At 50.1% G+C, this 134,793-nt stretch overlaps 2 protein-coding genes across 4 annotated transcripts in view; both read left to right on the top strand.

The window, feature by feature from the left end:
- The first annotated feature begins 16,363 nt into the window (after positions 1–16,363).
- CASTOR1 (cytosolic arginine sensor for mTORC1 subunit 1) lies at positions 16,364–103,927 on the top strand. 3 transcript variants are annotated; one of them, XM_034790992.1, is made up of 9 exons: positions 16,364–16,574; positions 18,532–18,602; positions 56,800–56,993; positions 57,459–57,591; positions 58,964–59,087; positions 59,937–60,050; positions 60,362–60,444; positions 61,037–61,131; positions 61,997–62,106. In XM_034790992.1, exons 1-9 carry the CDS (start codon positions 16,462–16,464, stop codon positions 62,060–62,062), a joined length of 993 nt encoding a protein of 330 aa, XP_034646883.1. In that variant the 5' UTR covers positions 16,364–16,461; the 3' UTR covers positions 62,063–62,106. The 3 variants fall into 3 exon arrangements, with proteins under 3 accessions (XP_034646883.1, XP_034646885.1, XP_034646884.1); XM_034790993.1 differs by lacking the exons at positions 16,364–16,574; positions 18,532–18,602 and adding an exon at positions 56,430–56,664 and having other exon boundaries at positions 56,759–56,993; XM_034790994.1 differs by lacking the exons at positions 56,800–56,993; positions 57,459–57,591; positions 58,964–59,087; ... (2 more) ...; positions 61,037–61,131; positions 61,997–62,106 and adding exons at positions 101,114–101,262; positions 102,851–103,927.
- Positions 103,928–133,340: 29,413 nt separating this feature from the next.
- The window catches only part of LIF (LIF interleukin 6 family cytokine), a 9,681-nt gene continuing 8,228 nt past the window's right edge, over positions 133,341–134,793 (top strand). The window contains exon 1 of the mRNA XM_034791550.1: positions 133,341–133,417. Coding sequence (XP_034647441.1) covers positions 133,399–133,417 — 19 coding nt within the window. The 5' untranslated portion in view covers positions 133,341–133,398. The remainder of the gene's footprint in view (positions 133,418–134,793) is intronic.

Raw genomic sequence — 134,793 nt, 5'->3', positions numbered from 1 at the left:
TGTTTATGCTCTCTGTATGTGTGTATATATATCTCCTCATTATATGTTCCATTCTATATGCATCCGAAGAAGTGGGCTGTAGTCCACGAAAGCTTATGCTCTAATAAATTTGTTAGTCTCTAAGGTGCCACAAGTACTCCTGTTCTTCTTTTTGAGTATATACTTGGGGGTTGGCAAATGCCTGTTAAATGGCTTCATTACCACTTGAATGGCTCTTTAACAGTTTCAGTGTTGTGCTAATAGGTCTGGCAGGCCGGAGGCTTTTTCACTTTTAAGTTACTAGATCCCCTCCAGAGGAAAACTCACCAGGTTGCAGCAGCCAGTGGTGGTGGGAGCCTGCAGGAAGGGTCAGGAAAGGGATGGGAAGAGGCGGGAAGGTGGACACTAAGACCCAGGGGTGCCCCAAATTTTCGGGTGCCCTACGCAGCCCCGTATGTTGCGTATGCCTAAGGACAGCCCCAACAAAGACAGTTTTAAAATAAAACCGGTTGTTGTCCCTTTTAGAAAAAGCAGCCATGTGAGACTATCTAAAACCAAAGGAGCTTTTGAAAAAGGTTATGAACAGACGTTTACCGATGAGATATTCATCGTGGATGAAGCCTCAACCAGGGGCCAGAGACCTGTATACCGATTAAAAGATTACAAGGGTGAGAGAGTTACTGGATCTTTTTACCCTGAAGAATTACAAAAAGTAAACCCCAAACGAGACAGGATTTACAGGATTGAAAAAGTTCTAGCGGAGAAAGGAAACTGGTGAAAAAAGCAGCTACTGGTGAAATAGTTGTGGGGGCCCAATAAGTTTAACAGCTGGGTGGAAGCTTCTCAACTCTGTGACACTTAGACATGAAAGAAAACGTTTCCTCCTGCAGAGAGAGAGAGAGAGATGAGCAACGGCAGGTTTTACATTACTTTGCCCAGCAACGCCAGCTTTGGGGTTTTTCCCCAAAACACCAGCTCAAACTTTACAATACGGCTAATTAAGCCCTTGGATCTCCTGGGTGCCTGGGAAGTGGGGTTAGTGGAAATACAATACAATACCTGCACAGCTGGAACACTATCAATGAAGACACCTTTTCGAAATCACCTTTGAAGATATGGCGTGGAGTTTCATCCTATGATGTGCCTTAGGGGTTGTGAATAAAAAAATAACCCTGATATACAAAGCCTTCTCTCTGACACCACCTGCATAGATAGCCATTCATTGACTTCCATGATTCAATGGTCTCTACCTGGGCCTTTTCCTTCCACAGGGAGGACAGATGAGAACAGAGGGATGGTGAGCTCTGATTAATAGTAAATTAAATAAAACCCCAGGAGTTGGTAGAACTCTATTGAACAATTTAAATATAATCATGGGAGTTTGTAGAATGCTATTGGACAGTTTAAATATAATTCAGCAGCTGGTTGAACGCTATGGGTCACACTTTCTAGCAATTCAAAGTCATTAAAATAATAAAAATTTACAAAAATAAACAAGGGTCTAACCCAAAACTGAAATGTTTCAAGGGTTCCCAAACCTCCACCATACTTCTATAGAATGAGCATTTGCTGTAAAAACATTTAAAAGCTATGGGTATTTGTAGGGTGTTTACTGTGGTTGTGATACATCCATTTTCTTTCAAAATAACCCAAAACTTGAAGCATGAAAGAAACATGTTTAAAAAAAACCAAAAACAAGACATTCATTGATATCAGTAACATTAAGGATTGTTGTGTATGGTGATTTACTGTTTAATACTGAAAGAAGGCCCCGCAGTGCTTTGTTTTTTCATTGAAACAGAAAAATGTATTTTAACTAAAAAAAAAAATAGTCAAAAGCAGCCCAGTTGTGCAGACAACTTAATTCCCTCACCCCTCAGATCATAAAAGGGAACTTTAGGGAGGGGAGCCTAATTTCCTTAGAAAAACAACAAGGAGTCTGGTGGCACCTTAAAGACTAACAGATTTATTTGGGCATAAGCTTTCGTGAGTAAAAACCTCACTTCTTCGGATGCATCTGAAGACTAACACGGCTACCCCCTGATAATTTCCTTAGGTATCAGAGGAGTAGCTGTGTTAGTCTGGATCTGTGGCGACAAAGAGTCCTGTGGCACCTTACAGACTAACAGACATACTGGAGCATAAGCTTTCATGGGTTAATACCCACTTAATTTCCTTAAGTATCTATTAATTCAGAGTTGTAAGTGATCAAATCAACCCACTAACTACGGACTCTGAAACAAAGAGTAGGATGGTATAAAAACCTCTGGTTTTTTGGAGACTGTCCTCTTTCAACAGAAACTTGAACAGAATAGCTGCTGAACTGCAAGATGATGTATGCTGCTTGTTTTAAACTCAGAAAATATATATTATATAATATCACTCTTTGTCTATGCTGTCCTTACTAAAGAATAAAAACAATTAGGAGCCTTTGTGGCACCTTAGAGAGTAACAAATTTATTTGTGCATAAGCTTTCGTGGGATATAACTCACTTCATCCGATGCATGAAGTGGAAAATACAGTAAGCAGGAATAAATATACAGCACATGAAAAGATGGGAGTTGCCTTACCAAGTGGGGGATCAGTGCTAACGAGGCCAATTCAATTAGAGTGGGGATAGGATACAGAGAGACCTAGACAAGTTAGAGGATTGGGCCAAAAGAAATCTGATGAGGTTCAACAAGGACAAGTGCAGAGTCCTGCACTTAAGACAGAAGAATTCCATGCACTGCTACAGGCTGGGGACCGAATGGCTAGGTAGCAGTTCTGCAGAAAAGGACCTAGGGGTTACAGTGGATGAGAAGCTAGATATGAGTCAAAAGTGTGTCCTTGTTGCCAAAAAGGCTAACGGCATTTTGAGCTGTATAATTAGGAGCATTGCCAGCAGATCAAGGGACGTGATCATTCCCCGCTATTCGGCATTGGTGAGGCCTCATCTGGAGTACTGTGTCCAGTTTTGGGTCCCACATTACAAGAAGGATGTGGAAAAATTGGAAAGAGTCCAGTGGAGGGCAATAAAAATGATTAGGGGGCTGGAGCACATGACTTATGAGGAAAGGCTGAGGGAACTGGCATTATTTAGTCTGCAGAAGAGAAGAATGAGGGGGGATTTGATAGCTGCTTTCAACTACCTGAAAGAAGGTTTCAAAGAAGATGGATCTAGACTGTTCTCAGTGGTAGCAGATGACAGAACAAGGAGTAATGGTCTCAAGTTGCATTGGGGGAGGTTTAGGTTGGATATTAGGAAAAACTTTTTCACTAGGAGAGTGTGACGTTATTGACATAAACTGGGACCATATAGATCATTGTTGCAACCAAGGTCCTGTAGTAGCACCCAAATCTTGTATAAAGGGGGTCAAATGGGATGTCTAAGACAAGGTTATGGTTTACTGGTTATGATTATGCTGTGTATCAGTTTTGTAGCTGAAGTTATGAATATTGGCTCTATACTGTCTGTATGGCAAACTTATGCTATGCTTCTGGGTGACATCCCAGACAAGCTGGTATTAGCTCTGCCTAGCCTGCTTGATGGCCCATTAAGGACCATCAGCTATACAATGGACCCATTGAGAGAAGGCAAATATGCCTTCAGACTCAGCAAAGTATGCAGGGACTGGCCCATGTGACTCCAGGCTCCATTTTGTGGTAATTTTCCACAGTAAGAACAAAGAGGTGTTCTTACACCTGGAAAAGACTATATAAGGCTGATGCCTCATCTCCATTTTGTCTTCAATCCTGCTTCTTACCTCTGGAAGGACTTTGCTACAAGCTGAAACTTTGAACAAAGGACTGAATGACCCATCCCAGCGGGGGATGTATTCCAGAGACTTGATTTGAACCTGCAGTTTATTCTATCACTGTTGCAAGCCTGAACCAAGAACTTTGCCATTACTGTATGTAATTGATTCCATTTAACCAGTTCTAACTCTCATCTCTATCTTTTTCCTTTTATCAATAAACCTTTAGATTTTAGATTCTAAAGGATTGGCAACAGCGTGATTTGTGGGTAAGATCTGATTTGTATATTGACCTGGGTCTGGGGCTTGGTCCTTTGGGATCAGGAAAACCTTTTTTCTTTTACTGGGGTATTGGTTTACATAACCATTTGTCCCCTTAACGAGTGGTACTGGTGGTGATACTGGGAAACTGGAGTGTCTAATGAAATTGCTTGTGAGACTTGCGGTTAGCCAGTGGGGTGAGACCGAAGTCCTCTTAGTCTGGCTGGTTTGGTTTGCCTTAGAGGTGGAAAAACCCCAGCCTTGGGCTGTAACTGCCCTGTTTGAGCAATTTGTCCTGAGTTGGCACTCTCAGTTGGGTTCCGCCAGAACCGCATTGTCACAGAGGGTGGTGAAGCACTGGAATGGGTTACCTAGGGAGGTGGTGGAATCTCCTTCCTTAGAGGTTTTTAAGGCCCAGTTTGACAAAGCTCTGGCTGGGATGATTTAGTTGGGGATTGGTCCTGCTTTGAGCAGGGGGTTGGACTAGATGACCTCCTGAGGTTCCTTCCAACCCTGAGATTTTATGATTCTATGATTCCCACCCACCTCCCTTACTGTGGGTGTACACCCATCAAACTTAATTACTGATCACTAATATGATTAACCCTTGGGTGGGTATCACATCTAGACCTACAGACTCAATAGAGTCACCCTGGCTAATCAATGAGGGTGTGGTGAAACCATCAGATCAACAGGGTGAGTCAGCTCTATTCTATTCAAACACGTCTCAAACATCCCTGTTTTATATAGAAGCCTCTTTTTCTTGGCTTTTATTTTAAACACTTTTTTTTTGGGGGGGGGGGGGGGGGGTTCCCCACAATATTCTACTACACACATTTCAGCTTTTTGCTGTAAATGGGTCTCTTTTACACAAAGACACAAGAGCTAATATCTCACAAACTATTTTTTTTATTTAAAAGACATATGCCCCTTGAAAACAAACCAAGATGCTCCATCAAAATTTTTATCTTACTTAATGGCCACACAGACCTTCTAACAGAAATACAGATAGTCACAAAGCCCTTTTCAATAGATTTTTTATTTACAGCTACCAAATTTTATGTCAAAGGTTTGTCCCCCCACCATTCTCTTAATCCTTTTAGATTTCTTACAAATAGTCTTTTTCTTAGCAGGGTTCTGTTACTTTTTGTGCGGATCAGATGGTCAATATACCGCTGTAAGCAGGCATCTTCCGGTCATCTTTGATGATTTTCTTTAAAAGACTGTCAGGGTCTGTGATGAAGTGGGACCGTTCTTAATGTTTCCTCTGAATACTGTGTGGGTGCCTCAGTTTCCCCTATGCATTTCTTAAGTCTCCAGTGTGCATAAATGGCCGACACTTTGTATCCTGGCAACAAATGGCTGGGGCCCTTCCCCCCTGCAAGGGAATAGCTAAAGGTGAACAAAGAGATCAGGTGACCTCCTGGCCCGGGAAAGAGAAAAAGGCCAGAAAGGAGGGGCTGGAGGGGGTTTTCAGTTGGGAGCTGGCTGAGGACGGGAAGTGAGTGCAGACGTGGGTGTCTGGCTCGCTTGGCCCCAGAATGGATCCGGCTGAGGGATCCCGTTCTATGTACCTACAAGCTCTGTTTTAGACCGTGTTCCTGTCATCTAATAAACCTGTTTTACTGGCTGGCTGAGACTCACGTCTGACTGCAAAGTGGGGGTGCGTGCAGGACCCTATGGCTTCCCCAGGACCCCGCCTGGGTGGACTCGCTGTGGGAAGCGCACGGAGGGGCATATGCTGAATGTTCCAATGTCAGACCCAGGAGGTGAAGCCGTTTGAGCTTCTTGCCCTGCAGACAGTCTGCTCCGAGGGAGAGGAAGTTCCCCAAAGTCCTGACTGGCTTTGTGGGGAGCAGTTCCAGAGCATCGCCTGGGGACTCCATGACAGGGTCTCAACCGAATTGTACAGCATTTACCAAGGTCACCCCTTGTGCTAAATTTTCTTGCGTTAGCCACAGACATTGCAAATCATAACCTATGGCAATAACAGTGTTTAATAAGCTTTCCAAACACAGGTCAGCGCAAGGGTCCCGGAGCTTGCAGTTTAGATCCTTCGCAGTCCAACTCACACAGCGGTTGGGCTGGTGCATCTATGACACAGCCCTCACAATCTTTGAAAAGCTTTTCTCTAAGGCAGTGATTAAGGACAGCATAAACAGCAACATGTACAATAGAACACATTACTTTTTTACGCTCATGACATGGCACTGGCTCAGTTAGTTCCATGCCAAGCCTCCTCTTTAAATCCACATAGCTGTCATCCTCATCAATGATTTGTGCTGAGCAAAAATGAGGAGGGCCAGGTTCGTCTTCGTTGTCTGATGCAACACTGTCCAGGGCCTCCGGGTCCTCTACAAAGGCATCGTTGAGCTGTTGAGAAATTTCCAGAAAAGAAACAACTGTAAGCCACTGCTTGTTTTTAGATTTACGCAACCCTGTGTTGGTTCCTAACCCCATTACACCCCATCCTTGACTGTCACTTCTTAATTATTCATTTACCTGAGTGATGTCTTTTCCGTTCACCTTGTCCACCGGTGACTCCCAGAAGCCATGGTCGCCTTCTTCCATAGGGGTGGAAAACGAGAGGCCGTCATGCTCGTCAGTCTTCCTCACAAGCGGTTGGGTTTCGGGATTGAGTTCCGGCGTATCCATCAATGGCTGGGCCAAAGGGCTGCCCTCAGCCACTCCCTTCTCCTCCTCAGAACTGTCGCTGATGTAGCGCGTCTCCACATGCAGTTGAAGGCCCTCGGAGCTAAAACAAAGTCTGAAGTTCTCATGGGGGTGGTGAAGGAGTCCATGTTTCCTCTCAGTGTTTCTTGTAACAAAACGGCCTCTTCCGCATGGCGCTGGGACTTTTGAGGGTGGTGCTGTGCTCTGATTGGTAGAGGGCAGTAGGGAGAGCTCTTAGAGGGGTCACAGAACCCTCTTCTGGGCAGGTCACCAGAACACCCCCTGACTGGTAAAACCTTAGGGTGACAGGTGGGTGAGGCCTGAGGAGTCAAAGGATGGGGCCTATGTTTGATTGATGGTAGGCACCTTATACTACTTGCAGGCTCACTCTGAACAGGCCCCCACCCGGAGCCCCAATTATCCAGCAGCCCCTCTACTCCCAGACCCCCAGCCCTGGTTCTCCTTTTTGTTCCACAAGACTCCTAACTCAGTAATCCCTCCTTCCTGACTGGATTTCCATGCTGAAGGAATGTGCTATCATGGCAGTAGCCAGAAAGAGAGACGTTAATAGGAAGGCATAAGTTCACCCGGATAAATACTGTAGACCCAATGAGTAACCCACTAGTAATGTACCCTGGTGTGATCCTTTACTGGGTAGTTAATGATTGGCTAGGAAAGGGCATGAGGCAAAGCCTGAAGGGAATTAGCGAGTTGACAAGAGTCTGTGTCCCAGGCCATGGGTCATTATTATTGGGAATCAAGAGGCACCTGATTCTGAACACTGCCCAGACATGCACTGGAAAGTGTGATGTACCCATTGCTCTGATTCGTGGGGGAATGGGAGGGCTCAGGTTGGGGAGTGGATCCAGGTTTGTGGCCTGCGGTGAGACTGAACCACTAGGAACATGAGTAACCCACTAGTAATCTACCTTGGAGTGATCCTGTACTGGGTATGGGCCATAAGGTAAAGCCTGGGGGGATTTAGGGTTGAATACCCAAAAGGGGTTAGGTACCTGGAAAACTCATTGCAATTCTCAAAGCCTGAGTCAGGTGCCTGAGCCCCTATATAATGAATGGGGTGAGCAAGGCACCTTGGACTGCAATTCACAAACCTCTGCACCCTAGGTGGGGAGCTGCCTAAGCTAGTCAATAGAAGATGCCAGCCAGAGAGGTGTGTGAGAAGCCCCACCCCTATCATGGAGATGGGCAGCTTGTGATTCTAAAGCTGGGAACCCTCTTTAGGGTTAGGCACCTTATGCCACTGGAGCAACAAGCTGGCTGTGACCTTCTAACTTTGAAGCTGGTATTTAGCACTTGCCTGGGATGTGGGAGAGCTGGGTTCAATTCCCCCTGCTCTGCCACAGGGGGAGAAAGGATTTGAACAGGGGTCTCCAATCTCTCCAGAGAATGGGATAACCACTACTGAGGGATATTCTGCTACAGGGCTCCCTTATCAGAGTGGTTAATTGAACCTGGCCCTCCCCGACCCCAGGTGAGTGAGCGCCTCTTCCTCTGGCTGGGTTTTGAATGGGACCCAGTGCAGAAGGTGGCTTCTGAGCACAGCCCTCAGTGAGTTGGCTGGTGGTCAGTGAAGCTTCTGTGACTGGTTTGTGGATGTAGGTGGGAGACAGGTGCACCCACATTAATAAAATCTGGGGGGAACCAGGCATGGTTTTGCTTTGGACCCATCTCTGAATGAACAAGTCCCAGCAGATCTCCATTCTTCTCTGCCCGTTCTTTGGATGCTGTTTATATTTGGTCCCGGGTGCAGAAGTGCCTACAAAAAATGAGTGTGTCTGCACTTTTAGTAAGCCAGTCCCCACAACTTGAACCACCGAGATGGATTTAAAATGTATGGCCTAAACTGAATGAGCTCACTGTCTCCTTACTGTAACATGTGCCCTCCCTTGCCCTGCCCCTCTCTAGAGGAGTTTATATCCCCGGATCTCTATTATTGGGATTCAATTTTGTGGTAACCATGTTGGTCCCAGGATATTATAGAGACAAGGGGGAGAGGGAGGTAATATCTTTTATTGGACCAATTTCTGTTGGTGAGAGACAAGCTTTTGAGCTTACATAGAGTTCTTCTTCAGGGTCAGGACTGGGAAAGGGGAGTGTCACAGCTGATGGAACAGATTGATTAGCATAAATAGTTAACATATATTTCATGGGACCATTCAAGGTTAACACCTCTCCAGTCATAAGAGGGAAATGCTGCTTGGGTGTGCTTGTTGGAGGATTATAGATTAATAAACCATAAATCCAGTGTGGTGCACCTCATCCAGTGCTCTAAACCAGACAATCACTAAACTCTCAAATGAACTCACACAGAAAAATGATGAAAGACAAAACCACTGTATCACCTATGGGTGAAGACTTTTCACAAAGCGATCGCTCTATGGCTGACCTATCAGTCCTCAGCCTCAAAGAAAATCTGCACAGTACTTTCAAAAGACAAGCCTGGGTGCTTAAATTCATAACTTTGCTAGACACTAAAAATCAGGGACTAAGTACACACTGGATTTATGGCTTATTACAACAATCTGTAACCCACTAACAACCCCTGCAGCTACCTCCCCCTCCTCTTCCCCCCTCTATGACTGGAGGGGTGTTAACAGGCCACTTCACTTAAATTTGTTAGTCTCTAAGGTGCCACAAGTACTCCTGTTCTTCTTTTCACTTGAATGGTCCCTTGAAATACACATTAACTACTTATGCTAAACAATCGGTTTCACCTTGTATTTAGCTGTGTAGGTTTCCTGAGTACCTTTCCCAGGCCCAGCCCTAAAGAAGAGCTGTGTGGAACAGGGATCTCAAACACGCGACCTGGGGGCCGCATGTGGCCCGCGGGGTTGTTTTCTGCAGCCCGCGAGCTCCTCGTGCCCCCCCCCAGCATTTACCTAGAGCGGCTCCAGCCCGACGCGCACCGGGGGAAGGGCAGGCTCCCTGCCTGCCCTGCCCCCTGCTGCTCCAGGAAGCAGCCGGAACGTGGGGAAGGGGGGGCACAGGGCTCTGTGTGTTGCTCTTGCTTCAGGCAGCGCCCCCAGCAGCTCCCATTGGCTTCAGTTCCCCATTCCCAGCCAATGGGAGTTGCTGGGGGTGGTGCCTGAAGCAACAGCAACACACAGACCTCTGTGCCCCTCCTCCCCCAGGTTCCGGCCACTTCCCGGAGTGGTGCGGGGAGAGGCAGGCAGGCGGCCTGCCCTGCCTCCGGTGCGTGTCGGGCTGGAGCCCGCCCCCTGAGCCCCTCCTGCAGCCCAACCCCCAACCCCACACTTCTCCTGCACCCCACACCCCAACTCCCTGCCCTAAGCCCCACACCCCACACCCCTCCTGCCCTCCCTGGGGGCAGGAAGGGGGCAGAGTTGGGGTGGGGATTTCAGGGAAGGGGTTGAAATGGGGGCAGGGCCTCATGGAAGGGGTGGAGTGGGGGCGGGGCCAAGGGTGGCAGGGAGAGGTGTCAGTAATGCGGCCCTCGGCCAATGTACTAGTCCTCATGTGGCCCTCATGGTCATTTGAGTTTGAGACCCCTGGTGTGGAAGGTGGAAAGCTTGTCTCTCTCACCATCAGAAGTTGGTTCAATAAAAGATATTACCTCCCACACCTTGTCTCTCTATTATTTGGATTGTAAATTCTTTGAAGCCAGAACCAACCTCCTCTTTAGAGTCTATAAAGCACCTAAGGCCCAATTCAGCAAAGAAATTAAACACTTGAAGTATGTAAATAGTCCCATTGAAATTCACTGAGACTAAAGTTGAAGCACATGCCTATGTGCTTTGCTGGATCAGAGCCCTAGTACATGTGTGGATGGTATAAAATAATAATAATCCCTATTATTTCCATGATACATTTTCCAGATCTCAATCCACATATTCTGAGGCTCTGATTACTTACAGACGCCCAAATTCAAATGTGACTGGTGAGGAGCTTCACCCAGGGCCGGTGCAACCATTTAGGCAAACTAGGCGGCCGCCAAGGGCGCCTAGTGGTTGGGGGCACCTAAAAGCCCACTCAGGCGAGGAGGTGGAGTGGAGGTGAGCTGGGGCGGGCTCCCCAGGCAGGGTTAGCTGCCGCGGGGGGGAGTCTCCCCAGGCGGGGTTAGCTGCTGTGGAGGCGGGATCCCTGGGCAGGGTTAGCTGCCGTGGGGGGGTCTCCCCAGGTGGGGTTAGCTTCCGTGGGGGGCGTCTCCCCGGGCGGGGTTAGCTGCCGCGGACGGGGGGTAGCTGCTGCGGGGTGGGGGCTCCCTGGGCGGGGGCGGGGTTAGCTGCCGTGGGGGGGCGGGGTTAGCTGGAGGGGGGGCACAAGGTGGAAGTTTCGCCTAGGGCGCGAAACTTCCTTGCACAAGCCCTGGCTTCACCTTTCTCTAGGCCAGGCAGTGAATTGAGTCTAATTTCCAGCTGGCTTGTCAGGCATGTTCTACATACAACAACTTACAATATTCGTTCGGGGATCAGCACAGACTCACCAAAAACGCCAAACTCCATTGTCACTGTCCCTTGATTTCCAGCGAACTCGAGCTATGAAACACAGGGAAGTTTTCACTGGCCTGTCACTGAGCTGGAAGCATTCCATCAATAATAACCTTCAAGGCATTTAGCAGGCATATTAAGTAGGAAGATAAAATCATGAATAGCGAGATTCTGCAAGGATGTTGCACAACTGGCACAAAAGCAATGCTTATTAAAGCCCAGCATATCTCTGAACTCACATATTGCAGACCAAGCGCACATTTACTGGGTAATAAATCACACACACAAAGGGAGCTGGGAACAGAATTACAGTGCATAGCGGCAAAAATGTAGGCCTCTGCCACTTGAGCTAAAGGACAGCTCAGCCACTTGGCCCTCTTTGCAACAGCCACTAGCTAGCAACATCTCATACAAAGGGAATTGTTTGTCATGACACCAAGGTGAGATTGCGACTAATGTTCCATTATAAACCCTATTTTGACACATCCCCATCTTTTAACTGAAGAAGCTATTGGTCTGAATGTGTCTCTGACTGATGTGAGTGCATATTATAAAATGTAGGTGTGACGGGTTGGATCACAGAAACCCCTTTGGGTCTGCCACCTGATGTGCCGAGACTACCTCTGAGCCCGTTTTCCCTGCCAGCTTTGGGGTTCAGTGCCCTGTTTGTTTGAGCCAGACCCACTAGCCTGCTATAAACCCAGACCCAGGTCAGAACAACATCCCCCAAAAGCTGCAGGCTTAACTGAAAACAGCTTAAGAGTGTCCTGATGCCCAGCTCCCAGTGGGATCCAAACCCCAAATCAATCCGTTTTACTCTGTATAAAGTTTATACAAGGTAAACTCATAAATTGTCCGCCCTCTATAACCCTGATAGAGAGATATGCAAGCTGTTTGCCCCCCCCCCCCAGATATTAATACATACTCTGGGTTAATTAATAAGTAAAAAGTGATTTTATTAAATACAAAAAGTAGGATTTAAGTGGTTCCAAGTAATTACGGACAGAACAAAGTGAATTACCAAGCAAAATAAAATAAAACACGCAAGTCTAAACCTAATACAGTAAGAAAGTGATTACAGATAAAACCTCACCCTCAGATGTTTCAATAAGCTTCTATCACAGACTGGATGTCTTCCTAATCTGGGCACAATCTTTTCCCCTGGTACAGCCCTTGTTTCAGCTTAGGTGGTAGCTAGGGGATTTCTCATGATTGCAGCCCCCTTTGTCCTGTTCCACCCCCTCATATAGCTTTGGCACAAGGTGGGAATCTTTTGTCTCCCTGGCTCCCCACCCCTCCTTCTAAATGGAAAAGCACCAGGTTTAAGATGAATGGTTACATGTCCTGTGAGACCCCAAGCTTTCATTCCTCCCAGCCTGACTCACAGGAAGGCCTGCAAGCAAACAGAGCCATCCACAGTCAATTGTCCTGGTTGATGGGATCCATCAAGATTCCAAACCACCATTAATGGCCCACACTTTGCATAACTACAATAGGTCCTCAGAGTTATATTTCATATTCCTAGTTTCAGATACAAGAGTGGTACATTTATACAAATAGGATTACCACACTCAGTAGATTATAAACTTTGTAATGATACCTTACAAGAGACCTTTTGCATGAAGCAAATTCCAGTTATATTATATTCACACTCATTAGTATATTTTCATAAAATCATATAGAGTGCAACATCACAGTAGGATAATAAGGGTTTATATGGCAAGGATTCAAACAATCTATTAATTTCACAGTGGAAAAAAACAGATCCTCATGATTTTTTTGGCCCCTGGTAGCCAAAAAGTGGTTTACTGTAGAAGTTTGAAAATTCTTCAACTCAGTGTTGTGAATGTTTGAATTTTTCCTCCATTGCTTTCAACAGTTTGTGAAATATTTGATATATTTTTAGAGTTAAGCAACAGTTTTATGTCGGGACCACTGTAATATGATATATCTGTTATCATCTCAAGCTCCATTTATTTCATTGGCAGCAGTCTGGGCATTCTTTTAGAGATCTGGGGGGTTTTAAAACTGGAACATGACAGAGTACTAGGAGCTTAGTGCTGACCCAGCTATCCCCTGCCCTGGACTGGACTTAGTTGGCAGATGGGTTCTCAGTGGCTTATTAGGCATGGGGTTGATGAGCTAATGAGAGCAATCAACTCATCAGCTGGGAACAGTTAAAGGACAGAAAGGAAGTACAAGGGAAAAGCTGCAGAGGAAACAGGATCTCAGGAGGGGGCAATCTTTTCTTCCACCTCCCTGGAGAGTGGGCTAAGGCAGGGAATGTTTACTTCCAATTGTATGTTGCTGTATAAGGCTGAACTGGTGGAAGGCACTCAATAAATACCATGGTGCTACTTGCAAATATGTGGATGTCTAGGTTGTTTGAGGCGGTCCAAGGGTTGGAGAAGACTGCCAAGTCACAGGAACAGAGACTAATTTCTTATGGTGTATGTGTATGCCGGTAACAGCCAGAAATTCCAGCTGAGATCAGTTGTGCTAGGCCTTTTACATACATAAGGGGAGAGGCAGTCTCTGCCCTGAAAAGCTTACACTCTAGCTAGATAAAATGGATAAAAAATGGGAAAAGGGAGTGTGATGGTCCCCATTTTACAGATGGAGTACATAGAGTCTTCCTAGGATCACAAAGGAATTCTAGGGCAGTAGCAAGAACTGAGCCCAGATCTGAGCCAGTGCCCAGTGCCCATCGTCCAATCCTAGCTTCTGGTAGTCAGAGATTTAGGGACACCTAGAGCATAGGATGGTGTCCCTGACCATCTTGATAATAGCCACTGATGGACAAAGCCTCCATGAACGCATCAAATTCTTTTTTGAACCCAGTTATATTTTTGTCCTTCACAACATGCCCACACATTTTTTGTAAAAACAACCAACCAACCCCACGAGTGACTATTCAATTATTTAGTGGAACAGTTCCAACAGGAGAGTTGGACTCCACCCATAGTGGTTAGGACACTCACCTGGAATGTAGGACACCCAAATTCTAGTGACTATCCTGAGCAGGCGCAAGGACTGAAACTTGGTTTTTCCCACATTGTAGGTAAGTGGCCTAACCACTGGGCTATTGACTATTCAAACACAGGGAAGCCCTCTACCCTGATACATTTCCACACACATAAAGTATTTTTGACAAAATTGTATTTTTCAGCAAAGTCTGATTGAAAAATTTCCCATCGGTTCTATCCTGTAATGAGCTCCATGGCATCAGTCCCATTATCGGCCAGCTGCTTCTGTTTATCATTTGTTAATTAACTTGTATTTCTGTCAATGATGAACTAAAACCTGGATTAACTGGAATTATAACTTTGGTGGGTAGCAGTCATCTAAGATTAAATTGCACAATGTTTTTTGCTATGACCTTCTGCCAATAGTTACTTGTAGCTTTCCACACAATTGTCTTTTGGGTTGAAATTTTCCATGCTTGGGCTCCACGCTAACGTGATGATTGGGTGGGGTTTTATTAGGGTTTTTTTTTTTTTAATTTATAATTTTGAGCCAGTTGCATTGAGTGGTTTCTGAGGAAGATGAGCTGTCACTCAGCAGTAAACCCAGTTGAGGCCTGTTGGCATAGATACAGAGATTTTTTTCTTGGTTTTCCTTCAAACCCCATTGCCTCCTCCCAAAAATACCTAAGAAATTAAATACAAATAAAACCTTCATTCGTTCAATGTTCCAGCCGCACAGCTGAAATCTAAAGAGATCAGATTCCTGCAACAAGGTCAATTGATGATAGGATCCCTGCACATTTCAGAAGCAGGCCTGGGCTCCACATACCTGCCAACAGTACTAGTTTGACTGAGCCAATCTCAGTGCCTTGGTGTCCTGGCCAATTTCCCAGGACAGTTGACAGCTTGGGAAACCTATTAGTTGTGTTGCATGTCCTGCAAATGAGATACACTGAAGGCCACAATGTTAGCTGTAAAAGAAGGCCTTGGACTGCTCTCTTTGAAAGCAAGGCCCCAATCCTACAATGAGCACTGTGCGGGTGGGCTACACTTACAGTGGTTCTCACCGGGGGTATGTGAATCCCTGGGGGTACACAGATGTCTTCCAGAGGGTACATCAACTCATCTAAATATTTGCCTAATTTTACAACAGGCTACATAAAAAGCACTAGCGAAGTCAGTACAAACTAAAATTTCATACAGACAATGACTTATTTATACTGCTCTATAGACTATACACTGGAATGTAAGACCAGTATTTATGTTCCAATTGATTTGTTTTATAATTATATGGTTAAATGAGAAAGTAACAATTTTTCAGTAATAGTGTGCTGTGACACTTTTGTATTTTATGTCTGATCAGACTCTTGAAAGGGGTACAATAGTCTGGAAAGGTTGAGAACCACTGGGCATCTGTGTGGAGACCATTGGAGCAGGAGTCTGCCCATGGTGCAGGCATAATAGACTGCACTGCACATTTAAACAGGAAAACAAGACTGGTCTCCAGTTCCTAAGAGTCACATGGCTGAGTTAAAGTCACTGCGGCAGCAGGCATTTTTAGCTGCAACCTAAAAGTACAGCCTGCTTGTTATTTATATCTCACCAGATCAGAGAGAGCCTCTGTAGTGTACTGATGTAAAGGAGAGGCATGAGGATGGGGCAGTCAGGTGGAGGTGGTTCTGGGATCCTGTTGATTTTGGTCTGGTTCTGGGCTGGAATTAGGAAGTCACCTGGTTTGGTGGGCCTAGGGTGACCAGACAGCAAGTGTGAAAAATCGGGACAGGGGGTGGGGGGTAATAGGAACCTATATAAGAAAAAGACCCAAAATTTGGGACTGTCCCTATAAAATCAGGACATCTGGTCACCCTAGCGTGGGCCTTGTGAGTTCAGTTCTGGGCTGGGCTAGGAATAGGTGTTGGCTTTAGTTTGGGAGCAGCTGGGGGATATGGTTCTTCTGGGGTCCCTGTAGGCTCAGCTCTGCGCTGGAATCAGGGGAGGGCTCGGCCTTGGCTCGGGTTCAGGAGCTGAATCTAATGTTGCGGTCCCTGTGGTTGTGGGCCCGGTTCTTGGCTGAGGCTAATGGGTTGGAGCCAGTTCCCAATTCCCGGGCTCACCCACAGATCCACTGGAACCGGAGCCGGAGCCGGAGCCGGGCCGGCTCAGAGTCCGGGCCTGGGAGAGGCGCGGCTTAGCGCCGGGTGCCCTCGCCGTGCGCCCGTCCGCCCACCCGAGGCCGGGCCAGGGGAGGATCCGGGCCGCGGGCTCCTCCCCGCGGGGCGGGCTGGGGCCGCGGCCCGTTTATAGCCGTGCTCCGGCCCGCTCGCGCGGACAGCGGGCCCTGCCTCTCCCCGTGCCTGCTCCGGAGCGGCTCCGCCATGGATCTGCAGATCCTGGAGCATCGCGTGCGGGTGCTGAGCCTCGCCCGCCGCGGCCTCTGGCTCTACACGCACCCGCTCCTCAAGCTGCTGCTCCTGCCCCGCCGCAGCAGGTACCGGGCGGAGGGAGCCTGCCTTGCACTGGCCTGTTGGGGGCTGGAGGGTCAGAGGGCCCCGGCTTGGCACGGGGAGGGGGACCAGTGGGTCTTGGTTTCCTGGGGGCAGTGGGCCGGCCGGGAGCAGATCAGGGGAGTATGGCTGTGGGAAGCGCTAGTGCCCCAGGTTCAGTCTCTCACTTCCTTTCCAAACTGCAGAGTCCCTGGGGATGTGTATGGGCCTATGGGCTGCCCTTTGTATGTGAGGAGGGGTGATGGAAGGCGGGGGCTGTGAAAGCCCTTGGTCTGTGAAACATGTGGGGTCAGGGAGAGAAGGCGATACTGGAGTCGGGGGAGGGGATGAGAGTGAGGGGGGTTAGGAGGATTGGTTAATTTGGGGTGGGAAGCTGTGTGCCCCCAGTGAGTCAGGGTAGTAGATAATGGATATGGGGGGAGATGGATACCCTGAATCCTCTCTGGGCATCCTGCTCCCTCTTTCTGCTTGTGGTAGGAGCTAATGGGAGTGAACTGTAATTGAAGGATCCCAGGTGGATGAGCTTTAGCTAGATGTTGGGGTCATGATTGAGGGGGGTTGGTGGGCATGGATAATAGGTTGGATTGGGGCAAATTATGGGAGAATGGTTGCTTTGCTTGCAGGGTGAGGTGGGATGCAGCGCGTAGCAGGCTGTATGTGTGGAGGTGGCTCGCTGGAGTACATGTTGCTTTGGTAGTCAGCTTCTATGATAAGATGAAACTGGGCCAGGGTGAAGGGAGTCCTGTCTTCATTTAATATGGAGACCATGACATTCAGACATTTTCTTTCTCCCACATTCCCAGGGTAGGCACACGTTAGAAGTGTGAGTATGAAAAGCTTTTTTTGGGTCACATAATACAAGATGCTTTCACAACTATGCACACTCCTGTGCTAGATTGCTCTTTGCACATTCTTGTTCATGGGCTGGTGCTCTGGAACTTTAGCATAACGAGTACTGATGTAAAATAGAACTTTAACCTGTGCAAAAATGCATAGTATATTTGGAAGCTGATAGGCTGTGCGCGCCAGACATGCTTACCTGAGACTTTCACACACACTCATGGATAAGTCTGCTTTGTGCTCACTCCAAGTTGGGTCTTGCTCACTCCTAACACAAGTGAATGTTGGCACTGGGCAGCTGTTTGTTGCCATGCTTGTTGCTTCTCTGGCTTGCATCACATTTCCTTGTGATTCAGCAGCTGGGGGATTTCCCCTGTCCTGATATGCCTACAAAACCCAGGTCCATCTGTTGGGTGTCTGTGAATGAAATTGCCCCAGGCTCAGAGAGCCCTAGCTCCCTTCATGAGAACACTTAACTCTGTTGCTGCATTCTTCTCTCCACTGAGAAGTGTGCTTCTGAATTCAGGTGTGCTCTTTAAAACCATTCCCTCTCACCCTGAATCCACTGAAACATCCCAGCTGCCCTTGGATGTGGTGCTGTCTGTGGGCATCACTCTATGCCAGAGAATAGTCATGTTAGCTAGTCTCATGTTTGATGTTGATTCTTGCTAGAACAGTGCTAATGCTTTCAAGTCCTACTGTAGATAATAATGAGGAGGGGTTTATTAAAACATGCTATAGCCTGGGTCTCCCTCCTCAAAGACTGGATGCATCTTTAAAAATCAAAGCCAGTAATCTTGCAGTACTAAACATGATTGGATGGAAGGAAACGGGTCGTGTCTCAGCACTGTTGTGAAACATGAGTGTTTCTAATCCTGTTGGGCCACTGCTGTGTTTCAGAACAGTGCTTAAATGTGGCTGTGTAGTTTAGATGGTTCCTTCCAGTTTGCAGAGGGGAAATGGTGGGTGACGCAAGCATACAGGTCCATGGAAAAGTACCTTAACTATCCTTACCTGAGAGGAATTGCTCTACCTGTGGCAAGTGAACCAGTACTGGAAAATGTTTCAGTGTGCGCATTACATTCAATTATGTGTTGGTAGGTGCAAGTTCTTCAGCTTGACAGAGACTCCCGAGGACTACACCATTATGCTGGATGAAGAAGGCTTTAAAGGTACTGTGTGACAACTCTCTCATGCTGAGGCTGCAATTCCTGGAGACACAATGCTTTCCCCAGTTCTGGCATTAGCATGCTTCCTTTTTCATTGCCATTCAAATGCTGTTCAGACCCATTGTTTCTCTTTGCTGCTTTGAAAACCCTACGTCAGAGGGCAACTGCAGGACATAGGGTAGATTTTTCTGTAGAGCCCCATTGCTGTTACTGGCTTTAGGCTTAATACAGGTCTATCAGTATAATGTGTGCCTCGATCCATGTTATGAATGCTCATGTAGATGTGCATTGGGTGCCCTGTAGCTTTCTGTACATGTTAATACTAGATGAGTACTTGTTATGTTGCTTGCTAGATGCACTTTGGTATTTAAAGAGGAAATGCAAATATCAACCAGCTTCAGTGTAATGAGCTTGAATGCCCCTCATAACCTGGATATGTGAGGGTGAGGCTTTTCCACATCTGGTGGGGTTCTCAAAACCAGCCATACTTCTATTTCTGGAGTTGTGGCTCCTGCTCAATGCCTTCCTAGCCTGTGATGTGCTGCTGATGTCACGTTCACCATAGAACCTTGCCAGCTGGCCTATAGAGGCCAGGGAAGTGTTGGTGGTGTGGTCTTGCCAAGTGTACTTCTAGAGACAAGAAGGTGTGACAACTTAATGCTTTATAGATGGTGCAGTATACATCAGGAGTGCCAGAATGGGGGGGCCAAGGGGCCATGGCCCCACCACTTTTGAAAGTGGATGGGCCTGCCCTGTCCACTTTTTGCCATGGGCCCAGCCTCCTGCCCCAACTTTTCCCCCTGAGGCCCCACCCCGCAGTCAGGCTGGAAGCTGAAGCCTGGCTTGCATAAGAGCAGTCCAGGCAGCTGTGGGGAGCCATGGACTCTCCACTTGCCTGCGGTGGGGGTCATGAGAGCAGCCCTTAGCCTGTGTCCCCACTCCCCAGGCGTGCCTCCCCCGCCCAGGGCAGGTGGAGGGTCCATGGCTCCTGGGTGGAGGGCCATGGCCTGCCTGTGGTGTTTTGGCCCCCGAGTCCCTGCCCCCCCGGCCATGCCAGAGCCGGGTTGGAGTAAGAGCCATGTAGGCAGCTGTGGGTGGACACACACGCACACTCACTCACACTCTCTCTCTGGTCGGGGGACCCCTGGGAATGGGGACATGGCCAGGGTCTGCTCCCAGGCCCTCCCACTCCAGGTAGGTGGAGGGGCCAGTGCTTCCTGGCCCAGCTCTGGCTTCCGGCTTGCCTGGGGGACAGGGCGTGGGGGTGGGGGGGGGAGAGCAGGGCCATGGTGGGAACAGAGCTTCGTTGCTCCTCCACTGTTAGGAAGAATCCATCGCCCTGGCATACAGTAGAACTCAAGTGAAAATAAACTCTGGTTGCTTGAGTTGTTGCTGCTACCACAGCTGCTTGTAGACCTTTGCTAAGACTTACTATTCCAAATTACTACAATGTAATGAAGCAATATCAGTAATATAGATAAACTAAGGCTGGAAGAGGATACATATATTGTTTCTTTAAAACTGTAGCAGTAAGCCAGGCAGGCAGTGTTCCCTCTAATTTTTCCCACCCATGTGCAGAATAAATTATGTGCACCATCACCTCTATTTTGCTGCACATAACAAAATTTCATGTGGTGGGGGGTGGGGCCGAGGGGTTTGGCGTGTGAGATGGGGGGCTTGGCTGGGGCAGAGGATTGGGGTGTGGGTGGGTGAGGGCTCCAGTTGGGGATGTGGGCTCTGAGGTGGGGCTGGGGATGAGGGGTTTGGGGTGCAAGCTGCCCCAGGGGCTATGATGGGGAGAGAGGACCCCCCACCTCTCTCCCTGCAGCAGCACCTGGGCGGGGGGGGGGGGGGAGGAGAGGCGTCTCTCCCCAGGCCACGGCAGATCTGTGTCAGGGCTGGGTTGGGGCCTGGGCAGGGGCACCCCCTCACCCACCATGGCAAGTCCAGGGCAGGTCCCTATCCAGGCTTAATAGGCAGCTGCGCAGCCATGCCGTTTAGAGGGAATTTAGCAGGCAGGAGGTGAGTTCAGGGAGTCTTCAATGAAGCAGAAAGATGATAGATTTAGTAAGTAAATGGTGGTGGTTCTGTACCTTTGTTGCCAGACAGGCTGCATAAAATAAATGTCCAAGATGCAGTTCAGTCATTTGGTTTAATCATAGACTATCAGGGTTGGAAGAGACTCAGGTGGTCATCTAGTCCAATCCCCTGCTCAAAGCAGGACCAATCCCCAACTAAATCATCCCAGCCAGGGCTTTGTCAAGCCAGGTCTTAAAAACCTCTAAGGAAGGAGATTCTGCCACCTCCTTAAGTAACCCATTCCAGTGCTTCACCACCCTCCTGGTGAAATAGTTTTTCCTAATATTCAGTCTAGACCTCCCCCACTGTAATCAATTCACCATTCAGTACAGGGTTGTCCATACTCTAACCCAGTGATTTCCAAACTGCAGGTTGCGATCAAGTACTGGGTTGGGGACTGTAAGACACTGGGTCATGGCAGCTCTGGTCAGCACCGTCGACGGCGCCGTTAAAAGTCCCATTGGCAGTGCTGCCCAGCAGAGGCAGGCTAGTCCCTATCTGTTCTGACACTGCGCTGCGCCCCGGAAGCGGCCAGCAGCAGGTCCGGCTCCTAGGTGGGGGGGCCACGGGGCTCTGTGCACTGCCCCCGTCCCAAGCACTGTCTCTGCACTGCCATTGGCCAGTTCCCCTAGGAGCCGGACCTGCTGCTGGCCGCTTCCGGGGCATAGTGCGGCCTGTGTTGCCAGGACAGGCAGGAAGCCTGCCTTAGCACCCCCGCTGACTGGGAGCTGCCCAAGATAAGCCCCATACCCAACCCCACATACCAATCCCCTGCCTCAGCCCTGAGCCCCACCAAACCCAGAGCCCCTTCCTCCACCCAAATCCTCATCCCTGGCCCCACTCCAGAACCTGCACCCCCAGCCCAGAGCCATGACCCCCCCTCCTGCACCCCAACCCACTGTCCCATTCCTGAGCCCCTCAAACCTGGAGCCCCCTCCTGCAGGCCACACCCCTCATCCCTGGCCCCACCCCTACATCCCAACCAGGGCTGGTGCAACCACTAGGCAGCCACCTAGGGCGCCAAGTGGTTGGGGGCACCAAAAACCGGTGCCCCAAATATATATCTTTTTTTGTTTTAAACAGCAGAGCACAAGGCTGCTGCTGCTTCCCGGCTCCAGAGGGGCTGCCTGCGGCGCGATCAGTCCCTCCCACTGGGGGAGCAGGGAAGGGGAGGGTCTAGCGCTAGCAGCTGCGCCTTCTTCCCTGCGCCATAGGCCCAGTTGGGCTCCCTGCCACCCCTGGGGCTCTCAGCGGCAGCAGCAGGATTGGGCGCAGGGGTCTGGCTGCCTGTACCGCCGCTGAGAGCCCCAGGGGCGGCGGAGAGCCCGGCTCGGCCTGTGGTGTGGGGAAGAAGGCGCAGCTCCGCTCTGCTCTTTGGGAAGAGAAGCTGGGTGTCGACGACTCCTGCAAGGTGCCTAGCCGGGCCGCAGGGAGCTGTACGGGCCCACGGAGCGCCGGGGAGTGGGCAGGTCCAGTCCCTGGCCTGGGGAATGGTGTATGTGGGAGCAACCCAGGCACCTGTCCCCCAGCCAGCGCCACCCCCTCCAACACCCACCGACCAGCTACCTTCTCCCCTGTGCACCCCATGCCCCAACAACCCATCCTCTCCTGCCACTTTTGCCTCTGGGCAACCTCCACCCAGCAATCCCCCCCTTCCCAGCCACCATGGTCACCTTCACCCCTGCATCAACCTCGGAACCCCCCCTCCACTGCCATCTCCCTTCCGCCCACTCCTCCCTTGTGCAAACCCTTCCGTGCCACCTTCACCCCCCTGCAACAACCCAGAGCACAGACACACCCCTGTCTGCCAGCCCTTTGCAGCAACCCCCTCCTGTCCACTTCTCCCTTTTGCCGTTCCCTCCCTGCCACTGCATCCCCTGCAACAAGCCCCTTTAGCCTCTGTGCAATCTCTTCCCTGCCACTACACTCCCGCCCCCTCCACCCCCTGCAACAATCCCATGCACCCCCCTGTCTGCCACCTTCACCCCCTGGAAGAGCCCCCATATGACCCCCTTCTTTGCAGCCCCTCCCATACTCCCTGCACTTTGTGAACATCCGGGCCCCTGGGGGGGAACTTGGCCATAGGAAGGTGGGGGCTGGACATCGGCGGGGGCTGGACATCGGCGGGGGCGCGCAAGGTGGAAGCCTCGCCTAGGGCGGAAAATATCCTTGCACTGGCCCTGATCCCAACCCTCTGTCCCAGCCCTGAGCCCCTCCTACACTCCTCATCCCCAGCTCTGTTGGGTCACGGGCATCAACAATTTTCTTCAACTGGGTCGTCAGAAAAAGTTTGAAAACTACTGCTGTAACCTGATGAGGATGCTCTGCAGCACTGAGCCCCTCACTGGCACTCTGTCTGCGACATACCGGTTCTGTGCTGGTGAAACTAGGACCAGAAAGAGATGCTTTCATTCCTTTTCAGTTAGCATATTATACTAGCAAGCACAAATCCAAGACCCCTCAGTTTATTTTTGTAGGGTTCCCTTGTCTCCCACACCAAAAAATGGTGGAGGTGGTAGGGAGTTCATTCCTATATATAGATTTCTGCCTCTCACTCAGTGCTTGTTAGAGGAGTTGGAAGGGACCTTATCACTGGAACTGTGTGTGCTGTATATCTGCACAACTCATGCCAGCTATATGCATGATGCAGCCTAAAGCTAACCCAGGCTAACATAGCCCTCTCCTGCACATGGTGTGCATGTATGCTTGGAGAACGAGGCCTCTGATTTGTGCGTCCCAATCTGGGGGTGTTTTCCAATTTCCCACTCCTGTGTCTTCCTGTTGCAGGACAGCATAGGCTGGCAGAGAATAAAATGAATGTCTTATCTTGTTGGAGCTGGCTCAGGAGGTGTCACTGACCTGGAAGCTGAACTCAAGTTCCCTGCTTCCCCCAGCTGCAGCATGGCACTAGATTGGGTCTGGTGGATCTATCCGTGGGCACTGGTCTTTCTATTTTAGCTGAGGATCTGGTGGTCACTTAGCTTCTAATCTATTACAAGCTGCCCTGCCTTGCTCAGGCCAATTTGGAATCTCTGCCTTCAGGGCAGGGGGTGGAAAGTAATTCAGTGAAATCGTTTTAGGCTGTGAACACAAAGAGCTTCACAGCTAGGGGGGAGGGATAGCTCAGTGGTTTGAGCATTGGCCTGCTAAATCCAGGGTTGTGAGTTCAATCCTTGAGGGGGCCACTTGGGGATCTGGGGCAAAATCAGTACTTGGTCCTGCTAGTGAAGGCAGGGGGCTGGACTCGATGACCTTTCAAGGTCCCTTCCAGTTCTAGGAGATGGGATATCTCCATTTATTTATTTATTTATTTATTTAGGTCCCTATTGTGAGTTGTACTGTAACAACCAGTCACTTAAAAGCTGTTTTTAATGCATTGTTCATTGATGCATATTTATACATAGGACACGCTAACACTGGGGAGGGCAGGAAATGTAGAACAATAGATCTGAGAGCAGCATTCTGGACCCCGCTGAATTGTTCCCTCTTCATCCTGAGCTGTAACTTCAACAGAGAAAAAGCACCTTGGTGGCAGGGCCGGCTTTAGGAAGTGCGGGGCCCAATTCAAACATTTTCGGCGGGGCCCTGGCAGGGATGACTTAAACTTTTTAAAAAGCCTTTCATTTCTTAGCAACCAGTTCCCTATAAAAAGTTCTGATTTAAGGGATGTGCCACAGGATGTATTTTTTGTACCAATAGGGTTACCATATGTCCAAAAAGAACCAAAAAGCCTGACGTGTCCGGGAAAATACGGATGTATGTTAACCCTACCTAAAGTTTTTTTTTAAAAAAAGATGGGCCTGAACTAGAAATGAACTCCATTTTACATGTGTGGGTCCCCACCACTCCCTGGGGGTGTGCTAGGGTGACCAGATGTCCTGATTTTATAGGGACAGTCCCGATTTTGGGGTCTTTGTCTTATATAGGATCCTATTACCCCCACCCCCGTCCCGATTTTTCACACTTGCTGTCTGGTCACCCTAGGTGTGCACATGTATGGGTTCCAGCTGCTCCCTGCCCCCCTCATTGAAGCAGGTGTGCACGGTTACTGCCCTGGGAACTGCAGGGCACCACTGGACATGGGGCTGGCTGGTGGCAGGGTAGGGGCTGACTGGAGGTAGGGGCTGGCTGCGGGCAGGGCAGGGGGTGTGGGGCTGGAGGCAGGGTGGGGCTGGCTGGAGACAGGGTGACCAGATCACCCAGGTCAAATATGGGGACGCGGGGGGCGGGGCAGAGCAAAAAAAAAAAAATAATAACCGGCGGCAGAGCAAAAAAACAGCCCCCCCCCTTCCTCCTCTCTCCAAGTGCTGGAGAGAGGCCCTAGAGATGCAGGGGGAGCTCAGGGCTGGGGTGAGTGAGAGTCCGGCCTGGCCCCGAGCGCAGGCAGGACTCAGTTGGGTGGTACCTGGAGGGAGAGTAGAGGGGCGGCCCACAGGGCCAGGCAGCGGCTGTTCTCCCCACCTGGGCAGCGGGACTCGGGAGCAGCCGCTGCTGCAGCTCCCACGGCCAGAGGAAGTGGCCATGGCGCCCAGGCCCGAACCCCCCAAGCCCGGGCCTGTTGCGGGGACCCAGCAGCGCACACGCTGCGCGCACCCAGCCCCTGGCTAGTCGCATCTGGGCTGGCTGCCCAGCTGGTGCAATCCTGTGGGCGGCCCCAGAGTGGGGCAGCAGGCCCCAGCTCCCACCTCCCACTCGGGTCCTGCAGGGGAACGAACGGGGCTGGGCTGCTGATGCCTCCGCCCCAGGTATGCTCTTGCCGGTACGCCGTACCAGGGCTTGGGCGTGGGGCCCTCTTAGGGGCAGGGCCTGATTCAGGGGATTTGGTTGAATTGGCCTAAAGCCAGCCTGGTTTGGTGGGGTGATGTAAAGCTAGCACATGCTGACACAGTGAAGAGTGTCAGCAAGAAGCAGAATGCCTATTAAAGGTCAAATGCTGTGCTAGTAATGTGAAGGCTGCACAGCTTAAAATCCACCAATAAATGTACAGTTAAAGCTGTCACAGCACTTGGCTCTGTTGATGATTCTGTGAATTTTGTGATATATTTAACCTAGGCCCTGTCTTCATCAAAGAAATTCACACCATTGGAGAACTATGCTGATGTCATCACAGCAGTGGCAATACTCAGTGGAGCTCCTGTGGTGCAGTTTACATGGGTGATGTGCTGGTGTGAAGCACTGAAGTGATTGTGTGACTGGCATACGTTCTCCTGTTGACATAGCTACCACCTCTTGGGGAGATGTATTGACTATGCTGACAGGAGAAGCTCGCCTGTTGGCATAGTAGTGTCTTCACATACAGTGTTACAGCGGCGCAGCTGCACTGCTGAAACTACCGCTGTGGCACTGTACATGAAGACATGTCCGAAGCGTTAATCAGCACCCACAGCCCCACTTCTTATCCAGAATGTCAATTACCCTGCTTATTACCTGGCTCAGGAAAGATTGTATCAAAGATCACTCTGCAATCACACCATCCTACACAGCTAGCATTAAATACGAGGTAATATTATTGCAGAGAAACTATGGTGAGCTTTTAAATGCCAGATGTTGTTACAAAACCCATGCCAGTAATTTGTGTATGTAATGAAAGAGGCTAACCAGGAAATCATAACTGAAGAACTGCCTGTCTGCTTTGCCTGGGAACACAGCTGGCTTTTAGCTTGTCTCATGCCATGTATCACGATGCATTCACCTGCTTTCCTTCTCTCTGGTGCCTTTCAGGATTACCCAGGGTGTCTGGGGTGAATCCCTACTACAGCGGGAGGGAGCCCTGTCTGTGCCCGTGAGAGGAACTCTTCCCTAGCCATTAGCTGCTTGCAACACAGGGCTCTCTGCTCTGGGCTCTTTGAGCCCCGCCCTTTCCCTCTGCAGGCTAGCAATTCGCACACTGTACCTTGTTACTCGAGTGCCTAGTCCCTTCTGGATGCCTGCAGTGTACACTGATCTGCTGCCTTTGTGGAGGCAATGCACCCCAGTTCACTGATTTCACCTCATTCCACGCTCTCCTTAGCATAAGGCACTTAAACTTCACTTTAGTGCCCTGCCACTTCACTATAGACCTGTATAGTTAACAGATTCAAATATAAGGGTTTGTGGTTGTCCTTAAGCCTCCTTCTGGGCATGGGGTCATGCCATGCCCAGAAGTACTGAATGCCTGGTGTTCCAGAAAGGTGAGAGTAGCCACCCTAAGCCTGCATGGTCCGAATGATGAATGTAGGGCAGGCTTAATGGAGGTCTGTGTTCACCTGAGGCAGGGCAGGTCTCAGGGCCAAGTTTCACTTTAACCGTTGTTAAACCAAATCTCCTGTGTGTTACAGAATTCCAATTATTTTCCAATCACACATCACAGTAACCAAGGCAATCAGCTAGCTGTTGGCTTCAGCAGAACCCCCCCCCCTTCAGTGAAATACTGAGGTAGTCACACACAGGGCAAGGGGCCTAGGTGTGCCTGGGCATGTCTGTGTTACACGCTCGCCTTGCTCTGTACCATGGATACCAGCCCTCTCCATTGAGATGTCACGCCAAACAGCTGTTTAAACAAGGGACTAATAGGGTTTGACCTGGTTGTCCTTAAGCCTCCTTTGAAGTTGGGTGACTATCTCCCTCAAGGGTTCTCTGTACATGAGGGATTGAGGAGGATGTTGAACATCAGTCTGGGGTTTGCTAGAGTGCATCCTATACCAGTGTTGAGTAAAGACCTGTGACAGTTGTGATCGTCTCACAACCCATTAGGATTAGGGTTGAATGCTGTGCAATGTTTTTTCTAAACTTGAATCCAATGATTGAGTCTCATTCTCTTTAATAGCTTGTTTTCCCCATCACTTAAGCTTTGCCATGATTTTAGCAGACTGTCTTTGCTGGAGCTAGAAATCACTGTGGGATAGCTGTCCCATTTAAGAATCAGATTTCCAGTGGCAGAAAATTCACATCCGATCTGCTGCTTACTGCCATGTTAGAAATGGATGTGGGGGTGGGAGAGCATGATGGTTGGCATTGTGACTTTTAGGGTCTAGTATTGCTCAGCCTGGCATGGCTACAGTGCTCTGGGACAGTACAAAGGTCTTCAAACCAATAAGTGTTTTTTAAGCAGTGGTCTGGAATCAGTGATCACAGTGCAGATTCCTGATATTTTTGCCCAAACACTTCCTTGCTTGGGTTTGGTCTATCACAGTGGTTCTCAGACCACTTGAAAATTGCAGAGGGTCTTGGCGGATGACTTAATGATCTTTCCAAATGTTGTTTGCACCGTTAGCTAACTATTGTAAAGCACTTTGGATAAAAGCACTATAGTTTAAAAAAAAAAAACAACCCTTAATAATAATTATTAACTATTATTATTATAAACTTTTTTGTTCTACAAATAAAAGTGCACAACCCATATTTTAATATCAGTAGTCTTGCCTTTCTAATGCAATGGATGTGCTTCTCTCTCCCAACCCCAGCTCGGGGGATGCTGCGGCAGGAGAAAGAGGGCCATCTCTTCCCAGCATCCGCAGCCCCGGAGCTGGGGAAAAGTTGTCTTTCTCTGGCCGCCGCAGCGCTGCACGTCCCAAATTCCCCTCCACCCTCTTCTCACTCCACTGCCCCCTCCCACCTCCCCTTCTCCCTCCCCCCTCCCCCCCCCAAGGCCACCACCTCACCTTACATGTGCATCTTCTCCAGGCTCCAGGCATCTAATTAGTGGAGCCATGCCAGCGCAGCTCCACTAATTAGGTAGGTGGCCCTTCACTCTCTTGTGTGCAGCCGCCCAGATGCGCACCTTAGAGGGAACTATCCGTGGACCACAGTTTGAGAATCTCTGGTCTATCACTAACAGTTATTGTCTTGGAGAAACCCCAAGAAGGTCTGGACTGAATTTGATCCACCAAGGCTTTTATATTGTACTCCTTTAGGTTAGCTGTAGTCAGACAAGCAATCTCTGATCCGTTAGGAGACCTCAGCTTTGATGTTTCTTTTGCTGCTTAAGGAGCCCTGCATCAAGAGGTAACTAAATTGTTTTCTCCCTTCCCATCACCACTTGAGTTGCCATGTCTATTCACTGTCTAACTGCATTGCTGAGATCCATCACACTGCTCCCCTTCCCCTGGTCTGATGCAATATCTTGAGTTCTTAGGCGTGATGTTTCTATTCTCAGCTCAGTTACAATTAGAGCTTCACTGCTAACCCTGATGCTGCTCTTGATGCAAAGTTACAGCTTGACCCCTCCATCACTGAAGGTCTTTATCCCACACTCCTTCTGCATGGTTTGGCCAGACCAGCTCACTTGGTCAAGCTGGAGAACATCTCACCCTTACGAAGCCTGCAGCCATTGCTGACCTTGGCAGTCCCAGCCCCTGGCTGACCCTGCTAGTCACTGCTCTCCCAGATGGCGTGGCTCAGCAGTTCTTTTCCCCCTAGTGAAGGCTTGTAGTTGGCCTTTGGCTCTGACGGAGGAGCTCTGTTAACCTTGGGCAGGTGAGAGCCGGGCTGCAGCAGAATAATTTTCTTGGTCAGGTTCCCATCTCCATGGGAGCTGCATTTTCAGTCTTTATGGGGAAACCTGTTGTCACTCAAGCCTCCAGGTGTCAGGGAGGAGAGTGTTTTGTAATGTGGGGCCTGCATCTGGAATGCTGCTTTGGAAGCAGGGGAAATGTCATAAGGTACCTACCAAAGTAATTTGCAGCTACTTGGCTTTGGCAGCCCTCAGCCTCTCAAGAGAAGCAGATTTTGCAATTAGATGGCTTTTCCTCATGTCAAATGATACAGAGACCAGTTAGCTGGGTCCCCAATGCATTGAAGAAGCTGGGGCCCCAGATGCACAACAGATATTCCCAGAACCTAGCTGGGAGAGAATCACAACCAGGATCTTTGCTCCTTGAGAAGGGGCAGAGGGGGCAGGAAAGAGGCTTAAGCTAAACCAAAAGCCATTCTGATACAGAATAAGGTCTATATGGGGCACTGTACCCATGTAACACATCCATAGGCAGTGGGTTTTATATGGGCTCATGGTGTCCGGGCTCCAGCAATATTCAGGGCCCGGGGGCCCAGCTCCACCAATGTTCAGGGCCGGGTCTCTCCCCCAGCCCTGCCTGCTGCCCCTGCGCACCTCCCCTGAGTGTCCCCTGGCCCCCATTTGTTGCCCCCATGCACCTCCCCAGGCTCCTGGAGAGAAGTGTCCCTGTCTCCCCTGCAGCTCCATGCTGCCTCCTTGCATCAACTGCAGCCGCAGGGTCCCCCCATCCACTACTGCCAGGGCAGACTGACTCTGAGCCTGCCCTTCCCCCTTAGGCCCTTTCATTTTTCAATGGGACCCTTCACCAGCACGGGGGGGGGGGCCCGCCTGCAGTCATAGCTCCTGCCCCACACTGAACAAGGGGCGGCAGCAGCAGGGGAGGTGAGGGGGCTTCTGGTACCTGAGAGGGGCCCTAGGAGCACGTGCAGTGGCGCAAGGCAAGTGTGGTGCAGTGGGGATGTTGGGGGGGGCGGGCTCCCCCGGGAGCTTGCTGCTGCACTCCTCTCTGGCTCTTGCCCTAGGGCAGCCTGTCTGCACCCCAAACTCCTCATCCCCAACCCTCTGCCCTAGCCCTGAGCCCCCTCCCACACCCCAAACCCCTCATCACCAGCCCCACCCCAGAGCCATCACATTTTTTACATTTTTAAAAATATACAGTAATTCCTCACTTAATGTTGTAGTTATGTTCCTGAAAAATGCTACTTTAAGTGAAATGATGTTAAGCGAATCCAATTTCCACATAAGAATTAATGTAAATAGGGGGGTTAGGTTCCAGGGATTTTTTTTTGCCAGACAAGATACTCACACTCTCTCTATCTCTACACACACACACACACACACACACACACACACACACACACACACACACACACACACACACACACAGTATAAGTTTTAAACAATTTAATACTGTACACAGCAATGATGATTATGAAGCTTGGTTGAGGTGGTGAAGTCAGAGAGTGGAAGAGGGTGGGATGTTTCCCAGGGAATGCCTTACTGCTAAATGATGAACTAGCACTCGGCTGACCCCTCAAGGGTTAACACATTGGTTCCAAGCCCCCACCAGCTAGCTCCAATGGGCTGCTCTTTCTGCAAGCAGTGGAAAAAGCAGGCGGCTGCCAAACAACACTATAAGGGAGCATTGGGCAACTTTAAACAAGCATGTTCTCTAATAATTGGTCAGCCACAGTAAACAACATTAACTGGGATAACTTTTAAGTGAGGAGTTACTGTATATTGGCTTACAAATGGTGTGTGTGTGTGGGGGGGGGGGGGGGCACTTGGACCTGTTCTGGGCACCACTGAAACTTATACAAACCTGCTGCCCCTGGACACATCTTCCTGTGTATTCCCCCTAGATTTATAACAAAGCAGTGCTTTTTTCCAGAGCCTGGATAAACAAGCTGGAGTTAGCAAGAGAGCCTGGGGCATAGCTCCAGTTGGTTGAGGTTGCAATTGTTCTTTGCTTTTGAGATGCATTTTATTAGCAGAGCCCCTGATGTGGGTTCCGCAGAGTTAGCCTCTTCTTTTGATGTGTAATTGGATCTCAGGTGCCCAAGGCCACAACTGTTTAGGCTTATTTATATGATCGTTACTCAGAAAGCAGCATATTAGAGCTAATGACCTGTTTCCGTGTAACTGGGGCTTTCGACTGTAATTACAAATGCCAATATGAGCTTTCACTCTGGCCTTTCCTACACTGGGATTTTCAGACCTGGTGAGGCTGCACCAGTGTAAGGGCCTGTCTTCACTAGCAACGTTAAAGCGCTGGCTGTGGCAGCGCATTAACATGGCTGTGTAGTCATGGCATAGCGTTGGGAGAGCTCTAGTTAAAACCCCACCTCCACGCGGGGAATAGCTCCCAGCGCTGGGAGCACTGTCAACACTGGCACTTCACAGCGCTGAAACTTGCAGCGCTCAGGGGAGAAAGTTGCAGCGCTGTAAAGTGCTAGTCTAGACAAGCCCTAAATGCGGTGCCCCAGTATAAGCCATGACTTGTACCTGGTGCAGCTTATCCTAATGCTGTGGGTCTGTGCTAAGGGACAGCTACACCGATGGCTAAAATCCTAATGCAGACAAATCTTCTGGCTGAATTAAGAAACCTTTTCCTCTGTGGGGGAGTGTTGTCTAGTAGTGAGAGCACAGGACTAGGAGGAGTGGGTGCTAGCTTCTACTCCCAGTGCTGCCAGCAACTTCCTGTGGCCTTGAGCAAGTCACTTAATGATTCTTTCTTCCCCATCTGCCCTTCCAATCAGAAGGGTTGAGATTAAATTGCTTTGAATTCTGGGAAAGGACCTCACACTTCAATGTTCGTCAAGGAGTTCATAGCTTGTAAATACAGAGGGCTCTGGCTTTGGTCCTGGTTTGAGAATTATCCATCTCACTGGCTCTGAATTGCCCATTAGCTCCTGAGGTACCTGGGGACAGGTGCACTAGAGGCCCTTCAGTTTTGGGCTCCTGTCCTGCTCATGCTGATTTTTGGAGCAGTAAGGCCTTCCCTGCACTAGGGGATGGCTCTGATCCAGCACCTGGTGCAGTGCAAAGCAGATGTGCAGGCAAGGGCAAGTCAGGGTGTAGTAACACTGATTGCTGGATCGCGGCTGTTACTATTGTAATTCTGGCCTGAAATACTGACAGACGTAAACGCGGTCAGTCCCTTTGCTTTCATGGGAAAGAGGATTTCTCCCCTTTCTCTTGCAGAGGGGGAGGAGTGCACAGCTTGAGGAAGGGCCAGCTACAGACAGTGCCTTGACAACCATCTGTCCTGCCTCAGCACTCAGCTGCCTGTCTGAACCCACTCTAGCTGGCTGCCTCTGGCTGTTCTGCTTTGCCTGTCCAAGTCCAGAAGCTTTCTGTGCTCTCCCCATGATGAGAACTGCTAGTGGGTGTTAACCTGAGCTTATGCCTTTACAACAGGGCTCTGCTGCAGTAATTGGGAGAGACTTGACAACTGACACCAGGGAAAAAACCACAATATGCATAAGGCCATGCAAATAACAGGTCTTCTGGATTCTGATGTCAGAGCTAGGCATGCTGGGGATTGCAGCGGGCTGAATGGAAGCTAGATGTGAGATAAAACAAATGCGATACGGGATTTGAAAAGCCATATCCAAACCCACTCCTTCGGCCTAAGATCTGACCAAAACCTTGTCATCTGGCTCCTGGCATAACTTCACCCAACCCAAACTGATCCCTGCTGTGGCCTGGAACTGGGCCTCATCGCAATGTGGATCGGTGCACACCTTCCTTGGCTTGTCTCAAGCTGGGTCCCCCAATACCATCTGAGTCAGTGAACCATCTCTCCCTATTGATATTGACTGCAGCCCCACCTCCCCAGCCTGCCTCTGCCTATGTGGCATTTGCCCTTCAGGTACTGCATAAACATACAGCACTGAATACAAGCTAAGCAGGAAATTCTTTTGGCGCCACGGAGACTGTTCCTGTGTTAGCGCTCTTGTGCAGGGAGAGGTATGCACCAGCAAAGGGACAGGTCCTGGAACTAGCAAGCTCTATCACCAGTTACACTGCAGTGTGGAAACAGTAAGTCCCTATCCAAGGCAGCTGTTGCCTACATTGGTTTCTTGAGAGGTGTCCTGGCCTGTTTGCATAGTGCCTGCAGCTGGTGAGGCTTGGCACAACAAATGGCTGTGTAAGTGGGATGTTACTAGCTGCTGTGGGGAAGGTTCGTATGTTGCCCAGGCAGCAGCTGCAGTTGGGTCTCTGTACTTGTTGCAGCAGCCTCATGGCTTCTGCCACACCCCCGACTCTTGGCTGGCTCCCAGGCTCTTGCTTTCATCTCCCACACTTCAGCTGAGCTGCCTTGGAGCAGGCTCTGCACAGCCGGACTGCAGGGCCTGGCTTCCTGGTGGAAATGCTGTAGCTGGGCAGGAAGCGCACTGACAGGAACGCCAGCCCCAGGAGCAGCCTGAGGCAGGAAAGGTGGCAGAGTGTGGGGAGCAGTCTTGGCACCTCTTGCTAATGGATGGCGGGGTCCATCCTGCTGGAGGGGCCAAGGGGCAGGTGTCTCTAGAGCCTAGATGCCATGGAGCTGGCTGGGGTTAAAACTGCTGTAGCTAGTGCTGTGCAGTGTTTGCTTTTATTGGCTCATGGGCCTGGGAGCCCTGCTTGCTCTGAGGGGAAAGCGCTGAGCTGCCTGGTTCTCTCTCCTAAGTGCTGATGGCTCCTGTCCTGGCCCTTCTCAAGGGACACGTGACTGGCTGCTTAGCACAGGCCTGTTCGCACAGTACCATGGCTGTGGGGTGGTGTCGAACAGCCTGTGTAGATGCAGAACAGTCCCTGGCCTGGTTCAGAGGGCTGTGCAGACTGACCCAGTAATGAAGGGGATGTCAATGGGGCAATGATAAACCCTTGGCAGTGGGTCTCCGAGCATGGGTCAGGTGGCTCAGGCTGGGCTGTGGGCTAAACCTAGCAGGGTAGATGTTCAGGCTCATGCTGGAGCCTGGGCTCTATGACCTTCCCCCTCACAGGGTCTCAGAATCTGGGCTCCAGCCCAAGTCCAGACATCTACACTGCAGTTTCGTAGCTCTGTGAGCCTGGGCCAGCTGCAGACATGCTGCAGATCTCTTATTACAGTGTAGAAGTACCCAAAGGAATCCTTGATCTGGACTAGTCTGTTTGTTTGTGAATGGGTGAGGCTTTTGGGCTGTGGTGCAAATGCAGTCTCCTAGCACTGCCTTGGCCTTGCTGTCTCCTACAAAGCAGGCTGCCAGGCTACTCCATGGGTGGAGCTCTGAGGCTGGCAGTGCTAGCTGGCAGGAGCTGTTCCCCTTCTCCTAGCTCCTTTCCTCCACTGATCCTGGCAGCCTTGGGCACACTCCTGCCTTCTCCTTTGATCAGCTGCCATTCTTTTCCAGCCACGCCCTGCTAGGAGGAGATGAGCCCTATCATAGAAGATTAGGGTTGGAAGAGACCTCAGGAAGTCACCTAGTCCAATCCTCTGCTCAAGGCAGGACCAACACCAACTAAATCATCCCAGCCAGGGCTTTGTCAAGCCTGACCTTAAAAACCTCCTAAGGAAGGAGATTTTACCACCTCGCTAGGTAACCCATTCCAGTGCTTCACCACCCTCCTAGTGAAAAAGTTTTCCTAATATCCAACCTAAACCTCCCACACTGCAACTTGAGACCATTACTTCTTGTTCTGCTACTACTGAGAACAGTCTAGATCCATCCTCTTTGGAGCCCCCTTTCAAATAGTTGAAAGCAGTTATCAAATCCCTTCCCCCCCCCCCACTCTTCCCTTCTGCAGACTAAACAATCCCAGTTCCTTCAGCCTCTCCTCGTAAGTCACGTGCCCCAGCCCCCTAATCATTTTCGTTGCCCTCCACTGGACTCTCTCCAATTTGTCCACATCCCTTCTGTAGTGGGGGGACCAAAACTGGACACAATGCTCCAGGTGTGGCCTGACCAGTGCCAAATAGAGGGGAATAATTACTTCCCTCGATCTGCTGGCAATGCTCCTGCCAATACAGCCAATATGCTGTTGGCCTTCCTGGCAACAAAGGCACACTGCTGACTCATATCCAGCTTCCCGTCCACTGTAATTCCCAGGTCCTGCAGAACTGCTGCTTAGCCAGTCGGTCCCCAGCCTGTAGAGGTGCATGGGATTCTTCCATCCTAAGTGCAGGACTCTGCACTTGTCCTTGTTGAACCTCATCAGATTTCTTTTGGCCCAATCCTCCAATTTGTCTAGGTCACTCTGGACCCTAGCCCTACCCTCCAGCGACTCTACCGCTCCCCCAGCTTAGTCGTCCTCTGCAAACTTGCTGAGGGTGCAATTCATCCCATCATCCAGATCATTAATAAAAATGTTGAATAAAACCGGCCCCAGGACCAACCCCTCGGGCACACCACTTGATACCGGCTACCAACTAGACATGGAGCGATTGATCGCTACCCGTTGAGCCCGACAATCTAGCCAGCTTTCTATCAACCTTATAGTCTATTCATCCAGCCCATACTTCTTTAACTTGCTGGCAAGAATACTGTGGGAGATTATATCAAAAGCTTTCCTAAAGTCAAGATATCACATCCACTGCTTTCCCAATGTCCACAGAGCCAGTTATTTCATCATAGAAGGCAATCAGGTTGGTCAGGCATGACTTGCCCTTGGTGAATCCATGTTGACTGTTCCTGATCACCTTTCTCTCCTCCATGTGCTTCAAAATGGATTCCTTGAGGACCTGTGTGACAGGTTGGATCACAGAAACCCTCTTGGGAGCTGCCACCTGATGTGCCAAGACTAATTCTACCCCTGCTTCCCCTGCCAGCTCAGGAGTTTGTGCCTTTAGTCCGGTGAAGCCATACCAAAGGTGAATGTTAGTTAGAATTCTGAACCTCCTATTAAAGAGGTAAGGCCTTAGTTGTTAGATGGCCCACACAATGGCATAGCACTCCTTCTTTATGACCGAGTAATTCTGTTCGGCAAGGGACCGCTTTTTGCTTAGGAAAGTAATGGTATGCTTCTTGCTGTTTTCCCCTGTCTGCATCAGCACAGCACTCAACCCTGTGTCTGATGCATCAATAGACCATTCAAAAGGCTTTTCAAAGTCGGCTGGCCAGCACAGGCTCTGCAGACAGGAGTGCTTTTATCTTGTTGAAGCCTTTCTGGCACATCTCTGACCAAATTATCTTATTAGGTTGATGCTTTTTACATAGGTCTGTGATTGGGGATACAATGTCACTGAATTCCCCCACCCCCCCACAAACCTCCTGTAATAGTTTTCCAAGCCTATGAAGGATTGGACTTGCCTTTTAGCCTGGGGTATAGGCCATTTTACGATGGCTTCCACCTTAAGAGGGTCAGGGGATTTTATCACCCCCACCCCCTCCCAGTGTCCCAGATAGGGGCAGCCAAAGTTCCTTATCTTGCACTTGGAGGGTTTCAGTTAGCCCAGCGTCTTTGAGCTTTGATAGCACAACCCCCAGGTGCTCCTTGTGGTCACCCCAGGTGTTGCTGAATACAGCAATGTCCTCTATGCCCTCACATAATTCTGCAGACCATTTAACACTCTGTTGACCAGTCTTTGGAAGGTTGCACCAGCATTTACCAGACCAAAAGGTAACACGGTAAATTTGTAGAGCCCTATGTCAGTGATAAAAGCTGATTTTTGTTGTGCCTCCCCACTCCAAAGGGAATCTGCCAGTAACCTTTGGTCAGATCAAAGGGGCTTGGCTCAGCACATCCAGCACATTATCAATTCTTGGCATGGGGTATGCATCTGTTATAGTGACAGCATTGAGTTTCCTATAGTCCACACAAAATCTAATGGTGCCATCCCTTTTGGGTACCAAGACCAAAGGGGAAGCTCATGCACTGTCAGATTCCTTAATCACCCCCAAGTCTAACATGCTTTGTAGCTCAGCCCGAATTTCCTCCTTCACCTTGCCGGTGGCCCTGTAAGGCGGAGAAGGAGGGGGCTGAGCCCCTTTTGTGAGGATTCTATGGGACAGCAAGTGTGTCCTCCCTGGTTTTGTTGGAAAATACCGTGCCATATTTCTGCAGTGCCTAAAACACTTCCTCCCTTTTGACTGGTGTCAGCTCACTACAGATTTCCATACTTTCCAGGGTTGACCCATCTTGGCATTCAGCCATCAGATCAGTGAGTGGTTGTGCCTCAGTTTCCCCTTCGGCGCAACAGCTCATGTTTACTCGTCCACTCTACTGTGATAGGCCTTGAGTCTGTTTACATGTACCAGTTGGGGCACAGCATCATGCAGGGGCTTTTTAACTTTATAAGTGTCCTCACTCGTCCCTTCCACTTTGAAGGGCCCCTCCCAGGAGTTTTGCATCTTGAACTTTTTGGCAGGGCTGAGTACCATGACCAAATCCCCTATGTCAAAAGTGCGTTTACAAGTATTTTTATCATACCATGCCTTTTGCTTGGCCTGACTGCTCTGGAGGTTGTTTTGGACAATTTCCATCATGTCTTTCAACTCCCTCCTGAACCTCTGGACATACTCAGTCCACGGGTTCCTCCCTTACCGTATTGCACCCTTCCCAGGTATCCCTGATGAGATCAAGAGGTACCCTCACTTTTCTCCCATACAGAAAGTCAAATGGAGAAAAGCCCATGGACTCTTGGGGTACCTCCCTGTAGGCATACAGCAGGAATGGCAATAGCTCATCCAACTCTGGCCCCTTTTCTTGACCTACGTCCCCAGCATGGATTTTAGGGTCCCATTGAACCTTTCCACCAGCCCACTGGTCTGGAGTTGGTAGGGGGCCGTCTTAAGCTGTTTGACTCCACACACCTTCCATAGCTCATTGAACAACTGCGACATAAAATTTGCCTCCCGATCAGACAAAATCTCCTTAGGGAAGCCCACTCTGCTGAATATGGTGAGCAGGGCTCTTGCCACTGTTTCAGCTTCTGTTAGACAGCGCAATTGCCTCAGGATACCAAGTAGCAAAGTCTACTACCACTAAGATATATTTGTTCCCTCTCTGCATGGGGCGTGGCATAGGGCCCACTATGTCCATTGCCACTCTTTGGAACGCCTCCTGCAGGGGACGCAGCAGAGCCTTCTGGGGACCCCCCCGGTTTCTTCCTCTCCTGACATGCTGCACAAGTCCTACAATAATCCCTCACATCGTTCTGTATCTCTGGCCAGTAGAAATTCCTCCTCAGCCTATCATACGTCCTCTGTACCCCCAAGTGACCAGCCAAGGGACTGTCATGCACTAACAGCACTAATTCCTCCCAGTGTTGGCTGGGTATAACCAACTGCTTATAGAGTTGACTGGGACCCGGTTTTTCCCTACAGGGACCTCCCTATACAGTTTCCCATCCTCCTCAAAAAAACTTCTCCCCCCTCCCTTCCTGGAGTTTCCTCCGAGATATACTTTCAAGGGAGAGGTCCGCCCTTTGTCTAGCTGCAAATTCCTGACAGATAACCCTTGAGAGAGCATCCCAGGGCACTGACTGCATCTCCCCTGCCCCCTCCCCTGGGAGCCTGTTGTCTTCAGCAGGGCAAAGGCTTGGTTCTGCCTTCCCCTACTTGGAAGCATCCTGCCTCCCTGCACTGTGATGTCAATGGGACCCTCCCCCACCTCCCCTGTGGGCTCCAAGGTCCCCACCCTATTCTTGGGGACTCCCTCCGAGTCACCCATCCCTATGTTCCCTGGGGCAGGATGTGTTAGTTGTTCAGCTGCATCAGACCTACCATCATCTGGAACAGCCTCCCCTTCTAGGAGCCCCTCACAGCTTTTCTTCATGCTGTGAGTTACAACACTAACAACCCTAATTTTGCCGAAAAAATCATTTCCCAGCAACATGTCTGCAGGGATATCTTCAAGCATTCCCACCAGTAAATCACTTTCCATATCTTCCCACTCCACATGAACCTTAGCCAGGGGCACAGGGAACCTCTGCAGCCCCAACCCCTTAATGTGGGTCGTCTGCCCCGTCAGAACACTAGCATCTGGAACCACACTCGGTCGAACCAGAGAGAACTGAGCCACTGTATCCCTCCACCCCAGACACTCTATACCATCAATCTTGATAACCTTTATGTGTTCCCTGTCCGCTTCACTAGGCCCCATGTCCACCAAGCTGGTGTGATAAGAGGTAGGAGTGCCCTCTGGGGCCTCAGGGCTGAGGGCAACTGAGCTAACCTGGGACAAGGGTGGTTTACTCTCCGTTAATTTGGGACAGCTGCTTCTCAGGTGCCTTGGGGAATTGCAGTGAAAGCACCTTCTGGGATCCCCTACTTGTGCAGGAAACTTGGGACAAGTAACAAGGGAATGGGGAGGTGAATGCCCAGCCTCCTTTTTCCCAGGGGTAAAGCGGTAATTCTGTTTTTCCCCCAACCCTGTACCCCTCTGCCAGTGGCTTGTTTGACTGCAGCTTGTGCTTGCTCATAAGAGTCTGCATACCCAGCTAATTCACCCACTGCATTTACCTTTTTGTCCCACAAATACTGTTTTACATCATCACTGCACATATTCAGGAATTGTTCCTGAGTAACCAGATCACACATCCCTTCAAAGCTTGTAATGCCTTCCTCCCCCCCCACCCCGCACCCACTTATCTACCAAATCTCTCATTTCATTGGCATAAGTCACATTACTCCTGAATTTAACCCTGGGTTTCAGGTGCAACCTGAAACTGTTTCAAAACTAGTTCCTTAAATTTACCATAGTTTGAAGCATCATCAGTAGGCATCTTATTGAATATGTCCAGAGCTCTGCCAGTCAATTTTGCTATCAATGTGGTCATCTTCTGATCTTCAGGGATGGCATGGAGGGTGCACAGTCTCTCAAAGGTGATGAAATATTTGGCAATATCTCTGAACTCGTCATACTGTGGACATAGTCACCCCCATTTGTGGATTTTTGGGGAAGTGGAGCCAGCAGGTGGAGGGTTTTGTCTCTTCAACTCCATAACAGCCAGTTCATGTTTCTGGGCCTCCATAGCCTTCTTGTGGGCAGTTTCCTCTGTCTCCATCCTGGCTTTTTCTGCCTCCATAGCTCTCCTGTGGGCAGCCTCCTCCCTCTCCATCAGTCTTTTATGTTAATTTTCTTTCTCTTTTGCTTCCAGTCTAGCCAGCTCTAGTTTGTTAGCTGCTTCACTGGTAGTCATTTTCCTGCTTTCTTCTGTGGAGCCACACCCCCTCTGCAGTTCACTGAAACTGGGATGCACTCAGCTCAGGGGATTCTTAGTTAACAGAGACTTTCACAGTGCTCACTGTTCAGCCTTTCTGGGCAATTTGCACCCTGTGCAGTTTTAACTTCTTCTGATCTTATTTATTTTGCTTCCTTTTCTGTCCCTACTTCCCTTACCTGAAATAAGCAAACAGAAAATAACAAACCAGTAACCACTTTGTTCTCCAGCCATCACACTTAAAACTCACTTAAAATCACTACCAGTACCTCCAAAGCAATCAGCTGTGCACAGATCCTGCCAACTATGCCATTGTGACGGGTTGGATCACAGAAACCCTCTTGGGAGCTGCCACCGGATGTGCCAAGACTACTTCTATCCCTGCTTTCCCTGCCAACTCAGGACTCCAGCACCCTGCCTTGCTGAGCCAGACCCTCCCGTCTGCTCCAACAAAGACCCAGGGTCTGAATTACTTACTTCAAAGCTGCAGGTTTACCTGAAAGCAGCTCACAGAAGTGTTCCTGTCTTTAACACTCAGATGCTCAACTCCCAATGAGGTCTAAACTCAAATAAATCCATTTTACCCTGTATAAAGCTTGTACAGGGTAAAACTCATAAATTGTTCGCCCTCTATGACACTGAGAGAGAGATGCACAGTTGTTTGCTCCCCCAGGTATTAATACATACCCTGAGTTAACTAATAAGTAAAAAGTGATTTTATTAAATACAGAAAGTAGGATTTAAGTGGTTCCAAGTAGTAACAGACAGAATAAAGTAATTCACCAAGCAAAATAAAATAAAATGTGCAAATCTATGTCTAATCAAACTGAGTATAGATAAGATCCTCACCAGTTCCAGAATGCTCCCTTTTACAGGCTAATCTCCTTTCAGCCTGGGTCCAGCAATCACTCTCACCCCTTGCAGTCACTGCCCTTTGTTCCAGGTTCTTCCAAGTATCCTGGGGGATGGAGATGCACTCTCTCTAGCCAGCTGAAGACCAAATGGAGGGATCTCCCAGGGGTTTAAATAGACTCTCTTGTGGGTGGAGACCCCCTCCCCCACTCCTATGCAAAGTCCAGCTCCAAGATGGAGTTCTGGAGTCACCTGGGCAAGTCGCATGTCCATGCATGACTCAGTCTTTACAGGCAGAAGCTATTGTCCACATGGTATTTTGTATGTCTCCAGGAAGACTTCTTGTGTGGATTGGAGCATTCCAAGATGCATTGTTCCCCAAGTGCTTCCTGATTGGGTACTTAACCTTGCGAATTCCTTTCTAAAGAAGCTGACCAAATGCCTTACAAAGCTTACTTAGAAATCAAGCAAGTATACGGACAATATTCTTAACCTAAAGTACAAAATATGTGTACAAATAGGATGAATAGATATAGTAGACCATAACCTTTACCGAGATATGTTACATGGCACAGGCAGCACAAAACATATTCCAGTTATGTCATATTCCCATAAAGCATTATGGGGTACAGCGTCACAACCTGCTTCATGATTTTGCTGGGGACTGAAGTGGGGCTGACTGGTCTGTAGTTCCCCGGGTTCTCTTTCTTCTTCTTTTTTTTTTTTTTTTTAAATATGGGCACTATATTTGCCTTTTTCCAATCGTCGACTCTAGGACCTCCCCGGATCGCCACGAATTTTCAAAGATAATAGCCAATGGCTCTGCAATCACATCAGCCAACTCCCTCAGCACCCTTGGATGCATTAGATCAGGATTCATGGACTTGTGCATGTCCAGCTTTTCTAAATAGTTCTTAACCTGTTCTTTCACTACTGAGGGCTGCTCACCTCCTCCCCATACTGTGTTGCCCCGTGCAGCAGTCTGGGAGCTGACTGTCTGTGAAGACCGAGGCAAAAAAAGCATTGAATACTTCAGCTTTTTCCACATCTGTCACTGTGTTGCCTCTGCCAATTCAGTAAGGGTCCCACACTTTCCCTGACCACCTTCTTGTTGCTAACATACCTGTAGAAATCCTTCTTGTTACCCTTCACATCCCTTGCTAGCTGCAACTCCAATTGTGTCTTGGACTTCCTGATTACACCCCTGCATGCTCGAGCAATTTTGTCAAGACCACTCTGTTTATTAGCACAGCGCTCTGCTATCACATTCAGATAATGTGAGCCCCATACAAGACCCAAACAGTCTTATTTATACAAGTAAAAGGGCACAAACTAAACAAAGGGACAAAGTAAAATAGTAAAAAATACCTGAGGCACAATATGCATATTCTGCTTCCCTACTAACTCTTATCTATCTAAGGCCAATGCTTCACCAATCGCCCTTAAGTACAGGACTTATTCTACCTTAATGTTTGCCTTCCTGGCACCTGAATTGCAACATTTCTCACTTCTGCTTAAAGGCACATACTGCATTCTTTAATTCATTCTATTTCTTTAATATAATTTATTTCACTTTCACAATCCCTCCTTTTGGTCAAGCTTACGCAAAGACCAATAATTACTGGGTTTCACATATTAACCGTTCTTTGTTAATCGGTGATATTTAACATTATTATATTAGCACTCTGTTTTGGGGCAGTCACCTGGGTGGCATACCTTACACAATTGTGGATACAGCAGGAGATTAACTGAAAACATACAAAAATCATTAGGCTTTCAAACAGGATAGTCACCATTCCCTGAAACAACCAGTTTTCTATGCCAGAAAAATTGAACAGATTACTTAGCCACTTTCATAAAAACTTGGCTCTTTATGGGGAAGATATGCGATTTGTTCTAAGTGACTAGCGCGATCTATTACCTCATTGGTGTCGTCAGGTATAAACACACAACATTTTTTTTTCAATGAGAGCACAGGTCCCTCCTTTGGCTGCCAGCACTATGTTCAATGCCTGGCGATTTTGGAGGGCCATCTGTCGGATCGCCCCTGTTTTCTTTGGCTAGGGTTTTTAAACTCTCCGGTTTTATTTGCACGCAGGCAGGGGGTAAGCCTTGGGCCACAGGGTCCAAAGTGGCAGAGAAATAAGCCACTGGATAGTTCTTGCCTCCGTGCACCTGAGTGAGAACTCCAAGTGCACACCCAGATTGTTCGTGGCAGAAAAGGTTAAAAGGTTTAGAGTAGTCAGGCAGCCCTAATGCAGGGGCAGAAGCCAAACCTTGTTTGAGGGAAACAAAGGCAGAGTCTGCTTCAGAGGGCCACAGCATGGGGTCAGGCACAGAGTCGAGTGAGTTCCTGGAGGGGTTTTGCAAGGGAGGCATATTGGGGAATTCATTGCCTGCGAAATCCAGCCATGCCCAAAAACTTTCGGACCTGGCGTGGGGAGTGGGGTCGGGGAAAGCTAAGGATAGCCTGGATGCGGGCGGGAGAAAGTGTGCGGGAACCCTGGGAGAGGAGAAAACCAAGGTATGTGACAGAGGCTTGACAGAGCTGTAGTTTAGAGCGAGAAGCCTTGTGACCTTTGGTTGCTAGGGCAGTAAGGAGCACTAAAGAATCAGTTTCTGAGACAGACAACGAAGGGGAACAGAGGAGCAGATTATCTACATATTGGACTAGAGTGGACCTGGACAGGGAAAACAAGGTCAGCTAGGTCTCGGGCTAGTGCCTGGGAAAAGTAAGACAGGCTTTCCGTATATTCCTGAGGGAGTGTAGTCCATGTGTATTGTTGTTCCTTGTAAGAAAAGGCAAAGAGGTACTGGGAGTCAGGGTGAACCGGAACAGAAAAGGAAGCAGAACACAAATTAACAGTAAAATGAGTTGAATTTGGTGGGATAGAAGCCAGAATCGTTGCTGGGTTAGGGACAACAGGAAAAACAGGTATGACAATTCGATTAATGGCTTGAAGGTCCTGAACAAATCATAGAATCATAGAATATCAGAGTTGGAAGGGACCTCAAGAGGTCATCTAGTCCAACCCCCTGCTCAAAGCAGGACCAATTCCCAGCTAAATCATCCCAGCCAGGGCTTTGTCAAGTCGGGCCTTAAAAACCTCCAAGGAAGGAGACTCCACCACCTCCCTAGGTAACGCATTCCAGTGTTTCACCACCCTCCTAGTGAAATAGTTTTTCCTGATATCCAACCTGGACCTCCCCCACTGCAACTTGAGACCATTGCTCCTTGTTCTGTCATCTGCCACCACTGAGAACAGCCGAGCTCCATCCTCTTTGGAACCCCCCTTCAGGTAGTTGAAGGCTGCTATCAAATCCCCCCTCATTCTTCTCTTCTGGAGACTAAACAATCCCAGTTCTCTCAGCCTCTCCTCATAAGTCATGTGCTCCAGACCCCTAATCATTTTTGTTGCCCTCCGCTGGACTCTTTCCAATTTTTCCACATCCTTCTTGTAGTGTGGGGCCCAAAACTGGACACAGTATTCCAGATGAGGCCTCACCAATGTCGAATAAAGGGGAACGATCACGTTCCTCAATCTGCTGGCAATGCCCCTACTTATACAGCCCAAAATGCCGTTAGCCTTCTTGGCAACAAGAGCACACTGTTGACTCATATCCAGCTTCTCGTCCACTGTGACCCCTAGGTCCTTTTCAGCAGAACTGCTACCTAGCCATTCGGTCCCTAGTCTGTAGCAGTGCATGGGATTCTTCCGTCCTAAGTGCAGGACTCTGCACTTGTCCTTGTTGAACCTCATCAGGTTTTTTTCTGCCCAATCCTCTAATTTGTCTAGGTCCCTCTGTATCCGATCCCTACCCTCTAGTGTATCTACCACGCCTCCTAGTTTAGTGTCATCTGCAAACTTGCTGAGAGTGCAGTCCACACCATCCTCCAGATCATTAATAAAGATATTAAACAAAACCGGCCCCAGGACCGACCCTTGGGGCACTCCACTTGAAACCGGCTGCCAACTAGACATGGAGCCATTGATCACTACCCGTTGAGCCCGACGATCTAGCCAGCTTTCTATCCACCTTACAGTCCATTCATCCAGCCCATACTTCTTTAACTTGGTGGCAAGAATACTGTGGGAGACAGTATCAAAAGCTTTGCTAAAGTCAAGAAATAACACATCCACTGCTTTCCCCTCATCCACAGAGCCAGTTATCTCATCATAGAAGGCAATTAGGTTAGTCAGGCACGACTTCCCCTTCGTGAATCCATGCTGACTGTTCCTGATCACTTTCCTCTCCTCTAAATGTTTCATAATTGATTCCTTGAGGACCTGCTCCATAATTTTTCCAGGGACTGAGGTGAGGCTGACTGGCCTGTAGTTCCCCGGATCCTCCTTCTTCCCTTTTTTAAAGATGGGCACTACATTAGCCTTTTTCCAGTCATCTGGGACCTCCCCCGATCGCCATGAGTTTTCAAAAATAATGGCTAATGGCTCTGCAATCTCACCTGCCAACTCCTTTAGCACCCTCGGATGCAGCGCATCCGGCCCCATGGACTTGTGCACGTCCAGTTTTTCTAAATAGTCCCGAACCACTTCTTTCTCCACAGAGGGCTGGTCACCTTCTCCCCATGCTGTACTGCCCAGTGCAGCAATCTGGGAGCTGACCTTGTGCGTGAAGACAGAGGCAAAAAAATCATTGAGTACATTAGCTTTTTCCACATCCTCGGTCACTAGGTTGCCTCCCTCATTCAGTAAGGGGCCCACACTTTCCTTGATTTTCTTCTTGTTGCTAACATACCTGAAGAAACCCTTCTTGTTACTCTTAACATCTCTTGCTAACTGCAACTCCAAGTGTGATTTGGCCTTCCTGATTTCACTCCTGCACGCCTGAGCAATATTTTTATACTCCTCCCTGGTCATTTGTCCAATCTTCCACTTCTTATAAGCCTCTTTTTTGCATTTAAGATCAGCAAGGATTTCACTGTTTAGCCAAGCTGGTCGCCTGCCATATTTACTATTCTTTCTACACATCGGGATGGTTTGTTCCTGCAACCTCAATAAGGATTCTTTAAAATACAGCCAGCTCTCCTGGACCCCTTTGCCCTTCATGTTATTCTCCCAGGGGATCCTGCCCATCTGTTCCCTGAGGGAGTTAAAGTCTGCTTTTCTGAAGTCCAGGGTCCATATTCTGCTGCTCTCCTTTCTTCCTTGTGTCAGGATCCTGAACTCGACCATCTCATGGTCACTGCCTCCCAGGTTCCCATCCACTTTTGCTTCCCCTACTAATTCTTCCCTGTTTGTGAGCAGCAGGTCAAGAAAAGCTTTGCCCCTAGTTGGTTCCTCCAGCACTTGCACCAGGAAATTGTCCCCTACGCTTTCCAAAAATTTCCTGGATTGCCTGTGCACCGCTGTATTGCTCTCCCAGCAGATATCAGGATGATTAAAGTCTCCCATGAGAACCAGGGCCTGTGATCTAGCAACTTCTGCTAGTTGCCAGAAGAAAGCCTCGTCCACCTCATCCCCCTGGTCTGGTGGTCTATAGCAGACTCCAACCACGACATCACCCTTGTTGCTCACACTTCTCAACTTTATCCAGAGACTCTCAGGTTTTTCTGCAGTATCATACCGGAGCTCTGAGCAGTCATACTCCTCTCTTACATACAACGCAACTCCCCCACCTTTTCTGCCCTGCCTGTCCTTCCTGAACAGTTTATATCCATCCATGACAGTACTCCAGTCATGTGAGTTATCCCACCAAGTTTCTGTTATTCCAATCACATCATAGTTCCCTGACTGTGCCAGGACTTCCAGTTCTCCCTGCTTGTTTCCCAGGCTTCTTGCATTTGTGTATAGGCACTTAAGATAACTCAATGATCGTCCCTCTTTCTCAGCATGAGACAGGAGTCCTCCCCTCTTGCGCTCTCCTGCTTGTGCTTCCTCCCAGGATCCCATTTCCCCACTTACCTCAGGGCTTTGGTCTCCTTCCCCCGGTGAACCTAGTTTAAAGCCCTCCTCACTAGGTTAGCCAGCCTGCTGGCGAAGATGCTCTTCCCTCTCTTCGTTAGGTGGAGCCCGTCTCTGCCTAGCACTCCTTCTTGGAACACCATCCCATGGTCGAAGAATCCAAAGCCTTCTCTCCGACACCACCTGCGTAGCCATTCGTTGACTTCCACGATTCGACGGTCTCTACCCCGGCCTTTTCCTTGCACAGGGAGGATGGACGAGAACACCACTTGCGCCTCAAACTCCTTTATCCTTCTTCCCAGAGCCACGTAGTCTGCAGTGATCCGCTCAAGGTCATTCTTGGCAGTATCATTGGTGCCCACGTGGAGAAGCAGGAAGGGGTAGCGATCCGAGGGCTTGATGAGTCTCGGCAGTCTCTCCGTCACATCGTGTATCCTAGCTCCTGGCAAGCAGCAGACCTCTCGGTTTTCCCGGTCAGGGCGGCAGATAGATGACTCAGTCCCCCTGAGGAGGGAGTCCCCGACCACCACCACCCTCCTCCTCCTCTTGAGAGTGGTGGTCGTGGAACCCCCATCCCTAGGACAGTGCATCTTTTGCCTTCCAATCGGTGGAGTCTCCTTCTGCTCCCTGCCCTCAGATGGGCCATCTAGTCCACTCTCCGCATTAGCACCTGTAGAGAGAACATGGAAACGATTGCTCACCTGTATCTCCATTGCTGGTGCATGGACGCTCCTCTTTCTCCTTCTGGAGATCACATGCTGCCAAACCTCCTCACAATCCTTCTGTCCCTGCTGCGCCTGCTCTGAATCTTCAGAACATTGTGGCCGTAGAAGCATCTCCTGACGTCTGTCCAGGAAATCTTCATTTTCCCTTATGCAACGCAGAGTCGATACTTGTTTCTCCAGCCCTCGAACCTTCTTCTCCAATATGGAGACCAGCTTGCACTTTGTACAGACAAAGTCGCTTCTGTCCTGCGGAAGAAAGACAAACATGGCACAACCTGTGCAGGTTACAACAGCTGATCGCTCACCTTCCATATCACCGTCCTCTTAGGAGCTTCCTCAACTGTTGCAGGAACTACTCGGAGAAACCTGCAGATGAAAGCCTCAGTGTGCTCTCCCCACGCGAACTCCCAGGCAAACTCCCGCTGTTAGCCTCTGCTGTTCGCCGCACCATGTTTTGCCTTCAGCTTTTTGAACTGGGAGGATAGGGGTGTTACAGGGACTGGAGCAGGGAATAATAATGCCTTGCTCCCGCAGGGCGGTCATAGCCGGAGCAATGCCAGCCTCGGCTTTGGGGTTTAAAGGGTATTGAGACAGGCAAGGCAGGGGTTTGGAGGAGTCAAAACTAATGCAGACGGGGTCAGTATTTAAGCGGCCTACCTCAGAGGGATGGGTTGGCCACAGAGAGGATGGGACCTGTGAAATTAGGTGTTCAAGGGACCAGGGTGGAAAGGGGGGTTTCAGACCAGTGGGCAACAAGGGACCAGAGTGGAAAGAGGGGTTTCAGACAGCAGGGAGGCCACAGAATCACTCAGAGAGGACTGGGGAATTTGTAAATAGACCCCATGCGGGGAACAGTATATGGTGCAGCCAAGTTTACATAACAGATCCTGACCCAAAAGGTTTACCAGAGTGGAATCAGAGAGAAGGAAGGCATGATCTGCAGATAGGGGACCAACCTGGACCGGTAGAGGTTCTGAAAGGGGATAAGGGGTTGGGATGCCTGAAATGCCCTCAGCGGACACGTTTTTTCCGGAGCGGGGAACCGCAGGCAGGTCAGTAGTACGAACCGCAGATAGCGAAGCTCCCGTATCGACAAGGAAAGGGAGAGACAAATCATTGATAGTTAACGCACACTCACCCGTGGGAGTGAGAGGTAGTAAAGGAGCTAAAATTTCCTGAAGTTCCCTGGCGTCCCTTCATTGCTGTGGGACAAAATAAGGCTGGGGACTGACTGGCTGTGCCGGCAGGGGATTTAGCTGGTTATTTACAGAGCTATCAGGCCGGCTCGGACATTAGTTCTTCCAATGTCTGGGCTGCTTACAGTAATTACAAACATCCCCATAACCCAAAAATCCAGTTCCACGGCCCCTCCCTCGACCCCATCCCCGGTATTTTCCCCGTCCCTGGTACTGTTTACCCTGCCCTGAATAATGCTGTATTTGCAGGGCCATTAACTGTTGGGCTGATTTGATCCTCCTTTCCTTTTAAAGTACATTGGCAGTGCTTTGCCACTGTTTGCAATTTGTCCATGGTTTTGGTCTTCCACCCAACACTTATTTGTTTTAGCATATTGCCAACAGCAGGTAGGAGGCCATTAACAAACGTATTAGCTAGGGCACCCTGTTCATTTTTATCCAGTTGCTGTATACCAGAATGTTGCAGAAAAATGTCAGTTAACCGGGAGCGATAGTCACCCGGGTTTTCTCCCGGTTGTTGCTTACAGCTGTTTATGGCCGTCCAGTTGGTTTTAGGAGTCCATACCCGAGGGATGGCTTCAAATAGATTTTTAGCTTGCTCCTTTAACTTTTTCCGGTATTCAGCATTAGGACCGGTATCTGGTAAAGTAGAGTGACGGTAAGTGGTGAGCCAATTTGCTGCTGTGAGCCATTTTTCATGCTCACTAGGGGTGAGTAGTTTACACAGCTGCAGGAGGTCTGCCTCAGGGGGTTCATAGGTGTCACATACTAACAAAAATTCCTCTGCGAATTTGGTGGGATTTTCCCGGGGCTTTGGAAAGCCTTTTACAATTGAAAGGAGCTCTGTATGAGTCCAGGGTTTATAGCTCCAAGTGGGACCCCCCATCTTGGTCCCTACTATGCAGGATTCGGAGGGGAGCCTGGATATTTTTAAGGCCCAAGTGCAAGCTTTTACAGGGCAGAGCGGGATCAGAGGAATGGGCCTGGGTGGTATCAGATGATCTGGACGGGTCTGAACTGGATATCTCTGGAAATTGTTCCTGAATCAGGTAATCTGGTGACGGTCTATTGATCCGACGCAAGGCTGCCAAACCAATTAATTCGTCTTCCTCATTATCGTCCCCAGAATCTAACAAGGAGTTTTCTTCATCTTTTTTTCACAGAGAGACAGGAGTATGAAGGGGTAAAGGGGAGCACTCGGTCTGGTGGTGGGAGAGGAGGTTTTCAATAAAGCTTTTAACTGATCATTTGAATCTTTGAGAGAGGTGAGTTTCGATTCTGTCCACCTACGATTTGCCTCTTCTCACCACTGCATGAAACAATCAACCTCTCCTCTGGCCAATTTAGTTTTAGATTGGTTGAGTTTGTCTTTTAAGATGTCCACTCGGTCCTTGTCCCAAGATCCTAACAGTGGCCACTGAGTTTTGGGATCTCCCTGAGTTGGCCTAGACCATTTTTTCCAGAAATTTACAGGAGTCTGGACCCTTCCTAAAATACAGAAAATGATCTGGCGTTCCTTTTAGGGAACTGTCCCGACTTAGATGTCTGGTTACCCATACAGGAGGACTTTACACGCACACCAATCACACAAGAAGGAAATTCGGGTTCATCAGAGCAATGCCCGGTGCAACACACAAAAGGAGCCCACAGGCTACTGCCTCAATCGCCCTTGCTTTCGCACCAAGGGTTTTACCCAAGGTGCGGTGCGGCTGCGATTTGTGCAGATTTCACTCACTCAGACCGCGGGGACAGGAACCCCTTGGTCGGCCGATCCCCGGACAGAGACGGAACCCAGACTCAAACACTCCCCAGGAGGACAGATAGACACAGAGACAGGACAGTCCTCAGTCCGGACAAAACACAGAAATAATTACCTGACCAGATTCCTGATGTCAGATCCTGGGATCCCTAGCAGAACAGAGTGGGAACCAACAGGTTCGATGGCGTAAACCTCACTGTGGTTGTGCGCCCTTCCGTTCAGGAGGAGGACCGCTCGGGCCACATGCCCAGGTGCCGGCTACCACAGTCGTCCCACAAAAACAGTCAGGAATCACACAGCCCCAGTGAAGACAGTTGGCATCTCGGTAGAACCTCCAAATTGTCAAAGTTAGAATCAGGACTCACAATTTTCTCAACACTGTTCTGTTTATTAGCACAGCACTCTGCTAATACATTCAGATAATGTGAGCCCCATACAAGACCCCAAAATCTTATTTATACAGGTAAAAGAGCACGAACTAAACAAAGGGACAAAGAGTAAAATAGTAAAAAATACCTGAAGCACAGTATGCATATCCTGCTTCCCTACTAATGCTTATCGATCTAAGGCTAATGCTTCACCAATCGCCCTTAAGTACAGAACTTATTCTACCTTAATGTTTGCCTTCCTGGCACCTGGATTGCAACATTTCTCACTTCTACTTAAAGGCACATACTGCATTCTTTAATTCATTCTATTTCTTTAATATAATTTATTTCACTTTCACAGTAAGCAGCAGGTCAAGAGGAGCAAGGCCCCTAGCTGATCCCTCCAGCACTTCTACCAGGAAGTTGTCCCCAACACTCTTCAAAAACTTCCTGGATTGTATGTGCATTGCTGTATTGCTCTCCCAGCAGATGTCAGGGTGATTAAAGTCCACTATTAGAACCAGGGCCTGTGATCTGGAAACTTCAGTTAGTTGTCTGAAGAAAGCCTTGTCTACCTCATCCTTCTGATACAGTGGTTTATAGCACATGCCCACCACAACATCACTCTTTCCTTTATGGTGCCCCTACATAAAAAGGGTATTAATCTTTCATTTGGCCTGCAAAGCTTCTGGGATGACCAGGCTGGAGAGACAGGTGCTGTTCTGTGCCTCCCAGCATCCATGATCACATTGGATACCCCACTCATTGCAGCACGAACCATCTTGGACAAACCTTTATTTGTTGAGGCTTCAAACCAGTGAATGAGTCTTCCTGCCCCCTGTTCTAGGCCCTGGCTGTCCCACCATACAGGAAACCAGTTCATGGCACTTTCCCTTGCACTTACAGTGACTCAGAGACCGAAACATTGCAGAGTCATTCCAAGCAATGATCAGCAGAAAATTTGCCCTGCTGCTTGCTCTAGAGGAAGACTTAGAAACAATGACCAACTATTTCAACACTAATGAATGAAGCAATGGACATCCTTGGGAACATCATAAGAAGACAAAACCGTGGGTCACAAATGAAATACTACAAATGTGACATTAAAAGAGAACTTAAGAGAGACAAGAACAGCACTGAGGGAGCGGATAAATACAGCGCAATTGACAGAAAGATCAAGAAAAGAATGAAGGTGACCAAGGAGAGAGAGAGATTGAAAAACAATGCTCTAAAATTGAAGTGTATCAATAATAAAAATAGCAAACCAGCCATCCGGGTTGTTAAAGATCTGACAAAGGAAAGATGGACTAAAGCTAACGCAATTCAAGGCAAGGAAGGGAACAGTCTTACAGAAGAAAGGGACATCCTCAATAGGTGGACAAACTACTGCTCTGATCTATACAGCCATCAGACAAATGGAGATCCTAGAGTCTTAGACAGCCCAGATTCGACAGAGGATGATTTTCCAATACTATGTGAAGAAGTGGAGACAGCTGTGAAATCACTCAAGAATGGAAAGGCTACAGGTATTGACAACATCCCAGCCAAATTGATGAAATTCAGAGGAGAAATAATAATAGATGTACCTACCAAGATCTGCAACAAGATTCAGTAGACCGGTGAGTGGCCCTCCATGTGGACAAAGTCACTAATCATCACTCTGCCAAAGAAAACCAAACTGCAATTGTGTCAAAATTAACGGATCATGAGCTTAATTAGCCACCCCAGCAAAGTGATGTTGAAGGTCATATTGAATAGATTGAAGCCGCAAGCAGAGAATATCATCACTGAAGAACTGGCTGGCTTTTGTGCTGGAAGAAGTACCACAAAACAGATTTTTCAACCTTCGTGTTCTACATGAGAAGTACTTACAACGCCAGCAGGACATCTACCATGTCTTTGTTGACGGGCAGAAACATGCTGGTTTCCTTTTTGGGAGGGATAGCTCAGTGGTTTGAGCCTTAGCTTGCTAAACCCAGGGTTGTGAGTTCAATCCTTGAGGGGGCCATTTAGGGATTTGGGGATTTAGTTGGGGATTGGTCCTGCTTTGAGCAGGGGGTTGGACTAGAGGATCTCCTGAGGTCCCTTCCAACCCTGATATTTTATGACTTCAAGAAGGTGTTTGATAGAGTATGGCACGAAGCTCTCTAGGCAACCATGAAAAAGTACAATGTTGGTAATAAGCTTATTCTTACTATTAAACAACTGTATGCCAAGGCCAGCAGTGCAGTTCTCATCAGTGGCACAATAGGAGAGCGGTTTCGCATCACTGTTGAGTCCAGCAAGGCTGCCTTGTTTCGCCCACACTGTTCAACGTCTACTTGGAGCACGTAATTACTGAGGCCCTAGAAGATCTCACATGCACAATCAGCATGGGGAGGGTGGCGGCAAACCATCTCAAATCTTCAGTTCACTGATGACATTGATGGCCTGGCAGGCAGTGAAGATCAACTTGCCAACCTTGTGAAACGATTGGATGAAACCTCTCCAAAATATGGCCTGGAAATCAGTGCAGAGAAAACCAAGCTGATGACAAACAAATGCGATGGGATAAGCTCACATATCCCTGTCAGTGGACGAGAGCTGGAGACAGTGAAACAGTTCAAGTATCTGGGGGCAATCATCACTGATGAAGGATTCAAGGCTGAAATTCGGGCAAGAACTGTGCAAACAGCAGCAGTGGCAAAGCTAAAGCCAATTTGGAGGAATAAGAACATCTCCCTGGAATCCAGACTGAAACTGCTGCACACATTGGTCATCTCCATTTTTCTGTATGTGTGCGAGACGTAGACCCTTACAGCAGCACTTGAACAGAAAATACAGATAGTAGAGATGAGATTTCCGTAAAATCCTGGGCATCTCCTACTTCGACCATGTGACTAATGAAGAGGTCCACAACATCATCACCCAATGCGCTGGGTCATATGAAGACCTCCTGACCATGGAGAAGTGCAAGCTGAAGTGGTATGGCCATGTAACAAGATCTGGCCTATCCAAGATCATCCTCCAAGGGACAGTACAGGGGAAGAGAAGAAGAGGTAGACAGAAGAAGAGATGGATTGACATGAGTGGACAGGACTTCGCAGAGACTCAAGCACTGACACACAATCATCAGGGGTGGAAACAATTGGTTGATTGCTCATCAGTGATGGTTCCCCAATGACCAATGCGATTATGGGAGTGGTGGTGGTGAAAGCAGTGACTCTGAGCTTCTTGGCTGTGAGCAGAGCTCTCCTTCCTCCCCAGGACTGCATGTTGAGCTAGGCTTGGCCTGGCTTGGATTCTCTTAGATCTAGGCTGTACAGTGCAGTTCTGCAAACGCTGGGGTTAGGTGGTGGCGTGGGCAGCTCGGCCCGTTGGCCTAGGCACAGGACTTAGAGCTGAAAGACTAGATAGCTTTTCACAATTGTGCTGTTGACACATTGGACTTCTCTTTACTAGAGAAATCTAATGCTGTAGGAACTGTGGTCTCCATAGCATGCTTGTAAGGGACCATGTGCTCCAACTGGAGGACATGCATGCTAAGAACTAGTTCATTCTGCGGTATGTTCAGCCTGCATCCGTCTGGTGCCAGTGTGGATGCAGACAAGCTTTTTGATTACGAAATTAGAACAATACAGAATTACCATGGCCCACATTGAGACCTATCAGCTAGTTTTTAATCCATTCAATGTAAATGTGGACTTTTCTTCAAGTGGGTGTGTTTCCAGTGGGGGGGCCACAGGAATCAGTTCTTGGCTTGGGCTACTTAACACTTTAACAGTGACCTGGTAGAAAACAATCACTGCTGAAAGTGTGCTGATGACCCAAAGATTGGGTCGTGGTAAATAAGGAGGAGGACAGGTCACTGATACAGAGGTCTGGATCACTCGGGAAGCTGGGCACAAGTAGTGTTTTAATACAACCAAATGTAAAGTCATACGCCTAGGAACAAAGAATGCAGGCCGTACTTACAGGATGGGGGGGGGGGACTCTTATCCTGAGAAGCAGTGACTCTGAAAGACTTGGGAGTCATGGGGGCCAGTCAGCTGAACATGAGCTCCCTTTGTCATGCTGTGGCAAAAAGCGCTAATACAATCCTTGGATGCATAAACAGGAGAACACAGAGTAGGAGTAGGGTGGTTATTTTACTTCTGCATTTGGCACTGATGCAATTGCTGCCGGGATCTTCTTCCAGTGTCCACAGTTCAAGACAGATAGTGATAAATTGCAGGGGGTTAAGAGACGAGCCAGGAGAATGATTGAAGGATTGGAAAACCTGCCTTATAGTGGTAGACTCAAGGAGCTCGATCTGTTTTAACAAAGACAATTAAGGGGTAACTTGATCAGTCTAAGTACCTATATGGGGAACACACTTGACAAGAGGGGGCTTGTCAGCCTAACAAAGGTATAATGAGCCACTGGCTGGAGACTGAAGCTGGACATGTTGGCTAGACATCAGGTACAAATTTTTGAGGGCAATTAACCAGTGGCACAACTTCCCAAAGGTTGTGGTGGATTCTCTGCACTGGCAGTTCTTCCAGTTGGATGTTTGAGAGATGCTATGATTCAAACAGGAACTGTTCAGGGAAAAGTCTCTGGCCAGTGTTAGACAGGCAGTCGGACTGGATCGCAATGCTCCCTTCCGGCCCTGTGATCTAGGAAGCTGCAATAGTTCGCTGGGTCCCAGGTGGCCTTTCAAAACCTTCCAGAACCACCATTTGTGGGAGCGCTGCCAGGAGCTGTGGGGTGGCTAGCCAGAGAGCACTGTAACTGGAATTGTGTAGGACAGCTAGTTCAATGGTTCTCAACCAGGGATGCACATACCCCTAGGGGTACACAGAGGTCTTCCAGGGGGTACATCAACTCAACAGGCTACGTAAAAAGCACTAGCGAAGTCAGTACAAATTAAATTTCATACAAAACTTGTTTATACTGCTCTATATAATATACACTGAAATGCAAGTACAATATTCTGTTCCGTTTGATTTATTTTATAATTATATGGTAAAAATGAGGGAGGAAGCAAATTTTCAATCATCGTGTGCCGTGACACTTTTATATTTTTAGACCTGATTTTGTAAGCAAGTTGTTTTTAAGCGAGGTGAAACTTGGGGGTAGGCAAGACGAATCAGACTCCTAAAAGAGGCAGTCGTTTGGGAAGGTTGAGAACCACTGACTTAGTGGTTGTGGAGTGTCAAAGTGCAAGCTCTTTCTGTTCTCTCTGTACATCACCTCACACAATGGGGTCCTGGTCCATGACTGGGCTCTTATGTGCTACTGCAATACAAATAATTTAATAAAGTTTCTTAAATAGTCAGCGTAGCTAATGGGAATGCATTGAATGTACTGAAACAGTTCTATGCAACTGGCTTATTTCCCTCTGGCTGCGTGATGTTGAGCAGCTCAGTGAGAGCTTGTGCCTCAGTTTCCCAATTTGTATACTGGCTGATAACCTCTAACTGCTTGGTAAAGCACTCTGAGCTGTGGCTGGGAAGAAATAGATGCTAGGTGACCTAGTCATTAGGTGGCCTGATATGTCCGTTTCTAATGCTGCAGTCTGAATCCCTGCTTGACAAGTTTCAGAGTAACAGCCGTGTTAGTCTGTATCCGCAAAAAGAAGAACAGGAGTACTTGTGGCACCTTAGAGACTAACAAATCCCTGCTTGGAGTCTCACCTCAGCCTCTTGGCATTTCAGAGTTGCCCCCGTCAGAGTTCATGCAGGTGGTGGATTCCACCTGGCTGGTGCTCAACGTCTTGTCCAACGGCAGGTCCTCCACCAGCTCCCAGGCCATAGGAGTGACGAAGATTGCCAAGTCCGTCATTGCGCCACTGGCTGAGCACAACGTCTCTGTGCTGATGCTGTCTACCTACCAAACGGACTTCATCCTGGTGAGCCCCCACCTTCTCCCCATGGCCATCCCCTGTAGCAGGCGGGAGTGTGGGTGGAGGACTCTAATTAGCCCTAAGGGGAGAGGTGGGAGAGCAACTACACAAGGAGTGTGACGGAGTAACCTTCATTAGGTGAATGGTGCAGGCTCTCCTATGGCAACAGTCTGATGAACGTATCCACCTCCAACACTGGGATGTGATTCAGAGGGTACTGGGTGCCATTCTAAGAACAGCAGAGGTCAGGCTACCCTCGCCATAGCAATATGAGACACCCTAGAAGGGTTGTGCATGAGATTTTTCCCTGCATGCTGTTCAGTTGAATGGGCAGTGAGCTAGGTGAGATGTGGGGTTAGAAGCTCACCTCTTCCTTCCTTGGGGGGGTAGAAAAGAATGGCAAGGAGACAGCAGGCTTTCAGGGGGAGGTTAAGCTGAAGGGTGAGGTTTGAGGCCTGTTGCTCTCCCCAGGTGCGGGAGAAGGACCTGCCTGTGGTGATCCACACGCTGGCCGGCGAGTTTGATATCTACAAGGAGGTGAAGGGAGAGTCCATTCCTGTTAACTGTGATGACATGAGCAACGGCTTCTTGAAACCTAAGCATGGTGAGTCCAGGATCACCCCCCTGGGCTCTCACCCTGTCTGCCCTCTGCAGAATGGAGGAGGGGTTTGAATTAACAACTTCACTGTCCCCTGCAACAGAAAACTGCCTATTGTGTGCTGACCCTGCCAGTGTGAATAGTTCTGTTCTCTGGCTCCGGCCACTCCAGCTCAGATCAGTTACTGAATGGGTCAGACTGTGGTAAACCAGGGGAGTCCCCAGACACGCCTCGTGGGTATGAACCATTTGCAGTTCAACTTAACTGGCACCACTCAGCTTTGGCCCAGTGGCCCAGCCCCTCTGTTGTGATGGACAGGCCAAAACTCTGAGTGGCATTGTGACCCAGTGTGCCAGGTCACCTTGCCACTTGGCTTGGGGTCCTCTCAAACAGAGGGCCTAGCGCAAACTGCTTTCCTTCCCGCTCCCCACCCTCCATCTTGGGCAGTCCTACTTCTGCCAGTGGTATGCACCAGGCATTACATGAATATGGCTGCGGGTGCCACTCTGGTAGACACCAGAAATGCTTGGGGATCCAGGGAGAGACTGGAGTCCAGCTAGGGGACAATCAGAAATGTGCTCTCACATGTATTAAGGTTCCATTTATAAATGGTTTATAGAGAGAATACATGTTTTTAATAAATGGTGATTTTAGTCCAATCTGTCATGCCTTCTGCTGGTTTGCCTGTAACAATGTATAGCACATAATACTGCTATCTGTAACATCTGATCTATTAACCCATTCTAATCCACTTATAAATGGAGCTTTAATAGACCATGTGACCAAAGGTACATTTTTACTGATGGCCTAGAGTAGCAGTAGCGTAGTTCTGCCACTGGAGGGCATTAGTACCTCAAGTTTGAGTTCCTCCATTGAGCACTGAGCTATCCTTAGGCTGTTCTGCGCACAGAAGCGGCTGTCTGTGCAGGTGGCTTGAGCTGGCCTGGCCTGGCCTGGCCTGGCCCCCTTGCACTGCCTACAGCATATGCTGCTCTGCTGATTTGTTTCTATTTGCTCCTTATCAATGTAGCTGTAGGAATTGAGCCCTGTTGATTTTTCCTCTTCTACATCCAGATGTCGGTCTCTGTGCAGTACCTCCTCAAGGTGGCGCTGCTGTGCATCATTGCTCACATCTGTAGTGTCTAGTCTCCCCAGGGTAAGCTGGTCTGTCTGGCCAGGTACTGATCACACAGCTCCACCCTCCTGGAGGCTGACACAACTGGTTTGAGTTCATGAGAGCTGCTTAGTGCTGCCAGCTCAGACTCCCGCTATGCTGCTGCGCCATCAGCTTCATGACATGGCATTCATCGCCATGCATAAGAAGGGTGCTTCGTGCTCTGGCAGTCCGGGCTGTATGAGTGATTGTGTTTCCTCCCAGCTGCAAGCCCTACCGTGCACCCTGTGCAGAGTCCCCAGAACAGGTTCTGCATCCTGACCGTGGCTCCTGACACCCTGCCGGCCATTGCGACCATGCTCATAGATGTCCTGTTCTATTCACACAGGTAGGCAGCTGTGCGGGGCAGTGGGAGGAGACTGTGTTAGCCCCACCCCTTAGCATAGGCATTCTCAGTTCTAAACTGCACTGCAGTGCAGGTGTGAGTACAGCTAGAAGTGGGGGGGCAGCCTCTCACCTCAACACAGGCCCTGAAGAGACGGGTGGAGGGCTGGAGTGTGGCCAAAAACCTCCAGATCCCTGAAAAATTTATGAACTACTAAAGAACCTTCAGGCACCCAAGGGCTCTGATGGGCAGGGGACCAAGGCCTTTGCAGTGCACCTGGGGGTGCCCACAATGCCCTATGGGGGCATTAGGGGATACAGTGGTGATGTCAAGCCTGCCAGCACCTGGTTTGGATGGCACTTGGGACATTGCATGCAGCACTGGGGTTTAAAGAACCTTGTCAAAGGCAGAGATGGAGAAAGGCTCTTCCCACAGGACCGCATCCCCCAGCAGAGGGTGGGCTGGAGTTCAGCCTTAGCTCAGCTGGGCTGTTGGTGGGGGAAGGAAAGGGGGGGACCTTCCTGACCAGCAGGAGGTGGATCAGACAACAAGTGCTCAAGGTGAGGGGAGATGGCTTTGTAGATAGAGCAGCTGGGTCTGACCTGGCTTGTTTCAGGGGCTGGCCCAGATCTGTTTCTCACAGCACTGGGCTAGACATGGCATCACCAGCCAGCTGGTATTAGAGATGCCAACAAGGCACTTCACTGACTCCGAGTGAAGGCACCTCTTGGGGGGCTGCACCTCTGTAACTCTCCAGGAGCCAGCCATGAAATGGCTGCTGTGTTCTGCTGTGTGCTCCTGGGGCCCAGTCTGCCTCTGAGGCTGACCCCTCTGTCCCCTGTGTGTTTGCAGCCCTCCAAAGGAAGCTGCCCCAGGCAGTCAGGATCTCGACTCCATCAGGTTCTTCGCTTTCTCATTGATCGAGGGCTATATCTCCATCGTCATGGATGCAGAGACCCAGAAGAAGTACGTACCATTCATCCACCAGAAGATGGACCCAGTGTCCTTCACCCCATCTAAAGCTGCCCACATGCTCTGAAGATTTGGCCTTGGGATTGGGAGGCTGGTGTTCTGGAGGTGTCACGTTCCCTTTGGCTCCTGCCTGCTCCCGTTCTCCCCCCGCTGTGATGTTTGTGGGAGAGGTGTGGCGTTTCTCCTCCGAACAGGGCCTCCTCTAGGAGCAGCTTCATGGGAGTCTGCCCTGGCTCATGCCAGCTAGTGGGGGAATGAGGAACGATCTTAGGGCGGGAGTGACGTACTCCATTAAACACTTCTAGGTTCCCCAGTGACCTGCTGCTGACCAGCTCCTCTGGGGAGCTCTGGCGGATGGTGAGAATTGGCGGGCAGCCACTGGGCTTCGGTAAGTGGAACAGGATGTAAGCTCTCCTGCCCAGCGGATCAGCTGCCTTAGCGCAGCATTGAGCCCTCCCAGGCTGAGATGTTCAGTAGACTCCGGGGGGCAGGGCAGGCTGTTATCCCCAGGGGATAGGTGTGCCCAGAGTGACCTGCCCAAAGTCACAGAAGCCAGTGGCAGAGCAGTCTTGAAGCCTGGGCTCCCCTGTTCCAGGTCAGTGCTGTAACCAGGGGACCATTCCTCCCATCACTAGTGGGGCCCCAGAGAGCAACAAAACATGCTGGTACTGTGGCCGCTCAATGGGGAGGAGTGCAATGGCTGTGGGCTGCCTGGCCAGGAGCCAAGAGGCACTCATTTCATGGTGTCGTCATATCAAAGTTCATAGAAGATTAGGGTTGGAAGAGCCCTCAAGAGGTCATCTAGTCCAGCCCCCTGCTCAAACCCCATTTTAGGCATGGGTTTGCCAGCTCGGTCTTAAACAGCCCAGGGCTAGAGAGCCCCTTGTCTAGGGGGCAGGGGCCCATGGGTGATAGGCCGAGGTTGTCCCTAGAGGCACTGGGCTGGTACCCACGCTGGCCCTTCTGTTCCCCTTCCTCAGATGAGTGTGGGATAGTGGCTCAGATCGCTGAGCCTCTGGCCGATGCAGACATATCGGCGTATTACATCAGCACCTTTAACTTCGACCATGCCCTGGTAAGTCGTCTCCCCTGCCCAGATCCCAGCATGCTGGAAATGAACCAGGCAAACAGATGCTGCTAATTGACCAGCTTCTCAGCCCCTTAACTGAGGAGTTCTGTCCCAGCCCCAGGGGGCGGGGGGAGCAGAGCCCCCTGCTGGGAACAGACATTCCAAGGGGATGAGGCCACCTGACTGCCTTGCTGTCTGAATAGGCCTCTCCCCATTGGCCTGCGGCTCAGTCTCCTAGCCCTGCATGGCTCCCTGGATGGTGGCATTTCAGCCTGGCTGCTCTGACACCAGCGCAGGGTTCAATGCTCCATTGTGTGGGGCCTGCTTGGGGTGGGAGGCACAGGAATGCATCTCATCCGAAGAATGAACCTCCCTGGCTCTGGCTCCGGCTCCCGCTCCCTGGCATTCGTGTCAAGCCAGGGCTGCAGCATGAGAAATGCTGGTACCAGGAATGTGTAGGGAAGTGGGAGGGACCCCAGGTGGGTCCAGGAGGACATCTGTTGCTGAACTGTTGGCTGTCAGTGCCTGCCCCACAAAGGCTGGGGGAAAAGGGGTGCTGTGAGGATTGTGGGAGCCCAGCTGCCACCTTGCCCCGAGGCTATGAAGCACCATTTCCATGTTGTGTGGAGAAGGCAGGGGATAACTAGCTTGGTCCTGATCTTGCTTTCCTTGCCAAGGGGAGGATAAATAGAGCTGGGGAGTTGGCTCTGATCCCACCTTGCAGTGGGAGTTGGCGATCCCTGTGGAGCTGCATGGGAACAGACTTCTGGGGTTCACCCAGTCCTCCCTCCAGTACAGTTGACAAGGGAGTGACCGGCCATGTAGTTCTGTCTCTGGTAACATAGCTCTGGCTTCCTCTCTCTGCTGCTAGGTCCCAGAGGAAGGCATTGACAGCATCATCGAGCTGCTCCAGAAGCGCCAGGAAAGCAGTAGATAGCTGGCATGGCAGCTCCCGTGCGCTCTGACACCTGTCCGGAAAGCAGGGCAGAGAACACTCCAGTCTCCTGTTTCTGATGGCTGGCTCCACATCAGCCTCTTGTTTGTCTTCAAGTTTCTGGGTGTGGCTTGCCTGGGGCGTGGCACGGCTCCAGCTGTGGCGCGAGCCCTGGGCTCCAGCTGGAGAGTCCTTGCGTTCTCCATGGGAGCGCCGGCTCTGACAGGCTCCCGGAGCGTCCCACTGGGGAACTGAGTGTTACCTGCCCCAGGGCTCCTTGTATCCTCAGACCCACCCCTCAGGGAGCAGAGACCACCATGAACTGGTGTTGGGCAGACGTTGCCCATCCCTGGATTGTAACTCTCCCGGCTTGCAGTCAAGCCTGTCACATTGTTTTTTTCCTTTCCTCAGAGCCTCCAGTATTTAGTATTTCATTTGTGATGCCAGGTTTAGGCAGCAGTGGGGCTCTCTCCCTAGAGGCTGGCTGGTGGACATCTCTGTGTATGTGGTAGGGGATAGGGAGTTTCTTCCCTTGACGTGTCGGGGCAGTGGCTGGCTGCATGAGAAGAGGTGCTGGGCATTGGGTTTCTAGCGGCTGAGTTGCCAAGGAAGAGGGTTGCTATGGTACAATCATTCCTGACACATGGTTAAGGGTGTGGGAGAAATGACTTGCTTGGGATTATGTGGTCTTGTAGCAGTGTTAACAGCCCTGCCAGGTGCTCAAGACAGGTGCTCAGCCTCTTGGACAGTCCTGGCTTAGTACAGTATTAAGAATTGCAGGTAACCTAAAGCATGTAAGAATGGCTCCTATTTGTAGCATGGCCCTCCCAAGGAAGGAGGAGCAGAGAGCGTGCTTGGAAATGTCGTCGTGTGACCCAACCCCCTCTGTGGCTGCCTAGCTGCACTCGGATACGATACTTTTTATTGCTTTTATAAGCCCCCTCTCCTTAGGGCAGGGGAGCAGGGATTGATTGGCCCAGACGCCCATCTGATGGGTGGGATGGTGTCTGTGCCAGAATGGGGTGTGCTAGTCAGTTGAGTTTTTAGGATTTCCAGGGTACATGCAATTCCAGGTGGGGAAGGGAGGATGGTGGGAAATATACGAATCTCCTGGTTGTGAAGCTGAGAATTTCCCCAGATTGGCACAAGACAGTTGTGGAAGAAAAGCATGTCTGCGTTGTGTGGTGGAAGTGCCTGCATTGCAGCTGGAGTGCGCATTGGGATAGCTGGAGCTACCCTTGTGATGGATGCTGAGAGATCCAGGAGCCTGGTGTGTGTTTTTTGTTTTTTTTCACATTCCCCTCAGATTGGAGTAGGAAAGCAACAACATTACCTACGGTTACAAGAGGAATCCAGGGAGGTGGAATTCCCTCTTTGTGTCTCCTGCACCCCTGTTTTCTGGGGCATTGTCATGGCAGTGGCTTTCAAGGGACCCCCTGCCGCCCCAGCCTCTGCCAAGACCTGCTGCTTCCCAGAGATGGGGGTGGTCCTCCCAAAAGTGGTGAGGTTGTCCCTCCTGGGCGGCCAGGAAAGCCGCCTCTAGGTGAATGAGTAGCTTGTTACCATATAGATATCTTCCTTGTTTCTGCAAGGGAGTGGCTGTTAATCTCCAGTTCATCGCAAGGGCACTCTTCCCCTCAAAACTCATTCCCCTTTGAAGCACAGCTGTGCCTCTTACATGAGGGAACAGCTGCCAGCAGTGACTGGAAGAGATTCTCCCAGAGCCTGTTCTTGGATTTCAACCTACCGCTCAACTCTTTTCTGTGAGCCTTCAAGACAGAGCAAGCTGGGTTGGCAGCAGTAGCACTTCTCAGCCAGGATGAACACTCCCACCATGCTTAGCTTAGGAAAACCCCTGAGAAACTGCCATGGTCCACTGCCTAGTGTCCAAGCCAGGCCTGGGCTGCTGGAAGCACTCTCTAGATGGGGCATCCTGTATGCCACAGTGAAGAGTTTAGGGGTGGACTAGGCGTGATCAGGGAGGCCATGTGCAGGTTCTCAGAACAGCAGGGTGACGTGATGTAGGATCACCTTCTGGGAAAGGGCAACTGTCCTCCGCTGGCGACTCTTGTTCATCTGTTTAGTGTGCATAGGAAAGGCCTCTGGCTGCTAGCCCAGTGGCTGACTGGTTCATCCTCAAGTGACTTTATCCCTGTTGAGTTTCTTGCCGATGCAGCAAGGCGCACACCAGTTTGTGCAGCAAAACCAGATTAAGGAAATCTTCTAGTTTTTGCATTGTTTTTTTTTAATGTCAATAAATCTCCCATTTTGAAGAATGTTTGGTGGCTGCTGCTGTGTATCTGCCAGGTGTTGGAGGGGAATAACCCCTCTCATGCGCTGAGTGTCCAGCTTTGCAGTGTCAGAGCATAAACTTCAGGGGACACCGGCTTCCCTGAGGAGTGAGGCCCTGAACAAGGATGAAAGGGCACTTCACTGGTATTGCCTAGAGACAGATTTTTGGTCTCTGTAGTAAAGTTCTAACCCCTCCACTTCATTGCCAAAGGGAATGGGGACCTAGCTGTGGTGTTTCCAGCTGTACCAGAGTGGGAAGAAGGGGAAAGTAGGTAGCAGGGGTTTAGGGAAATGGTCTTTGGGCCAGCATCATTATGGATTCTCAACACATCAAGGAGGCAAGCTGGCCTTGGGGGCGGGGGGAGAGGCACACTGCAGCAACAGTTGCTCAGGAATTAAACAAGCATCTGGGGGTGGGAGCCAAATACTGATAAGCCAGCTCTTCCTTTCCTAGGAAAGGAGAAGGGCAGCTGTCTAACTGGTAATCTCTCTCTATCTCTCAGCAAATCTGCTACAGCAAGCAACAAACGACAGGCCTGTAGTTCTTAAGAAGATGGTATTACCCAATTCCCTTGTTAGTAGGTTTCACTTCTACTGCAACTGCCCTGAGTTGCTCCTAAAGTGCTACTGGGTGCTGCAGTCTAGGGCCAGGCTAATTCGAAAGCCCTTGTGTTATGATAGCACAGCCATTTGGGACATTGGAAAAGCCCCAGCATCTCCTGGTGCAAGTGGTACAGAATAAGCACTAGGACATTAAAACAGAACCAGAACATACTGGTTCTGGTGTCCTTACCAGGAGGGGAAGTCACTTTTCCTTTTAACTCCAAAATAGCTGCTGGGTCCTGCCAGGAATTCATAGTGGAGCAGAGACAACTGCAGCCCCAATGGAACATGCTGACTGGGATGGCAGTGGGTTCCTGGAATGGAGGTGTGTTCCTGTAGTGAGTGTGACAAGCACAGGGCCTAGCATATTTTTGAACCGTCTTCAGGCAGAGAACAGCAGTTCCATTCTGCAAAGGACTTTGGAACTTGGTGTCTAAATTGGAGCAAACCTGAAAATCTTAATTCTCCAAAGGAAAATTTAAAAATCATTTTGGGTCAATTGTACCATTTTCTTTCGGTTTTGACTGTTATAACATCACAAACTCTGTATCTAAATCTCTTTTTACTGAACTTCAAAATGGAAGTGTCTTTGTCCTGAAAATGTCCTAATGGGGCATTTGACATGGCTGGAACTTTTTGGTTTTCTTAAGTGAAATTTTGGCAAAACTGACTTGATTTCATGCAGCATTTTGACTTGTGCCTGAACTGCCTATTCTGCTGGACTAAGGCTCTGTCGAAGCTTCTCCCAACAGCTCTGCTGGATGCATTTGGTATAGTGGAGCTGAAAGACCATGAGCAGGTGCTAAGCTGCCTATGGCTTCTGGCTGATGTTGGGAGGAAACAGGGGAAAGCCATCAGAGCTTCAGCGGCTCTGGGCAGAGGAGATGCCAGCAAGAGGAGGATGCTGGGGAGGACAGATGAGGTGCCCTGATTCTGCCATGCGGAGCTGTTGGTAGATGTCCGAATGATCAGCGCCAGGAGGGATGGGTTGGGAGGGTAGGTCAGGTAACGTTCCATGAAAAGTCTTCCCGCAAACCAGCGTGGGGAGCTAATCCCCATCCTTCTAAAGAGCCCTGCTATTAGATTTTGTGGGGCCCCTGTATACGAGTCTTTCCTGGCAGGGAGTTTGGTGCAGGAGGGCAATTCTGCTCTGAGGTGGGGGCTGGAGTCCAGGAGGGGGTGCAGGGTCCAGGAGGGAGTCTGGGTGTGGGAGGAGGCTCAAGGCTGGGGCAGGAGGTTGCGGTGCAGGCTCTGGGAGGGGGCTGGGGTGCGAGGTGTAGGCTCTGGCCAGGAGGTGCATACCACAGGTGGCTCCCAGGGGGCGGCACAGCAGGGCTTAGGCAGCCGTCCGCTTCCGGGAGTGGCGTGGGGCCACGGCATGGAGGCAGCCTGTCTGAGCGCCCCGCTGAGCTGTGGGACTTAGTGGCCCGCAGTTGGAGATCGCTGCCTGTGATTTATTTTTGTGGATCCCCCCTCGAGCCGGGCCCTGCTGCAACCCCTAAAGCCCCTGCCTTAATCCAGCCCTGCTTTCAGCACTCTGCTTGTGGTGTGGGAGCAAGGATCAGATGTTTCATAGGGCTTCCTCCCGGGCAAGCTATGGAGTGAATTGACAGCGCCCAGTCCCCTCCCGTGTGGACACTACTAGAGCGCAGGGAAAGTCCCAGCTGGCGCTTTGACATACTAATTCCGAGGGCGATAAGCAAGAGTCTCAGAATGCAGCTTGGCTTAACAGCAGCCAGAGGGGATGTTATTGCACACAGGGCCAGTGCAACCTATTAGGTGACCTAGGCGGTCGCCTAGGGCACTAGCATTTGGGGGGCGGCATTTTCTTCTGCGGCGGCCTGATCTTCGGCCACCCCAGTCGTCGGCGGCATTTAGGCGGAGGAAGCTGGGGGGCGCGGGGAGGGCTGCCTGCAGCAAGTAAGGGGGGGTGGCATGCAGAGGAACTCCCCGCCCCTGCTCACCTCTGCTCTGCCTCCTCCCCTGAGCACGCTGCCCCGCTCTGCTTCTCTCCCTACCAGGCTTGCGGCGCCAAACAACTGATTGGCGCCGCAAGCCTGGGAGGCAGGAGAAGTGGAGCAGGACGGCTGCTCAAGGGGAGCTGCCCTGGGGGGCGCCTCAGGGCGGGGGTGGGGAGCTGCCGCAGGGCTCGGGGAGGGGTGGAGCAGAGGTGAGTTGGGGTGGGGAGCTGCCACGGGGGGGCCCTCAGGGTGGAGTGGGGCAGGGAGCTGCCACAGGGCTCGGGGAGGGCACAAGGTAGAAATTTCGTCCAGGGCACGAAACATCCTTGCACCGGCCCTGATTGCACAGCAAGCTGGTGTGTTGTGGATTCACACTGCAGTGCTGTGTAGACAAGCCCGTGATCTCCAAGGCCTGGAGGGCCCACTGAAGCCCGGGCCGGCAGCATTTATATAGCAGGCAGCCCCCCTGTTCTGTCAGGCAGTGGTGGAGGAGCTGCAGACTGCTGGGCAGTGAACGTCAGCTGAGCGAGGGACACCAGCTTACTTACAAACTGAAGTGCCAGTTACTTGCAGGCCTGTATCTCGCCTGTGGGGCTGCAGGCACTAGCAGCCTGAGGCCTTCAGTGTGGTTCCCAGGGGCTGTTGGATAGGGTTACCATATTTAACAAATAAAAAAAGGGGACCCTCCATGGGGCCCTGGCCCCGCCCATTTCCCAACCCCAGTTCCGCCCCTTCCCCGCCCCAACCCTGCCCTAATTCCGCCCCCTCCTCCCTTCCACTCCCAGCCATGCGAAAAGGGCTGCCCGAGCACTACCAGCTTCACGGTTTGCCGGGCAGCCCCCAGACCCTGCGCCCCCATCCGGTGCTTCCCCAGCACAGCTGGAGCCCGGGAGGGGAAGCGCCCAGCCAGGGGCGCAGGGTCTGGAGGCTGCCCGGCAAACCATGAAGCCAGTAGCGCTTGGGCTTCGGGCAGCCCCCATGCCTCCGGACCCTGCGCCGCCGGAGCCTGGGAGGGGAAGTGCCCGGCCGGCGGCTGGGGTCCGGAGGCAAGGGGGCTGCCTGAAGCTCATAGCGCTCGGGCAGCTCGGCTCTTAAACAGAGCCGAAGAGTCAGGGGAGGAGCAGAGCAGCCGCGGGAGGGGAAGTGCCCGGCCGGCATTTTCCCGGACATGTTCGGCTTTTTGGCAATTCCCCCCGGACGGGAGTTTGATTGCCGAAAAGCCGGACATGTCCGGGAAAAACCGGACGTATGGTAACCCTACTGTTGGAGACTTGTGCCTGTAGCTGAGGCCTTGTGACAGTCATAACAATGAGTGCTGCTGCAGGCTCCCCCTGGTGTGGGTTTTGGTGGCTGACCAATGTGTGAATTAGGACTTGGAGCCTGGGTGGGGAGAGGCAAGTGAGGCATAGAGGTGAAGGTCACGTGGAAGAGTGTAGGAGCCCTCGGCATCCAGACTCCCAGCCCTGTGTCCTAAGCCAAGGACTGCTGCCACCTCTCCTGGCTTCAACCCCCTTGGCTGTAGTGCCCCCGCTGGAGCTATCCGCAGCACAATGCCGGGTCAGCCGGCATGACAGAGATGCCTGGGTGCTGTGGGACTCTGCCTGGAGTGCTAGCCTTGTCTCCTGCTACTCCTGGCGGGGGGGGGGAGGAGAAGCACCTGTCCCCCTGTGGGCCCCGTTGAGACGAGGGTGATGGAAGGTAGATACTTGTTCTACGGAGCAGGGGCTAGATGTGAGCAAGTGCTACTTCACCGCAGCCTTCTCTCCGGTGTCCACGTGGAAGCTTTTCTCCCCACTCCATCCCATGTTATTGCCTCTCTCTTGGCTGTGTTTCTCCCCTCCCCCCTTTTGGCTGGCTAGGTGGATGGGCAGCATCAGTAGTTAGGGAAGGGGGCAGCTGCTGGCTTCCCCTTGAGGCTGGGGGCAGTGAGGATGCTGGGGGGTTGGGGGAGCTGGTGCATATGAATAACCTGTGATCTTTAGGGGAAATCCCTTGTGGTTTTATAAACTGAAATCCCCTCCCCCCAATCCTTCTGTTTTGAGGCACAGCTTGTTCTTTGCCCAAAGGGAATGTTGGATTCTGCCAAGCAGAGCTCTGGGTTCCTGGCATGTAGAGGCAAGCTTGTTTCACACGCATGGCACCTGGCTGTGAGCAGGTCAAAGCCAACTACTGCTGGTTCTGGAGAATGGAGCTAGCTTGCAGAATGGGAGCAAGAAGGCAAAGTCCTCTTGCCGTTGAGGTTTTTCTCGTTTGCTGGGAATGTTTCCCATGATCATAAACAACAGCTGGAGGGCTCACGTCCCTGTGTACTAATGAACCACAGCCTGTGATCTGATATGTCCCCTACACTGAGTTGAGTGAGATTGGGGAAGCAGTGGTGATGGGAGGTGCCCCATGCTTTACCATGAGGCCTGTCTATCCCCGCGGTCAGGTGTCTCTCACCTCGGTTACAACCTGCTGCTTCCCCCTCAGCAGCGAGTGCTGACACTCTGCACCGGAGGGAGGACCTGTTAACCACAGACTTGGCAGCCTGCTTCAGGGAAGGTGTGGGGAGCCCTGACGCCATTTCCCCAGCCACAAAGGATTTTTCACTCTTGCGGGGGATGGAAAGTATGCTCTGTGTTAGCCAGCTTTCCTGGAGGGGCAGGGCCATTTCCCAGGGCATGGTGAACTCTGGCATGCCGGGCTGGCTAGGCAGCATTAAACAACTGCAGCTGTCTTTACAGCAGTGCCACACTAGCAAATCGGGCCAGGAGAGTGCTGAGCCAAGGGCTGCGTTGAGCTAGTGGATGGATAGCCAAGGGGTTCTAGTCTCAGCCCTGCTTCAGTCCCCTTTGTCTTCTATATTCTGGGCTTGTCTACTCAAGGGCTTTAAACTGCACTAATTCAAATGACTTGTGTACACATGATGCGATTCTTCCAAGGGGCCTAACTGGCCAGGTAATAGTGTTCTATGATCCAGTTTGAAAGTGCATGAAATTCATTGGGGATTGAGGTTAGACTGTAAACTCTCAGGTCAAAGATTCTCTTACTCTGTTTAGTGCCCGATACAAGGAGGTTCTCTAGGTGCTGCTGCAATCAACATAATACAGTGATTAGTTGAAAAGGAACAAACTAGCCCCACGCTCTCAGCCTACTGCAGGGAGGAGAGCTGGCAGCCAGAAGGTGTGGTGGCCATTCCTGTCTGTGGGATGTGTCCATCCCCATCTTACAAAGAGCTGTGAGGAGTACAGGGGAGAGACACTCCATCTGCAAGGAGGCTCTGTCCCCTTGGCCCTTGCCATGACAATTTCTTCAGCTTCCATTCATAGAAGATTAGGGTTGGAAGAGGCCTCAGGAGGTCATCTAGTCCAACCCTCTGCGCAAAGCAGGACCAATCCCCAACTAAATCATCCCAGCCAGGGCTTTGTCAAGCTGGGCCTTAAAAACCTCTAAGGATGGAGATTCCACCATCTCCCTACGTAACCCATTCCAGTGCTTCACCACCCTCCTACTGAAATAGTGTTTCCCAATATCCAATCTAGATCTCCCCCACTGCAACTAGAGATCATTGCTCCTTGTTCTGTCATCTGCCACCACTGAGAACAGCCCTTCCCCCCTTCAGGTAGTTAGAATCATAGAAGTGTAGGACTGGAAGGGACCTTGAAAGTCATCGAGTCCAGTTCCCTGCCTTCACAGCAGGACCAAGTACCATCCCTTGAAGGCTGCTATCAAATCCCCTCTCACTCCTCTCTTCTGCAGACTAAATAACCCCTGTTCCCTCAGCCTCTTCTCGTAAGTCATGTGCCTCAGCCCCCTAATCAGTTTTTTTGCCCTCCGCTGGCCTCTCTCCAATTTGGCCACATCCCTTCTGTAATAGGGAGACCAAAAGTGGACGCAATACTCCAGGTGTGGCCTCACCAGTGCCAAATAGAGGGGAATAATCACTTCCCTATGGCTTGTACCCTAACAGCTCTGCTGCCCAGCCCAGGCCTTCCATGAGCCCTGTGGCTTTTGAACCTGGAGCAGAATTTTGCTGACTCTGGAATGCTGTAGATGATATGCTAATTTGCATACTACCCAGAATGCTCTCCCTATTCACACCTATTTATTGTGGGAACAGTTTGTGCTTGTGTAAGCCTAAATTCCTCGTCCACAGAGATGTGGATCTGGCTTCCCCTCCTTTTTAGCCCCCAAGCAATAACCTGTGGAGCCTGATGAGGTGATGCCAGCAGAGGGTATAAAAGCAAGTGAGGTTTAGAGTTACCTAGATCTTAAAGGAGCTAGGCTCAAAATGACATGAGGTTCCTTTTAATGGAGCTGGCCCTAAGGGTGGAGGAACCCTACATCAAGAGGCCCCGGTGGGGTTGGGAGAGGTGAGTGAAATAGTGTCAAGGAAATCCCAAATGCAGGAACTCTTGCTATGTTGCAGGTTGTCAGGCTGCTCCCCTTTTTTGCAAAATGTTCCTATTAAGGCAGCATGGAAGTGAAACTTTTGCTCGTTACAAATCAATCTAAGGTCCTTCTCTGACTCCCATTCCTAGAGTGTCTGAGCACCTCAAAAACGTCAATGCCTTTATTTACAGCCCGGTGAGGTAAGGATGTGTCATTAGTCTCATGTTAGAGATGGGAAACAGGTACTGATTTCAATGGGCGTTGGGAGTCTAAATACCTCTAAGAAGTTGGGCCAAAGTCACTTAGAAAGTCTACGACAGAGCAGGAGCTTGAAGCCAGGCCTTCCAGGGCCTAGGCTACTGCCCGAACCACTGTGCTGTCCTTCCTGTCCAATGGGAGAGTTCCCAGTGAGGTGCAATTTGGAAAATAAAACACCTCTATGTGGATCTAGTTCCCTGGCTAGCGCTCCCCCCTCCCGCTTTCCTTAATACCCCATCTGCCTTGCTGGGTGTGGAATGGAACAGGTTAATGAACTGAAGTTGTGGACTAGAGCAAAAATGGGGGGAAATGTTCAGTTTTTTGGTCAGCAGATGTGAAGCGACTGAACTGTGCAGATGTGTCGAATTTGCCCAGTTGCTTTGGTGAACCACACCCCCCAAGCACAATGTTTATGTTAACATTTTCCAGACCCACCAGTCAGACTTCGTTTCAAATTTTATGTCACTTGTCATTTAAAAAAAAATCCTTCAAAAACCAAACCAAAAAGCCCCTCAAATTCAAATTTCAATCGCAGCTCTAAGGAAACATTTTGTTTGAGTGAAAGAAAAAAATTGACCTTAGCTACCCCCTGCACCTGAACCATTCATCCCTTTGCCCCGCTCTGCAACGGCCTGGCATTCAGGCAGTGTCAGTATTGGCGTCCGCCAGAACCAACTGAGCAAACCCCCAGCCCCCATCTGAAACCCTCACTGTGCCTGTGCCTTCTCCTCTCGCAGCATTACCGCTGGTGCTGTCCTATCCCTTCTTTTAGGCAGAATGTTCTAAACCCCTCCTTGGATGAGCAGCTTTCACGGTGGAGCCAGCTTGGAAAATAAGGAGAACTTGAAGGAGAAGAACTGGGCTTGGCCCTATTATCCCTGCTGCGCCCTTTGTGCCACTATTAAAGCACAGTGAAGGCTGTTAGAGAGGTAAGGAAACTGAGGCATAGAAGGGGGAAGTGAGTGGCCCAAGGTTGCACAATGAGCCTGGGGCAGAGCTGGGGTGAGACTGGGTGTTCCTGGCTTACTGGGCCATAACATCCCTGTATCTCGCTAAGAACGTTCTTCCTCTTAGTCCAAACCTACGGCGCAATCTCAGTCCTGCGCATCTGCCCTCGCTGCTACATCCACAGGCCCGCACTCTCCTTCGCGCTCCAGCAGCGTCTCCCTGAGGCGGCAGGAGCCTGCGCCATGAGGAAGCTGGCCTGGAGCAGTGAGAGGCATGGTCTGAGGACAGGCCCGCTGAGCATCATGGGCTGCTGTTCTCCAACTCTCCCTCTTCCTCATTCCAGGGCAGTGAGTGAGCCCCCAAGCAATCCAGAGGCATTACCTCAGGGGGGCTGTGAACAGAGGGGAGAGGGTGGGGGTCATTCATTCCCAAGGCCCCCGGAGAGTCTGCTGGGCTCATTAATAACACCCATGTGGCTGTATCTCATCAGGCTGTGCCCTTGCATAGCTCGCTGTTATCTGCAGCTGTGACGTCCTCTCCTGGCCCGCGCTGCTCCACTCACCACCCAGGACGATCTGAACGTGTCATTGCAGTCGGAGCATGAAAAAGGGCCAGGATGTGACAGCACTGGGGGAGAATCTCCTGGGCCTAGAGCGAGCACTCTGCACTGCGTTCTTCCGGCCACCCCCTGCTCCTGCTCCTGCTCCTGCTCCGGGTCTGGCTGTGCGTGCTCATGCTCTGCTCTGCAGGGAAATTCCTGGAGCTCCTGGCAGCCCAGCCCAGCCCAGGCTGAGCTGAGCTGAGCGGCGTGGGAAACTGCCCACACAGGCGCTGAGCCAGAGAATCCTTTGGAGCGCAGAGGGAGGGAATGAGCCTGGATTCTTAAGTGTAATTCTCAGTGATTTGGAAATGACTGAAGGGAGAGTGCGTTATCCCTGCGCATCACCGGCGTGCGGGGGCCTGAGAGGAGCTAGCTAGACTGCTGCTGCTAAGGGCCCTGAAATCGAGGATGTGCCTCTGTTTCCATTCCCCTGCTCTACAATTGCTCCACCAGGAGCCACCCTCCCAGCACGTTAACAGCAGGCTCCCTGCACCGCTGCAGCCTCCCAGCTCCTGGGAGAACATGGCTCTGAGGCCCATTACTCAACCGAGGGACGTTCCAGCTCGGAATCTCCTGTCGGGCTTCGTAGAGCTGGTGCTGGGCGGCTCAGGCAGCAGCCAGCTGCTCCTTATGCCCTTTCGGGGCTGTGCCAGGCTCCTGTTAATCCTTGGGATCTGCATTGTGCACAACAGAGGAGAGAATTTCCCCTTGATCAGGTTAGGAGAGCCAAAGAATTGCCGTGTTTATCAATCTAGACACTTATTTTATAGGGCCCTGCTCACTGTAGGATGTGAGTGCCTTACAATCGCTCCTGGATTTTAGCCTCGCTGCCCCGTTAGGTAGGGAAGTGCTATTCTCATTTTACAGATGGGGAAACTGAGGTACAGGCTAGTTACTTGACTTGTGCAGGCAGTCTATGGCTGAGCTAGGACTTGAACCCAAGTCTCTCTCTATTAAATCATAGAAATCCAGGACTGTCCGCGATCTCCACTAGACAGTCCTCCTTACAATGCCATGCTGCCTCCAAGCCGAGCTCCAGCTACTCCGCTAGCCTGTCTCACTTGGTCCCAGACTATGATGGACTAGCCCCGGCCCCCCATGCTTCCTACCCACCATCAGCTGGCTCATTACATGGAGCTCAGCAGGTTCCCCAGTGAAGCTGATCTTTGACCACGGTAAACGGTAACAATCTGACACAAGCAATGGGTTTCCGCTGCCTGCTAGAGCCCCACCCAGCCCAAGGGCCCAGGGAGGGTGGGGGCAGATTCACTCTGGGGGGGAAGGAGAGTTCCAGACAGCCTGTCTCCTGCCCGGCCTGAACCAGTCTCCAGAGGATGAGAGATGTGGAGGGAGGGGTGTGGGAGAGGGAGGTGCAGTTTCTGGCTGACTAAAGAAAGGTGTCTGCATGGGGAGATTGACCAGAGCAGCTGTGCAGCGCATCGTGTTAGACCCCTTTCCCCACCCTGCATCTGGCTGGTCTCTTTAGCTTGTAAATTCTTCAGGGCTACTCTGCATATATGCAGGGCCTAGCACAATGGTGCCCTGATCTTGGTTGGCCCTCAGCCCCTCCTGTAATAAACACAGTTACTAACGTTGGACTACGCTGTCTATACACTCTAAAGAGTCACTTTATTCCAAAATAATTGGTGAGCTTCCAAAGTGGAGTAATTATGTTGCAATTAAATCACATTTATTCCGGAACTGTGTCCATATGGCAAGCAAATCTGCAATAACTGCTGCAAAATAGCTTAGTCCCCCCTATTGTGGTCAGTTCCCCTGTGTCATCAAACTCTCAGCTGTGCTGCTCCAAGTGGGACGATTGGTGCCCAGGGTGAAATTCAGCCCGTACCCAGAGAGCCAGCGCAAGGAGTGGGCCTTGCTGCTACCATCCCCCAACAACACCCATCAGCGTTGCACAGGGGGGATTTCATCCATTATGAATAAAATAGCCTTGGGGGAAATCATGCTGCACCCCTCTGTATCGCTGGATTCTCTCCTCCCGACAAAGTCTCTGACTCTCCCTCCTCCTCACCTCCCCTTTAACCATCATGTGTCTCAACTGCTGCCTAAAAAGGACAAATGAGAAGAGTATCATACAGCAGATGGGTGCTGGAGGGTGGTTGAGCGGCTGTAGCTCCTGCAGCCTGATGTGAATGAAGGCTGCTGCTCTGGACCTTGCCCAGTGCAATCAGTGGGGACTGGATTTAAGTAAAAACCCTAAAATTGGTTTAAAAGTCTGAGGCTCAACTCCCCACCCCACCCATGCTGAGCGAGGATCCTGACTCCTTATGGTCAGAAGCAGCATTAATGCTGATGAGTCTTGGAGTCTGTAGCAGTCCCTGTGCTAAGGTGCTGTGTGGGGGTCTCTCATGGGAATGCATGGTGGGCACCTACATACAGACGTAGGTTTGGAGCTCAGGACCTTAAGCACCAATCCCTGCTCCTGGAGCTTTCATGCTCCTTTAGCACCTCAAGCCCATCTCCTGCAAAGCAAAGGGTGGGACTGGGAGGTCTAGGAACTCCCTGCCCCTACCAGGGAGAATTTGACTGGGTGCTGGGAACCTTGCCCAGCTCAGAGCATGCCATCCGGTGTGCCTGTCTCCTGAGCCGGATGCTGTGCTGATAATCCCTGCGGCAGAGGGAACAGGGATACCACTGGAGCAGACCCCCCTGGACCAGGCTAAGTGGATGGACCAGATGGGCCAGCGTGGACCTGGATTTGGGGATGGCCCCAATGAGCAGCCTGCAGAGGAAACAGGGAGCTTCAGACAGTGCGACTGCCTTCTTATCTGGAATTAAAAATGGGAGGGATTTCCAGGCTGTGCCCATGCAATTGGTATTAGACAGAAAATTACAAGCAGGGGGTTGAATTTTGCTTCTCTTGAGGGCGGAAGCTGCACCATTGCACCCCCCTTCCCACCTCCCATGGGATCCAAAATGGGTTCCAAGCCAGGGGAAAAATTAAGCAAGCAGCCAGTGATGACATTTTACTGGTGTAACTAGATACACACTTCCTGTGTGAAAGAGGGAGCAGGGAATTAGCCTTTGCAAGCATGGATGCGTATTTCAGCCTGTTGGGCTCGGTTCATCGGCATGCACGCCTGGCATTGCTGCAGTGTTTGAGCTGCCTGGATTATCAGCACCAGTGGCCATGACAGGTGGGTTTTGTTTCCTGGGTTCCATCTGCTCCTGGCATGCTGTCTATGCTCTCTAGTGTTGTCCAGTGTGGAAGGTGGGTTGTCAGAAAACTATAAGGTTAGGGTTACCATATTTCAACAATCAAAAAAGAGGATGGGAGGAGCCCCGCCCTAGGCCCGCCCCTGTCCTGCCCTAGCCCCGCCCTTGCCTCTTCCACTCCCTCCCACTTCCCACCCCCCTCAGAACTCCCAACCCTCTCCCCGCTCCTTGTCCCCTGACTGCCCCCTCCTGGGACCTCTGCCCCTAACTGCCCCCCAGGACGCCACCCCCTACCTGAGCCTCTCTGCTCCTTGTCCCCTGATTGCCCCCTCCTGAGACCCTTCCCCCATCCTAACTGGCCCCCTAGAACTCTACCCCCTACCTGTCCCCTGACTGCCCCAACCCTTATCCACACCCCCACCACCAGACAGACCCCTGGGACTCCCACGCCCCATCCAACCACTCCCCACCCCCTGACAGCCCCCCCCAGAACTCCCGACCCATCTAAACCCCTTTGCTCCCTATCCCCTGACTGCTCCGATCCCTCTCCCCACCCCTGCCCCCTGACAGCCCCCCCCAGAACTCCCAACCCCCCCCGCTCCTTGTCCCCTGACTACCTCTCCTGGGACCCCTGCTCCTAACTGCCCTCCAGAACCCCACCATCTACCTAAGCCTCCCTGTTCCTTGTCCCCTGACTGCCCCCTCCTGAGATCCTACCTGTACCCTGACTGCCCAAAACCTTATCCACACCCCCACCCCCAGACAGCTCCTCCAGAACTCCTGACCCATCCAACCCTCCCCCCTGCTCCCTGTCTCCTGACTGCCCCCTCCAGAACCCCCCTGCCCCTTCTCCGACCCCTTGGCCCCCTTACAGTGCCGCTCAGAACAGCGTGTCGGGCTCCACATGGAGCCCGACACGCTGCCGCACTCTCCAGCGGAGTGCATAGCCTGGTCCCCGCCCTCACGGAGTGCTGCGGAGCGGCGCGCTGGGCAGGGGGAGGTGCTCCAGACTGCCGGAGGCCCGTTGCGAACGGCCGGCCGCCTGCGAATGCAGGGAGGGGGAGGGAGGGAGAGAGAGGAGGGGAGTGATCTCAGCTGCAGGGGAGAGGAGGGGGAAGCGGAGGAAGGGGCCCCGTGCGAGTGGCACGATCCGTCTGGCTGCCCTGTCAGCCGTGCGTGCTCTGCATGGGGGGGAAATCCGGACATTTACAAATACCCCCCAATGCTATTTTTAACTCAGAAAAGCCGGACATGTCTGGGCAACCAGACAAATGGTAACCCTATATAAGGTAGCGCAGCATTGTATCGATTTGCCTATGAATGTTCACCCCCTCTGGGCTGGTGGTGCAGGAAAACTTCCCATGCATTACCAGCTCTGGATGGGCAGTTAGATTTTGGGCAGGGTGTACTTATTATGGCTGCTGATATAGCTAACCTGTTCCCTCCATTCGTAGCTCTGCTATTCTGTCATCAGATGCTGGAAACTCTCCTTTGCTCAGCTGACTGGTATTCCGTCCTCTGCTGGCCTCTTCCATGCTGATTGCTGTCTTCCACGGCTGTCCCAGCCTGAAATGATGTTAAAACTGAAACTAGTCATAGGGCCTTTGATAGGAATGTGATGGGTTCCCCCCGGGGTGCCACCTGGAATTGGGGTACTACTGAGCCCCCTTGACCCACCAGCCTGGGCTCCCTTTACACTATTCTGCTGTGACCAGCCTGCAGTTTCACTCACACACATACAGGTCGGGACACACCCAGCCGCAATAACATGCAGACCCTGTGATCAGCGCTGCATGGGAATGCTCCAGTTACAGAACTTCCCACCTACTCAGGCACGCGCCCCCCCTCTGGAGTGTAAACCCCAAATTATACCATCTTGCACCGCACAGGGAACTGTACAGCTTGAGCGCATGAAATTTGCTCCCTCCCTCAACGTGGAGAGGAATATACAACAGCTTTCTGCCCTGAGTTATAACTCCCACACACTGGTTTTAGACAAAGCAAAAACAAATGTATTAACTACAAAAGATAGATTTGAAGTGATTATAAGGGATAGCAAACAGATCAAAGCAGATCACCTAGCATATAAACAAAACACACAAACTGAGCTTAATATGCTACATAGATCGGATATGAATAGCAAATCCTCACCCTACGTGATGATTCAAGCAGGCTGCAGATTCTTAACGGGTAAGATGCATTTGCTTACAGCTTGGAATCCCCAGGCAGGGCCGGCTCCAGGCACCAGCGCAGCAAGCAGGTGCTTGGGGCGGCCAACAGAGAGGGGCGGCACATCCGGCTCTTGGGTGGCAATTCGGCGGCAGGTCCCTCGGTCCCTCTCGGAGCAAAGGACCTGCCGCCGAATTGCCGCTGAAGAATGAAGCGGTGGTAGAAGTGCCGCAGATCGCGATCGCAGCTTTTTCTTTTTTTTTTTTTTTTTTGCTGCTTGGCAAAAACCCTGGAGCCGGCCCTGTCCCCAGGTGTTCCATTCACAGGCTAAAAGTCCCTTTAGCCTGGGTCCAGCACTTCCCCCAGTTCAGTCTTTGTTCCTTAGCGTGTTTCTGGGAGTCTCTTTGGGTGGGGAGTCAGTGAACCACAATGATATCACTATCTTGCCTTAAATAGCCTTTGTTTAAAAACTTAGTTCCCATACCAATCAATGGAAAAACACTGATATTCCAAGATGGAGTCCAGCACCAGGTGACCTGGTCACATGTCACTGTAGTGTCACAGCAGCCATGAGTGTCTGCAGCATCCTCAGGAAGGCCCCCAGGTGGGATATAAACTTCTCCTAAGGCCTATTCTGCCCTAATGGCTCATTAACCTGAATGGGCCCTTCCCAGCCAGCCATCTAGATTGAGCCTTTTGCCTAGTGGGTGTTTCCCATGTGTAAAAACGTTTGTAATACAGATACATAGTCAATATTCCTATGTCTAGGGGAGGAGGGATAGCCTAGTGGTTTGCCCATTGGCCTGCTAAAGAGAGGGTTGTGAGTTCAATCCTTAAGGGGGCCACTTAAGGATCTAGGGCAAAATCAGTACTTGGTCCTGCTAGCGAAGGCAGGGGGCTGGACTCAATGGTCAGAGATAGGATATCTCCATTTAAAAAAAAAAAACTTCAGATACAAAAGTGTTACATGCATACAAATAGGATAATCATAGTCAGTAAAGTGTAATCTTTTCAATGACACCTCACATGACATATCTTGCATAAAATACATCATAATTATGCCATAATCATCATAGCTCTATGAAGAACATGGGGTGCAGTGTCACGAGGAACACCCCCTCCCAGTCTTTAATTGTGCTATCCTTCCGGCCCCCTGCAAGGGAGGGCAGTGCCTTTAGCTCCTGTACAGATGGGCATTGAAGCACAGACAGGCTTAGACACAGAATTGTCAAGATGTTTAGGGGTTGCTGAGCTCAGCTGTGCAACACCTCACTGATTGAGGCACTAAGAGCCAAATTCCCCTGGACAGTTCATTGGATTTAGGCACCTAGATGAGTTAGGCGTTACACTGCTGGGCACAGCCCCACCCAAATACTTTGAACAATCTGGGCCTAAGTGACTTGCCCAAGGGCATGCAGCCGTCAGGGAAGGGAATTCATCTCAGGTCTGCAAAGCTGGGACCCGCCTCCTGGGTGCACCCTCCTGGAAGCAAGACTCCAGAGCAAGTGAGAGGCACCATGTGTCGGGTAACCGAGGAAACGTGTCTGCTCACTACTGACTGCCGTGCACCCCCCTCCCTCCTCCATTTGTGCCTTGTTAGTGCTCTCCCTTGGAGCCCCCCCTGTTGAATTTAGCTTGATCTCTGGGGCTGAGAGGCTGGTCACACGCTCCAAGGGGTGGGTAATAATACTAACAGGCCATTGTAACTTCTGAGGTTTGCAGTTATTGCAGTAACAAAACCAAAGGCGGAGCTGTGATGACAGCAAACCACACACTCTGATTGTCCCCTTGCCCCACCCTTTAGCTGCCTTGGCTATTGAGATGGCCAGCTCCGTGGGACAGGGGCTGTTTCCCACTCCGGGTATGGTCAGTGCCTAGCACACAGTGGGGTTGCTGATCCTGAGCAGAGCCCCTCAATGGTGCCATACTACACATACTGTAGGGGATTTTTTTAAGCTGCACCCACATGCTCAGTTTACACATCCCTGGGTGCTAGTTAATAAAACACTTGTCACTTGCACAAAAAACAGCTGGCTAGCTGCTTTCCATTGTGATGCACTGAGCTGATCAGCTTGGCTTACAATGGCAAGAGGGAGCTAGTGATTTTGGGTGGGTCAGTTATGTGGGGTCCAACTTCAGATGCCTCCCAGAGGCCTGATTTTTAGAATGTGCTGAGCACCTGCTTGCTGCAAATCAGGCCTCTGACAGGGTCTCAGACTGGCCAAAGAAGTGTTTGTCCGTCTTTCTCTCGGGTGCTCTGTGATATGCTGCCTGATGCTGAGGCACAGGGTGCGGGACTGGAATAACTGAGCCTGCTTTGAAAAGGACGCAGGAACTAGAGCAGGGGCGGGCAAACTTTTTGGCCTGAGGGCCACATCGGGTTTCCAAAATTGTATGGAGGGCCGGCTAGGGGTAGCTGTGCCTCCCCAAACAGAAAGGCATGGCCCAGCCCCTGCCCCCATCCGACCCCCCCCCGTTCCCTGTCTCCTGATGGGCCCCCCGGGACCCCTGCCCCATCCACCCCTCCCTATCCCCTGACCGCCCCCTGGAACCCCTGCCCCCATTCAACTCCCCTGTTCCCTGCCCTCTGACTGCCCCGACCCCTATCCACACCCCCGCCTCCTGACCACCACCACCCCCGATCTCCCCTACCCTCTATCCAACCCCCCTGCTTCCTGCCCCCTTATCGCGCTGCCTGGACATCTGTGGCTGGCGGCGCTACAGCCATGCCACTCAGAGGAGCCCCAAGACAAGCAGCCATGCTGCCCGGTGGGAGCCAGCCACACCATGGCGCAGCACAGAGCACCGGGTCAGACTGGACTCTGCAGCTGCGCTGCCCCAGGAGCTCGCAGCCCTGCCACCCAGAGCATTGCGCCGGCGGCGCAGTGAGCAGAGGCTGCGGGGGAGGGAGGACAGTGGGGGAGGGGCCGGGGGTGAGCCTTCCGGGCCAGGAGCTCAGGGGCCGGGCAGGAGGGTCCTGCAGGCCGGATGTGGCCCGTGGGCCATAGTTTGCCCACCTCTGAACTAGAGAGTGCCAAGCCACTTTAAATACTCTGGTTTCAGAGTCGCAGCCGTGTTAGTCTGTATCCGCAAAAAGAACAGGAGTACTTGTGGCACCTTAGAGACTAACAAATTTATTTGAGCATAAGCTTTCATGGGCTACAGCCCACTTTATCGGATGCATGTAGTGGAAAATACAGTAGGAAGATATATATATATACATAGAGAACATGAAACAATGGGTGTTACCATACACACTATAAGGAGAGTGATCAGTTAAGGTGAGCTTTTATCAGCAGGAGAGAAAAAGAACTGTTTGTAGTGGTAATGAAAATGGCCCTTTTCCAGCAATTGACAAGGAGATATAAGGAACTGTAGCGGGGGAAAATAAGGATGGGGAAATAGTTTTACTTTGTGTAATGGCCCATCCACTCCCAGTCTTTGTTCAAGTCTAATTTAATGGTGTCCAATTTGCAAATTAATTCCAATTCATCAGTCTCTCCTTGGAGTCTGTTTTTGAAGTTTTTTTGTTGTAATATTGCTACTTTTAGGTCTGTAATTGAGTGGCCAGGGAGATTGAAGTGTTCTCCAACTGGTTTTTGAATGTTATAATTCTTGACGTCTGATTTGTGTCCATTTATTCTTTTATGTAGAGACTGTCTGGTTTGGCCAATGTACATGGCAGAGGGGCATTGCTGGCACATGATGGCATATATCACATTGGTAGATGTGCAGGTGAACGAGCCTCTGATAGTGTGGCTGATGTGATTAGGTCCTATGGTGTCCCTTGAATAGATATGTGGACAGAGTTGGCAATGGGCTTTGTTGCAAGGATAGGTTCCTGGGTTAGTGTTTTTGTTGTGTGGACAGGCCCAACAAAGAAAGTAACAGAACGCCACTAGCCATCACCTTCAGCCCCCAACTAAAACCTCTCCAGCGCATCATCAAGGATCTACAACCTATCCTGAAGGACAATCCATCACTCTCACAGATCTTGGGAAACAGACCAGTCCTTGCTTACAGACAGCCCCCAAACCTAAAACAAATACTCACTAGCAATCACACACCACACAACAAAAACACTGGGGGGGATTGCATGGTGCATGTGTGAACCACAGCTGAGAGCTGGGTGTATTTACATAGGCTGGCTTGTTGGACACATGGACACGGGAGGTGAGAGAGACCTGCCAGTCCCATCTCCCTGCAGGCAGCATATGGGAGCGTGTCTGTGTTGTAATGCTATGTGATTGCAGTTATGTTATTCAGCCACTAGATATCTCTCTGTGCTCTAAAGAGTGCCAGACAAGGGTGGTGAACAAAGGAGACACATCTGGAACTCAAGCTGTGTGGGAGGTTGTTTGTGGCTCTTTTCTTTAATAAGCACCTCTTGTTTAAGAAGCTGCTCCTTGCCCCTCAGGAGACCAGAACATGATGGAAGGTCAGTCACACTCAGGGCCTGATTCTCCACTGCCTCAAAACAGGGCTGAAGTGGTACATAGCCCTGGTACTGGCCTTTGCCCCAGGGGTGAATTTCGCCCTTAGTTCTTGCTCAGTTCTCACGTAGGCAGTGGAATCTATGGGAGATTAGCTCAGCAAGGCCTGAGAAAGGGCCTAATCAGGATGTGGCCCCTGATGCGAAGCTCATTAACCTTTCCCTTCCATATTAGACATAGGGAGCCAGATTCTGCTGTCTGGTGTAATTCTAGTGTAACTCCATTGACTGCTGTGGGGATTTGTGCCAGTGGATGGCGGTTCCCTATGTCCGGAGAACAATTTTAAAAATGATTGATACATGAAATATTAATGGTGGCGGGAATGTGGGGAGCAGGTGGTTCCACCCCCATCAAAGAACCTGCGCTGGCATGGCCATCCCTCTACCAAATGTTTACCCAACACGAATTGAACCAGATGCTTGTGAGCACCCAGCCATCTCAAGTTCCTGCTATGCAGCAGTGGTATGCAGTGCTCTGCCAAGTGCTCTCACACTCCAAAGCCCTTGAATTCCTATGAAGTCCGCCGGCTCCTTCCTTCCTCTGTCTCCCTGCCTTTTCCAGAGTCATAAGGCAGCAGTGACGTATGCCAGGAAGATTAAGAAACAAGTCACTGCCAGTGTGGTCACAGGCTCTATTTTTAACTGAATTTAGTGTTGAAACCTTCCCCCCCTTCTATCTTTATCCTGGTTCAATCAACGTAACCTAAAGACTCTGACCTCAGAGGAAAACCAGCATTTCCTTCTCTCTTTTTGGGGGCAGGACAGAGATTCTGGGTATTTGAGACCAGGATTTCCCTCCTCCCACCTGGCCTCTACTTGGGACCGCTTGTGTTTCTCATAGACGGTGACTCAGGGGGATGAGCCATCTCTGGGGAGCATTGTGCATGCTCATGGCATCATTTCAAGAGCATCATGCTTGCTTCTGGGTGTGATGGGTGTGCTCCCTACACTGGCCCTGCAAGAGTGGAATTGGGCCAGGTGGGCCCAATCAGTGATTAGGCTGCAGTAAACAGGGGAGATTTAGGCTGAAGGCAGCTAATTAGAGAGGCTCACCTGTGAGGGACAGGGGCGGCTTTTACAAAAGCTAGGGAATGGGAAGCAGATGGGGTGGCAGGGAGAAGGCTGCAGTCCCTCCCTGGGAGAAGGGAGGAATGTTTGTGGGGCTGCAGAGATGAGTTGCCTGCAGTTACTCCCTGGGAGGAGGGAGTGAGGAGACTGGCAAACCCAGAGGAATGGGGAGGGCCAGGAGGTGCTGAAGCAGCTCAGGGAACGGACCTTGGCTGCTGTGTAGAGGGTCCCGAGAGTAGAGGGGGGGCCTGGGTTCCCCTGCCAGCCACTGCGGGCATGGCACTGTGAGGCCGTGGAGCAGAAGACTGCCTGAGAGGGCTTGATACATTCCCTGGAAGGGGAAACCACACTAGTGACCTGGCTGGAAGGCTGAGTCATGAAGAGGATGCTGCGGGAGGGTGACCATAAGTCCCGGTTTTCCTAGACATGACCTCGGTTTTTGTCCTGCACTCTGTGGCTGGGCAGGCTTTTGAAATAAGAGGAAATATCTGGAATTTTTCTGCTCCAGATGTTGCAGCTCAGAAAGAGCCATCTCCACATCCTGACTGATGCCTCCCCTGCATCCGCAGCTTCTGGGTCCCACCTGCCCCAGCCCAGCCCGGACCGCCAGGCAAGTGCAGTCAAGCGCCTGTCAGCCAGACAGCCTGCCCTGCCGTGGGACCTCAGAGCCCGTCCGAGAGGGGTGACGGGGCCAGGCCCCAGTTCCCCACCTGGGGAGGGGGAGATGCTGACTGACGGGTTGGCGCTGCGTCCTGGGCCTGCCACCATGACAGGGAGCAACACTGTCCCCTATCATGAGAGTGAGGCTGCAGGTACCCCCCCAGCACTCAATAGCCCCTGCCACACCCCCAAATACACTCACATCCCTCCAGCACTCCCCGACTGTACCCTGCCTCTAGCTCCCCTTCCCCTGGCAGTGTCCTCTATTTGGGAACTTGAAATATGTAACTCTATGCTGCAGTTGCTGGAGTGAGAGAGGGATTGCAGAGGAGAAAGTGGGGGGATGTAACCACTGGAAGGGGTGTCAGCCTGACCGAGGTAATCCCCAGAACCACCCGCCAGGAGGTATCGCCGTCCAGTGGACAGTACAGCGACCCATCACACTTGGCGGCAAATACAGGCAGGAGGGTTGCCTCTCATATAAGGGGTCCATTATGGACTGGGCCTGACAAGAACCCCAAAGTGAGGGCAGGAAGGGACAGTAAGATGGCTGAACCCTGTGGCAAGGGGCTATAACAGAGACACAGCCCCTAAGGAAGGCAAAAGTGGAAATGCCCCAGCACAGACTTTCTTTGCGGAGGGAAGTTGTCCCTTACTAAGGGGGGGATGCCGGAGTTGCAGCTCCCACGGGGGGACCGGAGAAGCAGCAGGGGTGGGTATCTGCTCTGTGGGAACAGATATTAGAGAACCAGCAGAGACTGTGGGAAGCCAAAGTGTATTTCCAAGACTGTCTGGTGTGGGTGGCTGGGGAACAGCAGCAGCTGGACAGAATCCTGCAGGAGAAAAGCAGGAGACGTAGTAAGGACCAAGAATGGGAAGGGCGCTTAGGGACCAGGAGGCCGGAGGCCCATGCTGGAAGGTGCTACGGCTTTGGGAGCAGGGGCACCTGGAGAGGGATTGCTCCTATTTGGAGGGAAGGAAAGAGCCATGCCAGGTGGCTGAGACTGAGGCAAGGACCCAGAGAGCTCCATTCAGTAAGCGACTGGGTCAGAGGAGGACCTGCTTTCAATGTGGGGAGAAGGGCCCTATAACAAGGCATTGCCCCACAGGCCAAAGACAGAGAGTCAGGGAAAGGGCCAGGGTCCAAGGCAAGACGGAAAGGAAGAGCCAGGGGCCTGTAAGGAGCCCATAAGAATGGTGGAGATGCCCATGAGGCAGGTAAAGACACGTAGGTGAAACTGGGGGGAGGAGAGACCCCCAGGGAGGAAAGGAATCAGTGCAGGGCTAACACCGAGATAAGCCACATACCAGTGGGGACCCAGACCCTGGGAGCCTGGGTGCTGGAGGACTCGGTGGAGCAGAATGACCAGCTGACAGAGAAGCTGTCAACTGCAGCACGGGCCTGCCAGGAGGCTGTACAGGAACCAGAGTTCCAGCGGGAGAAGCTCCAAGGTGCTCTGGAGGAACAGGACAGGCTGCAGCTCATGGTCAGGGGCCTCAGACAGGAAAGGGATGAGCTGAGAGCCCACCTGGGGCAGGTGCAGGGTAGGTATAGGGGGGAGGGATAGCTCAGTGGTTTGAGCATTGGCCTGCTAAACCCAGGGTTATGAGTTCAATCCTTGAGGGGACCATTTAGGGATCTGGGGCAAAAATCTGTCTGGGGATTGGCCCTGCTTTGAGCAGGGGGTTGGACTAGATGACCTCCTGAGGTCCCTTCCAACCCTGAGACTCTCTGATAGGTGACTTAGAGTAGAATACCTGGTCACCCCTGGGTTGCAGTCTGAGGGGGAGGGGGCGGGGGTGATGGGTGTGCTCCCTATGCTGGCTGTGGAAGTGGGCCAAGTGGGCTCAATCAGCTGATTAGGCTGCAGTAAACAGGGGAGATTTAGGCTGAAGGCAGCTAATTAGAGAAGCTCACCTGCGAGGGAGGAATGTTTGGGGGGCTGCAGAGATGAGTTGCCTGCAGTTACTCCCTGGGAGGAGGGAGTGAGGAGACTGGCAAACCCAGAGGAAGGGGGAGGGCCAGGAGATGCTGAAGCAGCTCAGGGAAAGGCAGCAAGGTACAGGGAATGGACCTTGGCTCCTGTATAGAGGGGGGGCTACTGCGGGCATGGCACTGTGAGGCCATGAAGCAGAAGACTGCCTGAGAGGGCTTGATACATCCCCTGGAAGGGGAAACCACAGTAGTGACCTGAGTGGAAGGCTGAGTCATGAAGAGGACACTGTGGTTCCTGGAGCTGCGGAAGAGAAACTGACAGGGTGTAACCATGGGAAGGGGCCTTGGCCTGACTGAGCTAATCCCCAGAACCTCCAGGAGGCAGCGCTGTGCAGTGGTGAGTACGGCAACTCGTCATACTGGGGCTTGCGCTCTTCCTTTACACCCCCTATGAAATCCCAGCACTGGGGCTGCCATTGTCAACCAACCAAGGCCCACAGTGGAATACAACGTGCAACAGACCCAAGATGATGGTCCCTACAGGAAACTTACAATGCATGGTTCCTTCCTGCAGTGCCATCCTTCCGCCAGTGGTGGTGTCAATCACTGCCGGCAGTGCAGGGCAAGGGAGGCCAAATGGAGGTAACTTTGGGGATAAAAATGACAGACATCCCTTGAAATGAAGGCAATTGGAGAGATCTGAGTACAGGCAGCTACTGCCACATGCTCCCAGCGAACAACCGACTGAGAGCTGAACAGTATGAGGACCTAGCTGGATTGACAGCCAGCGACAAAGACCAACAGCCTGTGATGAAGATCCTTGGAGAAGAGATTCCAAGGTCAGAAGGGACCACTGTAACCACCTAGTCCGACTTCCTGTATCACACAGGCCAGAGACCTGCCCCAAAACAATGCATAGTGCGGATCTCTTAGAAAAAACATCTAACTTGATTTAAAAATTGTCAGTGATGGAAAATCCACCACGACCCTTGGTAAGTTGTTCCAATGGTTAATGACCCCCACTGTCAAATATTTACACCTTATTCCCAGTCTGAATGGTAAAGCTCAAGGCAGTCTCAAAGATGGTATGCAGAGATGGAGGAGAAATGGCATGAAATACACCATATTGCAACTTTCCCCAGGGGCATCAGCAAGGGTAGAGCTCAAGACCGTTAGCACCAAAAGCACAGGTTTCCACCGCTTGAACTAAGAGAGCAACTCTGTTAGTTGCTTGTAGCAGCTCTTACTGTCTCTGTGGGTTGGCCATTCACAGGAGACCTGTCACAACAGCACTGGAGAATGTGCAGAATGAAGGAGAGGCATGAAGAGCAAATCAGCAATGATTGTTGGATGACGTGAGGGGCAGACAACAGCAGGGATAAGTTCAGAGCAGTGAAACTTGTTCAGCACTGAAAAGTTGGCCTGACGGGTCCAGAGAGCACAGAATTCTCCATAGCGTGGTGAAGTACTTATGGGGTCGGAGCCATCCCCAAGAGATTGTCCCGTCTGCATGTATGCTAAACCCAGGAAAAGTGACAATCAGCTGCCTCTTAGGAACCGTGGCCATCTTAAGATTTCCTTCAAGCCTGTGTTACCTATTTAACCACCAGGCAGGGCCAGGTTCTGCGCTGGAGAGCAAAGGCCCCGATCCTCAAAGGTATCTAGGTTCCTAACTCCCACTGATTTCCAGGGACTTTAGGAGCCTAAATACCTCTTCATAGCTGGGCCCAAGCATTCTCAGGCTGTGCTCTGTGGCTCAGCAAAGCTCTTTATGGTGGTGGGCCTCAGAATGAGTGGTTGTGAGAACTAGCCAACTTTCTCCCATGCAGTGACTCACAGGAAGAATAGGTTGGAAATACTATTATAATACCTATAGGAATTGTCGTCTAGTACCCTATTGCATCATTGTTCCATCCTGCCTGGTCTATCCTTCCTCTTGATAAGAAGGAATGTTTCTTCTCTGGACACCCACTCCCACCAAAAGCGTATGACTTGAAGCAGGCCAGTTGTTATTCTTCTGCAACATCTAGATCTAGAATAAAAGTAGGTTCAAATGTTCTCCCATTCATAAAACTGCTGCACCTCTTTTCAAATCCTGTTGAACCCTTTGCTGCATTGATTTGCAGACAGGTAAACTGAGGCACCGAGCAGTCAATTGATTTGCCTGTGCAGTGAGTCAGTGGCAGAGCTGAGATAGATGTATTTCTCAAGTGCCATTTCCCAGGCTTAAACACTAGATCATGTTCCCAGAAACAGGGTGGCTTGCCCTTTAAGGGCTGGAGGCCTGGGGCCAACCAATCTTAGGTTACTAAGAAGGCCCATCTGAGCAGGGACCAGCTGATCCCTCTAGAAAGAGCAGCAGGAAGCCTCAGTGGTGAATGCTCAGGTGGAGCACAGAGGCTGCTGGGAGTGAGAAGCAGCAAATTTGGCAGTGACCCGGTATGAGGGAAAATGGATGGACTTGAGAACTTCAATTTAATAAACCAGAACCTCAAAGGGGCTGTGAATGGACAGAGGGTCTGAGAGTTACTGACAAAGTTCCTTGAATGGGGAGACTGAGGTAGCTGCTGCTTTCAGGGTTGTGCTGAGGGGGTGGCTATACCGACATTCCCTGCCTGTAAAGATGCAGCAAACAGGGGGCACCTTTGGTTGTGTTAAACCTTGTGAGTCAGATTTCTGGGGGGGTTGTTTGTTCCTCAAATCCCTAAGTGAGCCTGGTTCACGTCTGCCTTTCATTTCCTGCAAGAGGAGGCTGGGCAGCGCAGGAGGAATGGGGCTGGATTTGACTCATCTCGGTGACAGACAAGGGAGAACAAAAAGGGCTCCACTAAAAAAGAGGTTCAATATTGCAAACTTGCCATTTTGGCACCAGTCTCATGATATCTGATGTTTTACGAAGGCTCCGATCAGCTTCCTCTTTGGAAATGTGACAATCTGTCCTGCAGACTGCAAATAAATGTTACTCTTTCAACACACCAGTCAGGAGATGATATGAGAATCTCAGATTTGATTTAAAAAAAAAAAAGTCTAGCCCTTGTGGTTGTGACAAAAAGCACGAAGCCGTGGCCTAGTGGCTCCAGTGCCAAAAGGCAAAGAAAGAGATGCCAAACCATGGACATTTTTTAAAAAATCTCATGGTTTTTTTAAAGACTGTCTCGGGATTTTTGCACGTTTGGGATTGGCAACACTGGGACTCAAATAGGGCAGCTGGGTTTTGCAAAATTGAGCCCCAACGTGGTTTGAATGGAATCTCCGCTCAGAGGAGCTTATGCTGTGATATGATACAACCTGGAGAATCCATCCTCTGTGACCTGCAGGAAGTGATCCTGGGAGCCCCTGCAGGTGACTTTGGGTCAAATATGGCAGTGGGGATGCTCTGCTTAGTTCTTATCAATTAAAAAAAAAATCTCTGTATTCAGTTGTATCCGGACGAAATGGAACAATTTGGAAAAGACACCATACGCTGGCAGCACAATGGATTTCAGGGGGGAGAGAGAGAGATGAAGCTCAGAGCACAGACCTCCAAAGCAGGGGTGACAACAACAATACTGTAATACTCACAGAACTCAAAGGATTTACGGACACACTGCAAGTAATAACTCTTGCACACGCAGGCAGGACTCAAACGTGCAGCATGCTACCACCCCGCTGTCCCCCCAAATCACCTACAACAACCTAATAACATGCAAGACAACAACTTAGCAGCATATGGCACCATCAATTGGCAGGAGTGTTGTCTGCATTGATCAGTACAATAGGCAGTTCTCATTAATGGGGAAGGGAAATTAAACCTCATGCTGCAGGGCTCAAGCCGATCTCTATTAGAGTTTAGGATGAACCCTAATGTGGGGGGCAGATGATAGCACACCTGCTACGGTGGGGCTCTTACACCTTCCTTCGATGCATCTGTCACACAGCTGGGCTAGCTGGACCTCAGCTCTGAGCCAGTCTGGGGGTTCCTGTGGATGCACTCTGCCATCAAAGTTCGTAGCTATTCCAGATGAAACAAATCAGAACAATGCAAGTTAGCATCTCACTGTGTTTGGATCCACAACTACAGCTACTTCCCTAGGAGACCTCTGGAAACATTTGTTCTCTAACGCAATATAACTCTCTGGTCCAGTGTACAGGCCACGAGACTTGGTTGCTCTTTGCATCAAAGCAGTAAGAGCTTCTGAGTAACAACTACGTAACTTTTTATTTAAACAGCTTGTTACTCTGACACAGCAGAAAAGAGCCTGCAGCTCCCTGGTCCCACTGCAAACCTGCCAGCTAGCAGGAGGGTTACACTGCTGCAGCTGTATCCCTGCACAACATTAGCTGTGCCCTACAGAGTTGTGGGTTCTATTCCCAGCTCTGCCTGTAACCATGGACCAGTTACTTCTCTTCTGTGTTTCCCATTGCTCTTATTTATTTAGACTGTAAGTGCTTCAGAGCAGTGACCATCTCTGTACATGTACAGTGTGCCTCTGATCTCAGACAGGACTCAAGGAGCTGCCCCAATACAAGTAATAATAATAAAAGGAAACTGCAAGGTATAGCTTTGAATCTGCCCAATTTTTTCTCTCTGTCTCCCCTATACAATGTATGTCTTGTCTGTCCCCCAGTTCTCTGTCTGTCTTTCCCAAACTTCTCTTTATTTCACCCCCCAGGGCACTTATTCAGATATACACATGCACCCAAAGAATGTACGAGAACATTATAAAGAGAGATTTTACACTGATGAGTTCATTCAGGAATGTGTGTGTGAGAGAGAGAGGTCGCATGACATGTAGGTGGACTCCCTGTGCTCCTGGGATGTCACATGTAAGGGAAGGGGATACCACAGGCCCTCTAGCTCTCAGATCTCAGACCTTCTGGACATCCCCGGCCTGCTCATCAGCATGTGATTTGGCAGCTGTGAGAGCCAGGAAGGAAACACCTGCATGGGGGAAAGTTTGTCAGCACTTCAGTGAAATGTCTGAGTGCAAGGGAAACCGAACGAGTTTGTCATGCAGATAAGCAGCATCTTCTCCTAGCAAGTGGGCACAATTTCCTAGAATGTGATTAGGGCTTTATGGGTACAGAGCCCTTCTCTGACAAAGCTGGCCCATCACTGTGCAAAGCAGCGAAAGCACCGTCATCCTCCTGATCTGGCAAGGAAGCACAGATCCAGCTTTGCCTATGCACAGCAACAGAGGGGATGCATCCTCTGTTCAGCAGCTGCAGGGGCAGGTTGGGCCTTGAGCAATGCCCTGAATTGCACCCCTGCTTTACTGGGGCTGTGGGGCTCTGCAGGGCACAGAACAGCCAGGTATTAGAATGCCCCAGCCACACCCCTTCCCTCCTCCAGCCAATCCTTGGCCTTTGCAGGTTTGCCAACTCTCACTAGTCTCACTAAATTTGCTTGGTTTTATTTTAAAACTCCAGCCTCGAGTCATTTTCTCACCTGGAAATCTTGGCTTTCTTTAAGCACGATAGTAAGTTTCAAACCCTCATGGTTGTGGAGAAAAGCTTGAAAATGTGATTTGGGTATAACAGAGAGGCTCGGAAATCAGAAGTTTGGAACACTTAGGGTTGGCAATGCTGCCTTTCCCAGAATTCCCCCTGCCACTTGGGATACAGCAGAGGCAGCCCTAAATTGGCTTGGCGCTAGGCATAGAGGCTGGGGAGGGGTTGACAGGGGTCTCTGGCAATCCTGAACAGAGGGGGAAAGTCACTTCTCTGAGTTGTTGAGTTCAAGGCCAGAAGGGACCATTATCTCATCTCAAGGGCCTGCGAGATCACATCTCAGCCCCCACTCCTGTGCTGTAACCACAAAGCCGCCCTCAAATGCCTCAGTCCCTCCATGTTATGTTCGCTCCTTCCTGGGCCATGTTTCAGCTAAGGGCTCATGCAGCTCCATCGACATGTGCACAGTTTAGACCATCTAAGCTGACTGCTGTGAGGTTCTTGACAGTATTCCAGCTTCTTTGGGCTGAAAGGGTTAACAGGAAGAGTGATGTGCAATTTTGCTCTGTAAAGTGATTGTGTAAAAATAGTCCCTTGTTACTCACTGGGTCCACCACCCACATAATCATTATTATTATTAATTGTTTCCGGCAACACCCACTGCCCAACCTCATGGGGCGGCTTGCCCCAACCAGCTTACAGTCTGATAAAGGGCAAGACCAGGGATCCAGTGTACGGTGGCCCACTTGCTTCTCAAGCTTGGCCTTTGTGTGGCTGTCCAGATGGGGCAGACATTAGGGCTTGAGAGATCTGGGTTCAGGTTCAGGTTCAGGTTCCTGGGGCCTCCCTGTGCCTTGGCTCCTCAGCTATTCAGCGGGATAACAGCCCTGCCCTGACACACAGGAGGGTCAGGAGGGTAAATGCCTTAAGGAGGCCCCCAGAGGTTATGGTCATAGGGGCTATGGAGGAACCAGAGCTGGCAAAGTGCTCGTGGGATTCTGTGTGATGTGGGCTGGTGGCCCTTGGGGACCAGCTCAGGAAGGGGAAAGGGGTGGGGTGGCAAGACGCATGGGGACATTTATAGGATAAACAGTGCATCAGGACTGCTGTTGTTGCAGAGCATAGGGGACAGCAGCCAATGAGACAAGAAGGGGGGATGGGATGGGGGGGCAGGGGTACTCAGGGCCCTAAAGGGAAAGAAGGGAACCTGGGAGGAGATGACAGTGGGAATTCAGAGTCCTATTTGCTGACTGGATTGAGTTACCTATTCTTCCTGCAGAGCCAGTCCAGCTCTGGGAGAGGGAGCTGTGCCTATTCTGGCTCATGCCTCTGCAGAATCTATTGTTGGAGCCCCCACCTGATTCTCAGATCCCAGGCCAAGCTGGCAGGGATAGCAGCTAGGAGGGCTTGACCTGTAAACAAAGCAGGCTGGTTAGTCACTGGGACTCAATGAAGAGGGGACCCCGGGATGCTATTTTCAGAGTAAACGTTCAGAGTGGAACCACACTTGAAAGTAGGGTGACCAGATAGCAAGTGTGAAAAATCAGGACGGGGTGTGTGTGTGGGGGTGTAACAGGAGCCTATGTAAGAAAAAGCTCCAAAAATCAGGACTGTCCCTATAAAATGGGGACATCTGGTCACCCTACTTGAAAGCATAAATTAACTCTGCTCGCACTTCAACCAGACAAAGGTGGGGTGATTCTGCAGACTACAGTGGCTTGTCAATCTGCTTTTGACATAGGGTGACCAGATGTCCCGATTTTATAGGGACAGTCCCGATATTTGGGGCTTTGTCTTATATTACCCCGTCCCGATTTTTCACACTTGCTCTCTGGTCACCTATTTTGACATGAGGTGAAATTCTCTTCCTAGCGTCCAGCATGATTCACACAAAGAACGCACGACAGATAGACACACGAGGTCTGCAGGGCGTGTGTCGCACGCTGCGGAACAGATTGAGTGCGTATCAATGGAGCGTTATGTAGATTTCTTATCTCTGTCGGATGCTGGAATTGAGACACTGAGAGGAAAGGAGAGGGCGGAGCAGGAAACATGACTCAGAGGCGATGGTATAAACCATTGTAAGATAAACTTGGGGGGGGGGGCCTGCCAGGAGCGCTGCCAGCTTTTCTGCCGCCCTAGGCGGCGGAAGGTCACGCCCCGAAATGCCGCCCCCCCACAGAGGTGGCGGAAGGTCCCGCCGTTGAAATACCGCTGCGGTTGCCGCCCCCCAAATTGTAGTGCCCTAGGCGACCGCCTAGGTCGCCTAATGGGTTGCGCTGGCCCTGGGGCCTGCTTTGGTGACCAGGAGATGGCGGGGGGCTAATAGCTCACAGTGGTGTCTCTAGTGGTAGATGCTTTTCAACTATCATCAAGTCCCTAAGAGGAAGGAGGGCTTGATAAGTCACTGGCTGTATGCTCAGTAGACCTGGCTTCAGTTCCATAGTGTGCTACAAACTTACTGTGTGGCCCTGAGCACAGTCCTGTGCGTCTCTTGATCTGTCAGTGCCTCAATTCCCCATCTGTCAACTGGGGATGTTACTGCTCCCTCTCTGCCTGGTCTCTGTGGGTGGTGAGCTCTTCCTCTGTACAGCACCTTGCACAGCGGCGGTCTGATTGTGCTCGGCCCTCTAGACCCTATGTCCCTTGGGTTTGGCAGCAGCATCGGCATTCAGAGTGGAGCCAGCCCTTGTACCTGTGAGGTGCATCAGCACTTTGGAGGCAGCACAAAGACAGCAATGAGCTTAGTCCATTTCCCTGGGGCTTCTATGAAAAGTAGAGAACATCCACGCCCCCATGCCCTCCCCTGAGCTATTGCGACAGCTGCAGTCTTAGCCAACACACACTAGGATAGCAGCTAAGGGCTGTAAGAGATTCCTTGGAGCTGGGCAATATAATGCTTGGCACTCATATAGCAGTCTCCATTGCGCAGTCTCAGAGGTGGATGTCATCAGCCAGGAGTGGATTTACCATGAAACAAACCGTGTGGTGGCACGGGGCCCCCAACAACAGCAGGCCCCCCAAAATGCAGGACAAATCTCATCTGACAACCTGCCTCTGAGTACTGGCCAGTGGCGCAGCAGGGCTCAGGCAGGCTGCCTGCATGCCATGGCCAGTGGCCTCACGCTGCTCCCAGAAGCAACCAGCTGCTGGCACGTCTCTGTGCGCCCCTGGTGGGGGAGGCATCTCCACACACTGCCCCCACCCTGGGCAGCACATGGAGACCCACTGCCCCCTACCCCCCAAGGGGAACCCAGAGATGTGCCAGCAGCAGGGCTAAGATGGCTCCCTGCCTGCTCTGCTTCCCTCCCTCCGCGCCGTGCCAATCCCAGAAGCGGCTGTCATGTCCCTGCAGCCCCCGACCCGAGGCTGACTCCGCAGCTCCCAGGAACTGCGGCCAATAGGAGCTGCGGGGGCGGCGCCTGTGGACAGCGGTGCGTGGAGACACCCCCCCCAACCCTCCACCTGGGAGCTGCTGCCAGGGGAGGGGATGCCGGTCACTTTGGGAACTGTGCCGCCCCCCTGACCCTCCTGTACCCCAACCTCCTGCCCCAGCCCAGAGCCTGCACCCCAACACTCAAACTCCCTCCCAGAGCCCACCCCCACACCCCTTCTCGCACCCAAACTCCCTCCCAGATCCCGCCCCCGCACCTCCTCCTGCACCCCAACCACCTGCCCCAATCAAAGTTCCTCACTTTATTTTCATTTATTTCCCATTACTTATAATATAGGAGGAGGATGAAGAAAAAAAGAATGAAAATCAAGGTGGGAGATAAGAGAGAATGTTCTTTTTCTTGGCTGGGTCCCGAGTGGGAGTCCCAAAGATGAAGCTGCGCACAGGGCCCCACTAACTCTAAATCTGCCACTGCCTTCAGCCCATTTGATATACAGAGAAATGTGCATGATCTTCTTGAGGGCCAGATAATCCACCAGGCCAATGAAAGAGCTGGGAACCAAACCCAGGCCTCCCAGCTCATTGGCCTGTACGCTATCACATGGTCCTCTATCTGCAAGCCTGGAGCCTCAAAAGCCCCTCGACCCTGCAGGGGGAAGACTCAGTGAATAAGAAGCTGTGAAACAAACTACCCCCTTTCCTGCTGGACGGCTAGGGCCTGACAGCCCTTTTCTTCTCTTGCTGTATGGGAGTGTAATTCCATTGCAATCTAGGGAGTAACGCAGGGGCAAAGGCTATAGAGGGTGGTCTATCGCTAGGTGCTGCAAGCTGACTCTAAGCAGCATCTTCTAGGTGCCCATAGGAGGGGTAGCTTTTGGTTCAGATACAGCAGCTACCATTCTGATTTTTTTTCCTATTTAAAAATAAAGAGCTCCCCGAAATGCCGTGTAGCTCCAAAGGGTGGAGCGGACTGGTCTTCTTCTGAAGCAGCCCTCTGACTAGGCACTTGGGAAGCTGCTTGCATCACAGATGAGGTCTGGTGGGATCTCGAGGAACTTATTCGAAGAATTAGCTAGCGCGCAGAGACATCATTTCCTCTGGGTGGCCGCACAGCGGAGAACTCATTGGTGCTAGTCATTCCGTTAGCTTCTCTCTTTTTTTCCTGTCACACTGGGCCACCTCCTGCAGTAGGTGTTGGCTAATCAGTATACTAAAGAAAGCAAGTTTCCCCATTTTTGGCCATTAGCAGAGGAAGTGGCAGTGCACTTCACAGCAGGCTGCACTGAACACTTGCCACTCTGAGCATGCTGTGGAACGCGGAGACCTTGGGCTTTCTACTAGGTAGGTTACGACGTTTTCTTCCCTTGCTCCACTCTTCGGCCAATTGCTTGCTGTCATGGCAGCTTTGAAAATGTCCCCCCAGTGAGTCGCTGCCATTCTCCTTTGGCAGCAGGCTGTGATCAGAAGGAAAGGGCTGTGTAGGGTTTGGTGGAGGAGTATGTGAGAAAGAGTTAGTCCTTTAGGAGACTGAGTCACCCAAGAGAAAAATAGAACTGTGTTGCCAAACTGAAATTCAGCGGTGTTTTGCTGAATCTGTAACCTGTTCTGCTAAGCTGGGTCAGTGGAAAGTGAGCATTGGAAAGCTTTCTGGGGAAATGGCTCTTTTACTGGAAACAACTAAAAAGAAGAGTGAAAACTGGTTGCGAAAATCAGTACTTGCTCCGTCACAGAAGATACACTTTGTACGGGTCTGAAAAACATTTGCCTTAGGGTTTAGCTTTGCAGTTCTTACACCCTAGGTTTGGGGGGCGTGAGCTGCTGTACAAGGGAGTTTGGGGGCACTGGCTGGCATAGAGGGGACTGCCATTGGGTTTAGTCTTGGTTTTGGGAATGAGAGATGGTGCTTTTTGCCTCTGAGTTGTTGGTTTGAGACCAGCCACTACTGGTACCAACCCCAAGTGGTTTCTATTGCATGGATGTTCCATGGCATCTGTGAATGGAGCTTGGTGGGTCTCTCTAAAGGTTCTAGCAGGCGAGGAAGGTGTTCTTGTGTCAGCAGAACTGTAGGCAGCCTCCACAAAGAGATCTCGGGTGGGAGGTTATAGCAATCTCTTCTCTTCCCCCATAGAGCAGATCCTTCCACATCAGGTGGTTTGATGGGATGCAGTTTGTGCCTGTCTGTGGACAGCTTAGGGAGTCCCAAAGTAGTCAGTCTGGTGCCTTTCACCATCATTTAGCCCAGAGATATGTAGAGATGGCTGGGGCCTGACTCAGCCCTTTTCTTCTTTGGCTGTATGGGAGCCAGGCAGCTTTCATATGGAGCCAGGCAGCTGTAGACTAGGTCTAGGACTTGATTTGACAGACACATGGGCATGATCTGGGACCAGAGGGAGATCAGCCAGTAGCTGTCTCTTCCTTAACTGCTGACAGGAGGTAAAAGTTCAGCATGAGGTGACTCCTGGCTACAAGTGGCACCTGTAGGATCCGTGTATGAAGGCTAAGTGGGCCAGCACAGAGCTGAAAACTGTGTCAATATGTAACAATCCTGTTCCATCGCTCACATACCTCCACTACAGCCAGCTTCAAGTGGCACAAGGGCTGGAGAGGTTCCTACCACATTAGCCTTCTCCACAGGTTAAATTTTCAAAAGCACCTAAGTCCCGAGGTGAAATTCTACTGTATGGCCCAGAAGGACATTTGGAGAGTCGAAGGTGTCAGGGTCAAATGATGTCCTATGACACTGTGAGCAGCGCATCTGAGAATTATGTATACAAATTATCATAGCAGCAGTTATGGTGGGTTAATGGTGCGGTAGTTGTTTTAAAATGTGAGAATGCCTGCATTATATGCAACTCTATATTAATTATCAGAGGGGTAGCTGTGTTAGTCTGGGTCTGTAAAAAGCAACAGAGAGTCCTGTGGCACCTTTAAGACTAACAGATGTATTGGAACATAAGCTTTCGTGGATGAATACCCACTTCGTCAGACGCATGTGGGTCTATATTAATTATTAACACACACAGCAATGCTGCTAAAGAAACACACTTGGTATTTCTGGAGATTACAACTTCTTCTGCAACAGGAAAGAGCAAGTCAACTCTGTCCTTGCTAGCATCTCTGCAGCCCAGCCCCGCTGCCTTCAGCTAGCCTGTGGTGCAGTATGTTCTGGGAGATTGCTAATCTAAAAACCCAGGAGCTTCTCAATGATCTGTGTGAGCGTCAAGAGTGAGAAAAGTATCAGAGGGGAGCCGTGTTAGTCTGGTTTTGTAAAAAGCAACCGAGGGTTCTGTGGCACCTTTAAGACTAACAGATGTATTGGAGCATAAGCTTTCGTGGGTGAATGCCCACTTCGTCAGACGCAGGGTATTCACCCACGAAAGCTTATGCTCCAATACATCTGTTAGTCTTACGAGTGAAAAAAGTTCACCAAACTCAATTTCTGTCCAAACGTCACCTTCCCCAGGAGGGAGGGCTGCCTCCAGACCAGGCATAAGTGGGGCAGTTCTACCAGCGTCAATAGAGTTGGCCCCCTTTGCGTCAGGAGTGAACTTCCTCCAAGTCTTGTTTCTTCCCACCTGGGAGCCATGTGGGCGGCACTCTGAGGAATTCAAGTGCTCCCAAGATGCTGCATCTAGCAGCTCTGGCGATGGCCCTGTGGATCCTGGCTCCTAGCACTGGCTAGGAAGTGGAATTTCCATCCCGTGAAAAATTTCTAGTGTAAAAAGCTAAATTGTCCTGAATTGGGACCAAAAGTCAAAAATCTCAAATCTTTTTGCTGGAAAGGAATTCAGAAATATTTCCTGGAAACGCTCCGCGTGCCCAGGCTCCCCAGCTCTGTGGCTGCCCACCTTGCCAGCAAGGAGTTGGGCAGCCCCAGGAGCCTGGCGAACCACCTGCCCAGGGAGCAGGGAAGGCTGATAAGCTGGCTGGCTGGCTCAGAGCTGCGCAGAGCGCCTGCCTGCTTTCTGTTGAAAGTTTAGATGGATTTGACACGTTCCCATGGAACGTCCATTGCGTCTAATCATCATTTTCCAACGGAAAACTTCTGGTAGAAATCCTTTGCCGAACTCGCCTAGCTACACGGTCTGAGGAAGGGGCACCCCGCCCAGGCAGCACAGAATCATTGAATCGTAGGAGTGGAAGGGATCTCGAGAGGTCATCTAGTTCCCTGCACTCATGGCAGGGCCAAGTATTATCTAGACCATGTTTACTTCAACTGCATCGTGTCATCGAAGCCAAGAGGGTGAATGCTGAATAACCAAAGGCAGATATCACAGTGATGCGTATAAGAGAAACAGGGAGATATGTGGGTAGGATTCACAAAGATATTTAGGCACCTTCCTCTCCACCCTTGCGGGTACCTTATATCCCAGCTATTGATCTAGGGAAGTAGATATAGTTAGGGGATAGAGCATGAACAAAAGAAATTACCCTGGAACACCCCGCAGGTTTCTGCCAGGAACACTGGATTGGCATTCGCTGGCGTTGATGAGTCTGCCTCATACAGTGGTTATGGGCTGGATGGAGATGTAATTTGGGCAGTGCCCTGGCCTGGGTTCTGCAGGAGGTCAGACTAGATGACCAGAATTAAACCGTCCAACCTTAGAATCTATGAATGTTGCCCAAGGAGTTATTAGAAATCTTGGATTCTAGTTTTTCTGCAATACTTATGCAGGGGGATGAGGGGAGAAAGCAGAACCTGTAGCTTCTTAGGTCTCGTCTAGTACCTTTCAGATACCCCCAGATACCCGGCTGGGATAGTCCCAAGGGACGAGCCACTCTGTGCTTAGCCCCACAGTGTCATTTACATCTCCAACGAGCATTGCTGCTTAGACGGACAAAGGACACGTTGGGCTCCTTTACTCCAGCCTCTGGGAAATTTCGCTTGAGAGCCAGAACAGCCCCCTACTGGGGAGCCCCCAAGCAGGTCGCCTGAGCATGGGCCCCAGGGGAGAACACTGTTATAGAGCAAATGACTCAGGGCCTCATAGACATCAGTGGGAGTAAAATCAGGCCACCTATGAGCTAACAGGAAAAGAAACAACACAGGGATTTTAACTGGTTTCCTAAGGCACGTGTCAGCCTTGAGAGCAGACGCAGGGATCCTAGCTCAGTTACCCTGGACACACTAGAATCCACTTCCCAGGGACAGGTAGCCTGGCTCTCAAGTCAGTCTTTGGCCCTCCTGCACAAGCATAATGCTACAAAGTGGGGGTTGCAAACATGCAGAGGAATGTTGAAATCCAAACCAAAGATTGTTTTCATTGATGCTTTAATCACGCTGGGTCTCACTTCCCCACCCTGGGAAAATCAGGGATGACTCCTGCTTTTGCAAAGCGCTCCGAGGTCCCAGTGTAAAACACTCTAAATAGCCACGTGTTATTGTTCTTCCGCACATTGTTATATGGCCAGCTGATGCACTCAGCCATTGTCAGTGCTAAAAGAGACACTTTGGGCTCTGATCTTGCCAGCTTTCGCAGAGTGGTATGTGACCAGTAGCTGATCTGAGAGCTTAAAGGAGAAGCAATTACATGTTACTTTTTTCCTTCCAAAGAAAGCACAGAGGTTTCCAGCTAACACCTCCTTCATTATTGCCTGCCTTGATACAAGGCCTCCAATATGGGCTAAGGTATCTTGGTGTCTCCCTACCATCTGCATCAGTTGATGGGACTCTTTTCTATTCCTTTCTAGCCGTGACTCAGGGTCTCTTCATCCAATGTCTGGCACATGTAAACTCCAGCCCTGCCCCTTGCCGAGGGTGTCATCGGAATTCCCTGGACAAAATCACAGCAAAGACAAGACAGATGGAAAAGGAAGCCAAGGAGCTGTTCAGGTCCTATGTAAGTGCTGCCCTCCAGGGGGCACCTCTGGCTGGGGAGAATCTCTCAAGTGACGCCACTAAGCTCAGCATGGAGGGCACAGCTGCATCCAGCAGGGTTGGGAAAGGTGGTTGGCCCATGCTGGTAACTGCATAACTGTACCCATAAGGTGGCAGCCACAGGGATGGCCCCATGGAGTAAGCAAGGAGCTAACTGATTTCCCTGTAGGTGGAGGCCGGGTGACGTGTGTAGCACCTCATGCCCAGTACATAGGGGCCTGGTACAGCACACAGCCTCCCTCTGTAGGTCAAGCTATAAAGACTCATGCTTTTAGCTCTGGAGGTCACTAGTTCAGTCCCCAGTGTCTGTCACGAAGATGGCTGTTTCACTGACATGCAATGATGTTGGGATCCTTCTGCCCAAAAAAGGCCTGGGACCTGCTCTGTGTCCTGTCTTATTGTTGGGACAAGAGTTCGCTGGAAATACCACGTGGTAGAGTCAGCATGACTAGCTGGGATGGCAGACTGTTGCGCTGTGAGTCGTTGGAGGTGTGTGGGTGGTCTGGGGGAATAACCCCGCTGACATAGTCACCTTCCCTCCAGCTAGATTTCCCCAGAGCCCATCAGTGCTTCCCTGAGCTTTGGCCAGAATGTGTGTGTGGGAGGGAACTCACAGGCCAATGAATCATAGATCAGAGGAATGTTAAGACGTGTTTGGTGCCTCTAGCAGCACAGCTGGTGCCGTCTGGCTGGATGTACCTGACTGCCATTGTCAAAGAGTAATCACCTGAGAGCTGACTGTGGAGAACACCTCCATCTAGCTAGGCAGGCCCAAGCAGTGTAAGCATTCCCTCTGACATACTCATGTTCCTTAGAGCACCATGACCAGCACAGCCCCCAACCCTGCCATGTTGCCAGAGGAGAACTGGGTTCCAAGCAATATAGCGTGTGGGAGTTTTCTTAGATCTTAAAAGCCACAGTCCTGCCTGCACTGTATGAACATGAAGCTGAAATTTGTCCTCAGCCAACATCTCCCATTCTCCTGCTGTGGTTTAGCATGCTGGCTGCTACTCTCCACCCCAGAAGTAGCTGCATTTTCATGTTGTTGTCAAGCACTAGTACTGGATCCTCTAGTCTAGTGCAAGGACTATAGTAGAAAAAGCATGGTTCGGTAATTAAAGCACTGACCTAGGTACCAAAAAGTCTGGTTCTAGCTCTGGCTTTGTCATCAGCTCACTAATCAAGTTGCTTCATGTTTCTGTGCCTCAGTTTCACCATCTATAAAATGGCTGTAATAATATTGACCTATTTCTGTGGGCTGGTGTGACAATTAATTCCTTAACATCTGCAGAGTGCTTTGAGGTCCCACAATAGGTAGTGTCCTGTTGCTATAAATGTAATGTATTGTAGTGAATCATAGACATTTAGGCTGGAAGGGACCTCAGGGGGTCATTTAGCTCATCCCCTCATGTTGAGGCAGGAGTGAGACAATCATTGGCAGGTGTTTGTCTAAGAGGGTTTCCTTTCCTGGCCACGTAACAGTGGCCCAAGCGACTCCGTCAATCTCTCCCCCGGTGGCTGGCATTGTATCTGTTTATTTTTATTTCCAGTTGACTCACCAGGGCTTGCTTGTGTCCGACCTTCGCCGACTCTGCGATGAGGCTGTACAGTGGTTTCCTACAGAGAATATAACAGACCAGCCAAAGGTTGTCATGCTGCAGGAGCTATACCGGACTCTGGTGCATATGAAGGACGCCCTCGAGAACATCGGGAAGCAGCAGCAGGTGCTGAGCACCCCAGGTGCTGCACTACTTGACAAACTCCAAAACACCCAGTGGGCGGTGAGAGGGCTTCTCTCCAACACCGGCTGCGCCCTCTGTCTCGAGGGCGTCTCGCCCAACTCCAGGCACACCCCAGAGAGACCTGCAGCCACTAACGCTTTCCAACAAAAGATTGACGGATGCAAAGTGCTCAGGAACTGGCAGAAGTTCCTGGAGAAACTCGCCAGGGGCTCAGTGAAGAAAGCGCTGCAGGCACTCAGAGATCAAAGGAAAAGACGGAAAGGCACAAAAAGAAAGGAGGGTTCTTCACGCTCCTGAATGAGTCGCCCAGTGGGAGCCAGGGAGCCCTAGATGGCTGCCACCCAGACCTGGTATGGGGACGGAGCCAGGCTTCCGAGAAATACTTGAATGAAATACACAACTCCTGTTTAACCCTGAGAAGCGGCTGCACAGGAGCCCAGTGCAGGTACACCAGAGCCATGTCATGTTCTGGTCCCACACCCAATGTGCTAGGACGACAGTCCCTCGGGGCCAGATTGGCAAAGTGCTTGGCATGCAGCAGCCACCATTGCTCTTGGGGGTGGGAGGGATTCTCTGTTGTTCTCAAGTGGTTGGAGGGGATTCTCCTTCGCTCTCAATGGGAGCTGCTGGGGACCAGGCACTTACGGAAAGCTGGCCTGAGAGCTTCCAGGTACCTCTGCACAGCGTACAGAAGCCAAGGTGCCTTTTTTCTTATCAAAAGCACTACTGGATTCTGCAGGAATGGTTCATTGCTGCACTGTTTGAGATCCTCTACAGTGGAACAGGCTGGATTCAAATGCACAAAGAACCAGCATCTATCCCAGGGGTGGGCAAACTATGGCCCAGGGGCTGCATCCAGACCTTCAGACATTTTAATTCAGCCCTTGAGCTCCTGCCAGGGAGCGGGGTCAGGTGCTTGCTCTGCCTGGGTCCTGGAAGCAGCGGCACGGCCCCCCTCTGGCTCCTACGTGTACGGGCAGCCAGGGGGCTCCGCATGCTGTCCCCACCCCAAGCGCCACCCCCGCAGCTCCCATTGGCCAGCAAACAGGGCCAATGGGAGCTGCAGGGGTGGCACCTGCAGATGGGGCAGCATGCAGAGCTGCCTGGCCGTGCCTCAGCGAAGGAGTCAGAGGGGGACATGCCACTGCTTTCGGGAGCTGCTTGAAGTAAGCGCCACCCGGAGCCTGCATCCCTGATCCCCTCCCACACCCCAACCCCATTCCCAGTCCAGATTCCCCTCCTGCCCTCCGAACCTCTTGGTCTCACCCTCCTGCACCCCAGAGCCTGCACACCCAGCCAGAGCCCTCACCCGCACCCCTGCCCAAGCCAAGAGCCCCCTCCCGCACTCTGAACTCCTCATTTCTGGCCCCACCACTGAGCCCGCACCCCCAGCCAGAGCTCTCACCCCCTCCCATACCCCAACCCCCAATTTCGTGAGCATTCATGGTGCACCATACAATTTTCATACCCAAATGTGGCCCTCAGACCAAAAAGTTTGCCAACCCCAATCTATCCTGATGATCCAACCCTAGTTTAACCCATTTTGCCCACTTGGCTGATTTTTTCCATTGTCCGACACCTTGAGCAATTATTTACACCAATGACAAGCGAGTGTAATAAAATGCCTCTAAAACAGAACGGTAACAATTTACGCTCACTTAGCACTGGGGCAAATGATGACCCAAGGTGCTGGGCAACGGATAATCTAGTCCCAGGTATAGAAACTTAAATTATATGTGAGATTAACTGGTTATTCCAAGTCACCAGCAGCACAGAGCTGTTGGGAGGTTGACAAAGAGTATGTCTACACAGCAAAAGCTGTGCATGGGCTACCTAGCTAGCTTGAATCCAACTAGCATGAGTAACAATAGCACTGAAGACAGTGAGCTGAGTCCATGCTGGGCTTGTACTTCCTTCACTGCCATGTCTTCACTCTATTGTTACCTGCACTAGCTGGATTGAAGCCTGCTAGCCTGTGAAGCAGAATCATACCAGTCACTCCCAGGTCAGATCAGATCATGAGGTTACTGTGGCCCGGCAGCACTGACTGTCTGAGCATTAAACATGTTGTTAAACTTGGCCTGATTTTCCAGTGATTCAAAGGTCCAGTGACCCAGCCTGACTAAGTCGCTGTGCACTGTGGAGTATGTGTCTCTCCTAACCAGGATTCAACAACACTCAGCACATGACTGCTGCAGATGTTTGTTCTCTTTATGCCCCTTGTTGTGCTTTTCTAGAGGTGGTTTTGAGATCCCAAACCATGGTCTAGATCCTCAGCTGGAGTAACTTGGTTTAGCTCCAAAGACTTCAATTCACACCCACTGAGGATCTGACCTGGTAATTTGTATTGCTGTCAAAATGACTCTAGAGGAGTTTTAATTCCTCGGTATTACCTGGGAGTGGCATCATCTGCTGGTGCTGTGCTGATGTCCTAAGGCACCGTTGTGCTGTACCCCTGGAGGGTAGTATGGCACTGATGCCAACATAATGAAATGTGACCTTTGAAACACCCAGCATGCCCTGCTCTGTAATAATTTATAGATTAATATTTGTACAGGTTCTGTATTTATTATGTACAATGATTTAATTTAAAATAGCTTTGTACTGGAAAGATCTATTTAAAAATATGTTGTTTTATATATATATATATATGTATGTTTTTAATATATGTTAAAATATGAACACAAGAATATTTTATTTATGGATTTAAATGTTTTTCTCTCATGGGAGTAGGCTACCTGGGTCATTCTGATCATTCTGATAAGTCAGACCCACTTATTTTTGTATAACCAGATTGTTAATTTTATTTTAAAATATTTCATTAAAAGCAATGTTGAAATGAAATGTTGATCTGAATTGAAAAGTAGAACCATTCCATTTAGAAAATGGGGAAACAAAACATTTTGACTTTTTTGGAATTTTTTTAATGGGTGGGGTTTTTTGGTTTTTTATTTCACCAAAACAATTCTGTGAAATTGACTCATATTCTCAATGTCTGTGTCTATCTGAATCTGCATTTCTTTGCTGGGGGAAAAATGTTTTGTGAGAAAAATGTCACTAAGCTCTTTGGAAGACCTTGCTCCTTGCTGACTGGGGCAATCTCGCCTTGAAGTCAATGGGCGTTTTGCTTGCGTAAAGACTTCAGGAAGTGGCTCATCCAACTCTCTCTTTTTTCAGCCCTTGCCCATGTCCACACATTTTGTCATCCTGTAATGGAAATTAGTTCAATGGGATTCCCAGTTGCCTGCACTGTTACAAAATAGCCTCTCATTTCCCTGTTTTCCTTACTTGCAAAACTCTTCTTATCTGGCCGAGCATAAGATGGCAATCACTGAAGAATGTAGTGCAGCAGAGATAGCCCCTAGAGTGCCTGGGGGAATTTAGGGATTGCCAGACTGGCTCTGACAAGTGGTCCATCCAATTCAGTATCCTGGCTTTAACAGTGGCCACAATCAGATGCTTCTGAGGAAGGTGTTAGGATCCGTACAATAAACTGTTCATAGGGAAAGTTTCTTCCTGACTCAGAGCAGTGAGTGACTGGACTACGCCCTGAAGCATAGGGATTTATATCGCTTCCAAATGTTTGAGTTTGGGAGAGAGCAGAACTACCTGGAGCATGGTGTGATCCAAGGCTCCTCCGGCTAAGGCAGAATGCAGGTTTGCTTATTTAGCTACAGAGATAAGCCGAGCTGGAAAAGCTCTTGGATACTGTAGTGAGGGAGGTTCTACATGCATCACTGGCAGCTCCATGTTGTGGGTGGAAGAGTACACCTTTGATAGCTGTTTGTAGCCGCAACTCCCTCACACCAGCAAGTGTCACAGCAACAATAAGAGAACCGATGCTGGTGGCAGAGAGGGAAACTAGAAATCTACAGCAGTTAAATTAACTAGCCCATTACAGGTGCTGTCCTCTCCCCAACTTCTATCTTTGCTGTTCTTCATGGCCAGGAGCTGATTCTTCCTTTGCAACATATCATTATGAATGGATCATAAATCCTAAGAAACTGTCACAGTCATTAGGCCCCAGAGCAAGGTAACGAATTTTGTAAACCAAATTTCTGTTCCCTCAGGGGATTTTTGGCCACAATGTCTAGTAAATGCCAAGAATGTGTAAATGAAACAGATGTGTGGGAGGGAAGGGAGGGTCAGAGTCTAATAGTGAAAGTTAGACAAGATAGCGACTAATTAGCAATAACCTGAAAGGAAAGTAAGAACTGGTGAAAGAGCTCACAGGGGGTTACCTGTTGGAGAAAGTCTGTTTAAAAAATACAGGAGTACTTGTGGCATCTTAGAGACTAACAAATTTGGTGCCACAAGTACTCCTGTTCTTTTTGCGGATACAGACTAACACGGCTGCGACTCTGAAACCTGTTTAAAAAGTAAAACTAAAGGGCAAACTCTTCTGAAATAATCTTCAGCAGCCCCACAGCAAGAGCAACCGGTCGCGTCAGCTGCAGCCAGCTACGTTATCTGCGGAAAATCAAACACGACCCAAAGCTTAGCATTGTAACCAGGCTTTGGCCACCCAGCCTTTCACCAAGGCCACTCACACTTGCAAGGCAACTTGGGCAGGGCAAAAATTTTCCATCAAAACTGGCTGTCCAAGGAAAATGGGTTTGCAACTTAGAGATTTTTTTGAGAAAAATATCAGCTTTCTATGTAAAATTTCAAAAACATTTTGTTGAAAAACCAAAAGCCCCAAAATTGAAATATTTTGGCCAAAAGAACCTCAGTATTTTGAGTCAGCTATTGAACTCTGGTGCCCCATGGGCGTCCTGAGTCAGTTTCCACATGGCCCCATTCTCCTCCATGGGCTGGGTTCTCCACATCGTCCAGGATGGGCCAAGTCTAGGGATTCCCAGGCTGTAACCCTCTCCACTCACCAAGAAGTAGGGGGACCAGAGTTCCCTAAACTGAAAACGGGACACTGGCTGAGAGATGGTTGGTGCTCAGGGTCGGTGCTCAGCATGCAAAAAAAATACAGCAGTTTCATATACTGTATACGTATGTTCATCTATTTTACAATTTCATTTATTTTACTTACAATTCAGTAGTTACTAGCATTGTTCCTTGTCTTGCTGCTGTTCTTCAGGGTGTGAAGCCACCTGGCATCACCCCGAGCTCTGCCGGTCGCCCCACATTTTGAAAACCTCTGGCTTATGGTGTTGAGATAAAGCACCACTTAAGTGAGCCAAATACCTTTTCTAACTGAATGCTGGATGGTCTGAATAGTAAAAACTGTTTTATTTCGAGTAGACCAGTCTATTTAGAATAGTTCATTCTGAATTGTATACGTGTCATCAGCTGGCAAGAGCAAACAGGCCAAATGTCCTGTGACACTTGGGTTGCCAACCCTCCAGGCGCCGACTTTTGTTTTTGCTGGTGGGTGCTTCACTCCCAGTCCCACTCAGCCTCTTCCCCCGAGAAAACTCCCACCACCACCACTTCACTCCACCTCTTCCCACCTCCATTCCCTCCCCCAAGGATCCCCCCTGGCACTCTCTGCCCCCTCCTCTGAGCGTCTCCCACTCGCTCCTCTCCGCCCTCTCCTGCCTTAAGGGTGCGTGATGGGGAGAGGGGGCAGAGAGGAGCAAGCAGCGGGAGTCTTGGGGGAAGAGGAAGAGCGGGGGCAGGAAGAAGCACAGCATGGGAGAAGAGGCCAAGCAGAGACAGGGCCTTGGGGCAGAGTGTGGGTGGAGCCATGGTCCGTGGGTGCTAAGAACTCCCTATTTTTTTTCCGTGTGTTCGCTGGAGCTCAAGCATCTTTTTAAGCTCTGTCCCAGATGTCACTGGGCATGGTTTAGCCTAATGCATGGCATTGTGTTGTTTCTTTTGCTGGCGTGCTTTCTGCCATGGACAGCCAAAGCCAGCCCTGAGAGGCCTTGCAGTGAGAGACCCTTACATATTGCGTCACAAAGCACTATCCCTCCGTGGAAATGGCAGGATTCAGAACCCAGAGATTGCTGCTGCGATTGACAGGTGGGAGGTTTCCTTTTGCAAGCAGAAGGGCTGAGTCTGCTCTCACTTGCACTCAGCGTAAAGCTGGTGTAACTCCCCTGCAGACAAGGACCCAGATCTTTGGCCCTGACACAGCCTCTTTGTACTTCTGGGCAGCACAAAGGGGTCATGAAGCCAGCTTAACCAGCTTCCTGGGGACTTCTGCTGGTGTGGGGAATCTCAGGGCTGCACAGACCCAGCAGAACCAGACCCACGCCACTTCCCTCGCAGCCCCCAGGATAGGGGGTGTGGCTGGGAAAAGGAGAGGGGCGGGGACACTGCTGTGGTCCAGCAACCTCCAGCTGTTGGAGATGATCATTACCAGCCAGCGCTACTTAGATCAGCCCACAATCAGAAGGGTATTAAGGTGCCTTAAAGCATCTCTTCCCCAGAGCTGTGCCAGCCCTATGCCAGCACAGAGCCCAACAGAGTTATCCTGGAATGAAACTGGAGTGGGTAGAAAATCACACCTGTATCTGCAGAGTTGTGTGTTGTGTGTTGTTTACAAAGACCCCTTTGTAAACAACAGCTGGCCCCGCCAGAGGCTCCTGTGACATAGTTTTGCTGTCCCTTAGAGATGACCTAAAGGATTTGGGGACGTCTGGATCCAGATGTGGAGCTAAACTTTGTGGCTCAGGCTCATCTCTGCTCAAAATCCTTTAACAATGGGGACCCAGTTAGAGGTTTCTTCTTTAGTCCCAGTCTGGGGTGGGAGGGGGAAGGCTGAGTGCAGAAATACGTGCACACAGTGCCGGCTGGATGGATTCAGGCAGGAGGAATACAGGAAGTGGTGCGGCTGATTCAGTAGGTGGCCTGCTCCCTCTGAGTCAGGGCCTATTCTGTGCCACAGAGGTGGCCCCATTTCAGTGGTGGGTGCAGGGAGCAGGGGCCTGTTACAGCGAGTTGGAAAATGTCCTCTTCACACCATTGACTTTTTGGTGAGAAATTGAAATCAAATATTTTGATTCAGAAAAGCTGCCTCAGGGCCCCATGGGAGTCAGGTGCCTCATGATCCCTTTCTCCTCTATAGACTGCTGGGATCCGTGGGAGAACTGCACCTCCTATGGTTTCATGGTCTCCCTTCTTGGTAGGGTGACCATATGGCCCAAGCGTTCTGCACTAAGGGACATGGCTGTGAAGGATTCTGGGATATGGAGGGACGTGGATGGTTTTGAGGTCACAGAAGGACATGTGGGTGATATTGGAGTTGGGTTAAAATGGCTTCAAACCCCAGAAATAGAACGTGAACACTCTAGTCCCCGTCGCCCTCAGAAGCACACTGATCGGGAGTGGTGGCACAGACCCTCCTCGTGCTGTATCTTGTTTGTGGCCAGACTCTCCTGCCCGTGAGCCCTGCACTCACATCCATCAGGAGTCTGTGTCAATACCTGACTCCTAGGGCCTCATCCTGCTTCCTTGTCAGGGCTGTCAGTCAGGAGTAACTCCACAGAAGCCAATGGAGCGACACAGGTGTGCAACCAGCGTGTCATGATTGGGACTTGGGTGGCCTGGCCTAGTGGGTGGGGCAAGGAGTCAGGCCTAATGGTCAGAGTAGCCAGCCAGCCAGAGTCAGGGAGCAGGAGTCAAGCAGAAGGTCGTAACCAGAGTCAGGAATCTGCACTGAAGCACAGAGCTGGGGTCCAAAACAGGGAATAAGGGCAGGGCCTGTAGTAGCCACAGGCCAAGTACTGCTAAGTTATACAGAGAGCTTCTTGGACTGCCCTGCAGGCTTAAATAGTGCACCTGGACCAATCAGAGGGCACCGGGGTACTGCCAAAGTATTTCCATGGGCAGTCTTCCGGTGGTGCTTAGTCGCCCAGGGTTTGTAGTGCATTGATCCCATATGGCTCTGCCAAGTGGCGGCACAGAGGCATCGGTCACCAGGAACCCCATTAGACGCAGAGTCTAGTGGAGTCTCCATGCTGAAGAACACCCCCTGCAAAAAGCCCCTAAACCCAGAAGCCCACACTTCTCCTTTGGTTTACCCAACCTTCCAAACGGGGCCGGATCCCCGCGGGAGTGCACCAACGTCAGCGGAGCTGGGTTGAGTCACACCAGCTGGGGGGACCCAACCCAAGGGCTCCTCCAAACAAAGAAGTCACTCATGGACAGCATCCAGTGCGACGCCCGGCAAAGAGCCATTGCACTCTGGCCCGTGAGCAGCGGATCTGAGGCTCGATTCTCCCCCAGCTTTGCCCTTCGTCATTTACACCTGTGCAAAGGGAGCACGACACCTGCATTAAACTTGGAGCATTTTACATCCCATAGCACAGGTGCAGTGATCATTGGAACCCAGCCCCTCACGCCTTGTGATGAGCAGCCTCAGACTCCTGCCTTGAGCAGAGCTGTTTATTCTCTGCCCCGGAAAGGGGTTGCATAAATGTACAGGGGGGGCCGCTCCACCTGCTGATGTAACTCAGGAGTGCCGCCATTGAAATCAATGTCATTACGCTGGTGCAAGGAAGAGGAGAATCAGGCCGTCTGAGTCAAAAGTCCTAAGGCACCGTCTGGTCATGAGCATACGAGGAGTCAGTCATTCCCTTGTGTCTGGCCCCGTCAGCACTGCCCAGAGCAGAGCCCTGGAGAATCAGCCATCGCTGTGAGTCAGTCCCTGGAAGGATCACTGTTAGGCAGCCATGCCAGCCCGTCCAAGGGCTGTACACTCTCTGGGTTCACCAAAAGTGCCAGTGCCCACCATCTGACTCTGCTAGGGAACGGTCAAACTTGATGGCACAAAGTCTCCTCGTTCTAGCTCAACAACTTCCTAACTTGCAGCATTTCGACAGGGCCACCCCGTGAAAGGGCCACTGAGGAAGGTCCAGCGCAGTGGCTGCTCCACAGAGGAGGTCCCCCTTTCTCCTGCAAGAGGCAAGCACCAGAGATCCTCAAGAGATGTCACAATGAAGCAGCCAGTGTCAGCTTCCTTTGCAGTCAGTGGACACGCTCCAGGCCTTAGGCTGCAGCGGCTGGATTCATGTTCTACGTCTGTCCAGTGCTCCCCAGCTGAGCTCCGAAGAGGACGTTGTCTGCATGGGCATTGAATGCAAGGACTGAGGTAATATGCTGCCTTCATTCACTGGGGGGCGGCATCTCCGCTAAGTGTGACTGATGCTCTGGAACATGGCCCCAAGGGGGAAGCCAGTCCAGTGTGATGCAGGATTCATGCAGCTTGCAGGGGGCAGATTGTGTAGTCATGTTTAATAAGGGTGGGAGCAGGACTGAGGGTTTCCTGTGAGAGTCCATGCCCTGCCTGGTGCCCACAGGCAGCCACCGCAGTTCCTGAAGTGGCTCGCGCTGGTTTGGCAAGGCAGGAAGCAGGGTAGCCAGGGGCTGTGTCAGTTGAGAGCACCCCTTCTGCAGCTGGTGCTAGCTCAGCTCCTGTGGTGCTCTCTCAGTGGAGATCAGACTGCCCTGATGGCCCAGAGGAGGCCACAGTGGAGAAAATGATGATGTGATTTAATTATATTATTATTATTATTACTGTTATTTATTTGTATTATCGTAGTGCCTAGGTGCCCTAGTCATGGCTCAGGACCCATTGTGCTGGGTGCTGTACGTTATTTATTAGGTGCATTATGGTAGCGCCTAGGAGCCCTAGTTATGGCTCAGGACCCCATTGTGCTGGGCGCTGTACGTTATTTATTAGGTGTATTACGGTAGCGCCTAGGTGCTCTAGTCATGGATTGGGGGACCCCACTGTGCTGGGTGCCGAATGTTATTTATTAGGTGTATTATGGTAGCTCCTAGGAGCCCTATTCATGGCTCAGTACCTCATTGTGCTGGGTGCTGTACATTATTTATTAGGTGCATTACGGTAGCACCTAGGTGCCTTAGTCATAGCTCAGGACCCCATTGTGCTGAGCACTGTACTTGCCACCTCGTCTCTCCTGGGGGAGAATCCACCTGGTCTCAGTGGCCATCCCAGGAGGGGCCTGCACCATGCTGCATCACTGGGAATGGAGCTCTCCCTATGGCAGCATTTAACACAGGGCACCCCATTAACTCTGGCCCTTTCTATCTGGCCTTGAGAGCTGACAGCTGGAAACTAACAGAGGGGAGTACGCTGCCCTGCAGGGCAGCCCTGCCTAGGAGAGCAGTGATAGGCCGGTTAAATGTCTTCATGCTTGTCCCCATCCCCTAATATAAAACACCTCATGATGGGAGCTGGGGAGCAGTGCTGGTACGCCACTGGTTTAGCCTCAGTGGATGCCATGGGAGGTCAGCTGGGGACCAGGCAGGGCTGGTAGATTGGAAATTATTGTCCGATGGCAGGCATGTGAATCCCCACTGGGATGGTTCCTAACCAGCCAGTGGAACATTGTGCTAAGAGCATGGGATCTGTTTTCTAAAAGCTGGCTCTTTTGCACTGGTCGCAGAGGGCGGTCCATTTCACCAGAGCCGATCTGTGGTGTCTCCGCATCTCGTGCTGGAGGGGAGCTTTGCTGGAACAATTTGCTTATGATATGTTTTGGACCATGTGAAATCCTATAGAGCTGCTTCAGGGATAAACACATTGCGACTCCTCATCCCTGCCCCTGCCCATAATAGAGGCTAAACTTAAATGTATCCCCCAAATTAAAAAACATAGTAAGAGAACCAAAAAAGAGCCACCATGGCTAAACAACAAAGTAAAAGAAGCAGTGAGAGGCGAAAAGGCATCCTTTAAAAAGTGGAAGTTAAATCCTAGTGAGGAAAATAGAAAGGAGCATAAACACTGGCAAATGAAGTGTAAAAATACAATTAGGAAGGCCAAAAAAGAATTTGAGGAACAGTTAACCAAAGACTCAAAAAGTAATAGCAAATTTTTTTTAAGTACATCAGAAGCAGGAAGCCTGCTAAACAACCAGTGGGGCCACTGGACGATTGAGGTGCTAAAGGAGCACTCCAGGATGATAAGGCCATTGCAGAGAAACTAAATGAATTCTTTGCATTGGTCTTCACGGCTGAGGATGTGAGGGAGATTCCCAAACCTGAGCCATTCTTTTTAGGTGACAAATCTGAGGAACTGTCCCAGATTGAGGTGTCATTAGAGGAGGTTTTGGAACAAACTGATAAATTAAACAGCAATAAGTCACCAGGTATTCACCCAAGAGTTCTGAAGTAACTCAAATGTGAAATTGCAGAACTACTACTAGGTCTGTAACCTATCATTTAAATCAGCTTCTGTACCAGGTGACTGGAGGATAGCTAATGTGAGGCCAATTTTTAAAAAGGGCTCCAGAGGTGATTCCGGCAATTACAGGCCTGTAAGCCTGACTTCAGTACCAGGCAAACTGGTTGAAACTATAATACAGAACAATATTGTCAGACATATAGATGAACATAATTTGTTGACGAAGAGGCAACATGGTTTTAGTAAAGGGAAATCATGCCTCACCAATCTACTAGAATTTTTGAGGTGGTCAACAAGCATGTGGACCAAAGGGATCCAGTGGATACAGTGTACTTAGATTTTCAGAAAGCCTTTGACAAGGTCCCTCACCAAAGGCTCTTAAGCAAAGTAAGCTGTCATGGGATAAGAGGGAAGGTGCTCTCATGGATTGGTAACTGGTTAAAAGATAGGGAACAAAGGGTACATATAAATGGTCAGTTTTCAGAATGGAGAGAGGTAAATAGTGGTGTCCCCCAGGGGTCTGTTCTGGGACCTGTCCTATTTAACATATTCATAAATGATCTGGAAAAAGGGGTAAACAGTGAGTTGGCAAAATTTGCAGATGATACAAAATTACTAAAGATAGTTAAGACCCAGGCAGACTGCGAAGAACTACAAAAGGATCTCTCAAAACTGGGTGACTGGGCAACAAAATGGCAGATGAAATTTCATGTTGATAAATGCAAAGTAATGCACATTGGAAAACATAATCCCAACTATGCATATAAAATGATAGGGTCTAAATTAGCTGTTACCACTCAAGAAAGAGATCTTGGAATCATTGTGGATAGTTCTCCGAAAACACCTACTCAATGTGCAGCAGCAGTCAAAAAAGTGAACAGAATGTTGGGAATCGTTAAGAAAGGGATAGATAATAGGACAGAAAATATCATGTTGCCTCTATATAAATCCATGATACACCCAAGTCTTGGATACTGTGTGCAGATGTGGTCGCCCCATCTCAAAAAAGATATATTTGAATTGGAAAAGATTCAGAAAAGGGCAACAAAAATGATTAGGGGTATGGAACAGCTTCCATATGAGAGAGATTAATAAGACTGGGACTTTTCTAGCTTGGAAAAAAGACGACTAAGGGGAGATATGATTGAGATCTATAAAATCATGACTGGTGTAGAGAAAGTAGATAAGAAAGTGTTGTTTACTACTTCTCATAACACAAGAGCTAGGGATCACCAAATGAAATTAATAGGCAGCAGGTTTAAAACAAATAAAAGGAAGTATTTCTTCATACAACGCACAGTTAACCTGTGGAACTCCTTGCCAGAGGCTGTTGTGAAGGCCAAGACCATAACAGGGTTCAAAAAAGAACTAGATAAATTCATGGTGGATAGGTACATCAATGGCTAATAGCCAGGATGGGCAGGGATGGTGTCCCTAGCCTCTGTTTGCCAGAAACAGGGAATGGGCGACAGTGGATTGATCACTTGATGATTACCTGTTCTGTTCATTCCCTGTGGGGCACCTGTCATTGGCCACTGTCGGAAGACAGGATACTGAGCTAGATGGACCTTTGATCTGACCCAGTAGGGCCATTCTTATGCATTCTGGCAGTGCAATGGGCACAGAACCTGGCCACATCTCCTCTGCTAGCAGGACGGAGTTGCCAGAAGGTGTGTAGCTGGCAAAACCAGCTCCTATGTCCCCAGCCCTTGCAGCAACCAGTAGAGTGGGTACTGAGGGCTGGGCAGGGTGGGAGCATGCTCTGGCTATCCCTGATTGGTAGATGGCTCCTTAGACACCTGTAATTACTTGGCCGAGTTTAGCCCCTGGGCTACTTTAACCTCAGCAGATAATAGGGAAGGGGATGGTGTAAAACTGGCTGGAGGATCAGGGAGCTGTAAGTGGCTCCTGCCCCACGGGGACTGATTGCAGCAGAGAATCTGAGCCATTGGGTCACTAGTACATTGGTGATAAAACTGGGTGCCCTTGCTCCATTCTGGCTAAGGCTATATGTTTGCCACAGCCAGGACTTTTGTGACTTATAAGGGGGTTGCCTGCCAAGTCACATGGCCTGCTACACCCATGGCGTTGCACCTCTTTCATTTGTACCATGAGGGCATAAAATGCTCTGAGATGAGAGTTCTCCAAAGATAGCGGTGCTGGGGTTTTATGAGCACTCTGTATAAATGTAAGGGTGTGAGCCAGTGGGGAATCAGACCCATGCTTTTTGTAACCCGAGCCACTGAGTGATTCCCATGTATTTATACAGAAGTACTCTCTATGTGCTGGATTGTTAAGGGAGCCCAGCATCGCATTTGCATCTTCTGAAAACCTGACCATTTATTAATCTAAATGAGAGCAAAACTGAAAATCTGGCCCTGATTGTCCTTTTGAAACTTTCATCCCTGTCCAGTGTAAAGAAATCTGAGCCAGCCCTGGGTTTTTAAACCATTTTCTTCAGAAGAACACGTTAGAATGAAATGTTTTCAAATCACCCCCACTGCAAAATGAAAGAGATTTGGCTCCACTCAGTGACATGTGACTTTCTCTCCAATCAGTTTTCCTCTGAATTTGTGACTTCTGCCCTTTTGCCATGACAAAGCCCTGCCTTTTCCCCAACATTTGCCATGAGAAAAATACCCCCCAGCCTTGGGCAGAGTCTAGAATGGAGGCCCACAAAAAACAAACACACAAATGCCCTTGTTTTTAAGTGAAGGCCTATCATGGTCTGTGCTCTGTGGCTGTGCTCTCTGAGCGCCCCGGAATCCATTGGGAGCTTCCTCAGCTCTCGATTTACGGGGCCAGGAGTGTGGGATCCTTTGACAAGGAGACGATTTCCCTGTGGTTAGAACAGCCGGGTTTCAGTTAAATCACTATTGATAAAAGAAGAGTTGGAAGTGGTCAGACGGCAAGTCACTGCCTTGGGGTGGATTTTAACCACAGGAAAGAGCTGATGTCTAAAGTATCAGAGGGGTAGTCGTGTTAGTCTGGATCTGGAAAAAGCAACGAAGAGTCCTGTGGCACCTTATAGACTAACAGATGTATTGGCGCATAAGCTTTCGTGGGTGAATGCCCACTTCGTCTGACGAAGTGGGTATTCACCCACGAAAGCTTATGCGCCAATACATCTGATGTCTAAAGTGCATCTGAGCTTTTCTTACAGGACCATGGAGACATTTCCCAGTCTCCGACAACACAGAGAGGACTTCAGCCTGCCTGCTGCTAAGGATTCCCCTAGTGTGAGGGACAAGTCAGGGCCATGCTGGGAGTGGGACGTGCACGTGGCTGGCGCATGCTGCACCTGGGCAAGACCTGCTGGCACAATGAGCCCTAAGGGTCGTTACAGGCCAGTTTAATGGAGAGCTGCCTGAGGCCCAGCTGCCCATTCCTGGATTAGGGGAGGAGGCAGAACGGTGACGTCTTTGGGCCTCCCGCCCCCCCCCCACCCCGGTGCCCCAAGTCCAGTTCTGGCCCATCTCGGTATCTCCAGCATTGTAGCAAAGAAGGCAACAAAAAAACACAACTTCTTGAAACACGCCAGGCTCCTTGAAACCCTGGGCCTGCCCCCATACCCAGACCCCAGCCCTCCCAGAAAGGGGGTAGTTCAGCCCCTTCCCTAGGAGCTGTTTCCTTGGTAAGGCCCTGAGTCAGCAAGGCACATGCTTAAGTTAGAAGTAGGGTGCAGCTCCTTCTAGTCCGACTGCTGAATATTCCCAGCTCCTGTGATGTGCTCCTCTAGTTATTCCTTTTCTCTCACTCCTAAGGAGATGAGCCGTTCCCCACTTCAGTTAATTCAGTTTCATTTCACTAGTACCTGTGATGGCAGATTCCTGCTAGTTCTCCAACTGGCCATAGAGTCTTTCAGGGTAGACAAGACCTGAACTCCTTTTGTGCAAAACAACAGGAGGACGTGAAAACAAACCAGCCCTTTCAGGCAGTCTTCAAACCATTCTGCTCTAGTGGCATTTTTCACCCACTTTGCAGAGGTCAAAGCACTTATGCACAGGCTTTATTTAAAATCAATGGGACTTTTAAGTCTTTATTTAAAGTTAAACAGATGCATTAAGTGCTGGCAAGAATATAAGAACCAAACTGGGTCAGATCAATGGCCCAGCTAGCCCAGTACCTGTCTCTGACAGTGGCTGGTACCAGATGCTTCAGAGGGAATGAACAGAACAGGGCAGTTATCGAGTGATCCATCCCCTGCCATCCAATCCCAGCTTCTGGCAGTCAGAGGCTTAGGGACACCCAGAGCACGGGGCTTCATCTATGACCATCTTGGCTAATAGCCGTGGACAAGGCAATGGAGAATCAGCCCACAGCATCTCAGTCCTTGGTATGGAAGGATCATTCATCTCCATGAGTCAAAGGGGAATTTATGGCTGTAATTATTCAATCCTGGGCTTCCCCAGACTGTGGGTGAAGTCCTGAGCTCCTTACTCAGTCCCTACTTAGCCAAACTCTCCTTGATGTCACATTCGCCAAATGTGGGGAACTCTGACTTCAGACCTGGACATTGCTGCTTGCTGGAGATGAGGTGTTTTAGTTAAACACACACCAGAGCCCCACCCTGGATGCCAGGAGCGAGCCACCTTCCCCTCGCCATCGCTCAGTCAGCCTTTCCTCAGTCTAGCACCCAGGCAATGGGGCCTAAGGCTCAAGCTTTGGACTGGGACTTAGAGAACCTGAGTCCTAGGCCCAGCTTTGCCACTAGTCTGCTGGTGACCTTGGGCAAGGCAGTTCTTCACTCTGTGCCTCAGTTTCCCCAACTGATGACACCAACCACCTTTATAAAATGCTTTGAGACCTAGCGAGGTGGTATTCAAATGTGGCCACTGATTTTGTGTCTGGGGGCTGATTTCCAGAACTGAAACCACCAAGTGCCATGGCTGCTCAGCTCTTCTGGCCGCCCCATCTCAGCAACAGGCTTGGAGGGGCTCAGGGGCGTGTGCAAGGGGGGGGCAAGCAGGGGCATCCCCCCCGCAATCAGTGCAGGCCCAGAACTCCTCTGGGGCTGGGGCAGGGAGATGACAGCTCTTCCAGCCCCGGGAATGCAGGGGGAGATCCAGCTCCTCCTCCTGGCTGCCGCGGGAGAGCAAGCTCCACTGGCCCCGTGGCTGCAGCAGGGAGAGCTGCAGGGGGCACAGAAAGTGACCCTCCAAAAGTGGCCAAATTTGTATTCCTGTGCGTGCTCCTGAAGGGGCTGGAACAGTACAGCAGTGACTGACCTCCCTCATTGATGCAATAAGCTGAGTCTAAACATCACAGATCATTGGCATTCCCACCACCTCTGAAAGTGCCCACCCCCAATCAGGGACCAGAGTATTAGAGAGATGTCTGGGGATGGGAATGTAGCAATGGCCACTTTAAATCAGACCTGAGTCCATGTAGGCCGGCAGCTTGGCTCTGACAGCGGGCAGCACTAGATGCTTTAGACAACTGTGCAAGAAACCCCCTTGTGGACAATTAAGGAACAGCCTGCTCCTCGGGGAAGTTTTTCGACCCCAGTAGTTGCCTTGTGCCCTGAACCATGAGGTTTAAATCCCGCGCTTGGTGTTGCTTAGCCTAACTAATGTACCGGGGTCCTCACTAGCCATAGGAATGGCAAGGCTTTTTTTAGACCACTAGAGAGGAAGGATAAGCTCTTGGGGCCTGGGACTCTAGTATGCGCATGACATCCTGGCCCTATTGTAATCAATTGAAGTTTTGCCATTGACAGGTCCGGCTCCAGGCACCAGCCTGGCAAGTAGGAGCTTGGGGCGGCCGCTCCGGAGAGGGGCAGCACGTCCAGTTATTCGGTGGCAATTCGGTGGACAGTCTCTCACTCCCGCTCGGAGCGAAGGACCTCCCGCCGAATTGCCGCCGCAGATCACGATCGTGGCTTTTTTTTTTGGCTGCTTGGGGTGGCCAAAACCCTGGAGCCGGCCCTGGCCATTGACTTAAATAGGTCCAGGATCTCTCACTACAGCTGTACAGGGCACATTGGAAACACACTCCTGACTGAGCCCCTGGGTGCTGCTTAATCCAAAGAGCAGTAATAATGGACCTGAGGGGCTGAATAGCCAGCTAGGCCATAGGCCCTCCTTAGCTGTGCTAGTGGTCTGCAGGGCATGTAGGGCAACTCCCTCGTAGAACATTGGGAACCAAGGGTATGATGTAATAGTCTGACCAATAATTCCCTTCTCTTACAGCATCCACGGCTCGCCTGGGCCTTGGGGCACATGCTCTCCCTCGCGCACAGGCTCCTTGGCCTTGCAGAACTCTTCTGGTTCTGGCCCTGCTCACATGCCAGCAGAGCTTAGCATTTGGTCAGCTTGATCCATTAGCAGGGTTTCGGCTGGAGCCAGGACTTTGGCAGCTCGCCTCTGGGACCAAGGCTAAGAGGTGCTTTATGCAAGGTGTAACGTGCAGGGGCTGTGGAACACGGAACTTGAGTTTAGCTCCTCAGGTACCTGAAGGGGTGGAATCCACTGACCTTAAAATCCTGGCAGAGCCAGAACAAACTTGTTCTTGATAATGGTGCTGATGAGCTGTTTGCTGGAGCACCTAGCGGATGACAAGGTTGGGGCCCCATTGTGCTGGTGGTATGCTAACATATGAGGTGAGATTTTTTGATCGTGTTTAGCGTTGGCCTAACTCAGGTCTCATGGTTAGTAATGGCAAATCTCTCCATCACTGCAAGCCAGTGCTGAGAGCCCCAGAGTAAATGCTAGGCCTTGCCCCAAAGGCTAGAGGGTGAGGCATACCAGGTGGGTTGAGATGCATAGGTGCTGCAACTCAGGGTGCGGGCGGTGCAGTAGCCCCCCCTGGCTTGAAGGGGTTTCCATCATCTACAGCGTTTGCAGTTTGGTTCAATGGCTGTCAGCCCTTCTCTTTCCCCCCCCCCCCCACTATACACATTGCTCCAGCCCCCCCGTCGAGATGGCGCAAGAGGATAATGGCAATAACATGGTGTGTGCAATTCTTGCTTGTGCTTGAAGCACCAGTGGGAGAGGGGAGGAACCGGGTGTTTCAGAGGTTGAGAGAGATGAGAGCCCCACCCCTATGGTCTCTTTTAACATGACTAGAATTGGAGGGTATGTGAGGTTGTAGGCAGCTGGCAAGTTCATTTTGAAATTGAAACAGAGAGGGGCTGAGCTGTGAGAGTACAACCAGACCCATAACGAATTCCAAATGAGGTGAGAGCTTTTGCTTCTCTAATCTGGCAGACTCAGGAGCCTACTCCAAAAGGAAGAGCAGAAACTGCATCTGCCCTCTCCTTCTTCCTCTTTAGCTCATCCACGCTTTGTTTAGTCAGACATGAGGCTTTTTGCCTCTCCAGAAGAACCTTGAGAATATTCTGTGCATGGCCTTGGCTAGCCTGCTTCAGCTCCACTGCCAGATCGGAGCTAAATGCTGGAATTACTGGGGGAGGTTCTCTGACCTGCGTTATACAGGGGATCAAGACCAGATGATCAAAAGGGGCCCTCCTGGCTTTAAACACACTGAATCTAGCCTGGGGATTTGCCCCAATACAGCCATCAGTGTAGCTGCACAAATACAACCTCCAGTGAAGAAGGTCAAGCTGCTATTGGCATTGGGCGAGTTCACCCTGACTTCAAGCAGAAATAAACTCCCCCACGGCAAGTAATTGCTATACCTGTCTACACAGGAGGGCAGCCACATTGATAGTTGTAACCAGGGCAAATCCTTAGTCCAGACAAGGCTATCAGTGAAGATGGGTATAGAACTGTTGAAAGGCAGAGAATAATCAAACTACCATTTCCATTTTAATGAGTTGTTAGCCCAGAAACCAGGAGGCCAGGCCAGTTATTCTGATCCGCTTTTATCTTTGTTATGATTGGTGCGTAATTTGAACAACACCGATTTACCATTTTTGAGATCTGTATTCCAAAGTGTCAAAATCCATGTGGAGAGGTCCAAGAGGGTGGAGAAATCAGCTACAAAACTGGGGCTGAGTTAATGGGAAGCAACTCCAGTTCCCAGGTTGATGTTATATCCTGAAAGCCATGCAGAACTCCTTCGGGGTTCGGACGGGGAGCTCACTGGGCTCAGCTGAACTAGACAGAAACAGGATCAGCTGCATATAAGGCACCAGTGGTCCTGCAGGTTCTTCAGCCAGTGTGAACTGCAGAGAGGAACCTATTCAGCAGGGCAGAGATTCAGATTTCAGCGATTTGCAATCTGGAGAAGAATGTTCCTATTGTTCCAGATGGTCTTAATTTTTGTGTCTGGCACTGCTCTGGCTGAGACCTCTTGAACCACGGGTGACTTGATTACAGCCCATACATACCTATCTGGGGAACAAATATGTAATAATTGTCTCTTCAAGCTAGCAGAGAAAGGTCAAACACAATCCAACAGCTGGAAGTTGAAACTAGACAAATTCAGACTGAAAAAAGGTGTACATTTTTAATGGTGAGAGTAATTAATCAATAGAACAATTTACAAAAGGTCGTGGTGGATTCTCTATCACTGGCAAGTTGTAAATGAAGATTGGGTGTTTTTCTAAAAGCTCTGCACTAGGAGTTATTATGGGACCGGTCTCTGGCCTGTGTGATACAGGAGGTCAGACTAGATCAGGGGTTCTCAAACTTCATTGCACTGTGACCCCCTATTACTACATGATCCCAGCAGGGAGGACCGAAGCCTGAGTCCACTTGAACCCCGCCACCCCAGGTAGGGGGGCCAAAGCCCAAGCCTCACTGCCCCAGGCTGGGGGCGGAGTTGAAGCCCAAGGACTTCAGCCCCAAAAGGGGGCCTGCAACTTGAGCCCCACCACCCTCGGGCTTCGGCTTCAACCCGGGGCAGTTGGGATCAGGCTTTGGATTTGGCCCTGGGCCCAGGCCCCAGCAAGTCTAAGCCAGTCCTGGTGACCCCATTAAAATGGGGTCAGGACCCACTTTGGGGTCCTGACCCACAGTTTGAGAACCGCTGGACCAGATGATCACAATTGTCCCTTCTGGCCTTGGAATCATTGAATTTAGGGGAGTCAGGCCCCCGCCTTTGAAAAAAAATCTCACTCCAAATTCTTTAGACTCCCTGGCTTGAGCCACCCTCTGTCACCTTCCCAAATCCATATTAATTTAAAAAAGTCACTCAGCCCACTCCAATGGTTTTTCCTTGTTAAGTGAGAAAATTGCACCTCCCTCATCGGGAGGGTGTATTACTGAGAAGTTAGCACATTGCTCTGGAACTCTGGAGAGCTGGCTTCTATTTCCGGTTCTGCCATTGGCCTGCTGAGTGACCTTGGACAAATCGCTTCATGTATTTGTGCCTCAGTTTCCCCCTCTGTAAAATGAGGGCAATACTACTCACCTTCTTTTGTAAAGCTCTTTGAGAGATACTGATGAAAAGCTCTATGTAAGAGCGAGGTGTTGTTATTATTCCCTCTCTTAGAGCTTTGCAAGTGATGCATCACACTGACGACATGATTGATGCTGTCTTCCGATGGGCTCCTACCTGGTTTAGAGCTACCAATCCAGAGATGACAGGCTTTGTTATGAAAGGCAGCATGATCTAGTGGGTAGGGCATGGGCCTGCAGTTCAGGAAATCTAGGATCCATTCCAAGCTCTATCACTGACCTGCATTGTGACCTGGGTCAAATCATCTCTCTTTGTTCTCTTGTCTATTCAGATTTTAAGCTGTTTTGGGCAGGGGCTGTCTCCTATGTCTGTGTAGCACCCCGGACAATGGGGTCATGCTTTCAGGTGGGATCTCTAGCTGATACAGTAACACAAATGAATAATAGGTGCTTCTGGGGAATTTAAGCAAAAATCTTGAACTCCAAATTGACACAGGTGGTTCACTCTTTATTCTGTGGCATCCTCTCCTGGGGTGGGGATGACCATATAGACGCTTGGGCTAACTCACACAGGAGTTTTGCAAGAATTGGTGATAATTTCTGGGATTTTAAAAATCATTTTTCTGCCAAGCCAGTGTCCACTCTCACTCCCCACATAGAGTGATGGCTTTTGGAGCTGATCCTAGAATCTCTGACTCCTGTTCATACGTCTTTGATATTGAGAAAGAAAACAGGAAAGATCCTCTGGGCAAAGACTTTTCTAGACAATGTAGCAGATTTTAAAGTTATGCATCAAAGCTTAATTGATGGATTAAACCACAAACTCCCATTGAACTTGGAGAGATTAGTGTGGCTAAATCCTCGAAGTGGCTTTGGAAATAAGACAATCCAGCGCATGAACCAGCTCAATGGAGTTTTTACAGCAAGTAGCATCTGCCTGTGGCAGGGGAATTTTTGGTATCTATTATTAATTATTAGTAATTACAATAATACCAAGTAGCCTCAACTGAGCTCAGGGTCCCATTGCACTAGGTATTGTATAGATGCAGAGAGAGACAATCCTTGCCACAAAGAGTTGACAAAAAGACTTTTCCAAGGTCACTCAATAGGTCAGTGGTAAAACGATGGTTAGCATCTAGGCCTGCTAACTCCCCCCAGGGCAGTAACCATTAGGACATGCTGCCTGCTAACTCTTCAGATTGAAGATAGTGCCTCAAGCGGAGTCTGAGGACAAAACGTGATCCCCACGTTAGTGTGGGGCCTGCCAGTTGAGATCCCCTGAAGAGGCCCCTCCACCAACAGCTGCCTTTGTTTTTTTCTTGCTGCTAACAATCCTTTTGTCCATGTCGAGTGGAGCATCCCACAATACAGCTGTTTGAACTGCATGCACAAGGTGGGGTTTTGCGTGCACCCTGATGCAGTGGCAGCTAGTGCGGGCACAGTTAGCGATGGGAACTTACTCCACCCTGGAAGCTGCTGCTTGACCACGTCCTGCTCATTGACATTTAAATCAGATACATGAAACAAACATGCTGGACCCAGTGGACACCCCCAGGGTACAATCCAGCCATGTGCTGGGGCTGTGCGCTCAGGCTCAAAGAAACCCGAAGAAGTCGGAGTATCTTCGTATTTGTACATATGGTTTCCATTGTTTGTTTTACTCACACCGCCTTCTCTAGGGCCAAAGTAAAGTGAGATCCAGTCTTCTCATGGCCATCATCCAGGAGCTGAAATATCACAAGTTCAGCCCTTGCCTCATTTGGGCTAGTTGAGACATTACAAAATCCAGTGAAAGAGGTGAACGCAAAGCTAATGAGTGAGAAGGAAGCGCAGTCTGGTGGATCTGGCACTAGACTAGGAAACATGGGTTCTATTCCTGGCTCTACTCTCTGAGGTTGTAAACTCTCTGGGGTATGGACTCTCTCTGTGTTTGTACATTAACTAGCATAGTGGGGCCCAAATATGATAGTAATACAAATGATTAATAATAGATACCAAATGCCTCACACAGATGCTACTTACTGTGAAATCCCCATGGATCTGGTACATGCACTGGACTGTGTTATCCCATGGATGGTAATAGTTTAGGTAAAATGATTCCTAGCTGCCATCCTCTGTTCTATAATATTTGCTTTTTGTGGCACAGGTTGTGGCAAAGGGGCGAGACCTGAGTTGATTGGGCATTTGTAACACCTGCCATCTTGGCATGTACACTGGGGAATAAACCAGGAACCTCCAGAGCTTAAAACACCATGGCTCCAGAACTGACTCATAGCCTGTACTCCACAGGCACACAGGGGGCTGCAGTTACATGTCTGCTCCTCAATCAGCACTTGTATCACCTTCCCTGGGACACGACATCACGTCCAGATTCACCCCGCCCCCAGCTGTGTGCTGTGTGCTGTGGCTGCCATCAAAGGTGAAGCTGCAACAACCAGCCAAATTGGGCTTGTGCTCTGTTTTTTTGCTTTGTGAGGGTGAATGGAGCCCTAACCAGGGGCGGATATGTTTTTTTCCTTAGAAATATCAGCAGTGTTCACTGAAGCCTTCCTTCTTTTGCTGAAGAACTTGTCGGGTGACTCAGAAATGCCAGTTGATAGCTTTTCCCGCCTTTAGCTGAAGGAAACACATGCTTAGATCTTAGCACAAGTACAAAGAAAGTGAAAGCTGATTCATCGAGGGGAGAGTCATTTTCATTCAGACTGTTTAATGACCTGTTTTACTCAAACACTCAGGAGGGAAACTGGCTGCTGTCAGAATCCCACCATCTCTCCAGTCATCCATAGAGCCTTCTGGGGTAGGAAAGAGTTGAATTTCGAATACAAAGTGGGAAAGAACCAAGATGAGAAAATAAACATTAAAACTCCCCTATCTTTCATATTGAATATGCATAAGCATCTAGCACAGAAATAATTAATAGTGATACCAGAGCTCATCTAGGGCTTTGCATCAGCAGCACTCAAAGTGCTTTACAAAAGAGGCCATGCTCCCACTGGACAGACAGGGAAACTGAGACACAGCGAGAAAAGGAGGGGGCCTTGATCCCTGACTTGGATCTCTCAGTGCTACTGCAATAATCAAACTTTACAGGCCTTCTTTTTCTGTAATAAAGAAGCAAATTCACCTTTAAGGCCAATGAGTGATCCAGCAGGATGCCAGAAGGCAGGCGCTGTCCCTTTATGCTTTTTTAAAGGTGCTCCCCTAACTGATGAGCACTAGCCATGACCTGAGTAAATATCTCACAGACAGCTGCCTGGGTCTTCTCACTGCAGCTCAGAGTGCTGTCATGTTTGGCATCAGAGGCATTCAGCTCGGAATCAACTTCAGAATAATTTGCTGTTGGAAAGACTTGAGGGAGTTACCTGCATATCAAGGACATTCTTGTATTCTCTATAATATCCCTCGCTGGGGTGGTGAATGACTCCATAAAACATTACGAGGTTCACAGGCCACAGAATGTTTGCTTAAATCTTTGCTGTCATTTTTATACATCATCCTATAGATATGCAGTTTAAGCATTTGTATAATGGCATTAACCCCTGCCTGACTCCCTCTCTCTCTCTCTCTCTCTCTTTTTTTTAATTTTCTTTGATGTTCTAATATTCCTTTGCTGACATTGATCAGACCTGCCTGGGGACAAGGTAATGTGCTCATGTGTATATAACTTTTATGCTTTCTCATAGGACAGGGCAATTTGGAACAGAACCACAGAGTCCAGTATCACGTTCCCTTGCCACATCTGGTTTAGAAATCCTCTTGAACACAATGTACCTGTGAGACTCATTGCCACAGGAAGTTATTGAGGTTAAGAACTTAGCAGGAGTCAAATAGGGACTGAACATGTATGTGGATAACAACACCATCCATAGTTACAATAGTAAGATTTTTTTAAAAAATCCCATGAGTTTTAGAGATTGCAAATTCTTTGGCGCCTGGACTGTCTTTTTTGTTTTGTACAGTGCCTAGCACAATAGGGTCGTGGTCCTTGAGTGGGACCCCTAGGCGCTAGCACAATAATGATAATCCTCATGCTTCAGGGCATAAACCAATTGCTAACTAAAGGGGTCAGGAGGAAACTTTCCCTGTGGGGAAGATTATCCCACGTGTGGCTACTACAGGGTTTCTTGCACCTTCTGTGGGGGATCTGGTACTGGCCCTCATACATGTGGACTCTGGACTGTTATACTGCTGACTGCCACTGGCTTGCTGGATAACCTTGGGCAAGTAACTTCCCTCTCTGTGCCTCAGTTTCCCCATCTGTAAAATGGGGATAATGATACTGACTTCCTTTGTAAAGCACTTTGAGATCTGATGAAAAGTGCTGCATAAGAGCTAGGTGGTATTATTTAGCAATTCCTATTTTGTCTGAGAGCAGCCAATCCAAAATGCTTCAGACAAAGCCATACAAATCTCATGATTCGCCTTGTTGTGTCATACTAAACAGGGTGTAGGAGGGAAGATCTTCCTGATCCCAGTTAGTGATTCACTTATCATAAAGACTGAGGCTGGGAAGCATTAGGGTCTCGTGGTTAGGGCATTGCAATAGCCCTCTCAAGATCTGGATTAAATTCCCAGTTCCACAATAGACATCCTATGTGATGCTGGGCAAGTCACTCAGAGGATAATAACTCTGTCGCATAAGCTTAACCTACTTATTACAACTGCAGATGCTCTTTTTTTATTCATATACATGTCTAGCCCTTTTATGAGTCATGCCAACCTGGCTGCCACCACACTATCTGGTGGCAGTGAGTTCCACAGGCTAAACCAGGTTTATGTCAAAATCTATTTCCATGTATCCATCTACATGTTAGCCCCTCCTTAGCACAGGCCAGGACATTTCAGGTGATCATTTATTCAGCTCTAGCCACTCACTGCAGCCATCCTGACAGTAGGAAGCTGAGGCCAAATTTCAGCTCCATATCCTTCATCTCTAACACAAAAACCCATATTAATTTCTGTGTTAAGATTAAAACTCTGTGTAACAATATATGCACATTAAGTGTGGTCCTCGCAGTCAGTCCTGCAAAGTTATGCAGCACTGGTAATCAGGACTTACTTCACCCTTCAGTGAAATGCAGCCTCCTCTGGGACAGGTTGTGGCCGCTGTGCAACAGCATAATATTGTGCAGGAGGGCAGCTCATCAGGGCAAGGCAGGAACCCAAATAAAGCCCAAACTAGTGCTATTTGGGGAAAACCAAAGGTCTCAGCATTTGTGTTGTATGTTTCACTGTGATTTGGATGCCTTAGGGGGCCAGATAACTCAGGGTCAGCTCTTCCCATCGGATTTCCACTGTCCAGGAATAGCAATACAGTGGGAGGATCAGAGCTTGGGTTATTTCAGACCCATGTATATGGCTCCTTGGAGCATTACAAAGCCAGTGAAAAATGTAAACACAAATACTTTGGCTACAAAGACTCAACCATGTGCCCAGCCCTACTAGACAATAGTTTAAGATAGGAAGCAAAGAAGAATTCCTGCAGAATTCAACAGGGAGAATGTAGGGAGGTGGGACATAAGCACCCAAACTGAAATGAAGCAAGAACACAATCGCCTTTCCAGATCAGTGCCAGGGCTCTTCAATGACTCTGAGTGGCCAGGACTTTGGTTTTACATTTCACTAAGGAATTGGCATCTCCTCCTGTGACAGGTTCAGTCCCAGAGATCCTCTTGGGACTGTCACCTAATGTGCTGAAACTATTTCTGAGCCTGTTTTCCCTGCCAACGTCCCTCCAGAACTTGCCTTGTTGAGCCAGACACGCTAGTCTGCTTCAACACAGATTCAGGGTCTGGGCCATACCCCCAAAGCTACAGACTTTAACCAAAAACAGCTCAGCAGGTTACCTGTCTCCAGCACCCAGACACCTAGACCCCAATGGGATCCAAACCCCAAATAAATCTGTTTACTCTGTATAAAGCTTATACAGGGTAAACTCATAAGAATATAAGAATGGCTGTACTGGGTCAGACCAAAGGTCCATCCAGCCCAGTATCCTGTCTACCGATAGCGGCCAATGCCAGGTGCTCCAGAGGGAGTGAACCTAACAGGTAATGATCAAGTGATCTCTCTCCTGCCGTCCATCACCACCCTCTGACAAACAGAGGCTAGGGACACCATTCCTTACCCATCCTGGCTAATAGCCATGAATTTATCCAGTTCTCTTTTAAACCCTGTTATAGTCCTAGCCTTCACAACCTCCTCAGGCAAGAAGTTCCACAGGTTGACTGTGCGCTGCGTGAAGAAGAACTTCCTTTTATTTGTTTTAAACCTGCTGCCCATTAATTTCATTTGGTGACCCCTAGTTCTTATATTATGGGAACAAGTAAATAACTTTTCCTTATTCACTTTCTCCACATCACTCATGATTTTATATACCTCTATCATTTCCCCCTTAGTCTCCTCTTTTCCTTGTCCACCCTCTATAACACTGATAGAGAGAGATGCACAGCTGTTTGCTCCCCCAGGTATTAATCACTTACTCTGGGTCTATTAATAAACAAAAGTGATTTTATTAAGTATAAAAAGTAGGATTTAAGTGGTTTCAAGTAATAACAGACAGAACAAAGTAAGTCACCAAGCAAAATAAAGCAAAAACATGCAAGTCTATGCCTAATACATTACAAAACTGATTACAGGTAATATCTCACCCTCAGAGATGTTCCAATAAGCTTCTTTTATAGATTAGACTCCTTCCTAGTCTGGGCCCAATCCTTTCCCCTGGTACAGTCCTTGTTAGTTCCAGCAGACATCTCAGGTGGTAAGCAAGGGCTTTCTCATGATTGCAGCCCCCTTTGTCCTGTTCCACCCTCTTTTATAGCTTTGTCACAAGGTGGGAATCTTTTGTCTCTCTGGGTCCCTACCCCTCCTTCTAAATGGAAAAGCACCAGGTTTAAGGTGGATTTCATTATTAGGTAACATGGTCACATGTCCTGGGAGACCCCAGCCTTCATTCTTCCTGGGCTGGCCTGCACATACACAGGAAGGTTTGCAAGTAAACAGAGCCATTTACAGTTCATTGATTCTGAAGCACCCTTAATTGCTTCTACTCAATATGTTTACATCAGTAATATAAGTTTATATCTTATTCTCCTAACTCCAGACATAGAAATAATACATGCAAACAAATACGATGATCACACTCAGTAGAGTATAAGCTTTGTAATGATACCTTACACAAACTCTTTTGCATAAAGTATATTCCAGTTACATCATATTCACATTTATAAGCATATTTTCATAAAGCATGTGGAGTGCAACGTCACACCTCCCATCATAGCGCTCCCTAGTGCCTTGCTGAGGCATTGGTTCAATTGGATCACACAGTTGGGTGCACGCTCCCTTCAGTCATTACTCACAGAGGAGAGTGCCCCCTGCTGCATAGCAGCCCCTAGCACTGCACAGGGGAATTGGAATTAGTGAGGACTCAGAGTAGATGGCGCCCCCTACTGATTGCTCACACCAGTGCCTGCTGCACTACTCCCCCTAGCACCACACTGGGCACTGGAGTTAGTACTGACTCAGAGTAGACAGCAACCCCCCCTACTGAATTAACCATGCCACTGCCTGCAGTACAGGCTCCCTAGCACATGCTTAGGCATTGGGGTCAACATGGATTCAGAAGGGAGAGTGCCCCCTACTGAGTCACCCGCTCTGCTCCCTGCAGCACAGTGCCCAGACATTGGGTCAGTACTGACCCAGAAGGATGAGCTTGCTGCATTGAGACACAAGCATTGCCTGACTGTTCCGTGGAGCTCTCCCACTCAGGGACTTGAACATGTTCAGCCTGCTGGTGTGAACAGGATATAAACTTGTTAGAACTGCCTCCAGCCTTGAGCACGGCTTTAAAAAATGACTTTAACCCAGCTAGGCCCTATCTGCACCTTATAGCACAGCTATGTTCAAGGGCAATTGTGCTTCTGACGTCATTGGGGCTGTATCACTGGCCACCAGCCGAGGAGCCAGCCCTGTGTGTTCAGACAGTGGCCACACGGCAAAAGGGGCCAAAGTGGGAATTGGGAAGGAGGTGATTTCAGCATAATCCCAGTGTTGCAACTGGAAAATAAACTGCAACTTCCTGAGCAGGCTTAGCAGCCAGCCTGAGCACGCACTGCAAGAGAGCGTCCCGGGGAAGATGGCTCTTGCATTTCTGGCAGTGCTAATATAATAAAATCACCCCCCCTCCTTGAACCAAATGCAGGGTCTGAGCCCACAACCTACAGAGCTAGAAGCATGAGCGGTTGCTACCAGAACTAAAGGGTTAATGCCTTTCACTAGCGGCAGCACAGCAGGGCTAGTGGAAAATTTTCCATCAAAACTATTTTCTGCCAGGAAATTGGGTTTTCAGCCTAATGAAGATTTGTAATGAAAAGCATTTGCTGTCGGTAAAAGACATTCAAACCAATGCTTGGTACCAGAAACACTTTCCTGTGTAGCAAGGTGGCTATTGCAAGGAGCCAGCCCTGACCCCCTAACAGTGGACGGGCTAGTTTCCATGTCCATAGGCTATTGTCACATAGGAATGTGCAGTGAAGTGACCCGGGACGCAGGGCCGGCTCCAGGCACCAGCCCACCAAGCATCTGCTTGGGGCGGCGCCTGGAGGGGGGCGGCGTGGCGGGGCGCTCTGGCCTGAGAGCGGGGCCACGACTGGGCTCGCTGCCCTCCCCGCGGCGTTCCCGCCGCCGGGGAGAGCGGAGCCGCAGCGGGCTTGCCATCCTCCCCCTGGCACTCTGGACGGTCGAGGAGAGCGGGGCCCCGGCCGGGCTTGCCGCCCTCCTCCCGGCGCTCCAGGAGAGCGGAGAGCTGCGGCGGGCTCGCCGCCCTCACCCCAGCGCTCTGGCCGCCGGGGGCTCTCCACCCTCCCCCCGGCACTCTGGCCACCGGGGAGAGCAGAGAGTCCCGGCCGGGCTCGCTGCCCTGCTCCCGCGCTCTGGCCGCCAGGGAGAGCAGAGAGGCCTGGCCGGGCTCTCCACCCTCCCCCCGGCACTCTGGCCACCGGGGAGAGCAGAGAGGCCCGGCCGGGCTCTCCGCCCTGCTCCTGGCGCTCTGGCCGCCGGGGAGAGCGGGCCCGCAGCTGGGGGGGGAGAGGGCGCGGCGGGTGGCTTTTTTGCCTAGGGCGGCAAAAAAGCCAGAGCCAGCCCTGCCGGGACATCCCTACAATAGCGCAGCACGGAACAGTTCATTCACTAGCACACTTCAGCACTTGAGCTGGCAGAGAATTCCCAATTGATTGCAGTCATGTTAGAGACCATGACACACAGCTGAGCAGTTACAATTCCATCCCTTTCTCTGTCCCCCTCCCTGATTCATGTAAATGTCTATTTTGTAACATCCCCTCCCACTTAAATACTTTCCCTGCCAGAATGACCTTTGGTTCCATTCAGTATTAGCTCTAACCCTTGTTATTTTCTAAATGAGACAGTCCCGGTGCTCTACCTGTGCATTACACAGCATCTGAAACGATGAAAAGTAACTGTTGGGGGGAAATCCCCAGCAGGGGAGGTGGGAGGTGAAAGTACTCTAAGGAAGAAGACTCACCCTCAGGAAACTGCAGCACTTCTCCCTGGGTGAGTCGCAGTATTGTCCTATGAACGTAGGCAGAATTTTTTTCGGGAGTCAGTTTGCAAATTCATGGGTTTTCCTTTAATCAACCCATCTCTCTGCTTCAAACAATTCCAGAATGAAGCATTCAGTAAAACCACAGCATGATGACCTCAACATTATCACAAAAAGTTACTTAGAAATAACCATTCACTGTTTCCAAACCGATCGCTACTTCCTGATTGTTAGTTTGAATGAATCTGCCTAACTTCTTCCCCCCCACCTCTTTCTTACAGACCGTATATAAACCAGTGAAATCCCCCAGTATGAACATGAATTTCTGAAAACTCCTTCTGTCAACATCAATCTCTCTTAAGTTGCTCCTGGGATACAGCTCAAAATGAAGTTCATTCCAGCAGGTAAAACCATCTTTGTCAATCCTATTTGATTTTTTTTTAAACTTTTCTGATTTTGAAGCAATCAGTCACACCTTTTGTCTGAGGCTCTTCTGTTTGGCGCAAAGAGAAACCCTTAAGAAACTTTTTCGCTAGTCTTAGCACCTCTGGGAATTGGCAGTAAAAAGCAAACATGCCTCTCTGGCATATTTCCACAAACATCTGGAAATTTATACCACTCTAAATTCTTCCAAAGGGTTTTCGAATTCTTTTGGGTCTCTCGCTGCTGAGAAACACTGATAACTCTTGTTTAATTAGATTTTTGAAAAAATCAGAGAAATAAGGAAGTTGCCAATTGCAAAATGTTTTTGGATTGAAAAGATCAGAGTCGAGCTTATCTAAAGGATAGACACTGAAGCCAGAATGTTGTTCTCGTGGCCTGAGTACAAGTCATGTCTATGTGAAGTGTTGTGGGGTAGATTGCGCTATGCAAACCACTGCAATAGGGAGAAAAGAGTTTTAAGGGTTTTAAGCAGAGCAGGCAGCATGGCCCACTAGCTGGTGCACTTGGCTGTGACTCAGGAGCGCTGGCTTCTAGTCCCAGCCCTGCCACTGGCCTCATGAGTGCCCTTGGACAAATCACTGTGCCTAAGTTTCCCTCTCTGTGAAATGGGGATAATGGTAGTGAGTGCCGCCTTAAAGCACGTCGAGATCTAATGAGAATGAAGCTACAGAAGAGCGAGGTATTACTGAGACTCTGGGCTAGAGAAGCTGAATGAGATTGCAAATTAATATTAATTTAGTGGTGAATGTCACAAGCCACCTCAGCACTGCTGGGCTCTCTGACAGTCCCACAGCTGAAATATGCATGGGAGAAAATTGCATAGCACTGGCCCACACCAGACCATGTTCCTCCCTACTGGGAGTTTAATTACATTAGGGAGGGCATTGGCTGTGTCCTTTGCTCTCCATCCTCCTTTGCTTTTCCTGAAAATGTCCTTGTCCCGAACATGAGCACTGCTATGTGAGTGATTGCAACACAGAAGGGAAGTCCTGTCAGTTGCAATGTACAAATTAGGGCACGGATGCTGCTGCAGCGAGTGTAAATAAAGTAATTATCGTATGACTTGTGACCTGCAGCGATTCCGAGGTTCTGACAAGTGTGGACAACTTCAGAGTTTGTCAGATACCAAGAACTATGTGGTTTTTCAGCAGCTGCATTGTGACATTGCTTGTTGAATTGGCTGTCTCTAGGCCCAATCAGCAGAGGTTGAGTTGAGTATGTTCTGCTTTGCACAGGATCAGGCCTTTAAGATACTATGCTCCATAGAACCTGAATAGTGTAATTTTTCTCCCTCACTGTGCAGTTTATAGCACGGGACTGCAGGGGTCAGGACCCC

This window comes from Trachemys scripta, chromosome 15 (genome assembly GCF_013100865.1).
Source record: "Trachemys scripta elegans isolate TJP31775 chromosome 15, CAS_Tse_1.0, whole genome shotgun sequence".
NCBI classification, from domain to species: Eukaryota; Metazoa; Chordata; order Testudines; family Emydidae; genus Trachemys; species Trachemys scripta.
This window is presented reverse-complemented; position numbering and strand designations above follow the sequence as displayed.

Bases quoted from the DNA above. Each gene is read 5' to 3' on its own strand.
- CASTOR1 (XM_034790992.1), top strand. From the start codon at position 16,462: ATGGATCTGCAGATCCTGGAGCATCGCGTGCGGGTGCTGAGCCTCGCC. The intron at 18,603-56,799 runs GTACTGTGTGAC...TTGGCATTTCAG, and splicing joins GGATGAAGAAGGCTTTAAAG to AGTTGCCCCCGTCAGAGTTC. The intron at 61,132-61,996 runs GTAAGTCGTCTC...CTCTGCTGCTAG, and splicing joins TTAACTTCGACCATGCCCTG to GTCCCAGAGGAAGGCATTGA.